General features: G+C 39.6%; 1 protein-coding gene across 1 annotated transcript; it reads right to left on the bottom strand.

Annotated features, from left to right (window-relative positions):
- Nucleotides 1-34,818: 34,818 nt before the first annotated feature.
- On the bottom strand, nt 34,819-118,605 carry LOC149211330 (putative protein phosphatase 2C 78). Its single transcript, XM_089391462.1, has 4 exons — nt 118,026-118,605; nt 116,109-116,473; nt 35,583-35,819; nt 34,819-35,458 (listed from the first exon to the last, which is right to left on the bottom strand). The coding sequence occupies exons 1-4, from the start codon at nt 118,321-118,323 to the stop codon at nt 35,195-35,197; spliced, it is 1,164 nt and encodes a 387-aa protein (XP_089247588.1). The 5' UTR covers nt 118,324-118,605; the 3' UTR covers nt 34,819-35,194.
- Nucleotides 118,606-144,179: the final 25,574 nt, after the last annotated feature.

The raw sequence follows: 144,179 nt of genomic DNA, 5'->3' as shown, positions 1-144,179 counted from the left end.
CAAATCTACAAGCTCTAGAAGGGAGTGCGTAGGTCAGTGCATTGCTACGCAGAGAAGAGGGAGCAATTCGACATTTTTTGGCAGAGATGGAAACCACATCTCTAGGAGAGAGGTGGAGTGATCTAGAGATGTAGTTCGAAAGGAGCTACATATGGGCAAGATCATTTAAGAGGCCACCTCTTGGATCAATTCTTTGCTACAGGAGCCTAGATCAAAAGTAGCAAGATGGACTAGTGTCGGATGGCGTCAAGGAGTGTTGAGGAGACAGTGGCAGTGGCTAGGAGCGTCAGAGACTGAACAACGCAGAGTAGAGTTGGCAGCAGTGCAGATGGCACAAAGAAAAGGTCACCAGCAGCACAATAGATTCAAAGGGTCAGCACAGAGACTAGCAGTGGTTAGGCTTCAGCGTTCACGCGGTATCATATGATGAACATAGTTAGTTCAGTAATTTGGGATGTTTTTCCATTGTTGATAGAGTAGAAGCAACAATTTGCAATGTAGTGGAAGTGGCAGTGTTAGCAGTAGTACAATTGCAGCAGCAGCGCAATAGTTGGTGGACAGCATATCAGACATCAACAACGCAGAGCACGATGTTATGAAGTCAGGGTGATGCTTCAGTGGGAGGCATGACTAGAGCACATTCCTCGCTAAGAGGGAGTGTTGATTTCTGGTAGCATCGGATGTGCTCTAAGTCACAAAATTTCCAGGGAGGCTTAGATACATGCATTCTCCGATACCCAAGAAATCATTTTGGGAAATTCCACCCAGAGACAGTTTTATTAAAATAATTAATTATTTTTAATGGGACACTAAGTCTAAACTTATGAAATTAAAATAATTATTGGGTATTAATCTAATGGGTGAAATTTCTAGAAGAAGGCAAAGATCAAGTCAATATGATCCTAGCCATTGATTAGGATTTAATCTGGGTCGTTGATTGATCAACGAGAGTATTATAAGAGAGGGTTTGATGAGCACCTGGAGAACACACTGAGTGAGTTCATAAGATCGAATTTCTGAAGCAGAGCAGCTACCGGAGAGAGATTCGAAGTTTGCAGTAAGGGACAGTGAGTATCCAAAAGAAGGAAGTTTTTCCTGAGCCGAAGAGTACAAGGCAGAGAGAGGGCAGAACGATGTCCAGAGAGAGGCAGACGCTAGCCCACGCAAAGCTGACGCAGTGGCAGCGCAGGCCTTAGAGAGAGATCGAATTCCTATTGAGGAAATCGAGTTTCAATAGCCGGGAGCCGAGGTGTGAGAACGGGAGGCAGAGATTCGGATTTTCCAGCGAGTAGAGGGTCTAGAGAAGGAGCAGCGTGATACGCAGCAAGAGTGATGCAATTCTGCGTAGAGGGTACGTAGAGGCTCCAGTTTAGCGTGATCATACTCTTATTCTCCCAATGACAAGGTGAGAGCACTTCACCATTCGTTTTTTCCAGTTTCTCTTTGTGTCGAATTCTTAGTTGAGCATCCAAGAATTGTACTCGGATTTACTACTGCATAATAATAAAACCCTCAGATTTGTTGCAGCAGTTTTCCTACATTGGGTTTTTCCGAAGACATTTGTCCAAAAATAACTGTGTTATTGTGTTGTATTTTCTTTCTTTCTCAGTCTCTTGTTTCCGCATATAAATTAATTAAGTGAAGGCTGTAGTGTATGTATTTCAATATTTGTCGTAGGAAACTGCAAATAACTTGTTCATGTAAATCTAACAGGCGAAATATTATCAGTTGCTACAGTAGGAATTCTGGTTTAGGAATTTTCACAGCCCTAGGGGCTTGCTTCAACCCATATAGGTCTTTCTTCAACCTACATACTTGTCCTTTGATCTTGTACTTCGAACCCCTGAGGTTGCAAGTAGACTTCATCCTTAAGCAATCCATGCAAGAAAGCAGTGTTAACGTCCATTTGATGTAAGCTCCATCCTTGAGTGGCAGTAAGAGCAATAATAGATCTGATAGTGGTATATCGAGCAATTGGTTCAAATAACTCGTCATAGTCCACTATTTCCTTTTGAGAGAAGCCTCGAGCAATGAACCTGGTCATGTATTTCTTAGTACTCCCATCTGCTCCATGTTTGATTTTGTATATCCATTTTGAGGTGACTACGGACTCTTCCTTCAGTCTAGGCACCACATCCCAAACATCATTTTTCATGATAGATTCATATTCCTAATTCATCGCATCCTTCCAGATTTGGTGCTTTATAGGTTATTCGAACGAACATGGCTCAGATTGAACAATAGTACTCATAGCAGCTAAGTACCCTTTATACCTGTTTAGCTTCTTACTTTCACGGAATGTCCCTCTTGGAGCAATATGTCTTTCAGCGTCTTCCAGAGTATCTTTGAGCCACAAAGGTCTTTTCCCTGAAGTAGAGGGATCACCGGAAGATGAATCGATGGGATCCATCGAGCCTTCAACACCAGGCATAGGCTCATCTGTAAGAGGTTCATCTTGTTTTTCTCCAGCGTCATCATTATCCTTCCTTGGAATGGGGAGATCTTTGGCTTTCCCAAGGGCAATGTCTTCATCGAATGCGAGATCATGGCTTACCTGCACATCTCTTTGACCAAGCACATAGATTCTATATGCCTTTGAATTTTCACTGTAGCCCACTGTTGAGGGCCCCGAAGTCGGGTCAACAACAAGGGGGATACCCACCCGGTCCGGAACCTGGTTGGCGGCTCCTTGCCCGTTTGGAGTAGCGGGTCCGACTGGGGGTAATGGGACCAGTTTCCCAATGTGATAGGTGTGTGTGTGTGCGTAGAGTCTGATGATATTAATCTAGAGGTTTTTCTAAACTAGTCTTGATTTTAACTGCTAAACTAATTCTATGCTAATTGAATCTAATGAAGAGAAATACATCTGATCTATGCTAACCCGGGGTGTTTTTCTTTTGTTTATGCGATCTAGAAAGATTTCTAACAGCAGCTGGTAATAAAGATCATTCAACTGATATCAGAATATAAACCAATAAGATAAACCGTTCTGCATAAGAAGTTAGGCAGAGTAGTTGTGAAAAACATATCGCATAATCAGTTTTCTATATGTTAAGCATGATTAAATGATCCCACCGTACAGAAGTGCCAAATGGTAATGCAGACATTCATACAATAACACATAAAGAACTCAGCTACATATCACTTTAGGGATACTAGCAGAATTTAGTCAAGAGATAAAAGTACCATTTATGACTAATTTCACCAATAAACTTCAAGTAATAATGATTTATTTCTACTTGTTCTAACATCTGCTAAGAGTACAGAAGTGCAACATCAGTAACAGATATTAAAATGCAAACATAAATAAATCTTGATCCATCTATTCATCAAAAACTTCCTCTGAGGGTGCAGAAGTGCATGTTCTGAGGATAAGTTTTTTGACAGATTTCCGGACCCTTCTCCAAAAACCATGAGAAGGGTTAAATACTACTAGCTAATTGATATTAATTACACGAATCTAGGGAATCGGCTTCAAATGACCGCCCTTTACTAAAAGCAAATTTATTTCTAAAACTTTAAATCTAATTTCTGACCGTTTCTGTATATTCTCTTTAGTGCTGTCAACAGCGCAACGTTTTCCTGGGAAGAGTCGGCTGACTGCCTTCTTCTTTTTCTCGGGAGATAAAAGTGGAAATAACAGGAGCTGGCATTTCCTTCTGACAGACCGGAAGATATTTTCGAAAACCTTTCTCTAGCTGGGTGTATTCGCCGCGTGTATACTTAGCGCAACCCAGGTTCTTCTCGAACTGATTTTGCTGTTGCTGTTTTGGTTTCCGGTTGTGCGAATGACTGAGTGGGTTAGGAGCCGTGCTGTATGGATATCCCCCTGTTTTAAGAATTGTTTCCGTTCTTTGTTCCAGGTTTTCCTGAAGCGTCTTCCTTCTCAGGCGCTTCTTTCTCTGCTTTACCAAGTCTGAGCTTCAGGATCTTTTCTGAACATGCTGTTTTTGTGCGCCTTTGACTCTGAGTCCTGGATAGTCTAATTTCATCAGTGCCGGTTGTCTGATAGTCTGGAATCCGCGGTCCTGCTGCATGCGGCATCCGTTTGCGGAGGCATCTTCTCTCTGCTGTTTGATTGGCGCTTTCCCCTTTCTCTCAGATGTTTCCTGCATATAGATTTATATCAGTTGCGTGTCTTGCAGTCTACGCAAAGAAGCAGGGAAATGAAAAGATTGACATGAAAGCATTAAACTCTAATGAATGCGTAATCCTGACATGCATCATGACTTGACTCTTCGATAAATGCGATGCAATCATTCCTTGATACTCAAGCATGAGGTTATTAAATTCCTTCAAGGCGCGCACTTAATCCTGGGTTTTGTCGTGTGATAAGTCTTTTCAGATCGCAGATCGCAAATCGCTGCCATCGCAGATCGCAAATCGCTTCCATCGCAGATCGCAAATTTTGTTTAATGGTTATGCCGTATAGCGTGATGCTTGCGATTTGCGATTTCGCATATCGGCGGTCGGCGATTTTCGAAGGTCTTCTTTTAAAGGGGCGCGTGTGATGTATGCGACGCGATGAACTTCGCATCGCTCATTCGCGGTCTTGCTTTTCACGCTCGAGTAATGCTTCGGCCTTTCTTTGCGATGCGATTTAGGCCTTGGGGAGAGAAATATAAAAACTTTAGAAAAAAAATATTTTTTTGGGATTTTTTGTTCAGGGTCCCCTCTTTGCTTGACGTTATTGCTAATGTTAAGTGAAGAAGGGGGGTTGTTGGTGACCACAACAATGGCGATTCACTGTGAAGAACCAGTTATCTCTGCTTGTTCTATTGCATTTTCACTTCCAAAACAAAAAAGTTTTCTTACGCCTAAATTTTGTTATGGACAGATAGAGTATTACCCCTTATCCTGTCAATGATGTTTCGTCACAACTTTTTATTTCATTCCGATTGTTTGCTTCCTCTGGGTTATTTCTTGTATTTACACCTAGACATTACTTAGTCTTTTCAAAGACAAAATAAGGTCTTCTCTGCGTACTGGCTTTGTAAAGTATGCTCATTTGTCGTAGGTAGAGCCTCTGCTTCCCGCAAGCGTCCATAGCCTCGACAAGGTTACCATATTATCCAGCAATGATCCTTTTTCCTGCTTGAGGTTATTTACAACATTCCAGAGAAAAACCCTTTTGACACTTTTTCTTTCCTTTTAAAAATTTTTTTTTTTTATTCTCTAAAGAACAATGTCTTGGTTTGGTGGCCAAATTATGACACAGTCATTCACTTGATTTACACTTTTGCTGAACAAGCTGGCTCGCGATGAGACCCCTTGTCTTTTGATTGCAACAATCTTGAGTCGTTGCCCTGTTTTGATAGACAGTAGTGGCAAAGTCAGCAAGTTATAATATCTGTGATCATGATAAGCCGGCTCGTGATGAGACCTCTTATTCTTTGAGATATAGTGTTTTCTTGGATTGTTTCTCTGGATGCTGCGATTTTCCTTAACAGGGAGGAAATCATTGTTTTTCCTTAAGAAAGCTCTGGACGACAATAATAGAGTTTAAGAACAGCAGTTTTGCAGAGAATACTTATTTTGCTATTGATGATACTTTTCATTGCGTTGGCATAGAACAATTTTTTGCCAAAAGTTACCTTCATCCCAGATTTCTTTGTAAAGTTGAAACTAACATCACATTCAGGCTAAAGTTAACTCTACATGTCAATAATAAAAGTCAGATTTTTCGAAAAGTTTTACTATTTATACAAGTGAAATCAAAATCTGATAGAGAAATGGTATATACTTCATAAATACAATTTATGATCACTCACAACCAACCTTATTTATATTTAAAAAAAATAAAACTAAAATTATCCTACAAAAATTAGAAGGATAACCTTCTATGGAAAATACATTTTGAGGATTTGTCCGTTTACAGGCAGAGAATCTCTCCTGCCTGTCAAGTCCTGCAACACAAAAGTCGATGGGCCTATGACTTCTACGATTTGAAAAGGACCAAGCCATAGCTTCTGGAATTTCGTATGTTTGCCCTTCTCTTCGTGAGCCTTATCCCACTTCAAAACTAGATCTCCCATCTGAAAGTTTTTTCTGGTCATTATGTTCGAATCAAAAGAGGATTTTATCAGCGCTTGGTGGTGAGCGTGGGTTTTCTTGGCCTGTTCTCGTTGTTCTTCTAGCTTGATTATTTCCGTTTGCCTTAGTTGTAAGGGAGAAGTGGATACTTCATCAATGTATTGTACTAAGGACAAGGAGGGAATAACTAAGTGAGTAGGAAGAACTGCTTCTCTCCCGTAAACTAAATTAAAGGGAGAAGTGCCGATAGAGGCTTTCTTTGTAATTATGTCTGCCCATAGGGCGTTTACTAGCGCTTTATGCCAATTCTTTTGGCTTTGGTCGACTGTCTTTTTGATAATCCTAATTAGGTTCTTGTTCGTTGATTCAGCCAACCCATTACCTTGCGGATAGTAGTTGGCAGAATACTTTAGTTTGAACCCTCTTTTGAGTGCGAACTCAGTCATGGTATTTCCAGAAAAATATGAAGCGTTATCGAATATTAAGGCCGTTGGCAATCCAAACCTAGTAATGATAAACTGATCTATGAATTCAATAATATTTTCAGAATTGGCTGTCTTGAGAGGAACTGCCTCTACCCATTTAGTAAAATAGTCAGTTGCAGTGAGGATATACCTATGCTGTTTAGAGGAGTGAGGAACGATCTCACCTATTATGTCCAGACCCCATTGGCTGAACGGCTGTTCGATGTTAACCGGCTGCAGTGGCATGGATGACTTCTTTTGTTTCCCTGCAGCCGTTTGGCAGACTTGGCATTTTCTTACGTGATTGTACGAGTCTTTGAACAACGTGGGCCAGTAGTATCCTGCACGTAAGATTTTGTGTGTGGTGGCTTCTCCAGCATAGTGTCCACCTGCTGGTCCATCGTGGAGTTCCTGCAAAACCTTTTCGGCTTCAGTTTTCTCAAGACATCTAAGAAGCACAGAATCATAGTTTCTTTTAAATAAGACATCATCTACGAGCTGATATTGTTTGGCTTTTAACCTCAGGGCTCTCTTTTTTATGTGATCCAGGTGAAATGGGGCATATCCGTTTTTCAGGAAATAAATGATGTCAGCATAAAATGATTCTTCGTCGTTTAGGCTTACCTCATACGTGTGTACCTCTTCAGGCGATTCTTCGGGGATTTGCGATGCTCCAGCTAACATCTTGCAGAAGCCTTGGCCTCTTACAATGTGTGCCGGCTTGATTTCCAGGTCGTATTCTTGCAAGGCGGTGATCCAAATCGGTCTCTTCTCGCCCACGTCTTTCTGAATCAGGAGGTTTCTTACTGCTGGGAATGGTACTATGACTTTGGTATGGGCTTTTAGCAAGAAGGGTCTGAAATATTTGACCGCTTTGAAAACGGCATACGCCTGTTTCTCTACGTCCGAATATTTCAGCTCAGCACCTTGTAAGTTTGAGCTAAAGAATGCGATTGGGGCTTCTGCCTTTTCTTGGTTTGCCTGGGTCAAGATCGCAGCATAAGAGTTTTCCGAGGCAAACGTGTATAAGATGAATGGTTCTGAAAAATTTGGGGTTGCTAGGGATGGAGCGTTGATGATGGCTTGTTTAATTAAGTTAAACGCTTCGTGCTCGTCTAGACCCCATTTAAAATTTGAATTCTTTTTTATCATTTTTTGTAAAGGAGAAATAATGCGTGAAAAATCTGGGACAAATCTTTTCACAAAATTGATCTGTCCTAGGAAAGATTGCATGGTCTTTTTGTTATGGGGCATGGATATCTCGGAAATTTCTCTGATTCTGTCAGGTTCAATGTGGATGCCCGATTTGGACACTATGAACCCTAGCAATTTTCCTTCACTCAACGCGAAAAAAGATTTCTTCGGGTTAAGCGAGATTCCATACCTTAAACATCTTTGAAAGATTTGCTTCAAATCTTTGAGATGGTCGCTTCGGTTCTTGGAGTACACAGTTATATCATCCAGGTAAATCACTACTGATTTATTGACTAACCCTTTGAACGCAATGTCCATAGCCCTTTGAAAAGTAGCGCCGGCGTTGATCAGACCGAACGGCATCTTCCGATACACGTAGGTACCCCATTTAGTTCGGAAGGTGGTTTTTAGCTGATCGTCTGGGTGTACCAGCACTTGATTATATCCTGAAAATCCATCCAGGAAAGACATCAATTCTGAGCCTGCTACAGCCTGTAGTATTTGCTCCATAGGTGGGAGGGGAAAATTGTCTTTCTGACAGGCTTTGTTGAGATTCCGGAAATCGATGCAGATTCTAATATCTCCATTTTTCTTCCTAACAGGTACCATGTTGGATACCCATTTGGAATGTCTGACCGGGAAAATTATTCTGGATCTCAACAACTTATTCAGCTCAGTTTTTATCTGATTTTCCAGGTTGGGGTGGATTTTCCTGAGCTTCTGTTGGACGGGTTTCTCGTTGTCAATCATAGGGATAGTGTGCTGAATGATAGAAGTGTTATAAGTTTTCAGCTCATCGTAGTTCGAGGCGAAGACGTTTTTGTACTGTCGTAGAAGACGGATGTATGCTGACTTTTCTTCAGGAGCTAGGCCTTGGCCTAGATTAACGTTTTGGGGTTTCTCTTCGGTTCCTAAGTTCACTGATTCGTAGTTCAGAGTTGAACTGTAAAGTTTGGCGTTAGCTGATCTTTTGAACCGACTTTTTAAGTCATACAAATCTTCTAATTTGACCACTGATTTGGGTATAGCATTATCCGTGCCATTTTGTTGTATTTGGTGGTCATGACAGTCCTCGTCAATTATCTGGTTTGAGTAGGATCCTTCAGAGGTAAGGAAACTTACGATGTCTGGGTCGTCGTTGAATACTCTCCAGTTGGTGATGTTGTCAGGGATAGACGGCTTAAAAATTAACTCTATGGAAAACCTATCTGGACTAAAGTCTTCGGAGGGGATGAGTCTGGAGGCTACGTTTGCTAGCAGGTCTGCGCTTGCATTGTGAAGTCTTGGGATTGATGAAATATTGAATGCCGTAAAATGCGCAGTGAGATCTTGCACTAAACACTGATAGTGCTTTAAATGACTAGACAGGCAGTGTATGGTGTTACGTACCTGTTTGACGACGATCTCGGAATCTCCAAAGACTTGAAGATATTTGACGTTGCAGCCGATTGCTTTGTATAGGCCTTGCACCAAGGCTTCATATTCCGCTGTGTTGTTCGTGCAATCGAATTCCAGCCTGCATGTGAGCATGGTCTTATTTCCGTCGGGGCTAAACAAGACGCATCCTGCTCCCGCTCCCTCATTGGACTTAGAGCCATCAAAATATAATTTCCAAAATAAAGAAGTATTTACAGGGTTATCTAAGAAACTAACACATTTTGAATCATCAGTCTGGGAAAAGTTTTCTACTTGGGACACGACTGAATTTTCAAAATATGGTGATATGTGAGCATTGAAATTTCCAAGGAAAGAGTCTACCGAGTAGTTGCCTATGATGCTGTTGTTGTATGCTATGGCTTCGTTCTCTCCCTCCAAATCCGTCACAATGTACTTTTGGTGCAGTTCTCGTTCAACCTTTATTTGATTTGGCTTCCCGTTGAAGGGTAACCACATGTGTGACCAGTCAGTCGAAAAATATCCGTGGAGCTTCTCGGACCAATCCCTGCTAAGAATTAGACCATAAAATTCAGGGATGTCAGCAACTAGAATATCGATGACCTGGCATACCTTGGGGTTGGACGACAGTCTTATGTTCACTTGATTAAGTTCGCCTATCACTTCGACTTGTGATCGATCAAGTTGAACTATGCGCACTGCGGATTTTTGCGGTTGAACATTAAGCTTGGCGCATATTGACTTGGGTAAAATATTGGTTGAAGCACCAGAATCAACCAAGCAGTTATGCACGTTTCTGTTAAAGATCTCATAAGTGAGGAGGAAAGGAGTGTGAGATCTAGACCTCCCTCCAATCAAAGCGATGTCATTTGGATCAATTTTATTGATCGCGTTGATTGGGGGTCTTCCTATATTATGTGAAGCTATAGCTATAGGTAGAGGTGCAGTAGGTACGGCGTGTAACTCTTTCATCATGATCTTCTGTTGGTGTTTCAATTTGCTCAACTCGTACAGGGTGATATTAGCCCTTGTCTTCTTCATGTCGTCGATGATGTTATACTCCATTTCATCCGACACTATTAGTGTCTTTGATGGAGGTGATTGCTCTGATTGGACTGGACTAAATGAGGTCGCTTTAGAGGTTGTCTTCTTTGTTGCGACCTTTTCTTTCGCTGGAGGGCTTGCGCCCTTCTGTTTTGGGGTAGTCTGGGGAGGATCAAGTTGATTTCTGCTTCGTGTGCTAACTGGAAGTGCTTCTTGATCTTCCTCTTGTGGGAGGATGAAATCCCACATTCCTTGCAGTTCCACCACTTCTTCGTCGTCGGTCTGCGTTTCGATGGTGCTCTCTTCTTCTTCTTCTTCAGATTCCACATTCGAGACCACGTTGGGTGGCTTCGTCTCCATAGGGGGATCTCTTTTGAAATTCCTAAAAGGCTTTCTTGGGGACGATTCTGCTACTTGCTTTCTTATGTCAATCATCTCATTAGACATGGCTTTCAAGACTTTTTGTAATCCTTCCATGTCGAAAGGATCCTTCGTTTGCTTCTTCTTGGTTTCTTCTTTGAAAGAGATTTTCTTAGATTTACGCTCTTCGATTGTAGATCTCTTTTCTAGGGCTACTACGCGTCTTTCGACTGCCAATGCCTCAGCCAAGTTTTCGACTAAGGTTGTCTTGCTTGCCCTATCTACGAAGATGGCCAAGTTTGAAGGTAAGGCCGTGATGTACCATTCGCATCTTACTTCCTCGCTGGGCTGGGAAGCAGCGGGGATTTTATTGAGGATCTTGTTGAACCGTAAGTTAAAATCTTTAATGGGTTCCCTAACCTCAGCTTTAATATTGGACAGATCGTTGATCAGCGTCGCTGTCGATCTATCATCGCCGAATTTGGTGAGAAATTGATTTTGAAAAATATCCCAGCTGGTGATAGATCCGGAGGGTAGCGAAAAGTACCATGACCCGGCTGTCCCTTGCATCGTATAGGGGAAGAGTCGGACCACGGCATCTTCGTTGGTGACCCCGTTGAGATTAACGGAAAGCATAAAATTATTGATATGTTCTTCAGCTAGCATTCCAGTTTCTGGATTGAACTTTGGTAACCACTTCTCAGGATGGGCAGGTATTGGACTCAGGGGTGGAGGCATTAGAACCGCCCCAGGGTTGTTCCATGGAGATTGTGCCATCGCTGAGTTGTTGGTTAACAAAAGTGTAGAAGATGATCTTCGAGGTTGAGAAGATAGAGACGTTACGATCTTTGACGATTGTGGAGGAAGGGTTGCGGAAGATGGATGAGTGATTTGAGGTGGAGATGTGGGTGGTTGACTTCGCGGAGAGGGAGTTGAAATGGACGAGGTGGATGAAAGAGTCTCTCTGTCAGACTCTTGAAGTGCTTTCCTTGCTCTTTTCCTAGTGGGGAGAGGGATTTCAGTTGGCTGAATGCCGAACTTTTCACTCTTCAATCGAGTCAGGGGATGAGCAGGGTTGTATTGCGAAGTCAAGCTGCCTTTAGATTTATCAGGTTTCTGGTTAAAAATAGAGAATCCCTGGAGTTTACGGATCAAGGTTTGAACTTCAGGGGGATCGACAATAAGTTGTTCTGATATATCGGGATGTATAGCAGCGGTGGATGTCCGAGCGACTTCCAGTTCCGAGTTTAGTCGTACCGGGGAAGTCGGGGAAGTTGGTGAGGGTGACTTGCTCTTAGAATGGTATTTGGATTTTGAATTATGCGCCATTCATAGCTCGGCCCTCCTTCTAGCGCCAGAAATGTTGAGGGCCCCGAAGTCGGGTCAACAACAAGGGGGATACCCACCCGGTCCGGAACCTGGTTGGCGGCTCCTTGCCCGTTTGGAGTAGCGAGTCCGACTGGGGGTAATGGGACCAGTTTCCCAATGTGATGGGTGTGTGTGTGTGCGTAGAGTCTGATGATATTAATCTAGAGGTTTTTCTAAACTAGTCTTGATTTTAACTGCTAAACTAATTCTATGCTAATGTAATCTAATGAAGAGAAATACATCTGATCTATGCTAACCCGGGGTGTTTTTCTTTTGTTTATGCGATCTAGAAAGATTTCTAACAGCAGCTGGTAATAAAGATCATTCAACTGATATCAGAATATAAACCAATAAGATAAACCGTTCTGCATAAGAAGTTAGGCAGAGTAGTTGTGAAAAACATATCGCATAATCAGTTTTCTATATGTTAAGCATGATTAAATGATCCCACCGTACAGAAGTGCCAAATGGTAATGCAGACATTCATACAATAACACATAAAGAACTCAGCTACATATCACTTTAGGGATACTAGCAGAATTTAGTCAAGAGATAAAAGTACCATTTATGACTAATTTCACCAATAAACTTCAAGTAATAATGATTTATTTCTACTTGTTCTAACATCTGCTAAGAGTACAGAAGTGCAACATCAGTAACAGATATTAAAATGCAAACATAAATAAATCTTGATCCATCTATTCATCAAAAACTTCCTCTGAGGGTGCAGAAGTGCATGTTCTGAGGATAAGGTTTTTGACAGATTTCCGGACCCTTCTCCAAAAACCATGAGAAGGGTTAAATACTACTAGCTAATTGATATTAATTACACGAATCTAGGGAATCGGCTTCAAATGACCGCCCTTTACTAAAAGCAAATTTATTTCTAAAACTTTAAATCTAATTTCTGACCGTTTCTGTATATTCTCTTTAGTGCTGTCAACAGCGCAACGTTTTCCTGGGAAGAGTCGGCTGACTGCCTTCTTCTTTTGCTCGGGAGATAAAAGTGGAAATAACAGGAGCTGGCATTTCCTTCTGACAGACCGGAAGATATTTTCGAAAACCTTTCTCTAGCTGGGTGTATTCGCCGCGTGTATACTTAGCGCAACCCAGGTTCTTCTCGAACTGATTTTGCTGTTGCTGTTTTGGTTTCCGGTTGTGCGAATGACTGAGTGGGTTAGGAGCCGTGCTGTATGGATATCCCCCTGTTTTAAGAATTGTTTCCGTTCTTTGTTCCAGGTTTTCCTGAAGCGTCTTCCTTCTCAGGCGCTTCTTTCTCTGCTTTACCAAGTCTGAGCTTCAGGATCTTTTCTGAACATGCTGCTTTTGTGCGCCTTTGACTCTGAGTCCTGGATAGTCTAATTTCATCAGTGCCGGTTGTCTGATAGTCTGGAATCCGCGGTCCTGCTGCATGCGGCATCCGTTTGCGGAGGCATCTTCTCTCTGCTGTTTGATTGGCGCTTTCCCCTTTCTCTCAGATGTTTCCTGCATATAGATTTATATCAGTTGCGTGTCTTGCAGTCTACGCAAAGAAGCAGGGAAATGAAAAGATTGACATGAAAGCATTAAACTCTAATGAATGCGTAATCCTGACATGCATCATGACTTGACTCTTCGATAAATGCGATGCAATCATTCCTTGATACTCAAGCATGAGGTTATTAAATTCCTTCAAGGCGCGCACTTAATCCTGGGTTTGTCGTGTGATAAGTCTTTTCAGATCGCAGATCGCAAATCGCTGCCATCGCAGATCGCAAATCGCTGCCATCGCAGATCGCAGATCGCAAATCGCTTCCATCGCAGATCGCAAATTTTGTTTAATGGTTATGCCGTATAGCGTGATGCTTGCGATTGGCGATTTCGCATATCGGCGGTCGGCGATTTTTGAAGGTCTTCTTTTAAAGGGGCGCGTGTGATGTATGCGACGCGATGAACTTCGCATCGCTCATTCGCGGTCTTGCTTTTCGCGCTCGAGTAATGCTTCGGCCTTTCTTTGCGATGCGATTTAGGCCTTGGGGAGAGAAATATAAAAACTTTAGAAAAAAAATATTTTTTTGGGATTTTTTGTTCAGGGTTCCCTCTTTGCTTGACGTTATCGCTAATTTTAAGTGAAGAAGGGGGGTTGTTGGTGACCACAACACCCACAAATATATCTTTCTTCCCATATGCTTCCAACTGGTTTCTTCTCTTTAGGCACATGAAAATATACATGACAACCAAAGATTCTAAAATGAGAAACATCAGGTTTCTTACCAATGAAAACTTCCTCAGGTGTTTTGAAATCCAATGCTTGATTCGGCCTCCTATTTTGAACATACACAGTGGTGTTGGCAGCGTCTCCTCATAAGAATTTTGGTAGACCTTGATCATGAAGCATGACACAGGTGGCTCCCATAATTGTTCGATTCTTCCTTTCAACAACTCCATTTTGTTCAGGAGTTTATTGAATGGTTGTCTCCCTCATAATCTCAGCCTCTCTACAAAAGTCATTGAATTCATTTGATTCATATTCAGTTCCATTGTGAGTCCTCAATATTTCGATCTTCTTCCCTATTTGATGTTGATTTTGGGTAGCATCGGATGTGCTCTAGCTACAAAATTTTGTGGAGGGGCTAGAACACATTATATCTCCAAGTCCCAGAAATTGTTTGGTGAAATTCCGCCCGAATTGTATTTTATTAAAATAATTAATATTTTTATTAGGGTTCCCAAGTCTAAACTTAGGAAAATAAAAATATTAATGGGTTTTAATGAAAATATGGGTGAGAAGCTTCTAAGTGACGAAGATCAAATCTAATTTAATCTTAGTCGTTGATTAGGGACTTAATCTCAGTCATTGATTCATCAACAGGAAAAGTATAAGACGAGGCTTGAGGGTTAGTTGGAGACACCAAGTTGATTAGTTAGTTCTATTTTTCTAGGGCGTGGTTTGCTGAGAAAATCGAGAAAGTGGTTTGAGTTACAGTGAGGGGTAGAAGCAAAGATTTGTATCGAAGAGGAAGTTCTGAGCCAAAGAGTACGTAGCAGAGACATAGCCTGCGCATCAGTAGAGGCAACGTAGAGGCCTACACAGCCCAAGAGGGATTCTTGCAGTGGCAGTGCAGAGCATTCGTCAAAAGTATGAGATTTTGCTAAAGAAGCAAGGTTCTGAGCCGGGAGGGCTAAACACCAGCTTTCATCCAACAAATCGATCCAGCAGAAGGGGTGACGCATGTTAGAGAATTAGGGCAAAGTAGTGATGTGATGATTCTCTGAGACTTGATAACGACTTGTGAAGTCTTTCTACTTTTCTTAGTTAGCTTATACTTCTTATTATTATTATTAATGCATATGTGTGTGCTTCATCAAACTGCTACCAAAAAAAAAAATAACAAGAACACAAATTTGGCTCGTTCCCAGGGACAAACCCTCTCCACTCTCGAGGGGGAAACCCTTTGTAAGTTTTCTCTTATTGAAGTTTCTTATTTGAACAACTGCCAAACCCTAGACCGTTGACTAGGATATCCTCCAAGCATGAGTCAAATCCTTCATCTTCCTGCACTATCACTCCCAGCACTTTATCTTCTAGGTTAGGAAACCCTAGAATATTAGGGCTTCTCTTCTTCTCTATAAAGAGATCCTTCTTTACTGTCCTTAGGAGACCTTGTAGACCCAACTGCTCATCTGAATTAGGTCTCTTATGCTGCTTCCCTAAACTGTTGTACTGTTGTCCCTGGTTAGGGCAAGTGCATGCTACAATAGCCCTTCATAAACCCACAAAACACCCTTCAAATAACTGCGGCTTAGTCAAGGTAAGGTGTTGCTTCTATGTGTTGTTCTAGGCATATAAAAGCCTCCACGCAGCCCTGTTTTGGTGTGGCTAGGCCTGCGGCCTACCACAGGTCTCTGCGGCACCCTAACAGCCCTCCAAAATAGTCATACCTCACCTCTTTTCTGCCCTCAAACAATCCGCAAACAACCCCTGAAGCTTCGACCCTCTAGCAAGGGAACTCGGCCCTCCTTCCAGCTCTTGGATTCTTGAACTAGGCCTGAATTAGCCCTCTCCTCCTTCGATGTTTGGTCTCCTTGCTACGCTGCCCTTTCAGACCCTTTATCTCCTCTTTTCTTCATCCTTATAACCCTTTCATGTATGCAGATTTCAAAGCTGAGATGGTGTTTTTAAATGAGTGGACAACCTCTATTTATAGAGGTCTATCCCTCCTCCTTTAAGCCAACATGACTGTCCCTAAAGCCAACTTGATAGTTCAGCTTTTAAATTCTTTTTTCTTCATTATTTGTTGCTTGTAGCCTTCGTCGCTGCTAGGAGAGGATTTGACTTGCCTTGGAGGTGTTCCCATGACCTTGTATGACATCATACATGATGTAACATGCCCTCAAAGGGTCTTATCATAATTACATTTTGACTTTGACTCCCTAGAAGCACTTCAAAATGTGCTTGACCTATTTTCAATGAGCAAGAAACTCATTGACAAATAATATCAAAATAAATTCTCTTTTCTTGAATAAGTACAAATATCAAAATTACATATACGAAGACCGAACCTAGTTACATTTTCTCCAACAACGCATTCCTCTAGAAGCAAGATGTTGGCCCACACAGTGATTGCATAGGGACTTCGCGGTGTTTATCGAGAGGGTGTCAGATCACTCATTGGATCAGTTGTGACTTGGGGAACAAGGTAAACCCTCGAATGTATTTCTTGTTGTCGTGATTTCTCTATAAGGTTAGCCAGTGTGAGAGGCAACCTGTTGTACTCAGATTCTTCTTGCTTAATAATATAAACCCTCTATCTGTTGCACCAATTTTCCTACATTGGGTTTTTCCGGGGACATGTTGTCCAAAAATAACGGTGTCCCTTGTGTGTTTGTCTCATCTATTGTTTCAGTTTATGATCTGTATGTCAATGTAGTCTGCAGTAGTGTTTACATCACTGCTTATCTAATTAAATAACTTGTTGAATGAAATAACAAGTAGGAGATGTTAAACTAGTAACTACAATAAGATTTCTGTTTGTAAAGATTCATAAATTTTCACATGGTATCAGAGCGATTGCAAATCATAGGACACTAAAGCCATCAGCCGGGAGATCTAGCAAATCTGTTGCAGAGAGGTCGTTGTCCTAAGTCGCAGCGTTGTTCCAAAACTTGAAACGCAGAGGAAGGGTGACACAGTGCAGAAGAAGTGACACAAAGGCTCACGCAGTGCCTGCATCAGCGTTCTAAGCCAGGAGAGGGTGACGCGGTAGCTAGGAGGAGCCCACGTAGTGACTGCGTCAGCTCTCTGGGCCAGCGTAGAAGCAAAGAGAGGCAGATCAAACTCACGCAAAGCCATGTCATCTTTCTGGACCAGGAAGGAGTGACGCAGTGGCCAGGAGGAGTTGATCTAGCTCACGCAATGACTGCGCAGAGCTTGAGGAGCTCAGATTCTTTAGTTGTTGGGGCAGAGGGAGCAGTGCTGATCAGATCTGAGGTGCCAGTGGGACGTTGTTGTTGCTAGTGCATAACAGTGTCTAAGGAGACTGAACCAAGGTAGAGGGAGTTGTTGTCTTTATATATTTCTTTCCAAAGAAATCTAGGTCCGGGTTGTTGAGCAACAGCAAAGGCGAATTGGTGAGGAGTGATTCGACATTGTTTGGCGGAAGCATTTCCATGAAGGAAATCAGGACAAAGAGGGAGTCTAGAGAGAAATTGTTCCTTAGAGGATTGCTAGTGCCAAAGAAATCCATATCCGAGTTTTGTTGGGCATCAACGAAAGAGGGAGAAGAGAGCATGTTCGACACTCATTTGCACAGAGAGGGCAGTCAATGGACTGACGGATCAGAACAGATTGGATGGAGCATCCAACTTTGTCATCTAGAAGGCCAGGATTCTCGCAGTCTTGGACAAGAATCGCATCAAGGATTATGCCTTGAAGATGGTTGTTGTACCGATCGATGTTGATCCTCTCAAGAAATACGAGGAGGCTCAAGCAAAGGTGAAGTGCATGATTTTGTATGGAGTCAAGAATCATGTGGTCCCACATATTGCTAAAAATACACAGCAAGGGAAATGTGGGAAGCCTTGACCACCTTGTACAAGGGAACTTCCGTTCAACGGAAGATGCTGCTTGAGAATCGACCAAGACAATACCAGATTCAGAAGGGAGAAGAAATCGATCCCTTCCTTCTCAGATTACAACGGATTCGAGACCAGCTGACTTCCGTGGGGTCTACACCAAATCCTGAGTTCATGGTCGGGATTGCCGTAAATGCAGTCACTGAAGACTAGGAGACCTTTGTCTAGAGCATCTTGGGCAGGGCTTCTCTCCCCAGTTGGGAGGAGATGTGGGCAGCGTGTTGACAGGAAGAGATCAGACGGTTAACCGAGGCGGGAAGTAGCGGCAAAGGAATCGGAGTCAAGGAGGAAGAGGAGGATGCAGCTATCGCATCAGCAGGCAGCAAGGGTAGCAGAAGAGGAAAAAGAAAGACATATCCAAAGTCAGATGCTTCAGATGTGGGGAACTGAGACATTTCGCAACTCAGTGCCCTCGAAAAAAGGGCAAGGAAGAGAAGTTTCACTCAAAGGTTGCTCTAGTGAAAGCTGCAAGGACGATGATGAGGATTGCGCCATGAGTGCTCATGCACCTCTAGAGAAGAGGTGGGGCGATATTGAGTTGTAGTCGGGAGGACTACACAAGAGAAGGATCCTTGAGGTGCCCAAACTCTTGGATCACATACAGCTATGGGAATCCTTAATGACAATAGCAGAATGACAGGAGTCAATTGGTGTGAGGATAATGGAGCGATAGTGGCAGAGCTAGAGTGCCAAAGTCTGAAGCAGCGCAGTAGAGTATTGACCAGTGCGGGAGACACAGAGCAGATACAACAACAGCGCAATAGAATCAGAGGGTCAACACAGATTAGCAGCAGAGGTAACTTCAGCATCCAGGGACATCCCGACTGACCAGCATGTCAGCGTTTGGGTGGCTTTTCAGTTGCTTACTTCTCAACAACTGAGTTGCAGTGCAGTAGTTAGCAGTGGCAGTGCTATGGGCAACATGATGCAGCGTATTGAGAGGGAACTGCAGTACAGATGTAGCAGTGACAATAGCAGTGTCATGGGCAGTAGTACAAGTTGCAGCAGCACAGTGGATGAGGGGCAACAGGCCGAGCATCAGTAGCACAGAGGACCGATGCCATGGATCAATGTGATACTTCTGTTAGGAAGTATTACTAGAGCACATTCCTCACTAAGAGGGGGCGTTGATTTTGTGTAGCATCGGATATGCTCTAGCTCCAAAATTTTGTGGAGGGGCTAGAACACATGAGATCTCCAAGACCCATAAATCGTTTGGTGAAATTCCGCTCTGATTGTATTTTATTAAAATATTTAATATTTTTAATGGGGTTCATTAGTCTAAACTTAAGAAAATAAAAATATTAATGGGTATTAATGAAAATATGGATGAGGAACTTCTAAGTGACGAAGATCAAGTCTAATTTAATCTTAGCCATTGATTAGGGACTTAATCTCAGTTGTTGATTCATCAACAGGAAAAGTATAAGAGGAGGCTTGAGGGTCAGTTGGAGACATACCAAGTTGATCAGTCAATTCGATTTTTCTGAGGCATGGTTTGCTAAAAAAAATGAACAATTGATTTGAGTTGCAGTGAGAGGGGCAGAAGCAGAGATTTGGATCAGAGAGGAAGTTCTGAGCCAAAGAGTACGTAGCAGAGTCTGAGCGTCAGTAGAGGCAGCGCAGAGGCCTATGCAACCTGTTGTCGCGCATATTGACACGACAACGCTCAGACCGGGGGCTGTCACTCTGATCCCCGATCCCTCCGTTTAAGCCTGTCTCCCGCGGCTAAGGGGGGTAGACCCTATGATATGAAGAAGACCAACTGTCGACCAGCTAGTTGGGAGACACGATATGAAAAACACTAAAAGGATTTGATTAATTTAGCAGACCAGTGCCTTGAGAGATTAAATCTTAAATGATCACTTAGTAAATATTCAGAAATGTGAACCATGTGTAGCAATCATTTATCATCAAATGACTAGAACAGGAGCAGGATATTCGATAAACACATAGAGTTCTTATAATGACCAGAGCTCGATATCCAGTAAAAAAAAAAAAAAAAAATTGAAGAGATGAAAATCATCAATCATTAACCAGATATTATATGCAACGAATCCTTAAGATAATCATTCATGTGCAGACTTAAAAAATGATAAGCATTTATTCCACATCAGATAATTTCCCGAGAACAACTAGATCTGGCCAAAAAGAAAATTTCCAAATTTTTTTTTTTTTTTTAAAAACAAAATAAAAAAAAATCTAAAACCTAACTATATAAAAATAAAACTAAACCTAAAAAAATTTTATAAATAAATCTTTATTTTTTATTTTTTATTTTTCATATTATAAAAAAAGAAACAAAAAACAAATTTATAAAAAAAATCTAAATGAAATCGAATTTAAAAAAAAATGAAACTATATTTGAACCCTAAACTAAACCTACGTAACCACGCAGAATTCCGATATGACCACGACACACCAATTCGATTTACCTGTTTCGCAAACGGAAAAGAGATTATAGCTCACCTATACAATACGTTTACCTGGCCCAATGAAATGTCTCAATGCGTTATCTAGGTTGCCCCCGTAGCTCGTTTTGCCTCGCGGACTTCTGGCATCCGCTGAATGAATGAACTGTTTCATGTGAAGATTAACCTGAAGAATTTCTGATGGAAGACCTCGACTGAGCTCGGATATTACAGGGAACCCTAGCCGTCAACTGAGCCTTTGAACGATCCACGCAGCAAAAAATTACGTTTTCAGATTATACGCTGAAGGCTCTCCTCGTTTGGGATTGAGCAGGTTTCCCCTGCGTGAAAGAATCCACGAATTTTTTGACTGACGGAATGTTTCAATGGCGTTTATCAAAAATGCATAAATGACAGACATCGAAGTCTCCCAAAAAGACACAGTCGACGGCGGCAATGCAGATCTTTCTGAGATTTAACGCAGACGTGCCACCGTTCTTTCACTTGAATGCTGGGCGCAGATCAAATGTTTTGCTGCTTGGCCCTCAGATCAATACTGTGTATGCGTTTGCAGGTTAAGGAGACGGCGGAGGCTAGAAATCGCAGATGTTCACGACGGCAATCAATCACACATACGCTCAGAATGCTGAAGAATAATATAATCAGAGCCGAAAATCGTAACCCTGAATGCTTTGACTGAGATTTGATTATCATGAGGGTTAAACGCTTTTCTCTGCGGTGAATGATCTTTGTCTGCGGATCAAATACCCTTGACGGCGGTGTATACACAGAAAATGCATGCGATCCGGGGCCACGAAACCGAGATATACTGGATTGGCGTTTATCATTACAGGTGCAGTGGGCGAGAAGATTGACGGTGGTCCTGCAATTGCAAAGAGACAAAACCCTATACCTGCAAACACAAAAGAAAACAAAACCCTAATGAAAAATCTGTGTAAAGCAAAAATTTGAAACCCTAGATCAGCTTGATTAATTTACAGATTTTGGCCCCTTAATAGCCAAATTCAGCAATAAGCACCGAAATATTTTAAAGAATAAAAATTTCAGGTTTTCACTGTGAAGAACTTCAGAAAATCTCTCATGCAAATTAGAAAAATAAACTGAATGATAGACCCAGGATCAAATCCAACTGGGCTCAGCAAAAAATGCTTGCGGGAATTGGCTGGTTCAGCCGAGAACTTCCCCAAACGCCCACCAATCTTCTTCAGTAAGGGTTTTCTACACAGCTCAAAACAACCATCAGTAAAGAGGGCAAAAATGCTGCTAGATCTCAAAAACTAATGGAGATACCTGTCATTACTCCAGAAACCCTAACACCACTCAAACCCTAGCAAGTGAACAAGATACCTGTGCTCACAATACTCCACAATAAGCTATTATTAATGGCTGAAAAATAAAATATGCAGAAAATTAAACAATCTCACAGCATTTCCAGAGAGTAACACCAGCTAGATTTGGACCCCAAAGTCTTCTTTTATTAACCAGAAACAGTTTACAAGAGAGCTTCTTCAGTACAAGACTCACAAATCCTATTCCTCTGAAAATGACCCCTAGCACCCTACTTAAAGGAAATGATCCCAACGGTTAGTTCGAGTGATCCATGTCGAAATGATCTCGACCGTCGATGAGGATCAAAACATCTTTTAATCTCATCCGTCGAAATTGTTAACTTATTATTAAAAATAATATTTTGCATGCATTCACTCAAAATATTATTATTTTATTATTTAGGGTTTTTGCTTTATTTTATAATTTTTTATTATTTTTTATTTATTTCATTTTTTTGATTTTTTAATTTTTTTTAATTTTTTTTAATTTTTATTTATTTTATTATTTTATTATTTTTATTTATTTTTTTAATCTTTTAATTCATTTTAAAATGGATCATCGAACTAAACCTTTGGAAACATCACCTAGGACCTAGAACTTAGGACTCATGAGGGGGTTTAAAACATTTTTCAACCCTCAAGACACATTACATCATGACTTTTACAATTTACATCTCAAGGGGACAAACCCACTTAGTACAGACCCTCACAAAAGACCCAGTTTCTGCGACACAACTATAATCTAGCAGATTAACACACTAGGATTCTCCTAAAATTCTAATGACAAAATCCATCCCGGCTTTGGGGTCAGGTTGAAGGAAAACTCTGCCGATCATGGATCGGTGAGACGAAAAACCTTCCGGGACGTAGATTACCACTAGAAAGTTAGGTCCACCTAGGCAATTTACATACACGACTCATATCTGCTAAGATTATTTACAATTCATACATGCAGACTGGGTTTACAATCAAAATGATCAAGCTGCTGATGACTGCAGGATGGCAAGGACATGTCGATCAGGTGCTACCCCTTTTTGCGAAGAAAGGGGGGATGTACTGCATGGGTAGTTGACCGGTAGTGGTCAACATCTGGCTTTATTTTATTATTTTATTATTTTATTAAAAATAATAAAATAATAAAATAAATAAAAATTAAAAAAATCAAAAAAATGAAATAAATAAAAAATTATAAAATAAAGAAAAAACCCTAAATAATAAAATAATAATATTTTGAGTGAATGCATGCAAAATATTATTTTTAATAATAAGTTAACAATTTCGACGGATGAGATTAAGAGATGTCTTGATCCTCATCGACGGTCGAGATCATTTCGACATGGATCACTCGAACTAGCCGTTGGGATCATTTCCTTTAATTAGGGTGCTAGGGGTCATTTTCAGAGGAATAGGATCTGTGAGTCTTGTACTGAAGAAGCTCTCTTGTAAACTGTTTCTGGTTAATAAAAGAAGACTTTGGGGTCTAAATCTAGCTGGTGTTACTCTCTGGAAATGCTGTGAGATTGTTTAATTTTCTGCATATTTTATTTCTGCTTTAGATAGTTAATAAATGAAGAGCTTTTATCTTTCCTGTGCTTAATGTATATGATGATTTTTGGATGGACGCTACTTATTTTTGTGTTGTATGGATGCAGATTCTAGATTCTCACATTCCTGCAGAGCAGCAATGTGTCCCCAAGTAGAGCCAAATGTTGACCACTACCGGTCAACTACCCATGCAGTACATCCCCCTTTTCTTCGCAAAAAGGGGTAGCACCTGATCGACATGTCCTTGCCATCCTGCAGTCATCAGCAGCTTGATCATTTTGATTGTAAACCCAGTCTGCATGTATGAATTGTAAATAATCTTAGCAGATATGAGTCGTGTATGTAAATTGCCTAGGTGGACCTAACTTTCTAGTGGTAATCTACGTCCCGGAAGGTTTTTCGTCTCACCGATCCATGATCGGCAGAGTTTTCCTTCAACCTGACCCCAAAGCCGGGATGGATTTTGTCATTAGAATTTTAGGAGAATCCTAGTGTGTTAATCTGCTAGATTATAGTTGTGTCGCAGAAACTGGGTCTTTTGTGAGGGTCTGCTAAATTAATCAAATCCTTTTAGTGCTTTTCATATCGTGTCTCTCAACCAGCTAGTCGACAGTTGGTCTTCTTCATATCATAGGGTCTACCCCCCTTAGCCGCGGGAGACAGGCTTAAACAGAGGGATCGGGGATCAGAGTGACAGCCCTCGGTCTGAGCGTTGTCGTGTCAATATGCGCGACAACACAACCCAATAGGGGCTCACGCAGAGCTGATGCAGTCTAGAGGGACTCTTGCAGTGGCAGTGCAGAGTATTTCCCAAAAGTCCGATATTTTGCTAGAGAAACAAGGTTCTGAGCCAGGAGGGCTGAACAACAATCTTCATCCAGCAAATCATCCAGCAAAAGGGGTGATGCAGTCCTCTAGAGGCAAGACGTTGGCCCACACAGTGATTGAATAGGGACTTTGCAGTGTTTGTCAGGAGGGTGTCAGATCACTCATTGGATCAGCGGTGACTTGGGGAACGAGGTAAACCCTCGAATGTATTTCTTGTTGTCGTGATTTCTTTGTAAGGTTCGCTGGTGTGAGAGGCAACCTATTGTACTCAGATTCTGCTTGCTTAATAATACAAACCCTCTATCTGTTGCACTAGTTTTCTCGCATTGGGTTTTTTCGGGGACGTGTTGTCTAAAAATAACAGTGTACCATGTGTGTTTGTCTCATCTATTGTTTCAGTTTATGATATGTATGTCAGTGTAGTCTGCAGTGGTGTTTACATCACTGTTTATCTAATTAAATAACTTGTTGAATGAAATAACAAGTAGGAAATGTTAAACTAGTAGCTATTGTAGGATTTTTGTTTGTAAAGATTCAAATCTTTTCACATTTGATTCTCCATCAAGGCTTTGAAAAAATAGAACCATTTGAACACTCCATCCTTCTTCTTCAAGAAATATATCCATGTTTTGCAAGAGAAGTCATTCCCAAAAATTGCATAGTATAAGTATTACGCCAATAATGTTACAGGAAACATACCACATAGGTCAAAATGGACCAATTGAAGAACATCGATAGTTTGGCTTTCACTTGAAGGGAATGGTCCCCTTGTAAGTTTCCCTACTACACAACCCTGACAAACTCCTTCATGATTCATGTTGAAATCAGGCATACCTGCGACCATCTTCCTTACCCCATGTAAGGCTGTGTAATGTAAGTGGGCGAACCTTCGATGCCATAGCTCAGATTGAAGAGAAGCATCGCAAGTTGAGGCTCCCAAAGGACTTCCTCCAACTTATAGAGACCATCCATTGTAAATCCAAGTGTGAATGCATCTTTAGGGTTTCTTTTCCAAATACATACCTTTCCATTAATGAATGCTACCTAGAAGCCTTTATCTTCCGTAGCAAAAATACATACCAAGTTCTTTTACAAATCAGGCACATACAATACTTCTTGTAGATGAATGATTTGACCTTAATTTATGTGAAGGGTGACAATACCTATCCATTTCACGGGGTAGGTGGCATCATCTCCAAGTATGATCTCCAAATTAGACTTATTTTCAATCAAATTTAAGAGTGCCTCTTTGTACCCAGTGAAGTGCCTTGAGGCTCCATTATCAATCAACCAATGATCCAAAGTATCCGGAGGGGAGGCAGTAGATAGAGTGGAAATAAGATAAAAAAAAAATTGTTTTTGTACAACATTACTTTCCTCATACCTGGAATTTCTCGTCCTTTTGGGAGGTCGACCATTTCCATATCAAGCAGCAGGAGCATTCCTCTTTCATTTATTGTTGAACCTATTGTTTCTTTTATTGCCATTGCCTTTGAATTGTTGTTGTTGTTGTCGTCATCCCTTGAAGAATTCTTCTTATGAGGACACTCTCTAGCATAGTGGTCGGACATGTTACAATTGTGGCACCTTCATTTTCTTCTTTCTTTGAATCCATACTTGAACCCTTGATCATGTCTCCTTGGACCAACAATATTTTTATTCTTTGCATGAGCGGAGAGAGCAGTAGATTCATTTCCATTTGAAGGCTTGTCTCTCTCCATCATCCTCGTCTCCTCTTGAGTGCATCTAGCCAATAATTCATCGAAACTAGGAATCCTTTCATTGTTGAAAATGGTGGTGTTAAACACATCCCATGCCCTTGAAAGACCTCCAAGTGCAATGAGAGTGAGCTCCTTGTCAACAATAACTTTTCCAATAGATAGAAGGTCATTCTTGATTTGTGTGGTCCTCATGAAGCAGGATTGGATAGACTCCCCTTTATCCATCTTAATGTCCTACAAATCGTTTTTAAGAACGAGGATTTGATTTGCATTGTTCACTTTGAACATCCTAACCAATTTATCATATATCTCCTTAGAAGTTCCCAAATCAGAAATATAGGCAACCAAATGATTTTGAATAGTCAACCAAAATTTTCTTTGTTTTGGCCTCACATTTTCAATACTTCGTCTTAGTAGCAGTCAATGTATTTGAAGGAGACTCCACCACTTTTCCCTGCACATAGTACAATGCTTCATGCTCCTCCAAAGTCAGGTCCAAAGTCATCTTCCATGCATGATAGTCAAAATTGTCATTGAGCTTGTCCTCAGTCTTGAAGGAAGATGAAGAAGCCATTGAAACTTGTCCAATAAATCTTTCTTGGTGATTGTTTTTCTCTTTCTTACTTGGGCTTTGTCTTCATCTGAGCTCTGATACCATGTTAAATTTAGTTAACAATGATATGTTCTATGCTTAACACAATTACTTCAATGTTCCTTTAACAGCTCAATGACAATTTCCAATTTGGTTTTCCAATAGCAATCACATTAGCCATAAATCACATTGACAGTGAATGTAGATAGAACATAATAAAATGCAGAGACAAGCCAAGACAAGAGTACCCCAGATTTGGAATATGCCAGGGAAAAACCCCAATGTGGGGAAAACCCTTTGATCAATTATTCTTATTATTATATCAAATGTTCAGTGGAGAGAGTACAAAGTGTTAGGTCCTTACAATACTAGTGATTACCCCATTACTATTGTAGTTGTATCCCTTATTAATATTGTTGTGCTCCTATTGTCCCCATATTGTTATTACTGTGCCCCATAGAATCTCTCTATTGTTATTTTTGTGTCTTTATATTATTATTGTTAGGTTGGTTGGGTTATATTGTGACTCCTTAGACTCCTATATATAGAAAAGAGGTTTTGTCATTTGAATCATCCAATAATTGTTCATTTGTGTAATGTAAAGGAGGTTGCCCCCTCGAAGAGACTGAATTCTAAGGCGTTGATCTATCTTTTTTATCTTTTTGTGAGCTGGTTTCATAACATTTGGTATCAGAGCTTTGGATTCTAGGGTTTCGCTGCTCCAAATAGGTCATCGTGGCATTTTCGCTATAACTTTTTTTTCTGCGACGTTTCAGAAGCGGAAAGAAAAACCCATTTGAGATGAAATCGCACTGAACCTCGGATCCGAATTTCAGAGTTTTTCGCGCTATATTTGCGGAGATATGATCTGAAAAAGTTGGTCTTTTTGTAAACTCCTGAATTACATTCCAAACAAGTGACCTGAGGAAAATCGTCATAACTTTCTCTCTGAGCATCGGATTGAAATTTCGTAAAAAGGTACAGAAAGAGGACGGACTGTAGTTTCTTGTGTGTATTTTTCAGAGCCAAAGGTCGAAACAGGGACACGTGGCATGTCATACAAGTTCGCTCTACTGAACTAGTCTATAATCAGGTCACTGTGGGAGATTTGGTATAACTCTTCCTTGGAGAATCCAATTTGGATCAGACTGGTGGCATTGGAAAGAGGACACAGAGGGCTACTGCAGGTCACAATTTCAGAACTGGATGATCCGAAATTACTGAGATACATCAGAGGCAATATCGAGCTCCTACAAAGTGAAAAAAGGTGTGCAGATTTTTTTAAAATTTTTGCTTAAGTTTGGTTTGAAAACTTATTTTGAAGGAATTCAAAGGGCATAGTAGAGCATTATTATCAGTAACTGATGCCCCGAGGAAAGAAAATGCAAACACCTAGTAAGCAACCTAAAAGCTCTAGCATGACTCATGAAGAAGAGGAAGAAATACTACATGATATATCAAAATTACAAGACCAAGTGCAACATCACTCTCACAAAAGCTAACAGAAGCTAAGATAAATGGCATGGAATCTAAAATAAAGGGCGTGAAAGCTAAGATGAATGGCGCGGAAGCTAAGATAGACGATTTGAAGATAGGTTTGAAGAAAGATTTGAAGACAGACATGGCAGATTTGAAGACAGATTTGAAGACTGACATGGCATATTTGAAAACAAATTTGACAAATTTTCTACAAGAAATACTTACTAATGGTGAAAGGGTAGTAAAGGAAACTCATGATGTGAACAAAAAAAATGTTAATCATGATTTCGTAGACTCTAATGTTGGATCGAAGACCCACCATATTCCAAAAATCGATATGAGGAAGTTTGATGGCAAGGATCCCGCAACATGGATATTACAGATGGAGCAATTTTTCGATCTCAATAATGTGCAAAACACACAAAAGGTACGTATTGAAACTTTATGTTTGGAACCAAATCAGTTTGTATGGTATCAATGGCTTTGCTCTCGTAAAAAAATTATCACTTGGGCAATTTTTACGGAAGAATTGACAGCACATTATGACGATACAAAAAGCAACACTTTTTTTAGCCAATTGATAAGTCTCAAACAAAAGAGTTCAATAATGGAGCACATTGAGGAGTTCCAAAAATTGAACATAAGGGTAAAAAATATTCCAAAGGAGCATAGCATTGATGTGTTCATAGGGACTTTAAAAGATAATATCCAACATGATGTTCGCCTTTGGGAACCTAATTCATTAGAGAAGGCATTCAGGTTAGCAAGAAAAATGTAAAGCAAAATTATGGCAACTAGGAAGCATACCACTCACAACTATAAAGATGGAAGTGTTGTTGCCCCTAGTCTTCCACAACCTATAAGATTGACACCACAACAATTGGAAGAAAAAAGAGCAAAAGGGCTTTGTTACAACTGTGATAGCAAATACACTAAAGGTCATAAGTGTGCTGAGAAGAAATTATTCTACATAGATTGTGAAGAGGAAGAAGAAAAGGAGCAAGAAAGGTCAAAAAAAGAGGATATACTCCAGGAACAAAGCCTAGATAAAGAAGAAATGAATCCGATCATATCTTGTAATGCATTGGCGGGAATTACCACTCCTAAAACCATCAAGATAGAAGGACAAATCAAGAAGAAAAAGGTAATATGTTGATTGATTTAGGAAGTACCCACAATTTTATTCATTGTAAGGTAGCAAAAGAATTTAATTGCTTCCTATATCCAGCACCAAAGTGTCAAGTGATGATTGCAAATAGAGGAACAATAAATTGCTCTGGAAAGTGCCATAATATCAAGCTATCCATGGGAGAATATGTATTGACTAGCTCAATGCTTTCCATTCCAATGGGAGGTGCTGATGTTGTACTAGGAGTCCAATGGCTACAATCCTTGGGTACAATAGCTTTTACTTTTCAAAAACTTTTCATGAAATTTTCTACAGAAGGAAAGGAAGTTGAATTAAGGGGTATTACAGGGAAACCGGGAAAGATAATCAGCTCTAACAGTATGACAAAGCTTCTAAAAAAATAACAAAGAGGTGTAATTGCACAATTATGTTCACTAGATGTTTCCACATCAAAATCATCTATTTCTCCAGATCTCCAAAAATTCTTGGACAATCATTCCAAGGTATTTGAGACTCCCAAAGGCCTCCCACCTATTCGTGATCATGATCATGCTATTCATCTGATTCCAGGAAGTGTTCCTCCAAACATCACGCCGTACAGATATCCCTATGCCCAAAAAAGTGAAATTGAACGTATGGTGGCAGAAATGCTAGAGGCTGGTATAATTCAACCTAGTCAAAGTTCTTTCTCTGCTCCAGTAGTATTGGTGCACAAGAAGGATGGATCATGGCGTATGTGTCCGGATTATAGGGAGCTCAACAAGCTCACTATTAAAGATAAGTTTCCCATTACTGTCATTGATGAATTACTGGATCAATTGCATGGATCAATTTACTTCACCAAGTTGGATCTTCGTTCAGGATATCATCAAATCAGAATGAAGACTGAAGACATTTCGAAAACAGCATTTAGAACTCATGAGGGTCATTATGAATTTTTAGTCATGCCTTTTGGCCTTACCAATGCACCTTCTACATTTCAAGGTTTGATGAATTCCATTTTCAAAACCTTAGAAAATTTGTGTTAGTATTTTTTGATGATATACTAATCTACAGCAAGTCTTGGAAGGATCATGTTGAACATGTTGACAGGGTGCTACAACTATTGGAGGAGAAACAATTATATGCAAAAAGATCCAAATGTTTCTTTGGAGTACAAGAGGTGGAATATCTGAGTCATATTGTATCTCATGAAGGAGTTAAGGTAGACCCTAGCAAAATTAAAGCCATAAAGAAATGGAAAATCCCCACATCCATAAAGCATCTGCGAGGATTTCTCGGGTTGACAGGGTATTATCGCAAGTTTGTTAAGAATTATGGGAGAATAGCAACACCTCTAACAACATTATTGAATAAAGATGCATTTTCATGGACTCCAGAAGCAACAAAGGCCTTCAAACATCTTAAAGAGGCAATGTGCCAAGCACCAGTCTTAGCTACACCGGACTTCACAAAAACCTTTATTGTGGAATGTGATGCTTCAGGAAATGGAATTGGTGTTGTTTTAATGCAAGATGAAAGACCCATTGCTTTTGAAAGTCGTCCAATCAAGGGAAAGTTTTTACACAAAGCTATTTATGAGAAGGAAATGTTGGCAATACTACATGCACTTAAGCAATGGCGACCCTACCTAATAGGAAGACACTTCAAGGTAAAAACAGATCATGATAGCCTTAAATACTTTTTAGAACAAAGATTATCCTCTGAAGAGCAACAAAAGTGGGTCACAAAGATGTTGGGTTATGACTTTGAAATCATCTACAAAAAAGGGAAGCAAAATGTGGTGGCAAATGCACTCTCAAGAAAGGATGAGGATGTGGAAGCATTGTTGTGTGCCATTTCTATTATCCAACCAGATTGGATAAACGAAGCAAGGGAGGAATGGAAGAATAATGAAGAAGCGTGGGCACTTATTCGAAAGTTACAACAAGATTCTAGTACATTTGATACATTTAGCTGGGAAAATGATTCGTTATGGTACAAAGATCGCTTATACCTCTGTAAGAATTCCCAACTCAAACAAAAGATTCTTATGGAATTGCACACTTCTCCCTTAGGAGGGCACTCAGGATTTTTAAAAACTTACCACAGGGTTAAGAAGGAATTTTTTTGGGATGGCCTTAAATCAGATATTCAATAGTTTGTGGCAGAATGTTTGGTTTGCCAACAAAATAAAGTTGAAACAATTAAGACACTGGGTCTATTACAACCTTTATCCATTCTAAGCCAACGTTGGGAGGAGGTTTCAATGGATTTTATCACAGGTTTACCCAAGTCTGAAGGAAAGAGTGTCATCATGGTGGTAGTTGACAGACTTACCAAGTATGCACACTTTTGTGCATTATCACATCCATTTAAAGCCAGTACAGTTTATACTGCATTTATGGAAACAATTCAAAAGCTACATGGAAATCCAAAGATTATTGTAAGTGACAGAGACCCCATTTTCACTGGAAATTTTTGGACAGAATTATTTTCTTGTCTCGGTACTCAGTTAGTTCATAGCTCATCTTATCATCCTCAATCTGATGGGCAAACTGAGATAGTAAACAAATGTTTGGAAGGATATCTTCGTTGCTTTGTATCTGATAAACAGACATAATGGGTCAAATGGTTGCCTCTGACTGAATGGTGGTACAACACTTCCTTCCATACATCAACAAAAATGACCCCATTTATGGCACTTTATGGATATAAGCCACCATCCATCACATCATATTTAAGAGAAAATTCTAAGGTTCAAGCAGTGGAACATCACATCGAGCATCAACAACAAGTCCTCCAACTCTTAAAGGATAACCTCGTGTTGGCGCAGAATAGAATGAAACAATAGGCAGATCAACATCGCAGCGGAAGAAGTTTTGATGTAGGTGATTGGGTATTCCTATCGTTACAACCATATAAACAAATGTCCCTCAAGCAAGCTAAGAAAGATAGTAAATTATCACCAAAAATTATGGTCCGTACAAAGTGTTGCAAAAGATTGGTACTATGGCATACAAATTGGAGCTTCCTGCAGCTTTTCGAGTACACCCAGTTTTCCATGTTTCATGTTTAAAGAAGGTTATAGGCGACAAGCTCCCAGTTCAAACAATATTGCCAGAACTTGAGGAGGAAGGAAAAATTATATTGAAACCAGAAGCAATCACGGAAACAAGAACTCGACAGCTACGAAATCGATCAATTTCGGAGTATCTCATCAAGTAGAAGAACTTATCCGCTGAAGATTCCACATGGGAGGATGAGAATTTTATACAGAAGCATCCAAAACTACTCAAGCGTTGAGGACAACACTTTTTTGAAGGAGAGGGGCATGTTAGGTCCCTACAATACTAGTGATTACCCCATTACTATTGTAGTTGTATCCCTTATTAATATTGTTGTGCCCCTATTGTCCCCATATTGTTATTATTGTGCCACATAGAATCCCTCTATTGTTATTTTTGTGCCTTTATATTATTATTGTTAGGTCGGCTGGGTTATATTGTGACTCCTTAAACTCCTATATATAGAAAGGAGGTTTTGTCATTTGAATCATCCAAGAATTGTTCATTTGTGTAATGTAAAGGAGGTTGCCGCCTCGAAAAGGCTGAATTCTAAGGCGTTGATCTATCTTTTCTATCTTTTTGTGAGCTGGTTTCATAACATAGAGTCAAAGTTGACTTGCCAAATCAAAGTCAAAATAGCCCTGTCAATTCTATAGTCAAACTAAGCCCTAACCAAAAAGTCAAAGATGGTCAACACAACAATCAAACTTGCCTCTTTGAGCACGATCAACCTTAGTCAAAATCGGCCTTCCTTGTTGGTCAAAGTCATCCCAAAACAGTCCTTCAAAGTCCAGTCAAATTCGATAAAAAGAGAGTTTGTTGTAATTTTTTGTGGTCAAAGTTGCAGTCAACCCTGAAGTCAATGTTGGTCAAAGTGTCCAATTTTTCTCGATTATTGTGCCCAGCAACTTGGCCTTCCAAGTTTGAACTTCAAACCCAAAAATCGCAATCAAAGTTGGTCAATGCGCCCCTAGTCAACGCTAGTCAAACCTGCAACAAAATTCTGAAATTTCGGCCTGCAATTGGTCCTCCTTTCCACGTGTGAGAGAAAATAGTTGCCCAATAGTTGTACGACCCAATCAAATGAGGAGAGAGAAGAATGTGTGAGTGATGATGATGCCAAATGAAGTGAGAGGTCACTTGTATTTATACAAGTCTCTCTTGGGCTTCATGAGCCTACATGATGATGTGGCCAACCTAAACAATTTGCACATTTGTGGGCATAAATTCAAAAACACATTTCTGCTTGTCCAAATTTAATGATCTTTAGGTCAATTTTGGTCCTCTCAAAAAGAGGAATTTAATGCAATCATCATTTCCATCAAATGAGCTGTCTAAAGTGGAATTTGGCCCTAGTTGCCAATTTTAACACTTCTCTTCGAGAGGAATGTCGAATGGTGAGAGGTGTCCAACTAGTGCAAATTGAGGATCATGGCATATCATCATGTGTTGAACAATGTAGGGTTGTTGGCTAGCTGGTTGTCCAAACAAGGCGATATATTTTCTCCTATGAGTTACCCACTTTTTGGTGGGTAACAGTCCTATTATAAACAAAAAACAAAAATTCAATTGAATTTTTTAAAAGACAATAAAGCACTTTTATTTAGAGGCTCTATTTGTGTGTTGAGCACTCTTCATCAAATTTTAAATGAAACCAAATGTATTAAAGGTGTATAAAGACAATCTAGGTTCCATACTTACATTACTAGTAGTCGGGGTTTAGGAAATTAGGTTAATCCCAAGCATGTCAAATACTTTTCAACCAAGTGGGATGGTTAAAATCAATCATGAATAACCCCCAAGGAAAACAACTACAAGGAGCTAAAACCTAGATGATCCTTGCACCTCTTTTGCTATACCCAATATCACTTTTAGTAATACTAGTCTTGTTACCCGAATGAATTCACCTTGTCTCTGCTATTTATTCTATTCTTTACGAGTTTTAGTACTACTACCCAGCCGAGACTGTTGTAGATATGTTTAAGTCCCACTATTATCTGGCAATAATGAGCTTACAAGTTGGAGGGATCGGTTTGATTGTTAGCAGACCTACTGAGAATTGAGGTGGATACCTACAGTTTAATCATTCAATTAAAAAAAAATATTAGAGTATGCAAGCAATGTGAAAAAAATAAGTGCTAAAACCAGCTGCAGCATCTCGTCATTATTGTGAACCTGAAAAAGACATTTTGAAAATAATAATGTGAAATAACATCTCGAACATGCTGTGTATAGCAGGGTAGTGTTTAATAATATTTTAAAATGGACCCCATTCTCCTACTTAAGGACTGATCATGAACAAAAACGAGTAAAAGAAGAAAAATGTCATTACCTTCACAGTAGTCCAGCGAAGTGGTAGATATGCAGAGACAGGCTTGCCTATAGTTTCAAAAACAAATTTCTATTGGATCTGGAGAGGAATGTCGTTTCCACACATACATGAAAACCAAATATAATTTCAGTCGCTTGATGAATGCAATTCCATTTGCCCACAGACATACCTTGTCAGCGGTGGGCTCATAGCATTGCTAGTTAATCCGATGATTGTAACTGCACCATACAAAGTTCACTGTGGGGACCAAAAGAGCAAAGATAGCTTGTATATTTGTCAGGAGAAATCAAACAAATTCGTTCATCTTCCTCAAAAAACTAATTTTCGCACAAAGAACTTGGCAAAAACTTCAGAAGTTACTCTCATAAAATTTGTCTTTCACTTATTTCATTGATATCTTACAAAAAGAACAGTAACCTAAACATGGTCGCATGCCAATTCAAGACAAGATTTCTAGTAAATATACAAAATACATCTCCATCATCATCTAGTGATGGCAAACAGATCAGGAACTATCAAAGAGGACCTTTAAATTGTCTTTCAATGCAATCCTGTACATAACTATTAACAGCATATACAATCTTGTGTGCACCTTTGCCTAGATTAATGCATCTTGAAGGAAAGGTTAAACATGAAATTCAAAATCAGTGACCAAAATAGTCCTAAGATAATTTACAGATCGAAAAACCCAAGAAGCAACTACACGTGGTACAAAAAATTGCCTTAAAGTGGAAGCATTCTCCATGGAGAGGTTGGGATCAGCATCTTTTAGAAGGAGAAACATATCAGTCAGGAGGTACCATCAATATCTGCTCCACCTGGACAAAAGATATCAATTGGTGCACATGTGTAATGTACACTTTGATTGCACCTTGGAGAAAAATTTGCCTGCCGGTTTATCAATTCATTGTCCAAATAAATGACAATAACAGTAATGTCATCATGAATGTTCCGCCGTGCACCTCTCTCAACTTTATGAAGATCAGCAGAACTCATATCTTGTTTCTTAGCAACCACCTGAAGAGCTTCTCTTATCAATCGCTTGGCTATTCCCTGCAAGGAGAAAATGATAACTGGATGTTATAATCAGAAAATGGACATATGTTGAGGAAAATATAAGAAATTACAACACATGCTACTATGCTGATCCCATAGCATGGTAAGGAATTGACAGTACAGTGCGTGGATTGTTGTGTACAATCTCAGCGGCTTCTTGGTCACTTAGCTGCTCCCATAAGCCATCTGATGCTAATATTAGAAACTGGTCTTCTGGTTTAAGATGGTGCACATGTATGGATGGCTCTGCTGTCAAAATTGGTCGCCGAATCACCAACGGAAACCCATAATGTGCAAACAATGAATGTTTGTGGAACTCTGGCTTTTTCAAATAAATATCACCAATTGATCTTGAAACCTGAACAATGGCAGTGGATTGAATACATCAAGGTCCAGTGAACCCCAACTCAATAGTTAAGAGTCAATACATCAACTCAAAGTTAAGCCATGTACAGTACTCACATAGGAAATAAGTTTCTTCCTATGATACATGGAAGGAAACGCTATTTTATGTGCATGTGTATAAACGTGGTGCAACAACCTCATACATTGGAGACTCCTATTAATTCAATCAAGCCTATTGCCTACTCAGATAAGAGATACTGAAATAACTTAAACTAGCCCTCTGGCAATCAATTCCTTTACCAATTCAATGTTTTAGAAGTTTGTTTCCTCTAATCTGGTACTAGGACACCAACACTGAGCATCAGACAAAATAAGTTCACTGTCAAAACTGATTCACAATTGCACATATATGTAAGATGTTTAAGGATATTCTGACAATCCATGGGCCTAAACAATTCTGTGACAGCCAGCAATTGCCAGGTCAGAAAACCATTTAGTGATGTTCAGAATCATTTCAATATTTACCTGTATTTGAAAATCTGAGCTATAACATGGAGGAGAGACGAAAACCATCCTCTACCAAAATACAACGCTCATTAAGGAATTTTAGTTTGAAGAGAACTTCTAAAGGTTCTCAATAAATCAAGGAATAACCTATGCTGTAAGCAAATACATGGGATAATGCCGGAAGGAGGCATATATCGAAAGGATAGATATAATAGAAATGAGAATAAAATAGCTAGAGGAGTCTAGGATGACAATGCTATAATAAAAGAATAGTTTATAACTTCTGAGAAGTTAGAACAGATGCAACTGGATTGAGAATAGTATAGTACAAGGGTACATGCAAGAAAGGAATAATAAATAATATTACCATACAAATACGAGAATAGCATGAAATGGGTTGATTTAAGAAGTTAAAAAAACGTTCAGTCCCTCCCATGTGATATTTTCAAAAATTGATGCAGCTATAAATGGTCAATTTAAACAAAATACTGTCATATATGTTTAGAAGCCAATACCCCTAAGTATCTTATAAATGAATTCCAAGTTAATTTTCCATAAAGACTACAGAAATGAGACGTGTGAATGACGACAATACTCATCTCACTGAATCATGGCCAATGTTGAAAATCCCACAGAAACTGTCTGAAATATGTTGAGAAATCAAGGGCATCAAAATTAGGGTGATTTCTCTACTTCGATAAACTACTTGTGATGATCTTTTACTTAATTTGATGTACTTGTAATTAACATCTTCTTTCTCTTGATTATTATTGTGTTCTAATCATCAAACAGCTACCAAACTATGAAGATCAATGAGACAAGAGGACACAAAATGTAGGTTGCTAGCCAGGGCCAAAACCTCTCCTCTTGAGAGGAAAACCCACAAGAATTCTTCTCTTCTTATAGAATCTTCAAATGACGAATTCCAAGACCTAAGACCCTTGACAAAGACCCCTTCAAGACCAAGTCAAACTCCTCCTTGATGAACTTGTTTCTCACAAAGTCAACCCAAGTCAAACTTACTTCAAATCTGCTGCAACTTCTCCTTTTACCTCAATTTCGGACATGAAACTTGTAACTGCAGTTTTTGTCCTCACTGCAGAAACCCTTGCTCGCACGTGTGGGTGGAGTATGGTGAATTTAGTCTCCTTTCTCCTTCGCTTAGAGAGCTCCTTCTTTCTAGATGACTCGGCTTCCAAAAATAGATCTTCTTGACACCAATCTTTGACTTCTCTCGGCAAGTCTGCAATTTGACCTTGCTTCAATGAGATGATACCCTAGTTCCTCACACGTGTCAGATAATGTGGCCGAAAAACAATCATAAAACTTCGCTTCCTCTTCTCTTCTTCGCTTACCTTTGTGATCTCTTTCTTGTCTTTTTCATCGAACTTCTTGGATGATCTTGGATTATTCTTCATAAGGTCGAGTTCTTCCTTATATATAGGCTTCTTATGCAGGTCGAATAGCCCTTATGAGGCCGACTTGTGTCTACTAAGCTGACTCCTCTTGTAGGCCAACTTGGTCTTGGAGGAGGACATTTGACTCTTTTGACTCTAAATAGGGTCTTTACATGATACAACATGCCCAATAGGGTCTTTACATATGACAATGACTTTTTGGACTTCTTGACTTCATGACAAATCCCTAGAAGCACACGATGGGTGTTTGACCCATATAGTATAAATAAAATGACCTTGAGCATGAAACCCATGCTACAAAATAACAATAATAAATTTTTCTTTTATTTTTTTTATCAAATACATAAAATCAAGATTACATAATACATTATGAAGACCGAACCTGGTTACATTTTTCAACACTCCCTTTTAACTAGGGAGGTATTCATAATACATACAAGGTGTTGTATCTGTTTCTCGAAGGCAATTCTTGGCTGCGAAACTGCGCTGAGAAACCAACTCGACCAAACTTTAGGTTCAAGCTAGCCCTCGAACCAGAGGGGGCTCCCTCAAGTGTTACGAGGCTTTCTTTTAATGTTGTTCATTGTCACTAGATAGCAGCCTCTGAAGCACAATTGCCAAATCTATGATTTTTATAAGTGGTTGTTGATGAAATCCAATTTCTGCCCAAAAATAAAGTCTTCTCTTGCTAAGGTTTTATCAAAGTGCCAACGTCCAGTTCTGACAGAATAACATAGCTTTAAAGAGTTTGGTAGAGGAATAGAAGAGAAATTAGATAATTAAGTATCCATACTGAATACTCAATCAATCAGATTTAGTAGATGCGTATAAAAGACTTCTACAGCCAAACACATATACATTCAAGACATGACAAAAGACAAGAATTAAATGATGCAGAGGAATTGTTTTAAATAGACAATTTAATTAGCTAGTCTCCATAATGATGATAACTTTGCAATGGGCTGTCAGGGAGGTTGATACTCAAACCTAGCCTTGCCCTAGCTCCTATGTTACCTTGAACATATGCAGAAACAGATTATGAAATCACAGGGAAAGACATACATGAGAAACAAATTTTATCATGAAACTAAAGCTAGAATACTTCAATTAAAAATTTTGCAATAGAAGTCTTTACAAAAATGGTAGGGTTTTGGCATCAAAAGCCAACCCTTTTACAATGAAAATCAAATAATATATAGAGCATTACATCAAGCTAATTGTGTCTAGCTTTCTGGAATAAAAATATGAACAATATACTAAAAAAACTATCTCTAAAAAACTACAGGAAATTTGGAGTTGTTTGCAAATCTTCTACCTTGAAATCTTGAGCTTCTTAAACTGTCTGTTGGAAAACTGCACTTTAATCCTCAATTTGTTGATCTTCTGCTACTAGGTGTTTTTTGAGTTCTGATATCTCTACCTCTAAATCTAAATAAGAATGACTGTTGATCTTCTTCCTTTTTCAGATGTTAAAATCATGTCCATAATCTGGTTTACTAATCCTTTTTATATAATTGATTAATCCCTTGTCTTTTGATAAAATCCTTTGATAATTAAATTGATTATCTTTCAGGTGCTTAATCATAGTCGTAAAATTTGGAGATGATTTGGAAATCATTGACTTTTTGTCACTCTTTAATTTTCAAGAATATTAATTTTAAGTTTTTGGGAATAAGATATTTTAATAAAAACATTTCCCAAAAATCTATAAAATTGTATTTCCATATTTCCATAAAAAATTAATTCTTGCCTGTGGTTTTGAAAAACCATGTCTTGTTTTGACCTGTAAAATTGTTCTTTTCTTTATGAATTTCATAAATAAAATCCCAAAATATTTCCTTCAATAACCTTGCTCTGTAAAACCATCCATGTTTTTGAAAACCATGTCTTGTAATACTTTTCCATTGTAGCATTTATTTATTTATGAATTTCATAAATGAAATTTACAACAATTTACCCAAACCATCCATTGTTTTCATATTTAGTTTTTCCCACTTTTGGTATACTTAGGAGTAAATGAAAATTCATAAATAATTTTCATTTTTCTGTGCAGACCATTTACTAGTTAGCTTCCCAGGGTTTTGAAAACCATGTCTCCAACCATGTTTGGTAAACTATGAAAATGTGTTTTCATCTCCCCCTTTTACGTCTGTAAAAACTTTGGATAAAAAATATCCAAATTTTCTCTTCACGTGCATTTTTCCTCTTTATAATTCTTTTCCTCCTTATACCATAGCAAAAAACATTCATTTGTTTGCTCTATATAATTTCATTTTCACCTCTGTAAAATGTGTTTTCATCTCCCCCTTTTACGTCCGTAAAAACTTTGGATAAAATTTTGTAAAAACTTTGGATAAAAAATATCCAAATTTTCTCTTCACGTGCATTTTTCCTCTTTATAATTCTTTTCCTCCTTATACCATAGCAAAAAACATTCATTTGTTTGCTCTATAAAATTTCATTTTCACCTCTGTAAAATTATTCCACAAGGAGAAAACATTTGTTTATAGCATTGGAAACTCCATGGTTTGTATTGAAATGTACCTCTGGAACATGTATCCTTATTTTAGCTCAAGCTTTTGCCTAAAAGTTCATTCCATAAAAATACGATTATAAAAATTTTCCCTCCATTATCGATGCAGACTTTATAGTTTTTTAAATTTCCCACCTCACATTTATAAATTCAAATCATTGTGGTAAATGGGGGGGCTAGTAGGTGGTAAATGGTTTAGGAGGGGGGTAGGTTAAAAGTCAGATAGTCGAGGGCCCCGCAAACTATCGATTTAATATTTCACACATCTCGAGGTATTATAATTTTGGTGTTTTAATGGATGAAATGCGGGGTGGGGACATAGGTTTGAATGGACTTATTGATTTTGACTTTCGACCCCCGTAATATATGGTAATAAATGTAGTTGTCGTGCTTAGAGATTGGGGCTGACTCTATATTTTTAAGATAAGTTTAATATTTTAAATAAATAATTTTATAAAAAATGTAATTATATATATTTTATAAAATTAAGTTTTATTTAAAATGAAACCAATTTTTCCAACAAGATTCACATATACTTGAGGGTTTGGCCAGGGAACCAATTAGCAAAATTTAGAAAAAATTTGTAACTTTTCTTGGACAAGAAAAAGTTACAACACAAGGTACATGGACATTCTCATACTGAAGAATTCTCATAAGAAGAGTCGGATTGGTAAGCCATCTCATTTTCTATCTTCTCGGCTTATATCAATGCATCTCATCATATCAACCAACATTGTCATATAGCAAGGGCTTGACTAACAGTTCTATCTATCCACAAGATTAAAGCAAAAAGTTGGGGAGACAAATGATTTATAGACACCTTCATCATCGTCACTCAAGGCACATACGCCATCCAGATTTTCACAAGATAGATTCCTCTAGGACCATTCCCATCTTGGATTTACACATCCTCATGGAATTTCCTCTTCGACTACTCTTACCTATTGGATGCCCTACCTCATCCTCAAAGACTATCAAAATTCAAATGCTTACCCAATCCTCCATTCTTTCTTCATAAAAAAGACAAGAATTATGTGTCTATCTCTCCCTCTCAACTAGGGAGGATCTACTCATTCCTATAAAAGTAATATACCCAAGTTCCCTCTTAACTAGGGACTTGCCCAAGCTCCCTCTTAACTAGGGACTTGTTTACAACAACAGTTTTCTACTCTTCGGTGGAGATCATGGCACTATCAGTTGCCTATAGAGCTCCTCCTTCCCGCATCATGTCATGGATGAACTTCAACTTCTTCATTATGGAGCCATCTTCTTCTAGAACTTCTTCGTAGGGCATCGGCTATCTTCTCCATCACTTCCTTTCAACGAAACATAGTGTTGAACCAATAGTCATGTCATCCTTCTCTTCATCAGGAAGTGACCTTTTTAGTCATCATCTAGTTAACCTTCATACTGCAACCTTTTCCAAGTCATGTTTCTTTTAGGATCTTCCATCCAATCTTAGTTGTAGATGAACTTCTAAAACCCTCTCTTGGTAGCCCTATTACAACCCAACCTGTTGAAGTTTCTAAGTTTACTTAGTTTAGAAACCCTTCATGCACTTTTTTCTGATTTATTCCTACCTACTTGTTATTTTTCTTTAACAAGATATTTACAAAGTAAATACTGAAAATAAACACCAGTGCATGCTCAACATATTACAGATCAACAACTAAAAGAAACAAGAACAAACACACCACATGACACCATTATTTTTGGACCAATGTACCCTAAAAAACCTAATGTGGGAAAATCGGTGCAGCTATCTGAGGGTTTTCCTATTAAGCAATATCATAGTACAATCTGGGTGCCGAAACTGGCCTACCCAACAGAGAATTTCCTTAGCAGCTATACCTCACAGTTTGAGAGAAATCTCCTGGCTGAAACCCCAGAAAACCCTTCCGACAGCTCCTCAACACAAAACTGCTCTACAACCCCAGCGTCTGCCCAAACTGGCTCTGCGTCAGACCCTCTCTGTCTCACGTTGGCCCTACGTCAGCCCCAGGAGACCCTGCATCAGCCCAAGAGACCCTGCGTCAGCTCTGGGAGCCTCTGCGTCAGCTGCGCTGGCCCCTTTGGTGCTCTGCGCATCACTTGGCTGCCTCTACGTGAGCCCTTGCTGGCTCTGCGTCACCCTCCTTGACTGTTGCGCTGCTCTCCCGGCGCAATCTCTGCCTTCTCTGTTTCTCTATACTCAATGCCCCTCATTTTCTCTCTCGATCATTGATTCTCTCTCTTAGCAAACCCCGCTCTAGAGAATAGAATGATTGATCATCTGGTGTGCTCTCCAAGTGACCCTCAAGCCTCCTCCTATACTTTTCCTGTTGACATCTCAACGGCCAAGATTAAGTCCCTAATCAACGGCTAAGATTAGATCTGGCTTGATCCATGTATTTTGGACCATTTTAACACAGATTCATATTAATACACATTAATATTTTATTTTCCCTAAGTTTAGACTTAGGGACTCCATTAAAAATATTAATTATTTTAATATCTCCTGATCTGTTTAGAATCTACGCAAACCCTTTCTGGGTATTAAAGATCTCACGTGCCCCAACCTCTCCACCAAATTTCGTGGCTGGAGCACATCCGATGCTACCCCAAATCAACACTCCCTCTTAGCGAGGACTGTGCTCTAGCAATACTCCTCACTGAGTATTTCTCTGATCATCTGGCATCAGTACCTATGTTGATGCTAGGCCTTCCTGCCCAACATCCTCTGCACTGCTGCCTCCTGTACTGCTGCCCATGGTTCTACCACTACCATTGCTGCATCTGTACGACAGCTCCCTCTGCATCCGTGCTACTGCTGGTCCTTTCTCCCAACACTGCATCCGCACTGCACCTCCTTTCATCATGCTGCCCACTACTGCACTACAACTCAGTTACTGAGAAGTAAGTAACTGATCTCCCAACTGACCTCCCTGTTGGGCTAGAAACACCCACTGATGTTGAAGCTCCCTTTGTCGCTAACAAGTGCTCCCTCTCTCTGACCTCTGCGCTGCTACAACAACTCCCTGCATCTCGCACTGTTGCACACCTCTCTGTACCCTCCTGCACTGGTGCAACACTCATGTGCCTCTCGCACTGCTGTAGCCTGCTAGCTCTGCATTGTCTTGGGACTTCTGCATTGTAGCTCTCTCTGTCGCTCCATCTGCATCCGTCTCTTCCCACTCAACTAGTCTTGCTACTCCTCGTCGAGGCTCTCGTCGAGGCTCCCGTAGCAAGGTCTAATCCAAAAGGTTGGGTACCTCAAGGATCCTACCCCCCATCGCCTGTAGTCCGCCTGACTACAGCGCGATGTCTCCCCACTTCCGCTCAAGTGGTGCATGTGCACTCATGGCACAATTATCATCTGTCAGAACTTCCTTACCTGCCCATGCTAGCGCTACCTTAGTCTCAAAAGACTCTCCCTTATTCTTCTTCCTTGGGCACTGGGTCGCATAATGACCCATCTCCCCATAGTGGAAGCACTTGATCTTGGAGAGATCTTTCTTCTTCCGCTTCTCCTGCTTTCCCTCAGATGCTAGGGCCACATCCTCCTCCTCCTGCTTGACCTTGATCCCCTTACTGCTGCTACCTGTCTTTGACTGTCGTCTGATCTCTTCCTAGCGAAGAGCTGCCCACATCTCGTCCCAACGTAAGAGAGTCCCTCTGCCCAGGATGCTCTAGACAAACACTTCCCACTCTTCTGAAACAGCATTCAAGGTTGTCCTCACCATAAGCTCCTGATCCAATGTCGCTCCTATAGCAGTCAACTGATCTTAGATCTCATTCAATCCTCTGAGGAAGGTGTCAATTGATTGACCCTTCTTCATCTGATACAAGCTCATCTGGTTCTCGAGTAGCATTCTTCTCTGCACAAAAGTATGCTGGTACAGGTTCTTGAGAGCCTCCCACATCTCAACTGCCATTTCCTTCTCGGCTATATGTGGTACCACATGATCCTTGACCCCGTCAAGGATAATGCACTTGGCCCTCGCCATCACCTCTTCGTACCTTTCATTATCATTGGGGTCGACTGGGGCAACTACTACCCTTAAAGCGAAGTTCTTGACACGATTCCTGTCAAACACTGATAAGATTCTGGCCTTCCAGACTACGAAGTTCGATGCTCCGCCTAGTCTATCCTGGTCTCTTACCCCGTGTAGTGCCATGACGCTCCTCTACTTCCCTCCTGGAAGTTCTCTATTCGACTCCTCTGAGTCTCTACTTCCCGTCCGGAAGTTCTCTTATGGATTCCCTCTGAGTCCTGATTTCCCTCCTAGAAATCCTTCTATTGCTTGTCGAGATGCCCCCTACTATGATCGTCTTGTGCAACTGCACTGCTAATCCAGGTTCCTCGGCTAGAAACCCTCGGTAACAACTCCTCTAGCCCTGCTCTGTCAGGTACTGTTTAGACTACAGTACCTCACCTGCTCCACTATGCAATATTTCTGCAACCTTCTAGACTCCAGCCACTGCCTCTCTGTGAACTGCGTCAGCCCCTCTCTGCCCCACGCTAGCTCTGCGTCACCCCAGATGGGTCTGCGTCAGCCCTGGGATGCCCTGCGTCAGCCCTCTAGCGTCAACAACGCTGGCCTCTCTGAGGCTCTACGCAGTTCCCAACTTCTTCTGCATGGCTCTGCGTCACACTTCCTTGGCCTTTGCATTGCTAGAAACAGCTTCTGTCACCTCGGGACAGCTGTATTGCTCCACTCAGCTGATGTCTTTTAGTCCTCCTGTGATCTGCAATCACGCTCTGATACCATGTTGAAGTTTCTAAGTTTACTTAGTTTAGAAACCCTTCATGCACTTTTTCTGATTTATTCCTACCTACTTGTTATTTTTCTTTAACAAGTTATTTACAAAGTAAATATTGAAAATAAACACCAGTGCATGCTCAACATATTACAGATCAGCAACTAAAAGAAACAAGAACAAACACACCACATGACAGCATTATTTTTGGACCAATGTCCCCGGGAAAACCCAATGTGGGAAAACCGGTGCAGTTATCTGAAGGTTTTCTTATTGAGCAATATCAGAGTACAATCTGGGTGCCGAAACTGGCCTACCCAACAGAGAATTTCCTTAGCAGCTATACCTCAGAGTTTGAGAGAAATCTCCTGGCTGAAACCTCAGAAAACCCTTCCGGCAACTCCTTAGCACAAAACTGATCTGCAACCCCAGTGTCTGCCCCAACTGGACTGCGTCTGCCCAAACTGGACTGCGTCAACCCCTCTCTGTCTCACACTGGCCCTGCGTCAGCCTTTCTTGGCCTGCGTCAGTCCCAGGAGGCCCTGCATCAGCTCTAGGAGCCTCTGCGTCAGCTGCGCTAGCCCCTCTTGTGCTCTACGCAGCACTTGGTTGCCTCTGTGTGGCCCTACATGAGCTCTTGTTGGCTCTGTGTCACTCTCCTTAGCTGTTGCGCTGCTCTCCCGGCACAATCGCTGCCTTCTCTGTTTCTCTGTACTCAATACCCCTCATCTGCTCTCTCGATCACTGATTCTATTTCTCTTAGCAAACCCCGCTCTAGATAATAGAATGACTAATCATATGGTGTGCTCTCCAAGGGACCCTCAAGCCTCCTCTTATACTTTTCTTGTTGACATCTCAACGGCTGAGATAAAGTCCCTAATCAACGGCTAAGATTAAATCTAACTTGATCCATGTCTTTTGGACCATTCTAACACAGATTCATATTAATACACATTAATATTTTATTTTCCCTAAGTTTAGACTTAGGGACTCCATTAAAAATATTAATTATTTTAATATCTCCTGATCTGTTTAGAATCTGTCCAAACCCTTTCTGAGTATTGGAGATCTCATGTGCCCCAACCTCTCCACCAAATTTTGCAGCTAGAGCACATCTAATGCTACCCCAAATCAACACAACCATATGCCTTCTTTCAAAAATAAAAAATGAACATCAAATCAATATTACCTCTTTATGATGGCCCTTTGTCATGACATCTGCTTCTTGCAACATCAACATCCTTTTGCATACTATATGAACCCATCTCCAAGACATACATTACCAAGGTTCCCCTCCAATATACATATTAGGGTCTTTCATACCTTCTCCATGGAGATGTCATCGTTAATCCTTCTTGTTATCAGATGTTGATCACTTATCTTATTTTACATGACTATTGATACATCTTTCATGAACTCGTCTTTCACCTCTCTTCACATATAGCTTCCTTGGGATCTTCTACACATAGTTCCTTCATCATAGGAACCATATTTTCCAACCACCTCATATTCTTCATGAGGTCATATAATTCTGTAGAAGAGTTCAAGGCACATTGTATTTATGCCTTTATGCATCATTCTTATGGAAGAGTTTATTTTTCTTTCATTATGCTCATGACATAGAGCATTCTAATCATTCTATCTGCAACTATATGATGACATGATTTTATCTATTTATTACTAGCTATATACATACCTCTTCCTTCTTGTGGTCATCTAGACTTCCTTTGGCGGCTTCCTTTCCTTGCTTGAATATGAAAATGCTTCAATCAACCTGACATGTTGCACATCTTTGTCATCATACCATCATCCTTCTCAATTACGAATCCCACACTATGTGGAATGTAGACTATCTACTTGCTTTTTCTAAGTAGAGGTGAATCTTCTAGAAAAGATTCCAATGGAGGATCTTGATGATCCTGATTCTGCAAATGCTTCTTTCTAATGATGATGAGGTGTGACAAACTTTTATCTTCCTATATTGCTAGATGACTTGCTTCAACCATTCAAACTTGTTACTTCAGTTATCCTTATATGCTTCCAATGAAGATGCCATGAGCTACTTTCTTTCTATCATGTACTATGACTACTTCAACCATATAAACTTCTACTTCGGCTATCCTTCCATGCCTCTATGATGATGTCATCTCAATCTCTGCTATAATGCATCTTATCATACTTGTGATGCTTTCCATCATAACTATTATCTTCTACAAACTGAAAAGAACTAAGTATATGATGTTATCTTAGTCATAGTAAAGGTCTTTCACTTCCTCCTTTGTCTTCTTCTTTTCTGGTTCTTCTACTTCTTCGGTGACATGGGCTTCATTTCTTTCCTTTCTCTTCTTGTTGTCCTTCTTGAGTTTAGGACAATTCCTTTTGAAATGCCCATATTCATTACATTCATAACATTGAATCTTAGACATGTCAATTTTCTTTTGAAATCTTTTTCAAGACTTTCCTTTCTTCCTTGCCATAGCTGCATATGCTTGAGTTTGTTCACTTGATCCAATGTCATTCTTTGCCTTTAATCTGGTTTCTTCAATTTTGCATAATGACCATAGATCATTGAATGGGGTAGTTTCCTTCTTTCCATAGATACTTGATACAAAGTTGCCCCATTCATCAGGTAGTGCATTGAGTACAATGGTGGTCATTTCTTGATCAGACATCACTTCTCCTAGCTCTTGTAGTTGATCTTTTATTTGAGATACCCTCATAAGGTATGAGGCTACCCCTTCTTCCTTTGATACCTTCATCTTGTATAGTTTGGTTCTTAATGATATAATTTCTCCTGCAGTACTTATAGAGAACAATTCCACCAATTTTTCATAGATCTCTTTTGATGTCTTCAACTTTGCTACATAAGGAATGAGAGAATCCTTGATTGACTCAATAAGGATTCTTTGAGCTCTTACTTCTCCTTTCATATACTTTGATAGTGCTTGAGATTGCCCTTGAGGAAGTTTGGTGATTGAGCTCATGACATATTCACTAACTTCATTTTCTATGAGGATCAAATCTAGTCTCTTCTTCCATGCAAGGTAATTCGATGTCCCAACAAGTTCGTTGTTCTCCTTGTAGAAAGAAGTCATTGTAGATTGAGACATAAAATATAGAATACTTGCTTGTTAAGTGAAGATGCTTCTTTTGATGATGATCTTCTTTCTTCAAAAAGACAATGCTTCTTCATGAGGAGAGATGTTCCTCTTCCATCAAAGATGTTTGAGATGTGATCCTTTTCTTCAATGAGAGGGAGATCACTTTGATGATGAAGTGCTCTTTCTTGTGTCCTTCGGTTGATGATTGTAGAATGTGTAAGCTTCCCAAGAATGCTTCAAGTGTAGAGTCCTTCTTTGAATGGAGCTAGGGTCTTTGAGGCCTTCTTCTTTGTGATGATGTGATCCTTGTGATGTGATGGATAGTCCTCCTTGATGCCTTTTGTTTTCCTTGATGCTCTTCTTATGCTCGTTCCTTATGTAGCCTTCTTCAATTGGATGATCTTCAAGCTACCTCTTCTTCTTATCACCTTAGCTCTAATACCATGTTGAGAAATCAAGGGCAGTTAAATTAGGGTGATTTCTCTTACTTTGATAACTGCTTGTGATGTTCTTTTACTTAATTTGATGTACTTGTAATTAACTTCTTCTTTCTCTTGATTATTATTGTGTTCTAATCATCAAACAGCTAGCAAACTATGAAGATCAATGAGACAAGAGGACACAAAATGTCCTCTTGCTAGCCAAGGCCAAAACCTCTCCTCTTGAGTGGAAAACCCACAAGAATTCTTCTCTTTTTATAGAATCTTCAAATGACGAATTCCAAAACCTAAGACCCTAGACAAAGACCCCTCCAAGACCAAGTCAAACTCCTCCTTGATGAACTTGTTTCGTACAAATTCAACCCAAGTCAAACTTGCTTCAAATATGCTGCAACTTCTCCTTCGACCTCAATTTCGAACCTATAACTTGTGACTGTAGTTTTCGGCCTAACTAGAGAAACCCTAGCTCGCACGTGTGGGTGGAATTTTCCTTTCTCCTTCGCTTAGAGAGCTCCTTCTTTCTTGATGACACGGTTTCCAAAATAGATTTTCTTGACACCAATCTTTGACTTCTCTTGGCAAGTCTGCAATTCGGTCTTGTTGCAATGAGATGATGCCCTAGTTCCTTGCACGTGTGAGATAATGTGGCCCAAAAACAATCCCAAAACTTTGCTTTCTCTTCTTCTCTTCTTCACTCACCTTTGTGATCTCTTTCTCATCTTTTTCATCGAACTTCTTGGATGATCTTGGATTATTCTTCATAAGGTCAAGTTCTTCCTTATATATAGGCTTCTTATGGAGACCGAATAGCCCTTATGAGGTTGACTTGTCTCTGCTAGGCTGACTCCTCTTGTAGGCCGACTTGTGGAGGAGGACATTCAACTCTTTTGACTCTAAATAAATTCCTTTTACATGATACAACATGCCCAATAGGGTATTTACATGTGACAATGACTTCTTTGACTTCTTGACTTCATGACAAATCCTTAGAAGCACACAATGGGTGCTTGACCTATAAATAAAATGACCTTAAGCATGAAATCCATGCAACAAATAACCATAATAATTTTTTCTTTTCTCTTTTTCATCAAATACATAAAATGTAGATTACATGATACATTATGAAGACCAAACCTAGTTACATTTTTCAACAAAATAGGGAAGAAAAGATGGAGGTAAAGACACATAAAGGAGTTATATAAAACAGGTCCTGTTTTTATATAATGTTATATAGGGAAGCATGTTATATAACGTGTGAACCATCAAGAATTAATGATAGGAACAAACTATAAGCATCCAGTAATATCAACAGTGCTCCCACCATAATTCAGTGTTTGTTGAAAAATATGTTATTCTTGGTTGATTAAACCCTCATATTTTTGTACACATCATGACCAGCATGCTGGCCACGCAAGATTGACACTACGATTTTTTACAATATTGAATATGCATGCAATGTGCTTAGGCTACATTGCCCCAAAACCTAGCAGGTCTTGTGAGGGGAGCTCACAAGGCAAGGATTAGACCAAGTAACAACACTATAAAGTGTGGCCCGCTGTCACCACAGCCACCACCTCCTCTTTAGTGGGTTTTCACCACAAGGGAGGTTTCCCTATATAGGTCACCTAATGGATATATCAAGTCTAAGGCTTGGAGGTGGCAAGGATAGGCCTAGGATAGGTACTCAACTTAAGGACAAGGCTCAAACTAGCTTAGATAAGGTGAAGTGTACCCTTCAAAAGCTTATATAAGAGACAAGTGACCTAGGGTTTGTGAATAGGCAATGTTGATAGGCTTACTTAGGCACACAAGGCCAAGAAAAGGCTTGAAAAGATAAATGTGATCAATTTTAGGGACAACAAGCCTTCAGGAAGCCCCAAGTTGAAGCCTAGGGTTAGATTAGGGTTTTCCTAGTGCAAAATTTGCCTAGAGCTTGTGCCATCAGCCTTAAAATGGAAGAAGTATCCATAGAAAAAAGGATGTTTTTGAGGCAATGTGTCACCAACCACGTGCAAAACCCTTCCACAAGTCAACGCATGCCCCTTAGTTGAATTTCAGCCCCTAACCCTAGCCTACAACATGCCTTAAAGGCCAAAAATTTTAAAGAAAGAGAAATTAAGTTTCATGGAAAATGTGTGGTGTGATCACCTATGTGGAAGAGGCCAGTGCTTGATCTTGGGTGATGGAGTCTAGAGGGAGATCTACTTATGAAAAATAAAACCCTAGAATGGAGTAAGGGATAATGAAAACCCTAGTTTCATACCCTAGCTATCATTTTATGAGGGAACAAAGTCATTGAGGAGAGCTTAACATGAAGGATCACTCAAGAGATTGTCACACAAGTCTTAAAAGGGTAATGCATACAATACCATTGCCAAGATTTCATAGAAAAATATTCAATAAAAACTAGCACATATAAACCCTAACAATATCCATTCCATGCAATAGCCATAAAGATATTCAAATACATAGAATACTTACAAGAAAATGCATGAACCAATCCTTTATTGTTCCAAAATGACATCTTCAAAGCAAGAGAGTCTCCATAAGCAAATACTCCACAAAAGATCACATCTCCACAAGAAACAAGTCTATTTCAACTAGGCCAAAATCTCTTAGAGCGGACAAATTGATCCACAAGTGATGATGAGAATACAAATGAGGTGACCTCTATTTATATAAGGTCCACCTCTACCAATTTATGACTAATGAAACCCCTAAATCAAGTTTGACATAAGAAAACCTTGGGTTACAAGCCAACACACTAGCTAAGTGACAAAATAAACCAAAATTGCCCCAACATGCGAACCATAGCTTCCAATAATGTTGATGACATGCCCTTTTAGGGCTCCAAATGCCATGCCAAGGTGTGATGAGGTGTGAAAAAGTGTCAAAGTGTCTGGATAAACCAAAATTTGGGGAAATGCACTCAAATCCTCCTCTAGGATCCCAAGTGCAACTGGGGTGCAATCATGCGGTCTCCATGGGTCTCCAACTATCAAAATGAGGCCTCCCCTCTCTAGCGATAGGGCTTTTCCAAGTGCAACAAGCCCTCCCAAATCTCTCAACGGGAGACCATCCTCATTTAGACTCTGAATCAAGTCTTACCCATCAGGTTCTGTCAAGGCCATTATGGGAGCACATTGAGTCTAGTGGTGTCATCATGAAGAAATCCTATATGCTAGGTCAAAGTAGACCAAGGTCCTACGCCTTAAGGGTGCTCTGGAACATGTATCATCTGCTCATGTTGTCAAGAGGCTCAACTCTCTCAATGTTGCATCTGCTAAGCCATAGATCTCTCTAAAAGTCTTGGGTGCCTGTCGAGTGGGTTCCCTCAAGGCTTGGGCTGCAATGGAACACCTGACAAAACAACATGGACTCAAGTGAAAGCAACCATCCATCATAGACTAAAATCATATATGCATCTAAGTGGACCAAACTTGAATGTTAAGGTCATATTAATACTTCAAACAAGGATCACCTTCTGATGTATAACAAAACCAAGTCATGTAAAGGTCTTCCCTACCTTAATAGAGTTGACTAATGGTCAACCCTATTAAGTGCTTCCAACCAATGTTGCACGAAGCGGGGACAAAACGAGGACGTTTTTTGGAAGCAGGGAAGCGGAAGTGTTATTTTCCAAAAATCTAGGAAGTGAAGCATCTGCTATATATATATATATATAGATATATATATATTATATTTTTTTTGCATTTATATTCAAAACAAACATCCCAAATACCAAATTAGTTGTAGAAGACATGAAAACATGCATATTTTTGCATAAATCAAGATAGATATGGCTTCCATGATTCCATTGTAGTTACTAGTATGTACATCAATGATTAATTATTCGAGCATCAACCATCTATATTCTAGCAATTACAAACATACATCAAATTTTTAAGCATATTATAAAACATAAAACATTTAAGCATATTATAAAACATAAAACATAGAGCATATTATGATTTATCTAGCAAGTGAGCAACTATCAACATTTGTCATGTCCAAAATTCAAATAAGAATGTTTACAAAATAGGTCACTTGGTCACCGCCAAGACAAAAAGGTTCATATTCACAAGCCTACAAGTCTAATGATTAATCTATGACAAAAATAGTAAATTGTGAATATATCTACTAATCTCTCCTCCTTCCACCACGAAGAGAACGTGGTGGCAATGAAGAAGATGGTGCCTGTGGAAGTTGTGGCACTGAAACTGATGAAGACAAACCCCCTGTTGTTGGTGTTGAACCATGGAACCTAGGGGGTGGCATCTCAACTCAATCATCATCATCCTAGAATCGCTCAAAAAATTCATACAAAAAAAAACCACTAGTTAACAAAAAAAATTAAAAACATGAATTAGATAAATGCTTTATAGGCAAAATTCATACCACAATAGACATACCTGAATAAGAGCAACCTCTAATTGCTCTAATCGCAACACTCCATCCTCCAAATTGGGCTCCTCTGGATTCCTATCCCAAATCTTAAGGTCTTTATTAGTCTTTGCATCATCACAGTGATGCGACAACAATCGCAAGTCGTAATGAACATAAACCAAGCTCTCTGCCTAGTCTAAACTCAACCTATTACTTTTAACACTGGATGAAAGAATAAGAGCTCCAACACCTCTCTGCAGAAGAAGTGTTTACCACCTGTGATAGCACCTGCAATGCCAAAGTCTGTAGAAGTGGAGTAGCCCCTCCATGCATGTTCCACCAGTCAAGAGAAGAAAAAGTCTCTTGATCTCTAATTGCATGCTTGCTCCCAAATGGACCAGTGTTAAGCGTATAGTTGCTCCACTGTCTTCGTACCATGGCAGCCTCATCCTCATCAGGGACTAATTTACTCAATGCAATCATATATTTTTTGTGAACCTCTTGATCTTGGTGTGGTTTTCTCCTGCTCCCCCCCCCCCCAGGTGCTGGTGTTGAAAGCCATGATGGATGATAGTATTTAGGTGTCAAAACATATGCTAATGCATGCAATGGAACATTTAGCATTTCCCATCGGTTTTCCACCTCTGCACGAATATAATTGTACAAGGTGATATCTCTAGGCTCAACAATGTCTTTAATCTGCCCCAACATGCTATCCATTTGCTCATACACCTCCCCAATTATTGGTCGATCTGAATCTCCAAACTTGATCATGTAATAAATTGGTTTGGTGAATTGCAAAACATATTTAACCTGTGACCAAAAGTACATGTCAAGAATAGTGTCCTTGGCTACATTAGCACCATCTCTATCAGTGTTAATTTCCTCCCATGATTCAGCACACACCATATTAGTTAAAGCTTGTCTCACCTTCACTAGCCGCCTAAAGGTGAGGTAATAACTGGCAAATCTTGTCTTTGCAAGTTTAAGCAACTACAACTTGGAGCAAGTGTCATAAAAGTAGTTTATCCTTGTATGCCCTATGATGAATTTAATGAGTTATTTCCCTCTCCTGTAAAGCTCATTAATCCACCCACATTCTTTATGCTTCACAATATCATGCATCAAAAGGTTCAATGTGTGAACTAGGCACCCAAACCAAAAGATGTGTGGATGAGTACGCTCAATAATTTTTCCTGTTGCCTTACAATTTGCTGCATTATCTGTGATCACTTGAACCACATTATTCGGACCAACATCTTTGATTGATTGCAATAGGAGATCTGCAATGTTTTGGGAAGATGCACTGATGGAAGAGGAGTCATGACATGTAATAAATACTGCACCACAAGCAGAAACACTAAGATCATTTATCAAATGTTGGATTCTAATATTTGTCCACCCATCTGATACAATGGATACCCCACAATCTACCCACTCATTTGTAAAACGTGTCAAAGCTCTTTGAACCTTTGCTTTTTCTCTTTCTAATAACACTGTTCTAGCTTTCTCATAGTTGGGGGACTTGTATCCTTTTGGGGCTTCATTGATGGCCTTTACCATTTCATGCCAATAGGGAGAGCGAAGCACATTGAATGGTACACTGCAAGCACAAAGAAATCGGACTATCTTTCCATCCACATCATCCCTCCCAACAACATTCAAGAAATCCCCTATTGTTCTTTTACCTCCAGAGCTTGCAGAAGTACCATGAGGAGATGAGCTACCAAATCTAGAGGTTGCACTTGATTCAGAATGAGCTTTTTGTTTCTTGCTTTTTTGTTGTGCAACCTCCTCTATTTGGATGTATTTTCTTCTTTGTTTAGCTGAAATGATTGGGCAAATTTGTATCCCCATGGCAACTTTTTGTCATCACTGTCCATCACCCCACAAAGATGCCTCCTCACACACGTATATGAACTACTAAATGGTTTTCCTCCATGACAACCATGAGGGCACAAAAATTTGTAACTTCCACCACCCTTTCCCCCTTCAAGTTTGGTCACATAGTTGCAGAAGGGTGTTAATGCAGCATTCCCCTCTAGTGTTTCAGTGTTTCCTTCAGGTTCAACTTCATCCCCTTCCTCTTCAAACCCTTCCTCCTCATCATACATTGGGTCACTCATATTGGGACCACTATCCTCTTGTTTTTCTTCCCTTCTATTCCTACTCCCCCTTGCCATCATTAAAACCAAAAGTGGAATGATACATAGAAGCCAAAAGAAAACCATCTTGGAATATGGATATAGGTGGCGGACAACCTGCAATTATATGAGCAAGTATAAAGAATGGGAAAGAGTAGGAGAGGGAGGAGAACATTTTTTGAATGGCAAAAGGACTCAAATATTGGAAAAGCAAGGGTGATTGGAATTCCTGAAGGAAGATTATATAGACTCTTAACAAATTCTCCTCAAACTCTTGTTCGTATGGATATTACTTCCTCTGAACTTTGGCATAGGAGATATGGGCATCTTCATTACAAAATATTTCCCTCTCTAAATAAGATGGTGAATGGGATACCCAACTTGAAAGATGATCATGAAGGAGTATGTAAGGGTTGTGCTTTGGGAAGAATGTAAGAAAACCATTCTCAAATAGTGAGACAAGGTCTAAAGAAGTATTAGACCTCATTCATTCCGATGTATGTGGACCAATGGCAGTGAAATATCTTGGAGGTCATCTATACTATGTAACCTTCATTGGTGATCAGTCAAGAAAGACTTAGATTTATCTTCTCAAATCTAAGGATGAAGTTTTTGAAAAATTCAAGGATTTCAAGTCTGAAGTAGAGAACTTGACTGAAAGGAAGATAAAAACTCTTAGATCTGACAATGGTAGTGAACATACATCTAAGGAACTTATAGCCTTTTGCAAGGGAGCAGGTATTAAGAGAGAGTTCATAGTTCCCTATAATCCTGAATAAAATGGAGTAGCAAAAAGGAAGAATGGGACCATGATATTTATTCAAGACATTCCAAAGTTCTTATGGGGAGAAGCAACAATGACAACAATATACATACAAAATAGAATTCCTCATAAAATTCTTGAAAATATAACACCAGAAGAAGCATTCTCATGAAAGAAACCATATGTTGATCATCTTTGTATCTTTGGATGCGCAGCTCCCGACTACCTCTATGTGGCCCTGCATGATCCCTGGCTGGCTCTGCGTCACTCTCCTTGGCTACTGCGCCGCTCTCCCGGCACTATCGCTGCCTCTCTGTCTCTCTGTACTTAAATGCCCCTCAGCTGCATCTCCCGATCACTAATTCTATCTCTTAGAAAACCCCGCTCTAAAAAATAGAATGATTGATCACTCTGGTGTGTTCTCCAAGTGACCCTCAAGCCTCCTCTTATACTTTTCCTGTTGACATCTCAACGGCCGAGATTAAGTCCCTAATCAACGGCTAAGATTAGATCTGGCTTGATCCATGTCTTTTGTACCATTCTAACACAGATTCATATTAATACACATTAATATTTTATTTTCCCTAAGTTTAGACTTAGGGACTCCATTAAAAATATTAATTATTTTAATATCTCCTGATCTATTTAGAATCTGCCCAAACCCTTTCTGGGTATTGGAGATCTCATGTGCCCCAACCTCTCCACCAAATTTTGAGGCTAGAGCACATCCGATGCTACCCCAAATCAACAATTTTTTTTTAAACAGAGAAAAAAATTAACCTAAACAAATACAAACGAATTTAATGGTGTTTTTTATTAAAGCTTAGCATTTTGTTCGTCATTTTGTTCGTGTTCGGCATTTTATTCGAGATCGGCATTTTGCTCGGCGAACTTAAACGAATAAATTCGAATTCAGTTGAAATTCGGCGAATTTCGAATTTATTCGTTCAAGTTCGCTGAACCTGGTGACTAAGGCCGCAGCCCTTGTGGGCCCCTTCTATCCTAGAAGCAACCTCTAAGGCCTAGCCGTAGGCCTTCTTAGCCTCTTTTGGGCAAGATGCATCCCTTCTAGGGCTTATTTAGCTAAGCTACAGCACTTTGAGGGCCTCCTTCTCCCTGCTGCAAGCCTAGAAAGCCTTTTCTTGCTAGTGGCAGCCCTTAGTGGGCTTGAAACCCTAGGCCGCAAGTCTTAGAGGGTCATTTTCCCTAAGCCGCAAGCCTATTAGGCCTTCTCACCCTAGCCGTTGGCCTCTTTGGGCCTTCGCCCCTTCATTTCAGTCATTTTTGGGCCCCTGGTACTTGAATTTGGCGCTAATATTTGTGGTTGCAGGCTTATGGTAAATTTGGCAAGGGTTTGAATTGGTTTCCATAATTTTTTTCCATAATACATTGTGTTTTCAAGCTAACACTCGGTTTTGCAGACTTGTCCTTGATTGAGGAAACATCTCAAGGCTTTGAAGCTTCACTAATCCACCAACCAGCTCTAGAAGCTCTAGCTTCAGTCATAAGAGGGTTGATCCATTGTTTGTCAAGGTTAATATTTGTGTTGCAGGTGTTTGAAGAAGTTCTAGTGCACTTTGGGAACTCAAATAACCATCTAGCAAGGCCTTAGGGCCAAGGCTTTGCTCTCTAACCTCATCTCTTACCTCACTGTTTGCATATCAGATCTGAAATCATCTTATAACAGTGGTAAAATCTTCAAATACCTTAAAATAGCCCTAAAATACTTTAAAGCAAGTCAATAACCATCATCAATTTAATTTCAAGTGTTTAAGAAAAATTTGGGTTATTGAATTTTTTATGTTCCAAGTGAATTTAAAGACTGTCATATGATTTTTTTAAGTCTAATATATGCATTTACAGTTCTGATATAAACCATAATAGTGATAAAAAGAACACTTAAATTCACAAGAAACTCATTTTGAGGCTTTTAAGGATCATTTCTTTCATTGGTAACGAGATTTAAGTGGTTTTGTTCTAAGTGGTTGGAATAATCATTGTGGAAATATAATTGGCGTCTTGTTGGTCACTCTTTGCATTTTGCATTGCATCATTGGCATAATTTTGCTTTTGTCTCCACTAGCATCTCAAAATTGCTTATAAGTGCTCTCTAACTAAAGAAATTGTGCTCATTGTCATTTTCTAAAGAAGTGAACTTATCTTGTTGTAAGAAGCTTGAATGACTGCTAATGCTCTGAAGTTCCCTTAATATTGCATAAGCATATCTTGCTAAAGAGCATCTTGTTTCAAAGTAGCTTGTGCCTAATTGTTAATAAGTAACTTGTGCTTTCAAAATTAACTCTTACAACTGTGAAAATTTCTAAATCTACATATCAGAAATCCTATTGCAATCACTAGTTTATCATCTCCTACTTGTTCTTTACATTCAACAAGTTATTTAAATATTTAAACAGCGATGAAAACACTATTGCAGACTACACATACATACAAATCATGAACTGAAATAAAATGAGACAATCACACAAGAGACACCATTATTTTTGGACAATCGTCCCCGGAAAAACCCAATTCAGGAAAACCGGTGCAACATATAGAGGGTTTGTATTATTAAGCAGATTTCTGAATACAACTAGGGTGCTACATCCGGCTCACCCAACAGAGAATAAAACCGGCAGAAGTACCTCTATCCGGAGACAGATATTTTGGCAAATCCAGCAATTGGATGATCAAACCCCACAGATGACAATGTTGTTCCCAGTGTTGGGGAGCAATGGTTGCTCCAAGCTCTGCGCTGGAATTGCATCTCCTTCCTCGTGAGCCTTTCTTGCTCCGAAATCGATACACTGAATTGTTGCTCTCTGCCCCATAGAAACCCCAGCGCTGCCTCTAAATGACTGCGCCAGCCCCTCTAGCTTCTGTGTCACCCTCTTTGGAGTTGCGTTATCTCTCCTAGTGTTGCTCTGCCTCTCTGATATGTATTCTCGGCCTTGGACTAAAGTCCCTCTATCGAACTACCCCTCTCACTGCAACTCAAATCACTAGCTCTATTTTCTCAGCAAACCACGCCCTAGAAAAATCGAACTCTTTGATCTCTCAAGTGTATCTCCAATTGACCCTCAAGCCTCCTTTTATACTTTTCCTGTTGATGAATCAACGGCCGAGATTAAGTCCCTAATCAATGGCTAAAGATTAAAACAGAATTGATCCTCGTCAATTAGAAGCTTCTCACCCATATCTTTATTAATACCCATTAATATTTTTATTTTCCTAAGTTTAAACGTAGGAACCCATTAAAAATATTAAATATTTTACTAACTCCTCATCCAGGTGGAATTTCTCCAAATGATTTCTGGGTTCTGGAGATCTCATGTGTTCTACCACTCCACAAAATTTCAAAGCTAGAGCGCATCCGATGCTACCCAAAATCAACAATAACAAGATTGATAATCTCTGAGAAGTAAAGTTAATTGGCTAAACATTGGAAATCTTATTGTTTGGATGTCATTGTGACAAGAACATCTTCTTGGATAACTTGTGTTTGAGATATCTCGCATTATTGTCAAACGATGTTTGCAATCATAGAATACTATTGTCACTTAAAGAAGCATTGGTTGTATTTAATTGTGAGATTGTTCCTTGTAATACGTGTGCTTAAAATTTGCTAAAGTTGTGGTATTGCAAGTGGGCTTCTGATTCTATAATCTAATTGTTTCATACTTTTTGTGCTTCAATTGGCTATCACAACAAGCATTGATTGTAATCTTGTCACTCTAGCATTACAAATTTCAAGTTTCCTTTGTTTCAATTTAAGTAAATCTTGTTGAGATCTTAACTAGCCACTAAATGCTCTTGTGATAATAAGTAGCAAGTCTTACATCTCTCCTCTCTCTCTTGCTTCATTTGAGATAGTTGTCAATTGCTAATTGTGATTAAGTCTTCTTGTCTCGTTCTTGGTATTGTGCATTATCTCTAATTTGCACATCAAGTTGTGAGGAACCCATTAATAAGATTTAGAGCACTTGTTCCATTGTTAAAGTTCATTGGATAAATCTTTAATTGGTTTTGAAGCACTTTAATTGGAAAATCAAGTGGTTTATTTACACATTGCTTTGAATGAGATTATTCCTATAATTGCTCTTTAAGTACTTCATTTATGCGTTTTTGTACGTCATAAATGTTAAGTAATTTAACTTGAAGCACTTACAAGTCATTCAATAATCTCATTTAAAGGAATCACTCACATCTTGCATATCATTTTAGGTTTAGTTGTGCATTAATAAATTTACCTTCAAGCATAAGCTTGGTTAAAAGAAGATAGGACCACCTTTCTCACCCAGCTTGTGAAGTTTAGACCCTCATTTGTGGTTAACACGGTGACCTTGCAGTTCTCTTGTGGGCAATCTCTTGTAGGAACGGAGCCATTCGAGTGGTTAGAACCCTAGGGTAGGTATCATTAATGAAGTCACAGCTTCATTCCCCTAAGTTTCTCTCCACAACCTACATTTGACACTAACTTCAAAACAATTGAGAGAAAGGACTCAATTAGATTAGGCATTTAATCTAAAATTAACCATCTGCTTACATCTCACTTAGTTTTAGGTGTTGCATCTCATACAGGATAGTGCTTCATCCTAGCAACAGTTGTTCATCCAGTAACTTGAGATAATAAATCTTAAAACGTGCAAGTAATTAATCTGTAAGGCACTGGTCTCTAACTTAAATATCCTAAGAATCCAATTAATTGTGCTAAATAATCCAACTTGTATAATTTTAACTTAGGTTGCTAGGCCATTCAGTTATGTCTCATGAATTCATCATTTCATCCATCGGGACTACCCCCCTTAGCCTGTTATAGGGAGACAGCTTAAACAGAGAAGGTTGGGATTAGAGTGACGACCCCTACCCTGAGCATTATCGCATTCTCATGTACAATTTGAGCAACAATAGGACCATTCAACATTGCCTAAAGTATGATGGAAAGGAAATCAAATTAACAAGTTTTACCGATTCAGATTGGGGTGGCAATGAGAAGGATAGGAGAAGCACTACTAGTGGATGTTTTAGTCTAGGATCTGCTATGATTTCATGGATGAGTCATAAACAGGATTCAGTTGCTTTGAGTAGTGCTAAGGCTAAGTGTATTGTTGCTTGTGAAGTTGGAAAGGAAGCGGTCTGGTTGAGGAAACTTCTATCAGATTTATTTGGAGGACCCTTGGATCCTACAGTCATAAATTCTGATAATTAAAGCAGCATCAGAATGACAGGGGACCGGTATTCCATGCAAAAACTAAGCATATCAAAAATAAGTATCATTATATCAAAAGTTTAGTACAAGATGGGGTCGTGAAGCTATAGTACGTGTCAACAAATGAACAAGTAGCGATGTATTGACAAAATCTCTTCCCAACTAAGTAACCGGATTCGTTATATAGGGTCCACAAATCTGAATCAGGCGTATCGGACACGATTCGCCCGAAAATCGTGTCCAAGAAACATGACAAGACGAATCCTATTATGACACGTCGAATCCCAAGCGTGTCACGATTTTCACCAGCGTGTCACGATTTTTGACTACTAACATCAGCCTGTAAATAAACAGTGACACGCTTCATTAACTGTAAAATATTTTATAGTGGATAACATCATGAGACATATCTGCACTTAAGTTTTAAGGGCTCCGTGATTGATTATAGATCTGAGACCAACACATCTCTTGTGTCCAAGATTCACATTTATGGGCTCGTGATCGCATTCTCTTGCAGCCTGTTCGTTCTCTGTCTGTAGCACTGTCATTCCATACAAATCATGACTATATTACATAGTGGCTTGGCAAAGACTTTGTGGAAACACTAATAAAAGAATCTGATCCTGTTCTGATGTAAAATTCGATGGTTCGCTCTTATGATTAAAAAGCTTGATAGCCCTCGCTTTTACAATAAAATTCTATGAACATCGTGGTGACTGTAGTGGCTCGCATCACATTGATTTTATAATAGAATCACGGTAAATTTGGGCTCCGAGAGTTGAGTAAATAAACAGTGACACGCTTCGTTAACTGTAAAATATCTAATTTTTAATATATATATATTTTAATAAAATAATATATAACGAATCCTACGTGTCCTGTTCTGGGGGGTCAACGTGTCCGAATCCGACACCACGAATCTCGAATCCTAAGAATCCCAAATCCCCGTGTCAGGTGACTTAGCTTCCCAACAAGAAGTTAGTTTATTTTAGGAGCATGCTCGGTTTGGTAGATATGTTTGATTTGGTTGAGAGGGAGAGATGATGAAGTACCGTAAAAATTGCTTTTATGTTGGTACTTGGAAGTTGGGAGGACATCGTGGCCTGGTTAATGAGATCTCAATTGATGTCTAGATCCCATAAGTAGGGTATCAGTTGGAGCTCTGATTTGGTGATGATACCTAGATCCCTATAAGGGTTGGTGTTAGGGCATGATAGCCTGGATGGTATCTTATTGATGGATACCAGGGCAGTAGCCTAATGGTACCTGTTACCACTCAAACTAGCAAGGGGCCTAAGGGGGATCCCTAAAGGGAAAATTTTAGGCCCAAGGGCAACAAATGGAGGCTTAGCCCACTGTCACCTCAGCGAAGGCTCCCTTCCATTTACAAACTTTCATCGATGGGAGGAGACCCGGTATGAATAGTCACTAATGAAGGATAAACCAATGGATATAAGTGACCCAAATCAATCCATTTTCCATAAGAGGGGGAAGGATTGAACTTTCTTGCTTTATAAGCAAGGTACTATGTGTTCTAGGGAAAGGAAAAGAGAATTTGAGGGTTTGGTTTATGGGATGAGACTTGTGAAGGAGTTTCCCAATCCCTAAAATCCTTATTAGAATTGGTATCTCGGATGGTTCTTGAAAAATGGTCTTTCAACAGAGTGGGACCACATGGGGCCAAGTGGACCCAATCTAGGGTATGAGGAAGGAATGTGGCAACCAATGATATCCTTACCCTAGACAAGTTGTGGAGAGGATCAAAGAAAATATAATTAGTCAAAGATGTTGTTTTGACCCTGGGAAGTGTTAGCCTTAGGGATGGCAGGCAAGTTTTGGTCTCGGAGCTAGGGCTTGGCTTTTCTCCCAACTCCACCGTCGGAATGTCTTCAAATTTGGAGGAGGGCTAAAGGAAAGGCTAGCGCAGGAAACCCTCGGAGATCAAATTTTTTTAGTGGCTAACTTGTTGAGAAATTGATGCCCTAGGCACCCCAATGTGGCTAGACTTGGGATAAGGTGAAAGAATAAGAGTTTTGGTGACCACCCTTGGTAGATCAGTGCCTTAATCCTTGGGAGAATGGAGTATATGTTGATTTTGTGTAAGATTTCTTGGTTCCCAGTCAAGGAGGCTTCAAAATTACTTCACAAACACCTCTAGGTCAAGTGAAAGCAATCTTGCAGCTTTCATACTTCAAATGCACAAGAAAAATGGCTTATCAAGGTCAAATTTACCCCTAGGAGATTTTGCTCATACTACATGGCCCATACTTGGAGAGAAACGTTGTAATAGAGACAATCCCACAATATTAAGCAATAATTTGCATGCAACAATTAACCTTAAAACAACGAAAATCCCAATCCAACATATATGACAAAAGTAACAAGAATAACATCAAAATTTTGTACTTACATGCAATAGAGTATATCCAACCATTCACAAATGACAATAGAGAAGCTCCAAGAGAAGATAAACCAATAACCACACATCAAAATTCATCCATAAATGCTCCAATTCATCCTCTAGGAAAAAGTGTGAAATTCTCTAAAGAAGAGAGAGATCCAATCCAAAGTGATGATGAGAAATGATCTCACCTCACTTGTATTTATACACATCTAAGGAGTTCGAATTAGCCTCCTTGGCCTACATGAGCCCCAAAAATAAAATAATATGTTAATAATACATACGTTTGGTGACAAGCCCACCAAACTAGCTCATAAATGAAAAAAATAAGCCTCTCAAGAGGTCAAATAATAATCCATGCATGTCGTAGAGCCCTCTAAGCGGCCTAATGAGGTCCATGGGTACCACAATGAATAATAAGACCCTCAAAAACAGTGGACAAGGGGTTGGCCCCTTGTAATAACCTGTGGTGCTCCAAATGACATGTGAGGGCACACAAATGTCCTCATGGGTCTCCAAACAAATCGAAGATGCCTGTAGGTTGCCTGCAAGGGCTAGGATGATAATGTAGGTGATGCCACATCATCGTACAAGTCTTGGATCATCTTCCAAGTGTATGGTGTATATCTAGGGCCAGTTGGGCATGATGGATCAGGTGCATCCTCCTCGTCCAATAAGTGAACCACGAGCAATCTTGGAATGGTTGTGGAGATCCATGAAGTGCAATTTGCTACCGTGGAGGCCCATGGCACTCAACGCTCACCCTATATGTGCCAATGTAGCCCTCTCGAGGATTAGGACCCCGTATAGGGAGACCAAACCCAAATGGAAACCATTGGCAATCCTGCATAAGATCCAATGTGTCCCCTAGCCTTCCAGTACAACAAGTCATTAGTGAAAGCAAGTAAATGAGCTTACCCAACCATGGACCACAGGTGGGGACATCATAATGGCCTGCCCTTCCACAATGGGCTTCGAGATGTGCCAATGTCTCCTAAACTCCAAATGGGTTAACCAAGCACCTTATTAGGTGGTTTCTACATCTAAAGGGGATAATATATTCAACATACATCCATCAAAAGGTGGTGGCATGTGACAGATAGGTGAATGAAGTAGGGGATGCGAAGGGGCAGCGTTGGGTCACATGTTGGGGTGCAAGGGTAGCTAATAAGAGGGAAGCCCACACTTTGGGTTTATAATGTGTAGGAGGGAGCAATCGTGGTACATGAGGTGCCCCGACCATAGTTTTTTCACCCTTCTTTATATGCCTTTCGCCTTCTATGATTTTCTTTGATTAACTGCTCGAGGCTCAAGGGGTTAGGGCATGATATGTAAGATATAGCAATGGAATCCCCCTTTTAAGGTGGGGCGGTTTATCGCCCACCAGGGGTTTGGACAATCATGGGTTCCTATATGATGAAAAAGGCTCATAGAACCTGTAAGAACCAGGGTGATGGCCATGATAATGGGAGAGAGCTCATGTATTGGCTTTTTCCCACATGCTAAAATGTTTTTGTCCTTGCCATCTTTTGCATTTTTTGGTACTTTTTTTGTTGAATGTGGCCATACATGCTTTTAACATTCTTTTTAGCTGCATCAACCTCTGGGCTTCATTCCAGGCCATGACACAAGGTGTGGGCAAGGGGAAGGGGCAAACTAACCCTATGTGGACCCAATGGAGGAATGTGGACCCAGGCGGGAAAAATGATGGATTGAGTAATAATGAATGGAAAGAGAGTAATATGAGCAGATAAGGGAGCGGGACTACGCAACCAAAATCGGGGTTTCCCGTGAAATACCATCCTGAAACCAAATGGTCAGTAAAAGAGATCCCATGAGACTAGAATCCAAAGTTAATTCCTAAAGGGGTCTAGGGAACAAAAGCACAGACCTAGCCCATCATTTCCGTCGAATCCCCCCATTAATCTATGCCCATAAGTGTCCATGATAAGCAAACTACAATACTCAATTTCAAAATGACAAGGCATACCTTTAGATTCAGGAGGCCCACCTTCAAACATACGATCATGGCAGATGGGCGAGGGACCACATGGTTGGCTCAGGTGGCGGAGAAATGGCACAATGAACTAGTTGATGGCTACAAGAGGTTGTTGTTTGCCGGCTGAGGACCGTCTTGGAGAAAAAATTTCTCCTAGGGATATTTCCCACAAAATGGTGGGTAACAGTACCTATATTGGCCATGCCTAGATAACACCTTAGTCCTTGTTGGAGGATACCTTGGCAATAAGGGTATCCCAAGCATTGAGTATGTTGGAACTCTTCAATAATCAATGTCAATTTGAGTACATCCTTGTACCTATTTATTGTTATGAATAATTTCCTGTTGAAAAATGTGTAACTAGGTTCGTCTTCATAAATATGAAATGTACTTTTGATTCTTGTATATTGTAAAATCAAAGAAAAATTATTATTATTATTTTTGGAGCATAGGTTTCATGCTCAAGGTCTTTTATTTTATAGGTCAAGCACCCATTGAGTGCTTCTAGTGTTTGTCCTAAGTCAAGAAATCAAAAGAGTCATTGTCATAAGTTGAAGACCCCATCGGGCACATTGTAACTTGTAAAGAAAATTATTTTTGTCCTTAAAAGAATCAAAATACCCTTAAAGTCCAAGTCGGCATGGCAGCTGCGAAATCGACCTAATTTGAGGAGTCGCATCCACCTTGAGAAGCCTATATAAAGGAGGAAACTCAACCTCCTTAGAACATATTCATCACTCACTCATTTCAAGCGAAGGAGGAAGAAGAAGGAAGACAACGAAGAAAACTTGTCTTTGGGCTATTTCTTTCTCACACGTGCGAAGGAAGGCTAGGGTTTACGCAACTGGTCTAGGGTTTTTCTTCGGCAGGTTCGATCTTGAAGAAGGAAGAAAAAGAGGGTTAGCAAAGGTCACAATAAACCATCCTCAAGCTCTAGAAGGAAGACAAAGCCAAGCGAAGGTCTAAGGAAGGCTTGGGAGGCCAAAATATGCTCACACGTGTGGCAGCAGCTGCTACAGGGAGGGCCGAAAATTTCAGACCTACAGTAGAGGCAGAAATTCTGCAGTTGGGGGCCGAGGTTGTGCTACTAGAAGAGATGTGATTGGGTTTGACTTGGACAAAGGAAGCACATCATCTAGAAGGGTTGGACTTGGTCTTGGAGGTATTGATCTTGGTCTATAGGTCTTGGAATTCGTCAATTGAAGAATCTATAAGAAGAGAAGAGAGTGGAGAGGTTTTGGCCCTGGCTTGCATCCTATATTTTGTGTTCTTGTTCTTCTTGTTTTGGTAGTTGTTTGATGATATACAAACATAATAAGAAATAAAGAAGCTAATAAGTAAGAAAAAGTAAAAAGACATCACAAGCAGTTATCAAGAAAATAGAAACCACTCTAATCATTGCCCTATAGATTTCTCAACATGGTTTCAGAGTAATTTGCTTTGCACCCTACAATGAGCTTTTCTACACCTGTGATAAACAAATCATCGACCTACAACACCAAAATAAGTATATCAATCCCAACAAATATGTAATACAAGTTAGGATCTGCTTCACTTTTGGTGAAGCTTGTTAACCACCAAAATGAGCTTCTCTACAATTGTGAGAAACAAATCATCGACCTACGACACCAAAATAAGTAGATCAATCCCAAGAAATATGTAATACAAGTTAGGAGTTGCTTCACTTTTGGTGAAGCCTGTTACCCACCAAAACTAGTAACCACATAGGAGAAAAAATTTCTCCCACATTTGACAACTAGTCAGTTAGCCATACAATCGATCAGCCATACAGCCAGTAGCCCCTTCTAGCCAACATTATGTTGATTTGGGGTAGCATCGGATGTGCTCTAGCCACGAAAATTGGTGGAGAGGCTAAAGCACATGACATCTCCAAGACTCATAAATGGTTTGGGCAGAATCTAACTGGTTTGGGAGATATTAAAATAATTAATATTTTTAATGGAGTTCCTAAATCTAAACTTAAAAAAAATAAAATATTAATGGGTATTAATATAACACTGAGTTAGAATGGTCCAAAAGTCATGGATCAAGCCAAATCTAATCTTAGTCGTTAATTAGAGATTTAATCTCGGTCGTTGATGGACCAACGAGAAAAGTATAAGAGGAGGCTTGAGGTTCAGTTGAAGGACACGCCAAGAGAGATCAAGAATTCGATTTTCTGGGGCAGGGTTTGCTGAGGAAATTGAGTGAGTGATCTGAGTTGCAACTGAGGGGCAGCGAATACATAGTAGAGAGGCAAAGTTAGTACCAGGAGGATCAACGTAGAGCCGGGAGAGGTTGACGCAGAGCCAACCAGTGGCCACGCAAAGGCAACCAGGAGCTGCACAGTGCCAAAGAGGGCCAGCGTGTGAGATGTAGAGGGTCTAGGGGCTGACGCAGAGGCTCCAAAAGCTAACGCAAAGCCCAAAGAGGCTCCAAAAGCTAACGCAAAGCCCAAAGAGGCTGATGCAGGGCCTAGAGGCAGCGCTAGGAGAATTTTGTGGAACAGATTGAGAGCTGGAGAGTTGGATAGGATGACGCAGTCCTATCAGAGTGACGCAGAGCAACAGAAGTTGCATTGTTGTTGTGGGATCGTTCATCTGGTGATTTAGCCGGAATATCTGTCTCCGATTGAGAGATACTACTGCCGAGGGCATTCTCTGTTGGGTGAGTCATTTCTGGCACCCAAGTTGTATTCTGAAACTACATAATAAAACCCTCTGAATAGCTGCACCGATTTTCCCGCATTGGATTTTTCCGAGGACATTAGTCCAAAAACAACGGTGTCACTTGTGTGCTTGTTTACCTTCAGTTGATGATCTATATGTGTTGATATTGTACTTGTATTTATTTTCAGTATGTTGTCGCACATAATGTCTAAGCACAGCAATAACGCTCAGATCGGGGGCTGTCACCCTAATCCCCAATCTCTCCATTTAAGTTGTCTCCCTACAGCAGGCTAAAGGGGGTAGACCCTATGGAAAAATGGAATGAAGAAAAACTAGTTGGGAACCAACCAGTTCGGGAGACACAGTGAGGCGATCAAGTACTTGATTAAGATTTAGCAACACTTAGGATTTGATTAGATTTTAAACGATTAATACCAGTGCCTTATGGAGTCAACGATCTTGCTAGGGAAATGAACGATCTTGCTAGGGAAATGAAGACCAAGTAATCGATTAACAACTGCTTCTTAGGTGAATGACTATCTTATATGAAATGCAGATCCTAAAACTAAATGTGAGATGCAGGAATCTTGGTTGTTTTTAGTTAATTGCCTACTTAGATTGTGAATCCTTCAATCCTTTCTGTGTTGAGCCTGATTTTGTAGTAATTGGCAAAGAGAAGGTCAGGAGAAGCACACTAAGGTGTGATTAACGATACCTCTTCTGAACTTCTAGCATACTCGGTGCCTTCAACGCTACAGAGAGTTGTGGCTCTGACGACTGCAAGGTCACCGTTTTAAGTACTATTAAAACATGGTTCTCAAGAAAAGACGGATGGAGATCTATCTGTCTATCGACCAAGCTTCTGCTTGGAAGTAAATTTTATTTATGCAAAAACTAACTTATATGCAAATGCACCGGAAGATGAGATGAAGTTAGACTCGAAGATGGGGAAACACTTGCGTTGCTAAAGCCTTCAATTACCCAAATGAGATGTTCGCTTTATTAGATGAAGACTTAATAAATAAACTCTTGAAGATATTACATTTAAAACACCAGCGTATTTCAAATCTTCTTGATACAATTTAGCTCAAAGAGAACAAAAACTACTTTGCAATTCGATATCAATTTCAACAAATGCTCAAAAGTATGCTTAGCTTAGGAAACAGAGATATGTGATCGAGATGATCGAGATGATTTATCAAATATTTTCTTAATGTTAGATTGACTTTTACATATATTATCAAAAGCTATCCTACGAGTTTCATCCAACTCCACAATCTGATCAATTCTATTTTGAACATCTTTATTAGTGGAAAAATGTTGAAGGAGTTGATAAGCTGGCAATTTCAGGTGCACAGGTAAAGTTACATCCAAGCCATAAACTAATTCAAAGGGACTTTTACCAGTAGCTTTCTTTTTAGTAATCCTATCTTCCCATAAAGCATACTTGATTTTGCTATCCCAAGATCACTTATTATCTCCTACTATCTTCTTGATAATGGTTATGAGATTTTTATTACTTGATTCAGCAAGTCCATTACCCTGAGGATAGTAATTTAATGAATGAGATAAAACAATGCCATACTTGAAACAAAAAGATGAGAATTCTGAAGAACTAAAAGCCTTGGCATCATTAGTAGTGATCTTAGCAGGGACACCAAATCTAGTAATGATATTATTTTCAATGAAATCCATAATGACCTTTTCAGTGGCATTCTTAGCAGGGATGGCTTCAACCCATTTAGTAAAATAATCGGTAGCAGTCAAAATCCATGAGTAGCCATTGCTAGAATTTTCATGAAACTTCCCAATGAAGTCCAAACCCCAATGCTGAAAAGGTGCCTCCACAACCACAGGGTGTAAGGGCAGGGCAGCAAGCTTTTGTTCCCAGTGAAGAGTTGGCAGGGTTGACAACTTCTAACAAACTTATGCACATCAGAAAAAATCGAAGGCCAATAATAACCAGCTCTCAGAATTTTGTGGGCAGTAGTTCTAACAGCATAATGACCACCACAAAACCCCGAATGAAACTCAAACTAATTTCTTGGACTCAATTTCGTCAACACACCTAAGTACTATGCCCTCAAGATTTCTCCATCCAAGGTCATCCTTCATGAGGCAATACTTAGTGGCTTTAAATCTAAGAGCCCTTCTCTTATGAGCAACTAAATGGTTAGGACATGTAAGATTTAACAAGTAATAAATAATGTCCTTGTACCACTCATGCTCTCCTAATCTTTGCAGCTCAGGTGAAGATGAATCGTTAAGACAAATCAAACCAAGAGCTTTTTCATTACCTTCGGTCATCATTTGAGCCAAGCCTTGGCCTTTGACTAACTTGGTGGGTCTAATCTCTAAATCATATTCTTGTATTTTAGTAACCCACCTAGCACGAGTCCCTAAGCAATCAGTTTGAGTTAATATATCTTTAACCGCAGAATGTGGGACAAAAGCAATGATTTTGGAATAACCCACATAAGTCTTGAAATGCTTAAGAGATTTGACTAAGGCATAGGCTTGCTTTTCCATGGTATTGTATTTTAATTCAAAATTTTGAAGCGCTCTACTCATGAAAGCAATAGGCTGCTCATGACCATCCTTATTTTTCTGCAATAAGACACCAGCAATGGTATCTTCAGAAGCGAAAGAGAAAATCATGAAATCCTTAGAGTAATCAGGACTAACTAAAACAGGGGCTTTTGCAATAGCACCTTTGATTTCCTAAAAAGCCTTTTTGCCATCTTCTTTCCAAACAAATTTTACATCTTTTTTCAGAAGATTTTGAATAGGCTTAGCTACTTCCATGTAATTTGGAATAAATCTTCTAAGAAAATTTGTTTTTCCAAGAAAACACTGAAGGGATTTAAGATTATGGGGAAGAGGAATCTTTTGGATTGCCTCAACTCTTTCAAGATCAATCTTGATTCCATCTTTAGAAATGATGTGACCAAGTAATTTCCCTTCAGTTACTCCAAAAACAGACTTAGCCGGATTTAAAGAAATCCCGTACTCTCTACATTTATCAAAAACTTGCCTAAGATGACTTATATGACTAATACCATCCTTAGAAAAAACAGTAAGATCATCCTGATAAATTTCGATAAACTTCCCAATTAAACCTTTGAAGGCATAATCCATAGCCCTTTGAAACGTAGCCCCAACATTGGTTAATCCAAACGGCATTCTAATATATTCGAAAGTACCCCATGGTGTGGTGAATGTAGTTTTGTGATGATCCTCCTTCTTAACCCACACTTGATTATATCCAGAAAAACCATCTAGCAATGACATCATTCCAGAACCAGTTACTCTTTGCAACATAGTCTCCATGTTTGGCAAAGGGTAATTATCTTTCTTACATGCTAGATTAAGGTTTCGAAAATCGACACAAAGTCTTATTGTACCATTCTTTTTTCTAACAATCACCAGGTTGGAACACCATGTTGAATGCCTCGTTTGAGCAATAATTCCTGCTGCAAGCATCTTTGAAAGCTCCTTTTGAACCAAAGGGGCTAACTTAGGATTTATCTGCCTAAGCTTTTGACGAAAAGGTTTAGCATTTTCATCTTTCAAGGGGATAGTCTGCTCCATGACATCTTCCCTATAACTTTTTAATTCATCATAAGAAAATGCTATAACATCCCGATATTCACGAAGTAAATTGGTTAACTTTTTTCTTTCTTCAACATTAGTACCCTTACCAATTTTGATAATCTTTGGATCCCTAGAAGTACCAATGTTTACCTCGATGTATTCACCTGGATCCATTTTATTTTCATCTTTCATCTTTGTGGCATCATGTCGATCAAAGTGCTGTTCTAAAGAAACCACATTTCTTGGAGTAGGATTTATGATATCTTCATGATCATCAGATCCATCCTCCTTAGAATGTAGGAATTTACAGGGTAGGTTCCTCAGACAGAACACCAAAGGACACCGCTCACAAACAGATCACAGATCAATACACCAGTATTTTGACGTGGTTAAAACCCTCAAAGAAGGAAACAGTCCACGGCCTGAGCCAACGCAGCCACTTCAGGCAATTTATTAATAAAAGAATGAAAATTTACATAAGCTTCTCTCCTGAACGGGTTAACCTACAAATGACCCTCCATGCTCTTTAAATAGAGATCATGGACCAATCGGGTGTTAAGCCACGGATCAAGTGTCGGTAATACCGAGGAGAGAATGAATCGTCGGATCACTACATATCGTGATCGTTGGATTGTAAGTTACAAAATGTACATAGTAAAGAAACACACTTTACCTAACTCTATACTAGACCAAGTTATACTTAACTATTTCCTATGTGTTGGAATAATAACATCCCCCCTTAAGAACAACTTGGGATAGGATTGAAGGATTTACAAATATGACACAATAGGAGAAAGAAGGAGGCACTAGAGCCTATCCCCCCTTAGTGACAACTTCCTGAACTCCAACCATAAATCGAAGTTTAGTAAACTTCGCCTCTGTGAGAGCCTTTGTAAAGATGTCTGCAACTTGATCGTCTGTTGAACAATATTGCACTTCAAGAACATGGTCATGAATGAGCTTTCTGATGAAGTGCATGTGCAATTCAATGTGTTTGCTGCACTGATGTTGGACTGGATCTTTGCATAGTTGAATGGCACTTTGATTATCACACCAAAGTGTAGTCGGATGCTGTTGCTGAAAGCCAAACTCTGACAGGATCTGACAAAGCCACAAGGCTTCCTTACTAGCTTCTACGGCACCACGATACTCTGCTTCTGCTGAAGAAAGAGAAATGGCACCTTGTTTCTTGCAAGCCCATGTAATAGGTCCTGAACCAAGAGTGAACACATATCCTGCAATAGACTTCCGATCATCAGGGTCACCAGCCCAATCGGAATCAGTGAAACCAACCAATAGAGGAGCTGCTTCGGCACTGTAATGAATCCCAAACTGAACTGTACCTCGAACATAACGAAGTATTCTTTTAGTTGCTTTCCAATGACTTTCATGTGGGTTTTGCATAAACCGAGCAACAAGGCCAACGGCAAAGGAAAGGTCAGGACAAGTATGGGTTAGATACAAAAGTTTTCCTACAAGTTGACGATATAAGGTAGCATCAACTTCAGGAGAAGTACAAGTGACTGAAAGTTTGACTCCAGACTGAAAGGGAGAAGGGGCTGGCTTACAGTCTTCCATGTGAAAATGGCGTAGAATATCACAGGCATACTTGGACTGGGAAAGGGAAATACCTTCCTTGGATTGCAAGACTTGAAGACTGAGAAAATAATGTAAGTGTCCTAAGTCTGTCATTTCAAACTTCCTTTTAAGGCTAGACTTCACATGGTTTATAAGGTTGGGATCACTACCAGTCAGGATAAGATCATCAACATAAAGAACAAGAATGATGAGAGACTTGCCCACTTTCTTGGTGTAGACAGTATTGTCAGAATGACACCTAGAAAAGCCATTTTCTAAAAGAAAGTTATCCATTTTGGCATACCAAGCTCGAGGAGCTTGCTTGAAAGTTGAGACCATAAAGGGATTTCTTAAATCGACATACAAGGCTGGAGTCTGTTTGTATAAAGCCAATAGGTTGTTCCATATAGATTTCTTCATGCAAGTCCCCATGCAAGAAGGCGGATTTAACATCCATCTGATGGACTTCCCATTTGAAAGAAGCAGCAAGGGAAAGAACAAGGCGGATAGAATTCATTTTGGCAACAGGGGAGAAGGTTTCAGTGTAGTCAATGCCTTCAACTTGTGAAAAACCCTTAGCAACAAGACGAGCTTTATGTTTATCAACTTTCCCATCTGGTCCATACTTGGTTCTGTAAACCCATTTGCATCTAACAAGTTTTCGTCCCTTTGGTAGAGGAACAAGATCCCATGTATTATTTTCCAATAATGAATGATATTCTTCATTCATAGCTGCGTCCCAATCTGGATGGCCTGAAGCTTCTGCAAAGGTGTCAGGATCATAATTCGCTGATGCTTGAGCTAGTAAAGAAGAGGCTCTATCAAACTGAGAACGTGTACGTCGTTGATCTGTAGGATCACCGGCAAGATCACCTGCTGCATCCCGAGTAGCACGAACCCATTTTGGAAGCTGAGGAGCTGAAGGAGGATCCTGAGAAGGTGGAGGAGGATTTTCATCCTCGCTTTCATCATCTGAAAAAGAAATATTTTCAAAAGTAGAAGAGATAGAGAGAGGTGGCACATCCGCCGAACTAGGCTCGCAGGCCGATATATTTTCAGCAAACTTTACATCTCTTCTAATGATAACATTCTTGGACTTAAGTGGAATAAGTCTATATCCTTTGACATCTTCAGAATATCCAACAAAAATACATTTTTCACTCTTAGGTTCTAAAGCTTTATGTTTCTCATCTGGAATATGGGCCCATGCTTCACTTCCAAAAACACGAAAGTGACTTACATCTGGTTTAATTGAGCTCCATGCTTCTTCTGGAGTGATATTCTTTAAAACCTTAGTAGGAGTGTGATTTATTATGTAATTTGCACAGTTAATTGCTTCTGCCCAATAATTAAGACTAAGTCCTTTAGATTGAAGCATACAATTAGCCATTTCCTTTAAGGTGCGATTCTTCCTTTCAGCTACACCATTTTGTTGTGGAGTATATGGAACAGTATGTTGCATTTGAATTCCATTCTCAGTGCAAAAGTTGATGAATGTGTTTTTAACATATTCTCCGCCATTATCAAATCTTAGCTTAAGAATTTGATGTCCAGATTGTTTTTCAACGAAGGCCTTAAAGGCCAAGAACATGTTAAATACTTCACTCTTGAGTTTTAAGAAGTATACCCAAGTGCGTCTGGAGAAATCATCAATGAAAGTTAAGAAATACTTGTAGCCAGAAAATGAAGCAACTGGAAGTGGACCATATAAATCACTATGCACGAGCTGTAAAGGGGCTGAGGCGTGCCAAGAGGCACGTTTTTCAAAACTGTCCCGATGATGTTTTCCGAGTACACATCCGGAACAAACACCATCTCTGCAAGATACCATTGGAAGACCTATCACCATATTTTCTTTACATAGATTCTGAAGAGAGCGATAGTTTAAGTGACCAAATCGCTCATGCCAAAGTTTGCTCACTTCATCATTATGAGCAACAAATACTGAGGGAAGATTTGATGACCCAAAGTTGTGAAACTTATACAACCTTGTAGAATCATCAGCAATGCCAGTAGCTAAAATCTGTCTAGGATCTCTTAGGTCCTTAATTACAACATCATGAGGTGAAAATTCAACGATTTTACCTTCACCTGAATGAGTTATCTGATATACAGATAGAAGGTTGCAGGATAAGGCTGGAACACATAATACATCATTAAACTGACCATTGTCTATATGAACAGTTCCAGTCCCTACAACACTAAGAGATCTATCATCACCAACATATATATTTTTGGTGTTACAATCATTTAAAGAAGAAAACATGGCTTTGTTTTTTGCCATGTGATAAGAAGCTCCAGAATCAATGAGCCACTCATGAGAATGAGAAGAAGAAGATACATTTAGTGCATAGCCAGACCGAGATGCTTGACAACCACATGCAGAAAGTGCCATTCCTGAAGATGAAGTTGAAGTTGAAGAGTGCTCCAAATGGATGTTATGCTTCTTCATTGCTGCTTCCAAGGCTTCCATCTTCTTAAAGCATTTGAATTCTAAGTGGCCATCTCGATTACAAAAGTTGCAATGTCTATCAGTCTTCTTCCCTTTGTTTTTATTTGTCTTATCATTTTGTTGAAATGATTTTTCATTTTGAGGCTGAAATTGCTTAGGACCCTTGTTTGGTTTAGGACCATTCCTTTTAGGATACAACTTCTTAGGATTCTTTGGGTTTGGTTGCTGTTGGGCGGCTAATGCTTTCTTAGAAGAGTTTCCAAGATTAAGAAGACCAAGGTGTAAGAGTTTTTCTTGTTCGCTTATTAAAGAATCACAAAAAGAATCAAAGGAAGGGGACTTGTAGTCTTGTCCTTGAGAAATGAAGGCTTCTCTTGTAGAATGGAAGGTGGAAACAAACACAGAGTAGGCTGGTCCCAACTTAGTAAGAATGGAGTAGATAAGGCTATTATCTTCTTTCTTAACCTTAACACCTTCCAAGAGAAATCTAAGGGTCTTGAACTTGGACAAAAAATCTTCAATGCAAGAAAAATTATTGGGGTCCAATGTAAGCAACTCATTTTCAAGTTGATGGGCTTTAAGTTCATTTTTAATTCCAAAGACTTTAGTAATCTGTTTCATTGCTTCATCAGGAGTATCAAGTTCTGCAATATGGAATCTAAGATCTGGAGAAATAGACATCCCTATCAACCCACGTGCTTGGTCTTGCCTATTTTCCCATTTAGCTGCCTTGCCTTCATCTTTCGGTTTGGTCTCTTGGCCTGTGGCTATTCTGTAAAGCCCTTTACTTCTAAGTAAATCCACAATGTAAGACCACCATTGGAAGTAGTTGGTGCTGTCAAGAATAACTTGGCATGGACTTTCCATTTAAAAAAAAACTAAAGCTATAGATGTTGAAACTAAGTGTACCAATGGAAAGATCTCAAAAAATTAGGCTATTTCAAAAAAAACGGTTCTGAAAACGGCTTCCGGATGAAGAAGTTATGGCTTTTTGAAAAAAAAAAATTGATGAAGATGCCGACGAAGTGCGGGAATGTGCAGAAATGAAAAATCCGCCCCCACAAAAAGGAGACTTGAACTCAAGACTTCTACTCTCATAAATTAGCTTTGGACCAAGTGAGCTATACAAAAAGTTTGAGAGAGAGAGAGAGGGGGGTTGAAGCTTTGGGTTGTGTGCTTGCTTTGAGAAAGCTCTTTTTCCCTACAAAACAAAAAACACAAAACCCAACACGGACATACAAAAAAACGAACCTTGCGGCTCCAAGTTAGCTTTAGCCGGAAACTAAATATTTTCCTCAATGTTTCTGATTTTCCGAGATCACACTAAGGCGCAGCGGAAAAGAGCATACGCATGAGAAAAATCCTTCCTTTCTGTTTCTGATTTGCCCAGATCGCACAGAGTCGCGGGGCAAAGAGCATACGCAAAAATAAAAGGTATAGATCCGGTAATAAAAAAAGCTAAATAAACTGAAACCGAAATAAATAGAGAGAAAATAACTGTAAACTGCAAATAAACATTGTATACCTCCAGATCTTAAAAATGACGTAGCTAGGGCTACCGGAAACCTTTTCGCGTGAAACGAAAGGGGTTCCTCACTGGAACAGATGCTCCCAACACAATAGAGCAGTCCTCTCGGCCCGAAAGTAGTCAGAAACAGTAGATCTAGGAAATGATAGTCGGATGCAGTTCTACCGGCTTCAGATTTGGATCACCAACGGACGTGGCCCTCAAATAGCTCTGATACCATGTAGGAATTTACAGGGTAGGTTCCTCAGACAGAACACCAAAGGACACCGCTCACAAACAGATCACAGATCAATACACCAGTATTTTGACGTGGTTAAAACCCTCAAAGAGGGAAACAATCCACGGCCTGAGCCAACGCGGCCACTTCAGGCAATTTATTAATAAAAGAATGAAAATTTACATAAGCTTCTCTCCTGAACGGGTTAACCTACAAATGACCCTCCATGCTCTTTAAATAGAGATCATGGACCAATCGGGTGTTAAGCCACGGATCAAGTGTCGGTAATACCGAGGAGAGAATGAACCGTTGGATCACTACATATCGTGACCGTCAGATTGTAAGTTACAAAATGTACATAGTAAAGAAACACACTTTACCTAACTCTATACTAGACCAAGTTATACTTAACTATTTCCTATGTGTCGGAATATCCTAACATAGAATCTATCCGAAAATTTTCAAACTCATCCAAATTATCAAGAAAACGAATCACTTGTTTCTCATCATCAAAAACTTGCCAATGCTCTGAGTTATCTGGAACAGAAGACCTAAATATAACTTCCATTTTTATCTTATCCTTAATCAACCTATCAAATAACTGCAAAGTAGAAGCAGCTACAGCAAGCTCATCTGCTGAACTATTCTGCTCTCTTGGGATAGCCTCAAAGTCAAGGGCATCAAAGTATTCCATAGTATTCCATACAACATTTCGATAATTCCTTACCCTTTGATTTTTACATGTAAATTTATTTTTATTTTGCATGATAATTAAGTCATAATCCCCCTTGATGCTAAGCAACTTAACTCCTAAAGCCTTTGCCAACTCAAGACCCAACAACAAAGCCTCATATTCAGCAACATTATTGGTTGCTTCAAATTCTAGCCGATAGGCAAACTTGAAAATATGACCAAGGGGAGATTTTAATACTAGACCTGCACCCTTACCATGCCTAGACGATGCACCATCAAAATACATGTACCAAACTTTATCCTTGAGATCCCCAATCTTTTTATCAACCTTATCATCGGGAAGAACTATGGAATTAGATAAGACAGCATAATTCCCCATGTCAGGTTATTCTTTAATTATCTCATTATGAGGTCTCTTAGGATCTTCAACATGGAATCTTCACTCAAGCTCTCTATTAAGTCTCACAAAACCATCACCTCTAGGAGAAGGAATCATAGCATATGACCAATTCATTTGAATACTCCCTCCTAGATCAGAGGCCCATTTTCTAGATAAAAGCATACCCCAACCATCAAGCACATCAACAACAACAATGTCCATAACAATCATAATGTCAGGGTAAACTGATAAATGAACTTGTAAATCCTTGATCAGACTGTGAGCTTCAATCTTCTTAGAATCCATGGCACATATATTGTAGTAAGGCCTAGAAACTCTTAATTAAGTTGTTCCATGACCCTCTTGGTCATGACACAAGCTGACGCACCAAAATCCAGCATGCAATTATTCAATTTATATCCATTAACCATCAAAGTAATAAAGAATGGCTGATGATCCTTGTTATCTAAATCTAAACTTTGCAAATATATAGAAGCATCCTGATAATCAACCTCCGGTGCCTTCTGTTGAGAAACATTCACTTGAGGAGCTTTGCAATCTTGGCGACAGGAACCTAGATTTTTGCATTATTAAATCAACTTCCCAAATCGACATCTAATCCAGAGTTTGAACCCAGGTTAAAAATTCGAGGGGGAAATTTGATTCCCACTTTGATCTTTATCCCTTCTTTGATAAGTTAAACCCTTATCTTTAGCAATTTCCATGATTCGCTCTGGAGAAGGCTTTTCACCATATAATTTAACCATCATATCATCTTCATTCTCAAAATTATTTATACTAAAAGCTGATGTGGGAGGCATAACATCTTGATTGTTTTCCTTAACTTCCATCCAACCTTTCATAGACGAAGAAAACTGTTTACCCACTACATTTATTTGATTACCTGCGCCAAACATTCCATTATCCAAAATCCTTCTAACTATGGGGCAAGTAGCCTCCTCGTGAAGAGCATCACAAGCCCGACAGTAAGGCGAAGCATCATCGACCAAATTAGTATGTTCAAGCGGATTAGGCGGTCTCTGCTCACTAGATTGACCTTTCTTCTGCCAATTATTATTTCGATTATTATTATTTCTAGGCTGGAAATTTTGCATTTGAGCTCTTTCCATTTGGACCAACCTATTCTACAAAGTAGTTATCTCCTTAGCATGGTTAGAGGTTAATTTCGCTTGGTCAAGCTCCATGCTTTCAAATTTTTGCAGTAATTTATGAATAAGGTCATTATCAGATTCTTGAACCTCTTTTCCTTTAGGCTCTTTCAATTTCGTTGAAGCCCTATCAAAACCTGGGATTTCAGACTTCCCAGATGTTGCCTTATCTTTTTCAAGCTCTACCGCTAAAGCTTGACAATCCCCATAATCAGGAAGCTTAGCACGTCTTAACTCATAAGAGGGTTCAGGTCTAAAGGCATCAACACAAAAGTCCCGAGGAGATTTATCAATAGGTTTATAATCTTGAGGTAATTCTTTAATAATATCATTGAACCTCTTGTTAAATTCTTCTGCGGTCTCATTTTCTCTCTTTTTAATGATACTGATAGCTTTTACGAGATGCCTCCCTTCTCTCTTATCTCCATACTTTTCCTTAAAGGCATTAACAATCGACTGCAAAGAATCAAATGAATTATGAGGATTTTCCGTCAACCAATCTAAAGCATCCCCCTCCAAGGTAAGAACAAAAAGGGTCATTTTTACATCTTCATGATTAAAATCAGTAGCCCTTACATACTTACCCAGCCATGAACTAAAAGATTTTAGATGAAAGTTAGCACTAACTGCATTATTGCCCTGAAAGAGAGCTATTTTATCCATCCCATGTTTTGGAATATCATTGGGATAACCTTGAATGTTAGCAAAGTTACAAGGGGCGAATATGTCCATGATGTCGTGCTCGACCGGGTTAGTAAAAAGCAAACGGATATCAGAGAGGGCTTCTTGTCCGAGATTAACAAGAAGGGTATGAGAAGAAAGTTTGTGTAATCGTACTCTGAGAGCCCTTTCAGGATCAGGAGCAGGATTAACCAAACTGCTTGGATGTCTTCTAGTATACACTCTTGCAGAAGATAGAGGAAGTGGAGTCGCCACCCGGACAAAAAGTCTAACTCAGAATAACCCGAAAGCAAGGAACCAAGGACAAGGAATTTATCCCGGCAAGAGACAAAAGGATGAGAAGAAAGAAATGAGATGAATGTCGAAGAAACCAAGGACAGAATAAACTCTATCCCTGGCAGCGGCGCCAAAAATGTTGTCGCACAAAATGTCTAGGCATCGCGACAACGCTCAGATCGGGGGTTGTCACCCTGATCTGCAATCTCTCCATTTAAGTTGTCTCCCTACATCAGGCTAAGGGGGGTAGACCCTATGGAAAAATGGAATGAAGAAGAACTCGTTGGGAACCAACCAATTCGGGAGACAGTTGTGGCTCTGACAACTGCAAGGTCACCGTTTTAAGTACTATTAAAACAGGCTTTTCAAGAAAAGACGGATGGAGATCTATCTGTCTATCGACCAAGCTTATGCTTGGAAGTAAATTTAATTTATGCAAAAACTAGCTTATATGCAAATGCACCAGAAGATGAGATGAAGTTAGACTCGAGGATGGGGAAACACTTGCGTTGTTAAAGCCTTCAATTACCCAAATGAGATGTTTTCTTTATTAGATGAAGACTTAATAGATAAACTCTTGAAGATATTACATTTAAAACACCAGTTTATTTCAAATCTTCTTGATACAATTTAGCTCAAAGAGAACAAAAACTACTTTGCAATTCGATATCAATGTCAACAAATGGTCAAAAGTATGCTTATCTTAGGAAACAGAGATATGTGATCTATTATAATTCCACAACAAGATTCTTTAACAATCACTTGAAAACATTTGCAAAATGTTTAGCATGTAACGAGCATTAAATAATCCAAGCAATGGCAAGGTATTCAATAGATGCACAATGCCTTAGCAATTAAATTTTAAGAGATTCAAATACTTTAAACAACCACGAAATTTAAATGCTAACCGATTTAGATCCTAGAATTTAAATGATTATGCTTAATGACCCAAATCTAGGAAATTTACCACTTTCCTATAGTTAATCTTTATATATGAAAATTTGAGCACATTTAACTATAGAGAAAAAGAAATACTGATACCACAAAATTCTCCTTTAGATTTTACCCTTGACAAATTTGATTAGTCTTTAGGAAAACTTTTCGATGTGCTAGGCAAGACTAAAAGTGACCAGAATAAATCGAAAAAAAAATAATAATAATAATGGGCCAGAGGCCACATAAAAAAAATTTAAAACCTTTAAATGTGAAATTTATTTCAATTTAAAACTTTAGGATATCTCAAAGTCACATTAAAAATGAATATGAAACCCCTTCTTTTTTTTATTTTTTAGTTTTATTTTTAGGTTTTTAGGGTTTTGGAGTCTTTTATAATTTTTTAGTTTTAGAATTTTTTTTTTTTATGATTTTTTTTGAACCAATATTTAAAATCATAAATTAAAAATAAAAATAAAAAATAAAGTAGAATGAAATCAAATTAGAATATCAAAAATTAAAAACCAAATCGAATGCTTTTTTTCAAATTTTAATGAATCTAAAAATGAAAACGAAAAGTAAAAAAAAAAGAACTAATCTACGCTATCTAACCCTACTAACACACAACACACAAGCAAAATCGAAAAATGAAATCACGATTTTTTTATGAGTGCAGGTCCGACAGGTTTTTCGACGGCGGAATGAAGAGGGGAGCTCGACGCGGACAGGGAGAGAGGCTGCGTGAGGGGGATGAGGACTGCGTGCAGGTTTGGCAGTAGTCGAGGAGGCGAAGCAACTCAACGGCGGAGGGGTTTAGGCAGCGTGGAGAGGTGGAACAGTGGATAGGGTTATCGCAGGTTAAGGATAGCATGGGCAATGGAAGGAAAACAAGCGGAGAGCTGAGGGGAGTTGGAATGATTGCGCGTAGGTGAAGGAGGAGCAAATGACAGCGTAAGGATGAGGAACGAAGGAGGCTGCGGGGTGAGCGTGGACCGGACAGCGAATTTTTTTTTTCTTGAAATTTTTGAAGAGGCTGTGGGAATGGGAAGAGAAAAACGCAGGTATCGAACAACAAAGGCAAGGAGTTTAGGCAAAGATGGACGAAACCGAGGGTATGAGCAGTGCTTGATGGACAGAGCTGGACTGAGCAGATTTAAGAAGAAAGCAGCAAATGGAAAGACGCAGAGCTTCAGCCAGGATTTTTCTTCTCATGTAGCTGTGGGCCTCTCCAAAAAAAATTCGAAAATTCTTCAGCAAAAACTGCAAAACGAAACACCAAGTAGCAAACAAAATGGAAGGTCGTGGCCCAATAAAACCCAGAAATTTCCAGATCAAGTTGATATGTTTTAATTCAGATTTATAATTGAAACCCCTGTAAAATTATCTCCAGATTTAAAAAAAATTAAGAAACCCTTGGACTGCAAAAATAATGCACCTGCAAAAGCTAGTTTTGAGGTCAAATCTTACCCTCTAGGGCCTAGATCTGGCTTCAAAATCAAACTTCACCTTCAGATCTGCAACCTGTCCTTGAAAACACAAACACCCAAAACCTGGATATACAAAAAAAAAATGAAACCCTAGTCGAAGAAAGTAAGAAATAAAATTACAGATCTATGCATAGGGACAGCAGATCTACCAGATCTGGCGAGTGTGAGTCCAACTCAGCTCCCAGATCTAATAATCTAAGGCTCTTAAAAGCCAGATTTATCAATTTAGCACAGAAAAATTTTGAAATTTTAAATTTAAAAGGAGGTGCTTCGCCCAAAACTCTTCATGCATCACCAATAAAATTTCTTTTGATAAGCCCAGGATCAAATCAAGTTGGGTTCTTCAGAAAATACTAATCGAGAGTTCACTGGTCCAACTGAAAACTTCCCCAAACGCCCGATAATTAAAAAAAAATCAAGAATTTCTTGCACAACTCAGTTCAACCATCAACATAGGGCGAGAAAACGATAATAAAATTCAGATCTAATACAAATACCTGCTATTATATTCAAAACTTAAATTACCATTCAAACCCCAGCGATTGAGCAAGATACCTGTGCTCAAATCACTCTTCAGAAAGCTATCATCAATGGCTAAAAGGAAATCTATGCATGAAAATAACACATCTTACAGCATTTCCACGAAGAGTAACACCAACAGAAATTAACCCCAAAGTCTTTCTTTATTGCTCATAAAAAAAGATTACAAGAGAGCTTTCACTTAGCACACGACTCAAAGATCGAATGATCTCAACTGACAACTGACCTCCTATTTAAAGATAAATCTTCCAACGGCTAGTTCGAGTGATCATTGTCAAAGTAATCTCGACCGTTGATGAGGATCAAAATTTCTTTTAATCTCATCCATCGAAATTTTAATTATTGAGGAAATTTCGAATTTTTCAATTAAATGCATTTTAATTAATTCAAAAATTAAAATTTTGAATTAATTTCCTCAAAATTTTGACTTTGACTTAACCCCAGGGACCAAAGGCTTAAAATTTAGCAAAATAATCAATTTACCTTAGTCCCTAGACATCTTAAAATTTAAATTTTAAGGACCCACGTATTTCACCTTCGGAAAATTTAAATTTACTTAGGACTTATAATTAATTAGATTTCTGGCTTAGGATTTTAATTAATTTTGGCTAGAAAAATTAATTAATTAACCTATGAGGGGATAAATTATTTTTCCAACCCTCAAGACACTTTACATCATTATTTTCATATCTTTTACATCACAAGGGGGAAAACCCATCTAAAATAGACCCTCACAGACTACCCATTTCTGCGACACAAATATAATCCAGCAGACTAAGCAATTTGTAATAAAATAACCTAACCAAATAGTTAGGATTATTCCCAAATCACTTTTACATAGACTCGATCTATAACACTAGGACTCGCTTAAGATCCCGGTGACAACATTCATTCCAGCTTTGGAGTAACGCTGAAGGAAAACTCTACCGACCATCCGAGAATGGATCGGTGAGACAAAAAACCTTCCGGAATGTAGATCGTTACCAGAAAAATAGGTTTACCTAAACAATTACATACATGACACAAATCTGCTGAAATTATTTACATCACATACATGCAGAATGGGTTTACATTATAATATGACAATCACGCTGATGATAATAACTGGACGACCAAACACATCGATCAGGTGCTATCCCTATTGCGAAAAAAGGGGGTGTACTGCTATGGGTCGTTGACACGTAGTGGTCAACATAGTATTTACATGGTAAACAACTTGTTAAGTAATTGAACAAGTAGGAAGAAATAAATCAGATAGTACAGGAAGAATTTCTAACGGGTTAAACTTAGAAATTCCAACATGGTATCAGAGCGTGGTTGCAGATCACAAGATAACTGAAGGCATCAGCCGAGCAGAGCAGTAGCAGCAGAAACAATTGTCCCGAGTGATAGAAGTTGTTCCTAGGAGAAAGCAGCAATGAAGGAGTGACGCAGAGGGCTTGCGTCATCAATTCGAGCCAAGAGGAGGATCAGCGCAGAGACAAAGAGGAGCAAACCTGACCTACGCAGTGCCCGGTCATCTTTCTCAGCCAGGAAGGATCGACACTGTGGCCAAGAGGTGCAGATTTTGTTGGTGTCGGGATTGCGTAGAGCCTAAAGGCTCAGTCCTTCAAGTTGCTTTGGTATAGGAGGTTGTGGATAATTTGCAAAGCAAAGCTGGAGGAGTACTGTGGTCAGAACAGAACCTAACAGGGCAAGACCAAGGAGAGATTTCCAGAAAGGAAATCGAGACTCAAAGGGAGTCAAACCGAAGACTTCCAGGAGGGAAGTAAAGAGACTCAAAGGAGTTGGAAGAAGATCAGCAAGATGGCAGTGAATGGGCTGAGAGATCAAGATAAACTGGACGGAGCTTCCAACTTCGTACTCTGAAAGGCCAGGATCTTGTCCATTCTAGACAGGTATCACATCAAGCACTTCGCCTTGAAAACAATAGCGATCTCGGTTGACCTAGCTGAAAATGAGAAGTATGAGGAGGCAATAGCCAGGGAAAAGTGCATCTTCCTTGATGGAGTCAAGGATCATGTGGTGCCGCATATTGCCGAGAAGGACACGGCAAATGAGATGTGGGAGGCCCTGAAGAAATTGTACCAACATACTTCCGTGCAGAGGAAGATGTTACTTGAAAATCAGTTGCGGTCATACCAGATGCAGAAGGGAGAGCAGATAGATGTCTTCCTCGATGGATTGAAGGAGATCCGTGATCAACTAACTTCCATAGGGGCCACGCCGGATCAGGAACTGATGGTGAGGACCGCATTGAACGCAGTCTCAGAGGATTGGGAGGTATTTGTCCAAAGCATACTGGGCAGGTCGAGCCTTCCAGATTGGGAGGAACTATGGGCGGCTCTTCGTCAAGAAGAGATCAGACGGGTGACCAAGGCGGGGAGTAGCGAAAAGGGGTCAAAATCAAGAAGGAGGAAGAAGAAGATGCCGCTCTCGCATCTACGGGAAAGCAAGAGGAAAGAAAGAAGAAGGACCTCTCCAAGGTCAAGTGCTTCCATTGTGGGGAACTGGGTCACTATGCGAACCAGTGTCCGAGGAAGAAGAGTAAGGGAGAGGCTTCTGACTCAAAGGCAACGCCAGCGAAGGCGGAGAAAGAAGTCGAGGAGGATGACGACTGTGCCATGAGTGCACATGCACCACTTGAGAGGAAGTGGGGAGACATCGAGCTGTATTCAGACAGACTATAGGGGATGAGGGGCAGGATCCTCGAGGTACCCAACATCTTGGAGTATACCTTTCTACGGGAGCCTCGAAGAGAAGTAGCAAGACTAGCGGATGTCGGTAGAGACAGATGCGAATGGAGCGACAAAAGGTGCTACAGTGCAGAAGTCCCAGGACAGCGTGATGCAACAGTGCGAGATGCAGCAGCGCAGAGGTCAGTAGAGGAAGCACTTGTCAGCGACAGAGGGAGCTTCAGCATCAGGAGTGTTTCTAGCCTGACAGAGATGTCAGAGTTGGGAGGATCAATTACTTACTTCTCAGAAACTGAGTTGCAGTGCAGCAGTTAGCAGTGGCAGTGCTATGGGCAGCACAATGCAACATGATGAGAGGGGATGCAGTGCAGATGCAGCAATGGAAGTGGCAGGACCATGGGCAACAGCATGGATGCAGAGGGAGTTGTCATACAAATGTAGCAGTGGTAGTGGCAAGGCCATGGGCAGCAAGTACAGGATGCAGCAGTGCAGAGGATGTCGGGCAAGGAGGCCTAGCATCAACACAGGGACTGATGCTAGATGATTAAGGTGATACTCAGTGAGGAGTATTACTAGAGCACAGTCCTCGCAAAGAGGGATTGTTGATTTGGGGTAGCATCGTATGTGTTCTAGCCACAAAAATTGGTGGAGAGGCTAAAGCACATGACATCTCCAACACCCAGAAGTAGTTTGGGCAGAATCTAACCGGTTTGGGAGATATTAAAATAATTAATATTTTTAATGGAGTTCTTAAGTCTAAACTTAGGAAAAATAAAATATTAATGGGTATTAATATAAAACTAAGTTAGAATGGTCCAAAAGTCATGGATCAAGCCAAATCTAATCTTAGTCGTTGATTAGAGATTTAATCTCGGTCGTTGATGGACCAACGAGAAAAGTATAAGAGGAGGCTTGAGGGTCAGTTGGAGGACACACCAAGAGAGATCAAGAATTCGATTTTCTGGGGCAGGGTTTGCTGAGGAAATCGAGTGAGTGATCTAAGTTGCAGCTGAGGGGCAGTGAATACATAGCAGAGCCGCAGAGTTAGTACTAGGAGGATCAACGCAGAGCCGGGAGAGGTTGACGCAGAGCCAGCCAGTGGCCACGCAGAGGCAGTCAGGGGCTGCGCACAGCCAAAGAGGGCCAGCGTGTGAGACGCAGAGGGTCTAGGGGCTGACGCAGAGGCTCCAGAAGCTGACGCAGAGCCCAAAGAGGCTGATGCAGAGGCTCCAGAAGCTTACGCAGGGCCCAGAGAGGCTGATGCAGGCCCAGAGAGGCTAATGCAGGGCCTAGAGGCAACACTGGGAGAATTTCGTTTGACAAACTGAGAGCTGGAGAGCTGGATAGGGTGACTCAGTCCCTATCAGAGTGACACGAAGCAGCAGAAGCTGCATTGTCGCTATGGGACCATTCATCCGATGATTTAGCCGAAATATCTGTCTCCGACTAAGGTACTACTGCCGAGGGCATTCTCTGTTGGGTGAACCATTTCTAGCACCCAAGTTGTATTCTGAAACTGCATAATAATAAAACCCTCTGGATAGCTGCACCGGTTTTCCCGCATTGGGTTTTTCCGGGGACATTAGTCCAAAAACAACAGTGTCACTTGTGTGCTTGTTTACCTTCATTTTATGATCTGTATGTGTTGATATTGTACTTGTATTTATTTTCAGTATTTACATGGTAAATAACTTGTTAAGTAATTGAACAAGTAGAAAGAAATAAATCAGATAGTACAAGAAGAATTTCTAACGGGTTAAACATAGAAATTCCAACACATTAGATGACGTTATGCCATGTGCCTCTGCCACTTGCATCAACCATCTGCCTCTCACCCACTTGACATTAGCAGTTGGATGAAGGTGGGTTGCCACTCAAAGGTACTTTGATCATTTTGCAATCGAGTGCTTATACTTGTTTGTTTTCGGCATTTAGTATGGATTATGGGGTGATGTGGAAGATTGACAGACCTTGACTGTATTCTTCTTCTCTCACCTTACCAAAGGGTTAATCTTTGACCCTAGTCCAGTGGAACCTCCCTTAAGGCACTTTGGGTTATAGGAGGGGCACTACTTGGGAAGCCATGATTGAGATAGTGTGTTCCATTTTCACTATATCATACTTAACAGTGAACACCTTCCATCCCACATTACAAGCCCTATATCTCATCTCCATTCTTTGGGTACAACTTGTTATTGGTTCTTAGGGATTTGGCAGTCACGTGTTCACATACCTTGAGTAGGGACCAGAAACTTTTCCCTGAGAGGTTAATGCAACTAAAAAAAAGGAAAAAACATTTTACGCCCATAGCAAAACAAAGAATGAAAATCAAAATGCAAAAGATGGACAGGACATAAATTAGCACGTGGACAAAAGCCTAGCATGAGCTCTACCTACTTCACATGGCCATCATTCAGTTCTTGAGCACATGATGCTCCATCACATCAAAGAAGGAACCCTTGCATGTCCCAACCCTGATGAGCGATAAACTGACTCATCTTAGAGGGGTAATAAAATTACTACGTCATACAAAGCAAGCTCTAACCCTTGAGGTAAAAGTGGTAATACAAGGAATAATCAAGAAGTAAAAGGCGCATAAGAGGGATGGAGAAACCAAGGCCGAGTTTCTAACTCATGCATCCATGAATGCTCCCTCCTCACATCTATACACTCAAGATGCGGACACCCCTATCAGTTGGTCTCTTTGACCATGGCACTTGGCCATGAAGTCCTCTCCCCTCCATCACCCCATTATTATTCACTAACACCTATCAATTGAAGGGTAGACCAGCGAACTGTTACTTCCCCTTAGATGAGGGAAGCACCTAATAAGGTTGACCTTTAGCCACCCCTACCTAGGGAGAAAACACCTTTGCAAGATCTTGGTCGTGATTTTGTAAAGGGATCCTAGTTTGAAGTATTAAATGTCCTTTAACATTAAATCCTAAGCCAGAAATTAATTAATTAGAGTCAAAATTAAATTTTCTAGGAAAATAAATTCTCCAAATGGAAAAATTCGTGGGTCTTGAAAGAATCAATTTTTAAAAGTCCTCCACCAAGGGAATATTGTATTTTTCAAGAAAATTTTGACCCTTGGACCTTGGTGGTTAAGTTAAAGTCAAATTTTTGAAGAAAATAGCTCTACATAAATAATTTTTGAGCTACTTAAAATGGAATTAAATGGTAAATTCAAAAATTACTCGAAAATAAAAATCAAGGGCCAAAATTAAAAGATCTTGAAGTATTTATCAACGGCCAAGATTATTTTGAAAAGAATCAAAGAAACTAGCTGTTATTTTTCCCTTTGGAGGAATTATCTATAAATTAGAGAGTCATTTGAGTCTCTAATCATCTTGGTCTCTGGCTAGAATTGTTGTTGAAGAATTTTGTAAACTATTGTCCCACTTGGAACTATTTTTTCTACCATAATAAAGGACTTTGGGGTGCAACTCGAAGTGTTCTTGTTTCGTTGATCTGTGGTATGTATTGACTATGGGCTTTCTATCTGATGCTTTATGATTATTATTTTGAGATAATACAGTGTTTGCAGGTACTCGACCCCTGGTCTTCAAATTCACAGACTGTGGGCAAGGGTTACTTTCCTTGGATCCCTAGTTTTTATATGGTGGATTTAATCTTAGCTTGGGCTATAGTGATTATTAATTTTTTTGAAGCGTTTTAGCCATTCTTTCAAGGAAAAAATATCATAAAAAATATTTTCTCACAATCTATTTTAAAAACCTATGTATATTTTGTAAATTAAATTGTAAATTATTTTTCCTAACTTGCATTGGGGTTTTTAGATTCATTTTGTATATATTTGGGGTTTGGGTGTTTCTATTTTCATTTTTGCAAGTTAGATCAAAGAGTTAATTGGAAGAAAAGCTAGATCTAGGCCCTTCAGGGTAAGACCTCGTCTCTTAGAATTTTTTGCAGGGTTTCCACAGAAGAATACTCAAAAAATCAAAGAGGTGAAGCATAAAAAAAAATTGGAGCAAGGTATTCAAACTTTTCAGGTCTTCTAGCCCTAGTTTTGCCCTCCTTAGCCTCAACGTATCTCTTTCTGCCCTTTGTGTCTTGGTTTAGGGCCTCTTCTAGGCCTTGTCATGGGGTTTTGAGGCTTCAGCCTCCCTCCTCCTCTTCTCCCCATCCCTCCTAGGCTTGCTAGTAGCCCTTCCTCCTCTCGGCCTCCTTCTCTTGCGTCTTCCTCTACTAGCCTTCTCGGTCTTTCTCCTCGGCCCTCCTCTCCTCCTCTTCCTTGGTCGTAGCCCTCTAAGGGCTTGAGGCTCCCTTGTGGAGCCTTTAGGCCCTATGCCCTAGGCCTTAGGCCTTGCCCCAAGCCCCTAAACCCTTATTTCCCCAACGTTAGCCTCATTGGGCAAAGCGTTGGCCCTTCTTAGCCATATTCTTCATCCTTGTGCCCCGATCTATCATCCTAGCCCATTTATCCCCGCAAATTTTCTTCCCTTAGCCTTGTTCTCCAATTCTTGGCCTCTTTTGCCCCAAAATTGACCTGAAACCCTAATCTGAAATTCCAAGGCTAAATACTTAATGGTTTTGCAGTATTAAGGTCTAAAAATTCTTATTTCCAAGCGGCAACGTGATCCCAAAGTTTCAACAATTTTCAACGGTGGGATCTTCAAAGCCTTGGGCCTAGGGTTTGATCTCTAAACCCTTATTTTGCTTCAGTTCTATTACAACAGTTAAATCATTAATATCTAATACCTAAAATCATATTTTAATTGGTCAAAATCGATTAAAATTGCAAAATCTAAATTTTCACAAGTTTTGGCCACTTGAGCATCCCTAATTTGACCTAGATCTAACATTTTAGCTTGTTGGAATTTGTTGCATAATTGTGAAATTCAAGTCTGAAATATTTTTGAAGCATGTGATTGAATTTGAATTTTCAGTTCCCGACAAAAACTTACTATTTTTAGACATTTGGGGCAGGATATTCAGTGTTTTTAGCTTGTTGATCTGTGACTAACTCACTGTTGTAATAACATATTGTCAGGCCAGACAGTAACTCTCCAAAGGCAGAAAAACTGATTCGTCTATTATTCCATAGGTAGGCTATTGTTATATACAATAGGAGTGATTGTTCAGTTCATCTCCCGATGACTGTTCACATTCCTAATTTATTTATTTATTTACAAATTCCCCCAATCATGAAGATTAGGTGTCAACATTCCCCCCCTTAATCTGAAGGGATGTTGGTGAGTCCAAGCATCATTCTGAATCGTTCAAGCTTTTCCTTTCCAAGTGCTTTGGTGAAGATGTCTGCAATTTGCTCATTTGTGGAACAATGACGGAGATGGATTGTTTTGGCCTCAACATGATGTCGAATCAGATGATATTTAGTATTGATATGCATTGTTCGATCATGGAACTTTGGGTTCTTGGCCAATTTTATTGCAGAGGTGTTATCAATCATGAGTGGAGTTGATTGTACTTGTTTTACCTGCAAATCTTCAAGAATTTTCCTAAGCCACACAATTTCTTTCGTGGAATCTGCTGGAACTGATTGTTTGCGTGATCTCCAGGAGACAGCTCCTGATCCAAGACTCATAGCATATCCTGAAGTAGATACCCCAGTTTCTTTGTCTCCATCGAAGTCTGAATCAGAGTATCCAATCAAGCTGAAGTCGTCCACCTGTGTATACTTGATTCCAAGGTCTTGAGTTCCCTTCAAGTACCTTAGAACTCTTTTTGCAGCAGACCAATGTCCCTCACAAGGCTTTTGCATGAACCTGGAGAGGATTCCAACAGTAAATGAAATGTCTGGTCTGGTAGTAGTGAGGTAGATGAGACTTCCTACAAGCTGTCTATACTTTGTTGCATCCTCAAATTCCTTTCCTTCAACAGATGTGAGCTTTAAGTTTTGTTCCATTGGAGTAGAAAGAGGATTGCACTCTGTCATGCCAAATCTGTTTAACAAATCTCCAATGTATTTCTTTTGAGAAAGAAATATGGATTTTGGATGTTGGGTTACTTCAATGCCAAGATAATAATGAACATAGCCCAAATCAGTGGTTTCAAAACTTTTCCCCAATTCCTTCTTTATGGATGCAATGTAACTTTCATTGTTCCCTGTCATTAAAAGATCATCTACATATACCACAAGATATACAACTGTTTTGCCAACTTTCTTGACAAATAAAGTTGCATCATCAAGATCAAAATGATTGAAGTTGAGTTTCAGAAGATGCTCAGTTAGTTTTTCATACCAGGCTCGCAGTGCTTGTTTGAGGCCATACAAGGACTTCACAAGTTTGCATACTTTATGTTCATGTCCTTTCACAGCAAATCCTTCAGGCTGGGACATAAAAACATTCTCTTTTAGATCTCCATTCAAGAATGCAATTTTTACATCCATTTGATGGACTTTCCAACCGTTCTGAGCTGCTAGTGCAAAGAGTGTCCGAATGGTGGCCCATTTTGCTGTGGGGGCAAAAGTTTCCTCATAATCGACCCCTTCCTTCTGTGCAAAACCTTTTCCCACAAGCCTAGCTTTGTGCTTGTCAAGTGAGCCATCAGCTTTGTACTTGTTCTTGTAGACCCACTTGCAGCCAATTGGTTTGGTTCCAAATGGAGGATCAACCAGCTTCCAAGTGCCATTCTTTATGAGGGCATCATACTCCTTTTGCATCGCTTCTTTCCATTCATCATGAGAAGCAGCTTCTTTGAAGGAAGTTGGTTCAAAATCTGTAGACAAGTTCAATTCACAATCATAAGTAACATCCATATCAACAGGTGAATTAGAGTCATCTATATCACCTCCATTTTGTCGGTTTGAATTTCTGGTTCCTGTTTTTCCAATTTCATCAGGATGAACACTTTCAAGTGTCTTTGTCAGCCACTTCGGGGGACCTTTCTGAGATGGTCCAGGCTGATCTGTTGATTGAGTTGGGACTGAATCAAGATTGAGTCTTCCAATTCTATCAATTACATCACTTAAAGCATCATCCGTTGTTGGAGTTTCATGCAGGGGAGATTGTTCTTCAGAAGAAGATTCCACATGTTGATCTAGTATAGGAATCCCCCCTTCAAGATGTGGAATCTGATTATCAAACTCTTGAAATGATTTCGTTTTTGCGAATCTATCCAAGCGATCAAGTTGCCGCTCAACAACATTGTCAGATTTGGATGATTCAAGAAAAATTACATCTCTAGATACAACAAACTTTTTATTTACTTCATCATAGAGGCGGTATGCTTTAGAGGTGTTTGAATACCCCAGGAAGATACACTTACGACTTCTAGCACCAAGTTTGTTTCTATGTACCTTTGGTATCAAAGCACAACAGGTGGAACCAAAGATCCTGAGATGTTTTACCGAAGGAACATGTCCATACCACAATTCATAAGGAGTCTTGTTTCTTATAGCATTAGATGGACATCTATTCTTTATATATGCAGCACATAGAAGTTTAGAACAGCATCAGCCCAAAACATTATCTTTACATTTTTGAAGAAAAGCATGGATCGTACCATATTCAAGATTGTTCTATTCATTCTTTCAGCTACACCATTCTGTTGGGGATTATAAGGCACAGTTGTTTGATGTTTGATCCCATGTTGGCGAAGATAGTTTTCAAATTCATTTGATGTATATTCTTTTCCATTATCAGTGCGAATAGACCCAATATGAGATTGTGTATCATTTTCAATCCATTTATGAAAATTCTTGAATGTTTGAAAGGCATCAGATTTGTTCTTCAATAAATAAACCCAACACATTCTGGTGTAATCATCAATAAATGTCATGATATATTTATTTCCATTTGCAGAAGGAACAGGCATTGGACCACATAAATCTGAATGAATGAGTTCAAGCTTCCTATGTGCTCTTGAATGTGAATCATGAAAAGACTGTTTGCTATGCTTTCCTAGAATGCAAGCATCACATTGCTTATGTTTCCTAGGAATTGTAGGCAAACCAGCAACACCATTTTTCTTCAATAAGCGGAGACTGTCATAGTTTAAATGTCCAAATCTAGCATGCCATAATAAACTTGATGGAAGTGTACCTTCTTCATGATGAGAAATATATGAGAAATGTTGTGCATGAGCAAAGGTTCCTTGCAGTTTGAGAAGTCTTTCTTCTTCTATTCCCCTCATGACAAGTGAGTGGTCAGATGCTTTTCTTACCTCAAGCTTGCCATCAAACATATGAATGGAGTGACCTTGCTGACGGATGTGAACCAAGGACAGCAAGTTTCTTTTGAGCTGTGGGAGATATAGAACATGATCCAGAAGAAACTCTGGAAGACCAGGCAGTTTAAGCCTGATTGTGCCAAGCCCTGATGGCTTGATTTTTGACTGATCTGCAAAGTATACTGCTCCATCAACATTATCAGTGAAATCTTCAAAAAAATCTTTTCTATGAGTCATATGACAGGTTGCTCCTGAATCAAACAACCAATCATTTTTCGAAGAAGCAAGTGAAGCATTAAACAAATCTTCATTTACTCCAATGTTACATTGTGCCTCAATATAGTGAGCGGATTCAGGTGCTTTACCTTTGTCTGTATCATCAGTTTTACCTTTCTGCTGGTTTCTTTTCTGCTCAATTTTGTCCCATGGTAGCTTGCATGTAGAAGCATCATGTGATCCATTTCGTTTGCAGCGAATGCAATGCAGATCTGCCTTTTCTCCTTGAGAATGTCTGCCCCCCTGCCTCTGAAGTATCTTCCTCTTCCTCTTCGTCCACCTCTTCCTCTTGTAGAATCTTGAGCAGGATGCTTTTCTTTATGAGCAAGGCACATAGTCTCTTCAGAAGATTCAGGGGCTGTCTTCTTTCCAAAGGCTTTCTCTCTTTCAGCAAACTTTTTCACAAGAGAGTCAAAGGTTATATCTTTAAGATTTCCATTTGCTTGTAAAGAATCAAGATAATTGGAGTAGGTAGGATAGAGTGCCTTGAGAAAAGCAATAAGAGGGATATCCAGCTCAACCTTAGTGGATTTGATATCATGCATTATAGACCTTACTTCAGATGCAAGAGCAAGAGGATCATTATTTTTCAGTACAAGAAAGAAGAGTTTAATCATGAGCTGAACAACTTCAAGTGCAGAATGTGAGTCATAAAGTTCTTTCAGCTTTTGTAAAGCTTCAAAGGCAGTTGAATACGATGAAATATGGCGACTCACCTCTTCATTTACAGATGCTGCGATTAATGCATAGGCTTTGTTGTTCTTATTTTCCCAAATGACGAGCTCTTTGTCTGATGTAGGTTGCACTGGGTCATTGTCTCCTTCTCCGACACATACTCCTTTCCACAACTCATTGAAGATGAGGGTGTGTTTTATCATCCGGGACCATTCAGGATAGTTCTCCTTGCCAGTGAGAACTATTCCTACCATGGAGATGATTGAATGCATTCTGTAAAAAATACTTCTGCTGATAAAAAAAACTTCTGCTGATAAAAAAACTTCTGCTAATAAAAAAAACTTCTGCTGATATACAGTGAAATTGCACTCAGAAAGGCATTCTCAAAGGATTTCAAATCTCTTCCTTACGCTACAACTTTATGCATTATATTTTCTTCAAATCCCTCTAATGTTAGATAAAAGCATCCAGAATAATACTAGTTGTTCATCCATACATTCACTCATATAATAACTTCAATACTTACAAGATTATCTGAATACTTATTACAATGATGCAAACTCGGTTTCACCTTATAACTTTCTGGGACAAAACATAGACACTAATCTTTGACTTTGAATCGTGATACCATAATACAATTATACCATCAGTAACCGTATACATTATCCTGTACTATTAGGTGCACGATATGCAGTGTGTACAGTGTCAGTTCTCGACCTCTGGCTTCGCTCTCGAATCCAGACTCTTCTTCATTTCAAACATAGTGTGATTAATGGAAGTTACCTCCGGTCTTTAGATAAAAAGCGTTGTCTGAATGCCAAAGCTGGCAGTACACAGCACGAGAAATGAATGCCACGAGCCGTTTCTTTACTATATACACTAATAATAATAGCAGAAGGCTGAGGCCAAACCTACGCTCTAAGTCTTCCACTTTCAGCCAAAGAACACCCAACCAGAGTATGATCTTACCCGGATGTGGATGAAGACCCACGTTGAAGAAGCGCCTTCCCACTGGGTAAGGCTGAGAGCCACAATATAATTAGTGTGAGCAAACCACAATATATGGAAAGACTGTCGTTTCCACGGTTTGTGCACATTAATACAGTCCACGGTTTATGCACATTGAAATACTTCTAATACAGTCCACGGTTTATGCATATTGAAATACTTTTAATACAGTCCACGGTTTATGCACATTGAAATACCATCGCCCTCATCCGCTTCAAATCTTCACGCAGCTACAACTCGTTCCATAGATCACGACCACGGTTTATGCACATTGAAATACCATCGCCCTCATCCGCTTCAAAGGACCATGCATCGGTGCAATTAAATATCGGGCACCTGGACGAGAACGGGATATACACGGGCCAGTTCACAACCTTTGCTCTCTCCGGCTTTGTACGAGCACTGGGGGAATCCTCATTCAGAGTGGCGAAAAAAATGTTTGTCACAACAGTGAGGTATTTTGCAAAGAAACCGAAGCTCACGGCCCTCTTACCGTTACAGGCACCAACGCATACCATGTCAGGCCATGGACAGAGGCAGAGCAGCGCTATGTCTGGTCAGGCAATGGACAGAGGCAGAGCAGCGCTCAGGACAGAGGCAGTGGCAAACTATTTCAGGACAGAGGCAGAGCAGTGCTCAGGACAAAAATGAAGGGAGTTACAACTATTTTTAGAACTGGCTCTGATACCATGTCAGGCCAGGCAGTAACTCTCCAAAGGCAGAAAAACTGATTCGTCTATTATTCCATAGGTAGGCTATTGTTATATACAATAGGAGTGATTGTTCAGTTCATCTCCCGATGACTGTTCACATTCCTAATTTATTTATTTATTTACAAATTCCCCCAATCATGAAGATTAGGTGTCAACACATATAAATTCTGAAATTTCTAAATCACATCCTCTAAATAACTCAAAAGATTAATTTTTTCAAGTTTGGCAAAAAAAAATCTATTTTTAGAAATATTGGGCATCTATTTATGGCTTGATTAATTTGTTGATCTGTAGTTAACTCACTGCTGTAAATCAAAGAATCAAATCTGAAATTTTTCTGAATGCATCATCTTAAAGTGATCTAAATAAGTTGAATTACATTTGTGCTGGTCATTGGAAATTTCATTGTTTTATGTGTTGGGCAAGTTTCATCATTTGAAATAGGTTATGCACTCCTGTACAACATTGATAAGATCTAATTTTTTTGAAATAGCGTCGCTGGTATAACTGTCATAGATTGTGATCAGCATCTTGATTGACTACTTTTGGCATTTGGCATCTTGGGTTACTTGATATCTTGTGGCATATTGTTGAAATTTACACTTGTATCTCTAAGCATTTTATTTTGTCCAAGATTGTAATTCATTGTTGTTAAGTACTCTTAAAATATTATAATTAAGTACTCAAACAACTTAAGAAAATTTTAGCTCAAGATAAATCTCACTCATAATCCCCTGCATAAGCATACTACATCTACATTTGCATTAATAATTTACCTCCTAGCATAAGCTAGGTGATAGAGACATAATACATCCCTTCTTATCTAGCTTGAGGGGCCTCGACAACTCTTCGGTGGTTAACACGGTGACCTTGCAGTCATCAGAGCCACAATCTCTACAACGCCGGAGGCATCGAGTGATAGAAGCCTAACAAAAGGTATCGTTAATCAAGCCCTAGCCTGCTTCCTGTTAGCCTCCTTCCCACAACCTACCTTGGAGCCCAACTTCAAAATAGTTAAAGGAAGGTTACACTTAGACTAGGCATTTAACTAAAATTTACCAAGATCATTGCATCTCACATAGGTCCTAGGATTTGCACATCATATAGGTTAGTCAATCATTCAAGCAACGGGTGTCCATTTGGTTATTTGGTTCTAATTCATAAGAATCAAGAATTTGTGACTCCATTAAGACACTAGTCTCATAATAGAAAATCTAATTTAATCAATAATCTTGCTTAATTTCAACCAAGTGGCTAGGCCACTCATCTGCATCTCCCAAGTAAGTTGATTCTCAACTTGCTTTCCTTCACTTCATTCCATAGGGACTACCCCCCATAGCCTCCTGTTGGGAGACAGCTAGAACGGAGTGGGTGGGGATCAAAGTGACAATCTCCGTCCTGAGCGTTGTCACGGTGCATATACAATTCGGGTGACAACAGGCCACACCTCATATTATTGTCCCTTGGTCTAGTTCTTGCCTTGTGAGCTCCCCTCACATGACCAGCTAGATTTTGAGGCAACAAAACCCATGCTCACCAAATATCTATTAATCTTGGAATACCATGTTTTCGGTGTCTGCATAAGTTTGTATAAGACTTTCTTAAGCATGCACACATGAGACTCCCTCCCAAGTGTCTCAAAGCATTAAGGTTGTTCTATGTACACCTCTTCCTTAATGACCCTGTTAGGGTCTGACCCTAACCCCTTTATTAATGTAATAGGACCAAGGGGCCCCGTAAGAGTCACGATTAGTTAGTTTAATAAATAAAGCTTGTAAGTGGTTAACCGCATTAATGATGATTGTAAGTGGTTGACCCGCATTATAAAAAAGGGACCACAATTAGTTATAATGGGCCATAGCTAATAAATAAAGTGGTTAACCCGCATTATGCAAGAGACCACGAGTAGTTAGGGTTTTGGACCTCATCAAACCAGTGTTTTAAAAACCGATTACCGGTCTAACCAGCCGGTTAGCAAGCCCGCCAGTCTAAACCGGCCAAAAAACCCGGTTTAAATGCTGATTTCTCCAATTTTTTGCCCTAACCGATGAAAACCGGCCGGTTTTAGGCACACCCACCATAAAGTTTAAAAAGCATATTTTTGACTGTGTTTGAGGGGTTTTGGGGGGGAACTAAGGGTGTTTCAACCCTAACAATGTTGGCAATTAATGGTAATGTTAAATTCTTAAAGTAAAAGTGACATTTCCTTTAATTTTCATTTTCATCCTTTTACTTAAATTTTTAACATTACCATGAAATGACTCAGGATGTTTGAGAGTGGTTTCGACCTCATTGGATTTCATATGGAGAAACTAGAATTTTAGATTTCACTCAAAATTCAGCAGACTTAATGGTTTTCAGGATTTCATGGTTTGGGGGTAAACAATAAATGCAATTAGAGCTCCAAGCGATGAGAAAAACTCCTGATCTAGATCCCATTGTGTTGGACGATATTGATCCAACATCAGAATGGGTGGAGGAGACTGAAGAACCTGTGTTTGAGGCTGATTTTGATATCGACATGGCTTTGGCAGGGGATGAAGCAGATTATGTGGTGGCATCAGAACCAGGATCAATAGCGGCATCAAGGAAAGGCAAAGAACCAATGGAAGGCACTAGTCATGCAGGTCGACAAACTCGTGCTTCCATTAGGTCCACTTCTATTGTCATTGGTGGCATTGATACTGAGGTTGCAGATCAGGCTGAGGCATCCTCAGACTCTGAACCAGATGATGTCTATGTAGCTCCTGATGATGATCTTGTGTCTAGTAGTGGTGATGAACTTGATGATTGATCATGTGTACACTGTAGACTTGTAGTAGGCCAATGGCCTCATAGCTTGCAACATTGTTTTTGGACTTTATAGGCCATTTAGAGCCTCATTTCTTATGTATTTTGCTATTTTGTTGATGATATGTATTGCACTCGGTGCCATTCTGATATAATCACCTTTACATGGTATATAAATGAGCAAACTTTGCATATTTTGTCTCTATTGGCTTGGAATCATGGTTTTACATCTTAAAAATAGTTTTGTTTCATTAAAAATTAATTATTTAATGTATTTTTTTAAAACCGGTTCGTTTAGACCAAACCAGTCCCGGTTAGACCGGTTCCGGTCGGTAAACCGATTCATTAGGTGGACCGGTCCAGTCACCGGTTCCGGTTTTAAAAACAGTGCATCAAACTATATATAGTCGAAGATAGTAAGGGGAAGTCTCGTGCTAAGTAATTGAGCTCTGCTCTACTGGAGGTTGCCCCCTCGAAGAGGTAAGTGAACAATATTAATGGAAAACTTAATAGAATATTTCCATTTTCTATCATCTCATTGTGTTATTTTTTGCAGTATCTCTGGCATATTTCGCACTTCTGATATTTCCTGCAGGTCAAGCATATTACAAGTGGTATCAGAGTGCTTTCCTGGGCCAACCACACCACCCATTTTAGCAAAAAAAAAAAAAAAATTAGGCTAGAGACATGTTCTGGTGTCTTTAAACTATAGAGATTTGTCATTACGTGCATCAACGTACGGTTGGGGAAGCATACACATAGGAACTACAAGAAGTGGTCACATCTATTGGACTACCTTGTATCCCCTGTTGGTACCGCTTCGAGTAGTAGCGCATCAGACAACACTTATACACGGACTGCTCTTCCACATACCTCTGGTATATCGAAACTCCCCCAAGGTTACCCTGAAAGAAACCTTAGATAAGATATCGGTTGTCTTGCTGCTACAGTACACCAAGAACAACACTCGAGGAGCTTACTCGCACGTACCAAGGGTAGTCGAGTAGTACAACTAAAGGGCATAGTTGATCCTCCCTAGTTAGTGCTCTGAAAGAATGGGCCGAGTACTATTGTTGGACCCTCGTCATACATGGCGATCTGTAGCACCTGACACTCCTTACTACCATAGTTCACTCACATCTTGTTGTTGGCCGTCACATTTTGCAGTATCCAGAAGTTGGGGTTTCTACCTTCGTAGTCTTTAACATTTCGGACAACCAAATCCCTACACATTTTGCAGTATCCAGCAATTGGGATTTCTGCCACTACAGTTTTGATCAGTTGGGACTGCCAAATTCCTACACATTTTGCAGTATCAATATTTTGGTATTTCGGTTGCCACAATATTGATCAACTAGGAGTAATACTCCTATTGGAGTACAAAAAAACACTAGTGGTCCCAAAATTCCACTTGCAAGAGACCTGGCCCACAGGATTCAGGACGGCGAGTTGATCGTCATGATACCATCCACCAGTAAGCGTCCATTTTTCCTATGGTCCCTGTTACCCACCATTTTATGGGTGATATCCCTAGGAGAATTTTTTTCTCCAAGATGATCTTCAGCTGGTAGCCAGCAACCTATTGCAACCACCAACTAGCTCATTGTGCCATTTCTCCGCCACCTGAACAAGCCATGTGGTCCCTCACCCATCTGCCATGATCGTATGTTTGAAGGTGGGCCTGCCGAACCTAAAGGTATGCCTTGCCATTTGGTAATTGAGTATTGTAGTTTGCTTATCATAGACATTTCTGGTCGTGGATTAATGGGGGGGATTTGGCAAAAAGAATGGGCTAGGTTTGTGCTCTTGTCCCCTAATCCCCTTTGGATGATTAACCTTGGATTCTAGTCCCATGGAATCTCTTTTACTAACCATTTGGCTTTAGGGATGGTATTTCAAGGGAAACCTTGATTTTTGTTGTGTGGTCCCGCTCCCTCATCCACATCTATTACCCCCTTTCCACTCATTATTACCCCATTCATCATTTCTCCCACCTAGGTCCACATCCCTCCACTGGTCCACATACATCTTGGGTCAAGCTTGGAATGATGCCCCGGAGATTGATGTAGCTAAAAAGAAAAGAAAAAGAAAAATTGGCCACATTCAACAGGAAAACGTACCACAAAATGCAAAAGATGGTTGGGACAAACACATTTAGCACGTGGGCAAAAGCCAACATGTGACCTCTACCTCATCGTCGTGGCCATCACCCTGGTTCCTATAGGTTCTATGAGCCTCCTCGTCGTATAGGAATCCATGATTGTCCCAACCCTTGGTGCGTAATGTCGTAATTTTAGGCAACAATGGTATGTTCTATGCTTTAGAGAAATTTTACTTCAATTTCTTTATTAGCCCCGTACCAATATTCAGATTAGCAATCACATCAACATGATAGTAAAATGCAGATAGAACATAAACATAAACAGTAGAAGACAAGAGGACACAAGATGTGGCACCAGCAAGGGACAAACCCCAACGTGGGGAAACCCTTGATCAAATCTTTTTTAGTCTTCAATAGTTCAGCAAAGAGAGTACAATTTACAAATCTAATAATTTATAACAACAACAAAAGAGCCCTAACCAGAAAAGTCAACATTGGTCAACAAGGCAGATTTGACCCTCAGCAAATCAGTCAACTTCAGCCTCCAAACAGAAAGAAAAAACAGCGATCAAAACAATCAAATGTAGCTGATCTGAAAATCACTTGAGAGTGATCTCAGTTAATTAATTAATGAAGGTATTACAGACTCATGTGCTGGTGTGTGTCTATGTTATCTTAGGCAACGGATCGATAAGATTGCAAAATACACAGACACTGGAAAACAGTAAGAGAAACACAGCAAGCAAAATGCAAAACACAACAATTTAATAAGGAGTTCACCCTATCCTCCAGGGCTACATCTCCGGTCCAGCTTTCAGTGGTGGCCTTCTTTTATTGTGTCTTTAAGCAGAGTTTTACAATGAGGAGCTCAATTTGAGTCTCCTGAAATAGATGATGCTTAGTAGGGTGGTTCTTGGATTCCCCAAGCCACTAGAGTGCACAGACTCCCCCTTACCAAGTCTCAACCTCAACTGGTCTTAATGGGATGAGTCCAATTTGGTACTCAATTCCCCGACAGATATCCTCACAGGGATTGCTTGAACCTCTCAAGCCTGGTTCTGTCTGCTCGATGCTGCCTTAGCTCTGCAGGTCAGCTCGGCTCTCTGTTCTCTGCTTCGCTTTTTGTTTTCTCTGTCTCACTGTCTCCTTCTTCCTTTCACTGTTCTCTGTCTGTCCGTGGCTTAAAGCCAATCCATCCCTTGACCGTTTGCTTCCTCTTCCGCCTCTTCGGATCGCCTGCTGTTGTTTGCTTGGAATTCCCTGCCTCTGCGTCATCGCCACTGTGTAACGTCTCACAGGGAGGTGGCCACTTGTCCCTTCACAAACTGAGCGCCAGCGCTTCCTCAAACGGTTCGATATTTCGGTTACGTTGTGAAATGATTCATCCGCCAACTCAGCGGTCAAATCAGACTTCAAACTTTTATATGCCTTAGCTAATTCTCCCCTCCAAATCCGGTTTCCCATCGGGTGCAATCTCCGCCATTAGATCTAGGGCCTCCAGATCCTACAGTTATTGCTCTTATCGCGCGATTGACTTGCTCGAACGTTAGCCCGCGATGAGAGCGGTTTTCTCTCTCATCCGCCGGACACACATCGTCCAATGTATGGAATCGCTCGTTCCCCTGACAAACTCGCTTACCGCCTGAAACGCCTCCGATATCCCACCGGTTTTGGAGCACGGGACCCGCCTGTCGTTTTAGCGCTTTTCCCATGGTTTCTTGGCTTCCTTGCAACTGTGCGCTCGGGGCTTTTCCTTCTCGAGGGGTTTTGCCCAGCAATGCGAGATTAGCACTAATCGCGCATCAGAAACGGCCTCTGTTTTCTGATCTGAGCTTCCTAACTGCCATTTTTGCGCCACTGCGCGGTCTCCATGGGCCTTAGTCAACGCACTTTGACCGATGTCCTCGTCGTTCCATGCTGGCTACAAACTACCACTATCCAGAGGTCTTCCTGATAGCTCATTGTTCACAAGTTTTTGAAGTCTGTCATGATTTGATACAGTCATAGAACTCTGATAATTTTCATGGATCCAATTCGGATCACGACCTTCCCACTGAAAAAGCTTTTGGACCACCAAAAGTTAATTTTCAAGCATCGACTAAGTGAGGGTACAATTGTCTCATTTGTCCAATCTCCATCCATTTTGCACTACTTGGCTTTGAACGCTTGAACCCAACTCTGAGGTACTCAACATCTCCCCTGTGTGTCGTCCTCACCTTCCTGTCCAGAACTGTGTCTTCCTGCAATTCATTAAGATATTCAGGTAGCAGGTCATCAATAGAAGGCAATTGACTCTGCTCTTCGGGATCCTCAATTAGTGAAGGTTCAAATAATCTCAAGCTATCTGCATTTACGACTGAGTAGATGTGCATGTAAGCTGGTAGATCAAGGCGAAAAGCATTCTCACCAATTTTCTCAAGTATCTTGAAAGGTCCATACCTGATAGGCTTTAGCTTTTTACCTTCACCTTGCATCCTGTCCTTGCTGATATACAGCCAGACTTGGTCACCAACTTGGAAACTATGCTCCATCCGATGCTTGTCATGCCTTGCCTTGTATTTGGCCTGGCTCTTTTCCAGTTGTTCCTGTACTGCCTGGTGGATCTCTTGGATTTGTTCAATGAACCTAGTTGCCCTGTCCACATCGCTGTGTCCCTCAACTGTTGTGTCCTTACCAAAGACAAAATCCAAGGGTGACCTGGGTGTGAAACCAAAACAGGTCTCAAAAGGAGATCTCTGTGTAGAAGAGTGTTTGGCTCTGTTGTAAGCATGTTGCACATAACACAAATGTTCATCCCAAAGCTTAGGATGCTTGCTGCAATATCCTCTGAGTAACTGGATTACTGTCATGTTGACTACTTCTGTCTGGCCATCGGTTTGTGGATGAAAAGTTGTGCTTTTCTTCAGTTTGGTGTCCATCAGTTCCCACAGACTCGACCAAAACTTTCCCACAAATCGGGTGTCTCGATTAAATACAATGGAAGTGGGTAATCCAAAATGAACCCATACATGTTGAAAGAACAATTTTGCAGGTTGTTCAGCTGTAATCTGTTTATTACAAGGTATCAAAACTCACATTTTGTTGAACCTATCCACAACAACATATAGATAATCATGACCTTTCCTAGATTTAGGCAGTCCTCCAACAAAATCCATAGAAACACTTTCCCAAGGATGAGAAGGAACTGGTAATGGAGTGTACAAGCCTAGTTTTCTATTGCTGGGCTTGCTTTTCGCACACATAGTACACCCTCTTACATATCTAGAAATTGTCTTGTTCATTTTTGGCCAATAACAAAATCTTTGCAGCTGTGCAACTGTTTTACTTACCCCAAAGTGACCTGATATTAGAGAAGTGTGTGCTTCTCGAATTATCTTTACTCTTTCAGTTTGTGGAATGCATAGCTTCCCACAATGATATAGGAGTCGGTCCTTTATATGATAGTCCAATTCTTCTACTCGTTTGCCTTGACTTAAAGTTGCATATACATCTTTGAAATCTATATCTTGAGCATATTGTTCAATGTAGCTCTCATGTAACACAGAATTATGCTTAAGTATAGTAGATGCATTTATAATGGGTCTAGATAACATATTTGCAACTTTATTGTGTATGCCCTTTTTATATCTAATGGCCAAATGAAACTGTTGTAGAAAACCCATCCATTTATAGTGTCTTGATTGCTGCAACTTAGTTTGGGAGTGTAGATATTGAAGTGGTTGATGATCAGTATGTATTACTGTCTCTTTGCACATTAAGTAATGTTTCCACTTTTTCACACTCTATACTAATGCATACAATTCCTTATCATATGTAGGATAGTTAACTACTGCAGAATTAAAAGTCTCAGAATGATATCATATGGGTTTACCGTGTTGTGTCAACACTACTCCCATGGCATAGTCACTGGCATCCGTTTGGATCTCAAACGGTGTTTGAAGATCAGGCAGTGCTAGTACTGGTGCTGTACAAATCTTTTCTTTCAAGGTGTCGAAGGCTTTCTGCTGTTTGCCTCCCCACTGAAACACCTTGTTCAATCCTGTTAAAGCATGTAAGGGAGCTGCAATTAAGGAAAAGTTAGAAATGAACTTTCTCCAATATTGTGCTGCTCCTAAGAAGCTCCTAACTTCTATAGCAGATTTGGGTTTAGGCCAGTTTACAATCACTGCCACCTTAGAGGGATCTATCTTCAATTCACCACCCCCTACTATATGTCCCAAATAATTCAAAGATGTTTTGCCAAATTCACATTTTGAGAGTTTAACAGAAAGTTTTTCTCTTTTCAAAACATCTAGTGTCTGCTTAACATGCTTTAAATGTTCTTCCCATGTTTTGCTAAATATCAAAATGTCATCCAGATATACAATAACAAAATCATCAAGAAAAGGTCTGAGTACATCATTCATTATTCTCATGAAAGTAGCAGGAGCATTAGTTAAGCCAAAAGGCATAACCAGCCACTCATACAATCCCTGCTTTGTTTTGAAAGCAGTCTTCCATGCATCTTGTTCTGCAACTCTGACCTGATGATATCCACTATGCAAGTCTAACTTGGAAAAATAAACAGCTTCTTTCAATTGATCTAATAGATCATCTATGCGAGGAAGGGGATAATGATTTTTTATTGTTATCTTATTCAGTGCTCGGTAATCAATGCACATTGTCCACGAGCCATCTTTCTTTCTCACCAAAACGATTGGAGATCCACATGGTGATGTGCTAGGTCTGATGAACCCCTTCTCGAGCAACTCCTGCACCTACTTCTTGATTTCTGCGTTCTCTAAAGCGAACAACCTGTACATTCCAATGTTAGGCAATGGATCATCTTGCTGCAAATTAATTTCATGCACTATTTCCTTTTTGGGTGGCAAACCTTTAGGTTCTTGAAACAAGATATCATACTCTAAAACAACTCTTTCTAAATCAGCTTGTTGTTTAGCATTACAGCCCTCAAATACATTGGTTTTATCAGGTTTCTTTTCCTTTACAACCATCAGTAAAAATTGTTTGCATGAATTTATCATTCGTTTCATCTGCCTTGAGTTTATGAGAGCGTAATTATTCTTGAGCTTATGAGCTCTTACAAAGTATTCGATTCCATCTTTAACGAGTAGATACTTGTTCTCAGCTCTATAGAAGATAGCTTTTCTATCATACAAGTAAGGACTTCCTAAAACAATTCCACATATATCCAAAGGAATTATGTCTAACTCAACCTCATCTACAAATGCTGACCCAAAAGAAAACTTGAGTTTGCATTGTCTAGTCACTTGTAGTTGTGCTTTATCATTTAACCATCCTAATGGGTATGGCTTCTTGTGCGGTGTAGTCAATAATCCCAACTTCTTTACAATTGCTTCAGAAATTAAATTTACTTGTGAGCCACTATCAAACAAAGTATCAATCTTTTGATGTTTGGAAATAACTCGAATATGGAAAAGCTCATGCCTTTTTCTCTCATTTTCTTCATCAATAGTAGATTGTGCAGAATTACTAGTAGATGCTTCAAAATTCTTACCTTTTATACCTGTGGCTGCAAAGACTGTTTCATCTCCTGAGTCCGACCCCAAATCTTTCTGAATAGCTGCAGCAGTCTTCTTCTTCTTGCCCTCGAACTTCTTAGGTCTCAGCTTTGGATGCAGAATTCAACAGTGCTCATCATCATGCCCATCCTTCTTACAGTGAGTGCATGAAGACTTGCTTTTCTGTGCAGTAGTGGCCTTCCTTACTTTCCATTTCTGTTTTCTTTTCTCCTTATTCTTGCTTGCAGTGGGTTGGGATGATCCCCCAACTTCTGAGTTTCCATTCTTTCCTCTAGCTTCTAGATGTGTAGCTTGAACAGATACCTCTTCTATACTAGTGGGATTAAACATGAGGATAGTGTGTCTCATGTAGCTGTGTAGACCACCGATGTACTTCAACAGAGTCTCAGGTGAGTCTAATGAGATTCCTAGAATCAATGCTCTCTTCCTAAATTCTTGGGCGTAACCTTATACACTTTGCCCTTTCAACTGACGAAGAGTTTTCCAGCTCATCATGGCTTGCTGCATGTAGGCCAGTGGATAGAACTACTTTTTGATTGCAGAAACAAATTCACTCCAGACAGAAAGAGTCTTACCATGTCTCTTCATGTCAGCTTGGGTCCTGCCTTCCCACCAAACCAAGGCAGTGCCTCCAAGGCGTAGGCTGGCCAGCTGAATCTTGCTCTTATCTGAATCGATACTCTGCACTCTGCAATAAACATCAATTTGTCTAATCCAATTGTCCAGTTTTTCTGCATTCAACTCTCCATCATATATTGGTAAATCAAATTTAACATCTAGTTTAATCAAAGATGTCTTCTTTTTATGTTCAAGGCTATTAGGAGGTATGAGAAAGCTTTCTTCTTTCCCCTTGCCTTTTGAGTGGTCATGGAGGAAAGACTCTTCTTCTCTTTTATCTTGTTTAGAGCCTGATGAGTCTTCATCCTTATGTTTTCTAAAATCCTTATACATTTCCTCTACCATGGACCTTATGGCCAGGAAACTATATATAAATTGAGAGTCTGGCCCCACAGAACCTTCCTCTGACATTGTCTTCTGAGGATAGACTCTTCTAATCTCAGGATTAGTTTCGACCAACTCTCCTTCTCCTAATTTGAGCTTTGATCTAATTAGCATTCAACAACTAAATCCAACACAAGCTTGTCTAACCTTAACAACCTATAGCTCTGATACCACTTGATCTGAAAATCACTTAAGAGTGATCTCAGTTAATTAATTAATGAAGGTATTACAGACTCATGTGCTGGTGTGTGTCTATGTTATCTTAGGCAACGGATCGATAAGATTGCAAAATACACAGACACTGGAAAACAGTAAGAGAAACACAACAAGCAAAATGCAAAACACAACAATTTAATAAGGTGTTCACCCTATCCTCCAGGGCTACGTCTCCGGTCTAGCTCTCAGTGGTGGCCTTCTTTTATTGCGTCTTTAAGCAGAGTTTTATAATGAGGAGCTCAATTTGAGTCTCCTGAAACAGATGATGCTTAGTAGGGTGGTTCTTGGATTCGCCAAGCCACTAGAGTGCACAGACTCCCCCTTACCAAGTCTCGACCTCAACTGGTCTTAATGGGATGAGTCCAATTTGGTACTTAGTTCCCCGACAGATATCCTCACAGGGATTGCTTGAACCTCTCAAGCCTGGTTCTGTCTGCTCGATGTTGCCTTAGCTCTGCAGGTCAGCTCGGCTCTCTGTTCTCTGCTTCGCTTTCTGTTTTCTCTGTCTCACTGTCTCCTTCTTCCTTTCACTGTTCTATGTCTGTCCGTGGCTTAAAGCCAATCCATCCCTTGACTGTTCGCTTCCTCTTCCGCCTCTTCGGATCGCCTGTTGTTGTTTGCTTGGAATTCCCTGCCTCTGCGTCATCGCCACTGTGTAACATCTCACAGGGAGGTGGCCACTTGTCCCTTCACGAACTGAGCGCCAGCTCTTCCTCAAACGGTTCGGTATTTCGGTTACCTTGTGAAATGATTCATCCGCCAGCTCAGCGGTCAAATCGGACTTCAAACTTTTATATGCCTTAACTTATTCTCCCCTCCAAATCCTGTTTCCCATCGGGTGCAATCTCCGTCGTTAGATCTGGGGCCTCCAGATCCTACAGTTATCGCTCTTATTGCGCGGTTGACTTGCTCAAACATTACCCTGCGATGAGAGCGGTTTTCTCTCTCATTCGCCGAACACGCGTCGTCCAATGTATGGAATCGCTCGTTCTCCTAACAAACCCGCTTACCACCCAAAACGCCTCCGATATCTAGCCGGTTTTGGAGCACAGGACCCGCCTGTTGTTTTAGCGCTTTTCGCACGGTTTCTTGGCTTCCTTACGACCATGCGCTCGGGGCTTTTCCTTCTCGAAGGGTTTTGCCCAGCAATGCACAATTAGCACTAATCGCGCATCCGAAACGGCCTCTGTTTTTTGATCTGAGCTTCCTAACTGCCATTTTTGCGCCACTGCACGTCTCCATGGGCCTCGGTCAGCGCACTTTGACCGAGGTCCTCGTCGTTCCGTGCTGGCTACAAACTGCCACTATCCAGAGGTCTTCCTGATAGCTCATTGTTCACAAGTTTTTGAAGTCTATCATGATTTGATACAGTCAATGCTGGTTAACAGTCAACATCTAGCCTTGATTTTTGTACCCAGAAATGTGACCTACCCAAACAAAGATAGCCCTCACAAAAACGCAGTCAAAGGAGGTCAACGCTTGGTCAAACTATCCAGAAATTCGGTTTCCTGAAAATTCGACCTCCTAAAATTTCGAACGTGTGGAGAGAGAGAGAGAAAAGTGTGAAGATGAGCGTGTCCAAATGAGGCTAAGTCACCTTCTATTTATATGCAACATTGAGGATACGCGCCTTCACCAAGGCAAACCAGCGTATAGATTTGAAAATAATAACTTATAGCTCTGCAGCTATTCCAAACTTCAGACATACCCATATCATGACATATAAAGGATAAAACATTCGTTAACATTCAGATCTAGCCTATCCATTATTAGATCACATAATGATAAGTCATTATGATCCTAATCCATTATTAGATCTCATCCATCATCAAACACTCAAGTGCATACTTAGTTCAAATCAAGCAAAGCATCAGAAACCCATAACATGCATAATTGCTTTTGATCTAACACTTCATAAGATATTCATTACATGTGCCCTTAGCCCTTTGATCTTCTCCTCCTTATATAGTTTTAGCCTTTCTCAATACCTCGAACCAAAACAACACTTAGAACCTGTGGTATTGGTGGATGGGATCAAGTAACCGTCATTCTACTCAGTATTGTGGGTTAATACCATGGTATTGACCCTTGGTATTCTTTAATCTTGAATTTCCTTGATTTTCCAACCCATATGCGCTTTTCCTATTGTGAAAGTGCATGCATACGTATACGCTCTCAGTGAACCCGCGTGTATACGCTCTTTTTGTACAGTGAACCCGCGTATACAACTTAACATACTTGAAAAAAATCATTTTTCTTCAACTTCTTGATTCTGATCTGTAGTCTTGTGTTCCTTCATCCTATTCTTTTGTACCATTACTTTGTTCCCTCTGAATAGACTTGTTGTAATGCGATTTGCCATTGTACATTACTTCTGAACTGATTCCTTTGAACTGCCCTGTATTTTGTCACATCTGTAAACACAACTGCCATGCATTCTGTCACATATGATATCTCTCCTGTAGATTCATCTAGTTACGTAGATTCATCTAGTTACCATATACAACTGAGTTGTTCTGCTACAAGTGGGTTGCCATCAAGTACAACACATGCATCATAATGCCAACATGTTGGAAATACTAAGAGTGGGGTGAATCAGTGTTTCTTTTCAATTGTTATTATTACCAGTTTAGATTCTTTACAATTTTAATCAAAGAAATGATTTTATTAAAATATAGAAAAAGATTGAATACAATATCTGATGAATTTTGCCAAGCACCAACTTGGACTTTGATGAGGCTTCAACCTTTAGGGCTTCGACCCTATCTTACCAAGGCACCAACCTTGAATTTAAGAGCACCAACTCCAAGGACACCAATCCTTCCAATTTTGAGGCACCAACCCCAAGGGATCCGACCCTATAGTTTTACTCTGTCAACAAATGTTTGATTGTATCATACTGCTCCCAAGGACTTCTTTACCAAAACCTGTCCATGTAGTCTTTGTAACAGGTCATGGTTTGCCCTATGGCTTCACTTCGGGTCCGAGCCATCCAAGATGACCCCAGTCAAAAGATTTGTCTTCCTGCTCTGTCTTCGGCTTCCTTCTTAGCTCGGCATTCAGCTTCTGCTACACCTTCAGCGTCTGCTAGACCTTCGGCTTCCTGTGTTTCTTCAAGTTCACAAGTTGTGAGTTGTTTCACTTTCTCTCTAATGGATACCCGAGATCAATGTTCTTCAACTTTAATGTTCCGGTGTATTTCTCCTCTGACCGACCTTTGGCTTCTTCTCCTCTATTTCTGCTCGTCCTTTGGCTTCTTCTCCTCTGTTTCTGCTCGTCCTTTGGCTTTCTTCGAGTTCACGAGTTGTGAACTATTACTTCCTTTTCTATGTATTTTGATGCCCGAGATCGATGCTTAAGGTGAGGTATTTAGCTTGTATTTATACAGGTTTCGCCAATACCCAGAGGACGTGTCCATTTGGAAGGAGAGGCCGACTTATCCAATTACTCATAAACTTGTTTATTTATCGAACATTTCATAGGAGAGACCGTACCCATATGAGGTCCCATATCCACATCATCAATCCAATCACAACTCGTGAAATCCCACAATCGCAACCCTATGGCTTCACGATATAACATCTCGATACCCCTAATGCTGATGGACCGGATGCGATATAGTAACAAACAATTGTTAATAAATCTGTCAAGTCCACAGCTTCATTGCAATCAGTGGTCGTCGGGTCTATCGCAATCAGCGGTTGTCAGGTCTATCGCAATCAGTAGTTCGTTGGGTCCACACCCTTATCGCAATAGGCAGTTTGACGTGACATCCCTTAAGATTTTGCGATATGACAATTCCGATAGGCGGATGCGATATTTAAAGTGCATTATAGTGGTTCAGTTGGTCCATAATACATATTGCATTGGGGTTTTGGAGTTGTGGCACATAATAGATCCGCCGATAAAGACGTCGATGTAACACTGCCGATATGTTAAACTCCGATGTGTTTTATTATATGCGTTGGGAATTTTAACGGGTTTCCATGGTTTAATACTCCCTCCGCTTATTTCTTCAATATCACTATTAACTCCTCTGTTAATCATTGTTTTATGCTCCTCCGCTACGTGTTCCTCTTTGCTTCTTAGTTCTTCCTTTTAGCTCTTTCTCCACTGTGTGTTCCTCTTGGCTCCTTCCGATGAACTTCTTCCTCTTACTCTTTGGCTTCACGATGATTTCCAATGGCTTTCCTAATGGCTTTCTTCCTTGGCTTCTTGCTCCTATCGCTTCACAGATCTGCTATGCTTGGCTTCACATCATCATTTAGTATCTAGAATATTGCCATATTGACATCAATGACAATCTAGATCAACAGTATGATGCTATACAAATGAGTTACAAATCCAAATTCTTCTTATGGGAGATTCTTCGGATTGAGAAAGTCCAAGGTACCATTATGAATACCTCCCTAGTTAAGAGGGAGTGTTGAAAAGTGTAACTAGGTTCGGTCTTCATAATGACATGTAATTATGATTTTATGTAATGAGATGTAAATAAGAAAAATGAAATTATTATATTGACTTGCTTCATGGGTTTCATGAGCGAGATTTTGTTTTTGAGTCAAGAATCCCATTGAGAGTCTTTAGGGTTTGTTCATCTAGTCATAAAAGAGTCATTGTCATGTAAATGAAGTCATGTTACACTTTGTAAAAAGGTCAATATTGTCTATGTAAAGTATCCTCCAAGAACTTGTCACCAAACCTCTTCAAGTCGGCCTACAAACAATGAAGAAGCTGCTAGATAAAGTCGGCCTAACTCCAGCTGTCAAGTCGGCCTAAAGGTCATGTGAAGAAGGGTATAAATAGAAGAACTCGGCCTCCATTCTAGACAAGAAACTCGACTTGAATTCGGTCTGGAAAGAAGTGTGAAGGAAGGAAAACAAGAAGTGCGAAGAAGGAGCAGAAAAGAGAAGGGTGAAAGTATCCTCTGGGAGACTTTTTTCTGGGGCAGCAAAGTCTCTTCTGGGCAGTGCGAAGTTAGGAGAGCAAAGTTTCTTCTAGGGCAACGAAGTATCTTCTGCGCAACCGAAGAAGGGATTCTTCTGGAGCAAAAAGGATTCTTCTGGGAAGGTCGAAGTAGAAGACCTAGAGACTGAGATTCTCTAGGGGAAGCCGAAAAATATAGAGACAGAGTTTCTCTAGAGAAGACCTAGAGATCGAGATTCTCTAAGGAAGTCGGGAAAGAGCAGTAAGAAGAATAGAGACTGAGTTTCTCTAAGTAGAAGCCAAGGAGAGCAGTTCAAGAAGGAAGGCGAGGAAAGGAAGAGATAGAGCATCAAGGTTAGTGCCAAGGTTCTTGAGAGGATACTAGAGTCAAGGGTCTGTGTCAAGGTCTTGGTACTTATCAATTGAAGATTTTCCTCTCAAGAGATGAGAGGTTTTGACCCTCGCTGGAGAAGCCTACATATTGTGTCACTTGTCTTTTATTATGCATTTTGGTAATTGTTTTGATGAAAGAACACATTAATAAGCTAATGAAGAAAAGTCTATAAGATAAGAAGTAAAAGTGTATCACGAGCAATTATCAAGCAGAGAAATTGTTAACTTTGAATGCCCTAGATTTCTCAACAGACACTCCCAAGATGATCACTTCCTTCTTCCTGTGCTCACCAATAGAGACACCAAAAGGCAAGAAAAGGCCATTTCCATCACCTCAGTTTCCAAATCCACAGCATATTGTATCCAAAACTTCCAGTACTTATAGATCATCCAATTCATTGGGACAATCCTCCATTGGGGGTTTCTTCACTTCAACATTGGATGATACATTTCAAGATCTCAATAGGGCTCCGCTCCTCTCTTCTCTAAGACTCCTAGCTTTGTATCGTTTCATTTATTTGAGAATAGACTTTAGATTCTAGGCCTTTGCCCTATTTAGGGTCACGTGCTGGACATTAATAAACTTATCCTATGTTATCTTATCTCAAACAAGCTCCATATTGTGAAAACAAACCACCGACCCAAAGACATTGACTCATAGAATGCAAAAAATAGCTACGAACCTAAGTTATCAATGTTGAGGACCCCAAAATTGTGCATTTTTGGCCCGTAAACAAAGGATTTACCATTTTGGTCCATTAGTGTGGTTGTTAGGTTCCAACCCAAACTGTTCCCAAATGCAATTTTCCCTTCCCTAAAGCCTCAATAAAGTCCTACGGTAAGTATGTAGATCCATTTTGGATCATACAAACACATATATTCCAGTCATCTTTATATAGATGACACGGCTTTCTTGCATCTCAGGTAACTTAGATTTTAGGCATAGGTGCCTCTTGTTTGACCCAGGTAGTTGTTTGGGTTAGACTAGTTTAGTGCAGATATGACAATTCTCTAATTATTTACAAGCCAAGTTAACTAGGTTTAAATAATCGCAAGATCTAATGAACATTTTACAATGTTACTTCTATGCTAGTTACATGCTTTATTATACAACTCCGACGTCAGATCATACCTTATGACAATATTCCAAACATTCTAGATCTTAAAAGGATCGAGTAGAAAGAGTTAAATAAAATGAATCAATTTTAACCCCTATGCATTTTGGGGTTGAATGCTAGTCAAAGATTAACCTATATGCTTTGAATTGATGTTCTTTCCTTCGCAGAATCATGCAATGTTGTAATTGACCCAACACTCAGTTTTGACTTTAACATTCAGTGGGTAGTTGTTCTTTTTTATTTCATATCAATTTTCCTAATTCTCTCAAACAGTACACATTCAAAGGAGCAATGGTATTAACAGGATCTTGACAAGCAACAAAAAAGAGAAAATGGAGAGAGGAATTTCACAATTATGAAATAGCTAAATCAGACAGCCAACAACAGTAAGCACAAACAAATGTAAAATTCATTGTGTTCCATGAATTGTGTATGAGTAAAGCACAAGGGGTGTCGGCAAGTTAGAATGGTCGATTTCCAAAATTACAGTCCTGAGTCAACAAAACTGAATAAAGTTGGCCAACGTTTCAAACTCTGATAATTGGTTTAGATTTATTAATAAGAAAGCACTGCATGTCCCTCATCCTGTGTCAAACATTCCTTGGTATATATAGGGGTTAAGTCATCCTCAAGTGTAACATTCAGGTTATTTGGTAGTTCCTTCACTATTGATAAACATGATTAGGGTGATTGAAAGAACCAAACAGACTAGCATATACCTGTTTGGTTACAGGGTATACAAGAATATCAGAGTACACGACCAATTATACCTGGAAGCAAGCAACACTAGCATCAATCATAACCCGTATCGCTGTCCTTTCAACTGAGATAGGCAGTCACATTCCATGTACCTGTATTATGCCTTTCACGCGCCAGACTCCATTTCTAAAAACCACTATATGTGAATCATCTGGATGGAGTGATTTTAGTTCCTTACGGACTTCCTCCTCAGCTGCATTGTGCTCTGTTGATAATCTTTCTGCTATAATTGACTTTTTAGCTCTGGTACTGCCCAGAACAGCTCTAGAGTCCCCAAGGTTTGCCACATAAAGGGTGTTATTTGATATAACGCCTACAAGACAACAAGAACCTGCTGAAGCTATTTGGGGCTGTGCTTCCCATGATCTTGTAACAAAATGTAAAAAATCTTCCTCAGTGGCACTGAAGGCTTTACGGAGGACCTCTGCAGACAATTCCCCTTGCTCCAAAGCAAATTCTGGAAACAAAGTGCACTAGATTATCAGCATACACCAGCCAAAAACATGGAAAAACATGACAGAAATTGAATTTGTGGAGAATTCTCACTCTTGGAAAAGGAGGGGGAAAGCCTACAGTAATCAGATTCTAGCATCCCTAAATCCCTAGAATCCCAAATCATTTCATGTGATTCGTTGGTCAAAACTATATATCTGATGACCTAGAAATATGTCCTTAGATTCTAGTTAGGATTCCCCAAATTAACAAGAGAATTATTTAAAAGGCCAGAAAAACTGTAGCATAAAATTATTTAAGTGACCAAATAAATCCAAATATTCACGACAAAATTCTCAAGAAATACACGAGTAATCCCAATTTGAGAAAACATAAACTTGTAAAATGTGATTAGTAATTGAGAACTACAATTACAAAGTAAAATATGACGAGAGAGCAAAATTTAATTCTTGGACCTTCAGTCTAGGGGCACAGAGTACAACCTTATAGCTGCATCTATGAGACTAGGCTGTTTCCATCCTTAGAGAATATGTACCATTTAACAAAACCAGGCATTTCAACACCCAGATTAATAGAATCAAAGTTTATCTTCTTACCCTTAGTCATAATTAACCAAACATGCAATCTTGTAACTAATTGAAAACATCAAATTTTACCCCAACGGCAAGGAAAATCAGAAAACGTATCATAACATAAGCCCAAATAAGAAAACTTCTAAAAACTAGGATGAGCCTCTAGGCACCTGCATCTGAATAAGAAATCGAGTGGACCCCACTTGCAACGATCAAATGTTCCTACCGAGCCAGCGCCTTCAAAGAGCACTTGGAATTTTTATCATTCAGACACAAAGTATCTCCACAAAACGATTAAATTTTCATTTGACCAAGCTAGCAAATGCCAAAGTGACAAAGTAACTCAAACCCTATGTTTGCCCATTGAAACCAGAAAAAGACGCCATAATAAACCCGACTTTACGAAGACCATAGAAGTCTCTCATCGACCAACTGCAAACAATAAGGCGACGTCCAGAAAAGATTCAGTTCGGACATCTTACTAAACATAAAATTTGGTCAGGGGTTTCCATTTTTTGTTGCCGGAAGGGAAACAAGGAGAAACATGAGAATTCCGGGCATCACAAGGCGATAAAGGCCCAACTTTCCTCGGTTACATCCAGTTTGAACAAGAGAGAGTATATAGTATTTGCAGAAGTAATGAACCCATCGGATTTGGAATCACGATACCAGGTTGGTGATTATCTACTCGGCATCCATGGGGTTACGTTGAGATTATAGGATCAAGAATGTACGTGCTACTAAACCCGCCCGCCACTTGGGATTCTACTGACAGGAAAAATATATATTACACCATGGAAAACTGGGCCTCTAGATGACTGGGACCTGTTTCCTGGCGCATGTACAGTCAGTCTATACTGTCGTGACTTATTTGTATGTGAGCATCAGCGGGAATCAGCCCTGCGACGTCCTTCATATAGAACTAATAAGCCAAACTCAGCCAACAAAAAATTCAATTTGGGAACAGAAAAAGAGATAACTTACTTTCCACATGGGAGAAGAGATGATCGCTGACGAAACGTGAAGCTTGAGGTCCACCATGGCCGTCGTAAATCCCAACAAAAGTGCCAATGGGACTTGTGACCACCTGGCTCTGGTCCTCAAGGCTTTTATTGGCCTGTACTACGGCCATGGAGCAATGACCTGTTGCATGGTCTTTTAGCTCCATTTGCCATAACAGAGGGTCACGTGCGTCTGATGAGCTTATATTGGGTAGAAGGTGTTGGAAAGGGCTAAAACAGGATCTGAACATGGTTATTTCTTCAGAGAGATGTTGCACCATTCCTTTATTTGATAATCTATGAATCGCTCCAAGCAATGTTCCGGTACAAATTGTCCAGTTGTAATTACAGAATACCTCTACGCGATCCCTTCCTCATTAATTGGTGTTGTGAAAAGTCACACCAGTGCCTATTCGGTGTGAATATGGCTGGTTCGTCCCACAATTAGTGGAAGAGAGTGCTCACGACACCGAATTTGATAACAAACGACAGTGAAAAATGTTGGGGAATGCGTGAGGGCAACTTTCTGTGAGTTTGTTGAATTTCGGGGATAGAACTCATTGTGTTCCACCTGGCTCGGGAAAGTTGAGACTTTCAAGTCTTGTTTGATGGTGATGGCCCACATACAAAATAAGTCAATATCGAGATAGGGCTTCTACAGCGCGTTGGGAAAAGGTTTTCGAAGAGCCCCTTGGGCTTTGGGCATAACAATTGTGGTTGTAATTTCAATCATTTGGTGTGTTGGGGGAGGTTTTAAATTTTAAAAATTTATTTAAATAAGCGTAATATGTAGTGTTATTATTTAGTATTTGTTTATTATGTATAATTGTAATTAGGATAAAAATAATATTATGATTATGTAAAAAAGTTTATATTTATAGTGATTTTTTAACTTTTTTTTAAGTATATTTTTATTTTTTTATGATGATGATGATGGTTAACATCTATTGAGACCAAATTTTGGTCTATCGGACCTAAAGAAACGAATTATTTAGTTTGATTTAAGATTTTATTCTTATGCTCAAAAAGTTTGGAGAGAAACCTTGGGAGCTCACTGTAATTTTGACAACGTAAAAGGCTAGGAAGGTCAGTGTTGCAACAAAGATTTTGAAACTGAGATCTAATGTGGTTGTATGCAGGGCACTCTAAGAGGAAGTGATTTTCATCCTCGATGTTCGTATTCTCAGAGAGATGGCAGAGCCTTTCCATCAATGGTGTTTTAGGAACTGCCCAATGACCTGTTTCACTATGGACCTCACGAGAGTTCGTTCTAATCTTGGCTATATTAGTTTTCTTCTTTGAGCTAGTTAAAACAAAGAGATACTTTTGATCTTCTAGGGTGGGGTTGATGACCTCCTTATAATATCTTAATTTTCTTTTAGCTACTAAATCTTTCTCACACCACATTTTTTCTTTGTACTTAGAAGTAACAATATTTTTAATGTTATTAATGTTTTGCAATGCAACATTCTCGTCAATCACCCAATGGTTAACCAGGCCCTGGTGTCTTTATACCAACCTCATTTGAGCCTTAGGTGGTTTTGGCTGGAATTTAAAGCTAGCTTAGGAAGTCTATGGTCTCCTATGTTATTGAGTTTGTGCTTGTACAATAGAAGCCTAGTCATAGCTAGGCTCTCGATAGGGGAAAGACCCACTTCTATAAGGAGAATCCTATGTTATCGGACAGCTAACATACTATAGTAATTAGGAGTTATAATGGCACTAATTTCTATGAGGAAGGATGTTTTATGATATGTTTGAGATACAAATCCAAGTTATAATTCTGGTGACCATATGGGCACATAGAAATAATCATTTCTTAATAGTGAGATCCAAAAATGATTAATGTAAAAAAAAATATGTTTTAACACTTCTAAATTCTCAAAAAATCATTTAAAATTAAAAAATTATGTTTATTATTAATTTTAAATAAAATTATAATTTATTTAATTAGCATTTGCTTAATTTTTTAAAAATAATGATTTTACTAACATTTTAAAATAAAGCATAGACTTGTATTATGGTTAATTGTTAATTATAATATAAATATTATTACAATTAAAATATGACACATTCTAATTATTTTGTTTTTTTAATTGAAATTTCACAATATAATTTTTGGTGAGAATGTAGTTTTTTATTGTTTAAATTGTATTTTTGACGTGTCTAGAATTGTGCAAACTACACCACTCAAACTTATATTTCCAACCAATTTATTCTAGATTTCATACAAAAATGATGAAAAATATACCTTAAAATACTAAAATATAAAACAATAAACTATATTAAAACAATGTAAAATTAATAATAAACATTGAAATTGTAACAAAAAGATTTTTAATTTGAATATTTTATTAATAGATACTATACATGTAAAATAAGATATTATATTATATTGGGTAGGATATTACATTACATTTCTAAATTTATCTTAATGACATATTTGCTTATAATTTGACTAATTTTTAACTAAAAAAACAACCACTTAAGATTGACATATTCTAATAAACCTAGTTCTACATTTAAAAATAGATTTACATGTTGAAAGATTTGATCCCTCTCCATCCTTGATAAATCTGGGGTTAACATAGATCTATGTTGATTTTATTATTTTTAAATGTGACGTTACAAGTCAATATCTCCCATACACTAAATTGCATAACAACAATCAACACAATTTTTTAAAACAAGAATATTTTATATTAAATTAAATAATTAATTATATCAAAAAATAAATTTCTTTATTTAATAATAATTTGTATTTCAAAATATAACTTTTTAATCTATTAATTATAAACAACCACTTAAGATTGACAAAAGATTTGTGTTGATTTTCTAATTACAATATAGATTAGCATAATATTTTTGAAATACTGGTAATTATTTTTTATGTTTATCTTCTTTTAAATTATTCCAATATATCTTTAAGCAATTATACTTCAAAAATTCAATCATACAAGAACATTAGAATAGTAGCGAACATAATGCACAATGAGAAGACAATATTTACCCTAGGAAAACCCACCAAGGGGTAAAACCAACAACCTTTTCAATAGAGAACTTCTTCTCTTCAACAAGAGATGCACTTGGGCCTATGGTCAAACCTGGTCAACTCCTCCAAGTCAAGCCTCTCAATTTGATCCAGAATTTCGACCCTCCTGCAGTTACCAGTTACCTGAAACTTCACCCCTGCAATTGCCCAGAATTTTGGCCCCCTGCAATAGAACTGCCCAGAAAAACTGTGAACCAGAAGAAGAAGAAGAGACTATCCACACATGCGAGCTTGAGAGAGAGGGAGAGAGAGAGAGAGAGCTAATTCATTGTTGGACACCTAATCCTCTATGGGTTGGTGTGGAATGTGAACAGCCACCGGAGTCCAAGAGATGTTGGAAGATGAATCCAACAGTCATGTACAATGTATTATAAATGAGCATCTTGTGAATAGTATATGCAATCTAATGTTTATAATTTACATTAGTTGTTTGCATTCCATGTGACTTTGACATGGTATTAGAGCTTGAGGCGAATACCTGCCCTGATTAATATGTGAGCTTTATGCCTGTCAGTTCTGCCCTATCTGCTTGTCAAAACTAAGCGTTCTATTCCTCATTCTGCGCCTGCCCGTAGGGACCTTAACACCCCTTCCTACCTACTCAAACCTACTCACAACTTCGACCTATCTTGTCAGATGTTTATTCTTGTGCTGAGACATGCACAACTAATGCTTTATTTTCCTAGTTCTTGAAGCATTACTTGCTATAAGTAGAATGTCGCTGAAGGGTTGCAAATGTGGAAGAGCAGAAACTTCATTGACTGGTATGCTTTTAAATTCGTTGAAGGCTTTTAAATACATTGAATTTCGCTCTAGTTAATACCTCCTCACTCCACAAACCGCCCGACTCCCAGTTTGTGGTATCACCACTCCATACCATACCACACTCTAATATACCACGTTGTTTCAATATACAATTGTGTTTTTAATATATACATGCGTTAGCATATTACTTTGTCACCATCGTATATTAACTGCATTTCTAATACATGTGTTTTTTGCATATTACTGTGTTGCCACCATTGTATCCACCAACGTATACGTGTATCCACCATAACGTTGTCATATATAACGTTATATCCACCATAACGCTACCATATATAACATCGTGTATCCACCATATCCCTTTGTCATATATAAAGTTGCCTTCATATCAAGTTGGGCATAAGAGCACGACGACCCTTGGTTCCAAGTGACATAACCATTACTGCCTAGCCAAAGGCCATTCCACAGTTCAACATATAAACCTTGGGCTGCGTACAGGTTGCATTGGAACCAAGGATAAGCCTCGTGAAGTACACTCAATGACTTAACTAGGCCAAACAACTAAATTCTGGGTTGCGTATCATTTAGAGGAGGCTTTTGCAGAATTGAGTTTGCCAATTGGAAATTATCAGCTGACTCTAGCTTACACTCCTAGAGAAGATGGGTTTCACCTAAAAGAATCACTTTTTGAAGATTTATAAGTGAGCTTGAGCGAGAAACTGAACTAGAGCCAATTGTCAGAGAGTAAAATATATTGGTGCATTGGTTGTTCCTTGCTATGTTAATTATAGTTAATGAAGCACGATGAGAAATTATCCGTGAAAGTCATAGAGTTATCCCTCACCAGAACGCCAATACCTCCAGTCACCAGAATGTCATTACTGAACCTTTTGAGTCTGCATTGAATGTAATGTTGAAGCTATTATTATTTGTGCATTGATATTTTGCTAGCATGATGTGAATTGTTTGCGTTGTTTGAGAGGAAATATCCAACTATTAAATAACCTAGAGTTGCATAGGGTATTGGTGCATTGGCATGAGCATTTGAATGTTGAGCATTGAGCATTGAATAAGGCAATCTCTTTGGCATTGTATTCTTCGAAATTGAATGAGGGCGGTTGAAATTCCACGGCCTAGAACTACTGTTTGTTGCTTTGAATACGTTGAAGGCTTGCATATTTCATATGTTCAATCATATTCAATTGTGATTTTGAGCTGATTATATATCTCTACGACTTGGCTTATTTATATATGGCTTGAGATCAAGAATCTAGTAAGCACTGAAGTCAAATAAGTTGGTAATACTAGTTATCTTTATTCCAGCATTTCATCCTTAGTTGTCCATTTATGGTGAATGCACTGAATACTGTAATCTCCTCATTCTTGGAAGCAGTATTTGTGAAATTCACCTTATTTGTTCAATGAAAATGGCCAGAATCAATGAAGTATTAGAGTTCCTCAAAACTCTGATATTGTCTAGTACTCATGATACATTAAAAGTCAGCAAAGTTGATCTCACATACATTCAGGTATGTCTATAAAATGCACAAGAAAACATTGATTTTTTTTTGCAGTTGGAGTCTCAGCTTCAACAAGATGAGTTACAACAACATAAGCATCATGACACCCATCAGCAGCTAGGAAATGGTAAAATCAGTAACATTGAGACAGGTGTAGTACCCATTTCAGGAGCAGATTTGCATGCAAAAGCATAAATTCAGATTGCATTTCCCAAGCCAATCAACAGATCTTGGGAAGAGCTTGTCCATAACAAGCACAAAATAGGTCTTGGATATGATAAGGAGGTTTCCTTTCATATTCCAGATTACTCAAAGCCCATCAAATTTCAGAGTGTTGGGTTTCTTCATGGCAGTTCACCTTCAGTTGTTCTAGATTCTGCTCCTCTTCCACAACAACAACAACATAATGTTAAATTCCAACATTGTGACCGAGTTGGCCATGTGAAAGATCATTGTTTTGATATTCATCCATGTAAGCACTATCATAAAACCAGTCATTCTTTAAACAAATACTTCAAAACAAGCCTCCTGCAAGAACAAAGATACATCTTGGATGGATCGCTTCTTTCCAATGGGCTTCAACAACCAAGAATATATTTCATTCATATGTCAAAACTTGTTCTAGATTATTGAACAGTCTTTCAATTGAGTTTTCTCCATCATCTCGCCTTGTATCTAACAGGGGGGGAAGTGATGGTCATCTATAATCTTCAAAGCCACATCAAGCAAGCTTGAGCCACAACCTTCCATACCAGATTCAAAGTTGTAGCCAAAGAAAAAGATGCCCCTAAGCATGCCTTCAGTTGATGATCATCCTTAAACTATCTATGTGGGGTTGAGACATCTCTTCAAAGAATCGGGGACACTTCCTCTAGCAGAAGACTTTAGCTTCTTGCCAGTTTTGGAAGAGTTCCAAGAATTGCATTAAGCATTCTAGAGTTGGTGGTCATCCTTAAACCATCACAAGTTGAGACCTCCCTTTCAAAACATGAAGAACGCTTCCTCTAGCAGAAGACCTCAAGTTCATGCCAGATTTGAAAGAGTTTCGTGAACTGCACTAAGTGTTCCATTGGTGGTGGTCATCCTTAAACTACCCCCCTTATACCAACATTTCAGAGAGCACATTCAGCCTAGTGCTTCCATGCATTTTTACACATTTTGTATTGCGTCTCTCTTCCTGGACTCATACATACCCCTTCGGATTAAGGGGGGGGATGTTGGACACCTACTCTTCTATGGGTTGGTGTGGAATGTGAACTGTGATGCAGGAAAGTGTTCCCTCTGCGAACAGAGGCAACCCCTCTAGCCCTAGAGTGGGTCTAGTCACAACAAGGACAAAACAACAATTAATTCCCTTAAACAGTCATCGTTGGAGGCCTACCTCAAACCGATGGTTGATGAAGTTCCGTTGCACTGCTCCAGCTTCTGTTTCCTTCTCCTTAATGAGAAATCAACTTGAAACACTACAAAGAAACAACAGAGCACATAACCGAGAAACAACAATGATCTATTTACTCATAAAGTCAAGAATTCATGAGCTATCAAGTAAATTACATACAAGACATAGGAAATCATCATTGATTGTATTAATAATGAATCAAGAGTAAAGCTTACAACCAAGTCTTGACGTCACAAGCCTTCTCAGAGGGTCCAACCAGTATGTTTCTTCAAGCATTCACTCTCAAAGATGGGTCTCCCAAATAGCAATATATATCTCTCTCTCATTCACAAGCTTTACACAAAGTTAAGGGCACTCCACACCTTCTTGCAAACTATAAAGCAATCCCACACTTGTCACACTCACACCAACTATCTATCAAACTCAAAAGCAGCAGCAGCACTGTACAACCAAAAGAACTAGCAGATGATAGCAATGGTGAGTGATTTTATAGGAGGAGGAGTCTCCATGAAATGAGGGAGAGGGAGCTTATCCTCAAGGCAAGCAGCACAAAAGACGAAACTACCATGCCAGAGGGAGGAGGGCGACCAAAATTGACCCAACAACTAGGTCCAGAGACATCCAGAAGGCCGACTGTTGGAACAAACTCGCCCAATCTGGATCATCGCGAGTTGATAACTAATCTCTAGCGCTGACATCGCTAGTAGACAATGTATTCAGTCAGACTGTCGCTAAATATAGCAAATAACTTCGCGTCGTAGCATGAAATCCGACCGTCGCGGGAAACAGATGTACTCCCGCGATGGAGGCGCGAGTGGACTGTTTATGACCGTTGTCCATCGCATAAAGTTAGCTAATTATTGCGACGAGGCAGAAAACTTAGGAAAAGTGGGTTAATTGGCAACATAAAAGAGCATTTGTTCAGTATGAGCATGTTTTACTAGACACATGACATAGTAGAAGGATTGGGGTGAAGGCAATGACAAATTACTATGTAACAAGAATAACCACCGGAGTCCAAGAGGCGTTGGAAGATGAATCCAACAATCATGTACAATGTATTATACATTAACATATTGTGAATAATATATGCAATCTAGTGCTTATCATTTACATCAGTTGTTTGCATTCCATGTAACTTTGACATTCATCTTCTTTTGCATCCTCCTTGTCTTTCTTGATCCTCTCTAAGATGTCTAAAAATTGTCTTCACAACAGAGTGTGAATTAGTGCCAAGAGAATGAGATCAAGCTACCTTTATATAATGGTTTTCTGGATTGAATGGGTGTGTCCTTTACCCTAGGCCGACTTGACTTGGAGGGAGGTTGACTTGACAATTTTTGAGCCAAAATTTTAATTTTCTTCTTTTAAAAGTCACAATAGGACTTTGACCCAAAATATATTTTTCTTTTAACTCTAACATTTAAAATATGCTTTAGAATAATCAATAGAAATACATCAAGTGGCCAAATATACATTATGAAGATCGATCATAGACACAAAATTCAACACTCCCTCTTAATTAGGGAGGTATTCATAATGACTATAATAGATGTTCTCAAGTTGAAATATTGCTCTAAGGAAAAGGTTATATCAAATCACCATCAACATCATCACAATTAGCATCATTATATACCATCAACATCTACTAGTATCCATATCATGGTTGGTACCTAAACCATGGTTTATCATCAGAATATTAGGACTCACTCTTCTAGAGTGATCAGTCCTCAAATCTCAAAGTCTCTCACTAGACCAAAATGTTGAAACTTAACCCTCCTACGGAGTACTTGCAGGCACTCATTTAACGCTTCAATAGAGTACTAGCAGGCACTCATTTAACCCTCTTGGGGAGTACCCGCTCAACCCTCCTGGGGAGCACTTCCTCACCCATCCTAGGGAGCACTTTGGGGCGTGATGCTAAAAGACCTCACTCAACCCTTCCTTAGGGAGTGATCAAGTCTCAATGCTAACAAACCTCACCCAACCCTCTTCTGGAGAGTAATCGGGTCTAGATGTTAACAGACCTCACTCAACCCTCTCTTGGGGAGTGATTAGGTCTAAACCTTACTCATTCCTTCATGGGGAGTAATCAAGTCTCCTCACTGAGAGGCACTCACTCAACCCTATTTTGGGAGCACTCATGGCCTCTCAAACCTTTATCCCTATCTAGAGAATGTTCATCCATGTTGGTATCAAATTCGTTGAGAGGGGTAATCTTCACAAGCCTCAACTTGTCTCTAAAGTACACAAACTTCTCTCTCGGCAATGACTTCGTTAGAACATCATTTATTTGCTCATCAGTGGAGATATACTTGATCCTTATCGCTCTCTTATGTACCATGTCATGGATGTAGCGATAATTGATCTCAATATGCTTCGACTTGTCATGGAACATGAGATTCTTTGAAATATTCACACAACTTGATTATCACAGTATATCACCATCGGTTTCAACTCTTGGTCGAACAATCCTACAACAATTTTCGAAGCCACACTACTTTTGTACATGCTTTACTAGCTGCAATATATTTTGCTTCTATGGTGCTGAGTGTGACAAATCTGTACTTCCTGCTCATCCAAGATATCATAATTGATCCCAAACTGAAGCACACTCCTGAACTGCTCTTCCTACACGAGCGCTTCACTAGGGGAGCAATGCCATGCCATGTGTGTTCATATTGGGGGATATATATTGAGGAAAAAATGACATAATATATTGAGAATATAATAGGGGTAAAGGCTTTTTATACTGGCAGGTATAAAAAATGGAGTTCAAAGTCAATGACAAAATATAAAGGCGTATAAAAAATGTTAATGAAAAAATGGATACCTACAATATCTAGTGAAAGTAGGGGTTTTTTAATTAGGAAGGTGTATTGGATTCATATTGGTAGGGGGTTAAATAATGTGATTTTTAGAGGTATTTTCCAATATGTAGTCAAATTAAGGGTATTGTTTAATATGCCACAAATGCACGTGATATGTCAAAGCTTCATTAAGTGAAGCCCCTATGTCTTCCTATCACCAACACTACATGTCCAATCAACATTTTTATATCCTTGAAGTTGTACGTCCTTGTTTGCAACATATTTCAAACCATAGTTCAGAGTACCATGTAGATATCTCAAAATGTGCTTTGCTGCAATCCAATGCTCATGTCTCGGTTCCACCTGGAACTGGCTCAATGTGTTTATAACAAAGTAAATGTATGACTTGGAGTTAACCAAATACATCAATGATCCAATCAACTGTTGATACATTGATGGATCTACCAAACTAGATTCAAAGCCTCTTAACTACTTCAAGTTATTCACCAGGGGAGTAGCCATGGATTTACAATCCATCATGCCAAATTTATGGAGTATCTCAATAACATATTGTCCTTAACCAAGGAATACTTGGTCAGGTTTTTTCCATACTTCCAACCCCAAGTAATAATACATCAAACCAAGATTCTTCATATCAAACTCAGAAGCCAACAATTTCTTACACTGAATAATGGCAAGCTCAACATATGTCATAAACAAATAATCAACGTATAGCAATAGGATGACAAGTGCATTCTTCATGACCTTAAAATAAAGTTTTGGATCGCCATTGCTCTTGGAAAATCCTAGTCTCGTCAAATAGTTGTCAATACAAGCATACCATACTCTTGGAGCTTGTTTGAGTCCACACAAGGCCTTCTTTAAATTGCAAACATGAGACTCTTTTCCATGCACCTCAAAACCTTAATACTACTCTATCACACCATTGAGGAAAGTAATCTTCACATCCATCTGATGTAAATTCCATCCCAACGAAGCTGCAAGAGAAATAATAGATCTAATGGAGGTGTACTTGGCAGTTGGAGAAAAGGTGTCATCATAATTTTCTCCCTCTTTCTGGGAGAACCTTCTTGTCATGAATCATGCCTTGTACTTGTCAATAATTCCATCTGCAACATTCTTGATCTTGTATATCCACTTGCAAGTTACCAATAACTTCCCTTCCGGTCTCAACACAATATCACAGACATCATTCTTCATGATGGATTAGTATTCTTCATTCCTGGACTCCTTCCATACTCGTTGGCTAGTTGCTTATTCATAAGTGGAATGCTATGCATTAATAAGATAGGTCATAAGAGTTGCATAGATAGAAAACCTTTTAGGTTTCTTAATTTCTCCGGATGTTCCATCAAGAGTTGCATGTCCTTTTGCTTCTTCTAATGTAGATCGAAGCCATGTTGGTCTCTTTCGAATCTCTAGAACAATAACTAGTTCCATTGGTTCACAAGGCCCTTTTGGTTCTTTAAGATATTCTGTAGAACTGGAATGCTCTTCCCTTGAAACCTCCTACTTTAATTCATCATAAGAATCCATAGAGATTTCCTTAGACTTCCAATATGCATCTTTCTCAACGAAAGTGACATATTGGCTTACCTTAATCTATCGCTACTCTGGAATATAGATTCTACAGGCCTTTGATGATTCATTGTAACCAACAAATATGCCTCTCTTTCTTGTTTGTTCAAGCTTGTTCCTTTTATCCTTAGGAACATGAATATAGTCATGGAAACCAAAGATTCTCATGTAACCAGCCTCTGGTTTTCGTCTAGAGAATGCTTCTTCAGGAGTCATATCTTCCATAATTCTATAATGACTTCTATTTTGAATGTATACAATTGTCAATGATGCTTCCCCCCATAATAACAACGACAAATCCTAAACATGCATCATGGCCTTGACAAATTATTCAATGGACCTACTCTTTTGTTCTGCTACACCATTTTGTTGTGGATTATAACAGACAATAAACTCTACAACATACCTCAATTCAAAAAAAAAAAAACTACAGTATTGTTATAGTTGTACTTATCTTTGATTAATATCTTGCAATGTAGTTACTTCATCTTTGTATTAACTTCATTTATTTTATTATGTTGGTTACTATCATCATAGTTTTGTAAATTATGTTCTTCTAGGAGGTTATTATTGTTAGCTCTGCTACATAATCCAACATTTGAGGATCAAATGTAGTCCTGATTGGGTTGTTTGCGCATAGAAGGATGCCCAAAAACGAATACAAAGTGCCCCATAAGCCTTCAAAATCCTCTTAAGGCCTCCACCGATCGAAATGGTTGCAAAGGAAAAGCCCTTGGGAGGGCAGAAATACATTATCGGGAGGCGAAAATACTCCAAAAATCAAAAGCGCAGGTATAAAAGACAGAATTAATATCAGTCGTTGGATCTGGCCAATCAACGGTCCAGATCGCGTCGGCATATCGCAAGTCGGAGGAGGCAGGCAGCGACAGCGATGTGGTATCGCCGATGAGCGATATCGCTATCGGTGTATCGCAATGGAGGACTTACAAAAGAGTTGGGCTTTATTATTTGCGCGATGAGCGATCGCCGATATCGCTATCGGCGTATCGCTATCGATGATGTCAAAGGGGCAGGGCTTTTAACATATGTATGTTGCGATGCGATGGGCCGGACCCGACGGCTGTACAATGCTCCATTTTATAATATTTCAAATCCGCGCCCGTCGCATTTTCATGTTTTTTTGTGTATTTTCTTTGTATAAAGAAAATACAAAGGAGGCCTGGTGGGTGCCGATAGTGATGAAGCTCGGACCCGATGGGATTATAAATGATTTTTGTTAAAATTTCAAGTCTGCCAAAGCCATTTTATATGATTTTGTAGCTGTTTTATGTGTATTTTTCAAATATGAAAAAACAAAGGATTGGCCTGTTAAAATATGCATTGCGACCCAAAGGGTGGACCCGATAGAGGAAATACTGCATCAAATGGACCTTTGATATTTAAAAGTGGCAAAGCGGGTAGGATTTCTCGATGACGCGGAACTGGTCAACGCAGGCATGGAGCAGTACAGCGCAGCAGGCAGCTGCCTTCAATTCACAGTATGGCCGAGGAGGAAGCGGGACACCGCAGATCAATGCAGAGCATTCAATGGTTATGGTTTCAATTGTATTTCACGCCATCTGCCCAAGCAGGCTCGCAAAGCACCAGAGAGGGTCAAATCCATTTAAACACAGCTAGATTTGTACCAGAGGCCCATTTCTAAATGTAAATGTGGTTGGTGACCATTTATGGGCTCCTCCACGCAGGGTAGCAGAGATATTTTGTAATGTAACACCATATATACCCAGAAGAGAGATGTAATTGGTTGATGACTGTTAGATGAAAGCTACCTTGCTGTAAGGTTCAACTTCTGGAGACTGTAACTACCTTGTAACCTGCAGCGTCTGGTCTTCATTTCCAGCTAATACAAGCTTCTTTTGCTGTTAATTGCTCACTTTCCACTTCTCTCTCTTGCTCCAGGCTGTGCCTGTCTGCATTGATTCATGTTCTGTTAATGTTTAGCATTTGAGGGGCTGTCATCCCACTTCTATGTTAGGATTTAGCTGTATCATTGAATGTGCATGCAGGTTTTTGTTGTTTCAATACCAGAGAGCTATCATCTTTTCTGGGTATTAGATAATAGATTTACAGACCTCCTAACTGGTTGCAGCCGGCCATCACAGGGTCCTGTGCATCTGCTGGTGTGGTCAGTTTTCTCCATTATCACCTTATCCTCAAACTGTGAGTAGTTGGTGGTTAAAAGCCTTGTAGTCTGGGGGTGTTCACCCATGTCTAGGGTCAATCATAGTAGAAGTGGTTATATGGCTTGAATATGCAGCATTTGTTTCATTCATCCATCATTTATCCAACATATTTGTTGAGTTTGTAATGTTCCTGGGCATCACTGACATACAACCTAGGTGAGTTTCTTGGGGTGATAACATTAAATGGCGCCGTTGTCGGGGAGAGGAGAATCGAAGCTCAGCTTCCCTGGGAGACGACACAGCGTCAAGCTTTGATGATAGACAAGGTTTGAACACAAATTTTGGTTGTAATCATCTGTCTGGCGACTCCACTAGAGGAAGGCCATCCTTTGGCGACTCCACATTGAAGTTCTGGTGCAGTTCGTGAAGCATGCTCGGAGAAATCTTCAGAAATCACTAGCTGGCCAGTGCCTGATCCTGAGAAGATTGTTAATCGAAGAAAACTTTGCAGACGGGAGCATCAGGATCAGGTAAGCCTTAAAGAATTTTATGTGTCTCTGTTAGTGAAGTTCACCTTCGGAGATTCATACAGCTCCCGTTTATTCATTTCCCTTTCGGATCTCTATCCATAAAAGCATTCTATGCTGTCCATCATTCTCCTCGGTCTCTGCTATCCTTTTCATTGATTCATATCACTTAGTTTACCAGTATCCCTTTAGAATACCTCAGTCATGGCAGGCCAGCAAGCCCTTTCAAAGATAGAACGAATAATTGTTGCTAGGTATGGACCCTTAGTCTTGCCTACACCTTTAAATGCCATGCCTGCAGGAGATTATCAAGAATTTATGCCAAAGTTTACTGGTGCAGAAGGAGTATCAGCTGAAGAGCACCTTGAGTCATTTTATTTTTATGCTGATAACTTGGATATCAATGAAGAGGATGTTTGGATGAGGGTTTTTGTTCAAAGCCTAGATGGGGAGGCTAGAAAATGGTTTAGAGATTTACCCCCTAGGTCCATTGCAGACATTGATGCTTTAGATGATGTATTTTTAAAGCACTGGGGAAATAATAAAGATCTGCTCTTCTATCATGATGAATTTGGGAACTTGCAGAGAGAAGATGGTGAGCTGCTGTCTGATTTCAATATCAGATTCAATCATTTGTACAGCAGAATGCCAGCAGAAATAAAACCCACCCCTACTTCTGCCATGATTACTTATTCTAATGCCTTCGATTCTAGGTTCTGCCTACTATTAAGAGAACGAAGATGTACTTCTTTGGCTGATATGCAAGCTGCAGCCTTTGAAGTAGAAGCAAATATTATGGCTGCAGAAAGACTTGAAGGTGATGATGAATGCAAAAGTCAAGGAGGTGAACCCTCATCATCCTATGAGCCTGAGATAGATAAATTGGCCAGGATGATAAAGCTATTGTCCTCTGAAGTTTCCAAGTTGAAATCTGAGCAGCGTTTTGAAGAAGCAAGAGCTCATTGTTCCATTTCTTTTCCAACTCCAGATCCATGTAGGCGAACACATGAGCATGCCCAGATTTTGCAGAGAAACAGAGTTACAAATGAAGATGAAGGGGTAAAGCCCCTTTTACAGAATATAGTCATGAAAGAAGAGTTGTTTGAAGAGGAGGAGGTCCATGTTTTAGAAGGTGCCCCCTTCTTAACCCGAGCTGCTTATGAAGAAGCACTATCCAGAGGCACTGCCTGTCAGTTTGTTATACCTGCAGAACAACAAGCTTATCAGCAGAAGCAGTTAGCAGCAAGTCCCTTCCTCCAAGAATCTGAGCTCGAAGCTAGCTCGTCTTCACATGGCTATGCAGATCTGCAAATTAGTCAGCCTGCTATCATCCCCAGCCCAGTAATCAAGAAGGGAGAAGAAAGCTCCCCATCATCTTTTGTCCCTCCGTCTGTTCTAGTGAAAAGCCCTCTAAGCTGCTCCCTGAACATTGAAGCAAAACAAGATTCAAGGCTCAAGGTTGAAACTGATCAATTTAGTCTTGATAGTATGAAACCTGCTCAGTTGGACTCTACACAGCATGAAGCAGCAGCTTATCAGATGACAGAGGAAGAGGGTGCACAGTTATGGGACTCCTCCTTGGATGAGGATTGTTCAGAGAAAGATTCAGGAGCAGATAATGTTTTTGTGTCCCCTACACATGACAATATTGGCACACCATTCATATTTATTGTGCAGGCCACAGAAGACACAGACAAGTACACAGCCACCATCGTTATTTATCAGGTGTACAAAAGCTCCCATAAAGAACATCCAAGGAGGAGAATGCACAGAGGGGAAATGAAATTTGATCCTTATCTACCTATCAAGCTCAAATGTCCTAAACTCTTTGAGGTAGAGGATCGAATCAATCCAATCGTGCTGATCTATGATGAACCGGGCTGAGAGCAGGAGAAACAGTTTGGTTGCCCTGCAAATGGGCAAATTTTGAAGTTTAAGTTTTCAAGCTTTTATGTTTGTAATTAAGTTCTTTTACAGTTTTATGTTGTATGCTTAGTTGACTCCATGCCCAATGGACACTAGGCAAGTGTTTTTATAGCTGTTTTTGTATGAAGGCATTGGTCTGCAGGTTCTTGAGACCTCACAGGGAGGATCTCATCCCCAGAAGGAGCCAGTGTTAGCTCTGCTACATAATCCAACATTTGAGGATCAAATGTAGTCCTGATTGGGTTGTTTGCGCACAGAAGGATGCCCAAAAACGGATACAAAGTGCCCCAAAAGCCTTCAAAATCCTCTTAAGGCCTCCACCAATCGAAATGGTTGCAAAGGAAAAGCCCTTGGGAGGGCGGAAATACATTATCGGGAGGCAAAAATACTCCAAAAATCATGCAAAAATCAAAAGCGCAGGTATAAAAGACAGAATTAATATCAGCCGTTGGATCTGGCCAATCAACGGTTTAGATCGCGTCGGCATATCGCAAGTCGGAGGAGGCAGGCAGCGATGTGGTATCGCCGATGAGTGATCGCCGATATCGCATCGGCGTATCGCAATGGAGGACTTACAAAAGAGTTGGGCTTTATTATTTGCGCGATGAGCGATCGCCGATATCGCTATCGGCGTTTCCAATGGAGCATGGGCCTTTCGCATATATATTTGCGATCGCCGATATCGCTATCGGCGTATCGCTATCGGTGATGTCAAAGGGGCGGGGCTTTTAACATATGTATGTTGCGATGCGATGGGCCGGACCCGAAAGCTGTACAATGCTCCATTTTATAATATTTCAAATCCGCGCCCGTCGCATTTTCATGTTTTTTTGTGTATTTTCTTTGTATAAAGAAAATACAAAGGAGGCCTGGTGGGTGCTGATAGCGATGAAGCTCGGACCCGATGGGATTATAAATGATTTTTGTTAAAATTTCAAGTCCGCCAAAGCCATTTTATATGATTTTGCAGCTGTTTTATGTGTATTTTTCAAATATGAAAAAACAAAGGATTGGCCTGTTAAAATATGCATTGCGACCCAAAGGGCGGACCCGATAGAGGAAATACTGCATAAAATGGACCTTTGATATTTAAAAGTGGCAAAGCGGGCAGGATTTCTCGATGGCGCGGAACTGGTCAAAGCAGGCATGGAGCAGTACAACGCAGTAGGCAGCTGCCTTCAATTCACAGTATGGCCGAGGAGGAAGCGGGACACCGCAGATCAATGCAGAGCATTCAATGGTTATGGTTTCATTTGTATTTCATGCCACCTGCCCAAGCAGGACCGCAGAGCACCAGAGAGGGTCAAATCCATTTAAACACAGCCAGATTTGTAGCAGAGGCCCATTTCTAAATGTAAATGCGGTTGGTGACCATTTATGGGCTCCTCCACGCATGGGTAGCAGAGATATTTTGTAATGTAACACCATATATACCCAGAAGAGAGATGTAATTGGTTGATGACTGTTAGATGAAAGCTACCTTGCTGTAAGGTTCAACTTTTGGAGACTGTAACTACCTTGTAACCTGCAGCGTCTGGTCTTCATTTCCAGCTAATACAAGCTTCTTTTACTGTTAATTGCTCACTTTCCACTTCTCTCTCTTGTTCCAGGCTGTGCCTATCTGCATTGATTCATGTTCTGTTAATGTTTAGCATTTGAGGGGCTGTCATCCCTCCTCTGTGTTAGGATTTAGTTGTATCATTGAATGTGCATGCAGGTTTTTGTTGTTTCAATACCAGAGAGCTGTCATCCTGTTTGGGTATTAGATAATAGATTTACAGGCCTCCTAACTGGTTGCAGCCGGCCATCACAGGGTCCTGTGCATCTGCTGGTGTGGTCAGTTTTCTCCATTATCACCTTATCCTCAAACTGTGAGTAATTGGTGGTTAAAAGCCTTGTAGTCTGGGGGTGTTCACCCATGTCTGGGGTCAATCATAGTAGTAGTGGTTATTTGGCTTGAATATGCAGCATTTGTTTCATTCATCCATCATTTATCTAACATATTTATTGAGTTTGTAATGTTCCCGGGCATCACTGACATACAACCTAGGTGAGTTTCTTGGGGTGATAACAATTATGATGCAAAATGTTTCCTCCAGTTTACTAGTTCCATTTTGACCACAATGGTCATATATGGGATTTCTTGTAATCACTTGATTGTTAGGAGATTGTAAACATGTCATTTGTTTAATAACTTTATTATGTGCATCATATATTTCACTCCCATTCCTTAGTATGTTTTTGCTACTAAGTCCTCTAGGTTTTGTTATGATTTCAATCTATTGTATAGAATTCCTTATTGGAAGAATATATTTGCATCCTTTGCAATTAAAGGTTTCTTACTATCCTTATAACAAAATGTATCTCTTATCATATACCATGGTGATTTAAAACCTTAATCATCCGCACTTTAATTAATACCTTCAATAGATTGTTAATTCACAACTATTGTACACATATATCTACATACCTTAAGTTCTTGGCGTTTATCTATTTCATATATTGATTTAATGGGGTTGTTTGGTATATACATATACCTTGCACCTCCTTGGTTAGCATAACAATGTGGGATCTGAGTTTAATAGCTCAAGTATTGGTTTACACCTGTCACTATGCTTACATACCACGTTGAACCCTTCATGTTCACATGGTGTGTGAAGAGCTGAGTCCCATGGACGACTACGATGCAATACTTTGATCCAATAGTGGACCATTGATTAGGGTTTTCCCCAAAACCCTTCCTCTCAATTTGAAACGCAATTTGTTTCTCTGCATTGGCCAAGCATTGCTATGCATGTTGGTAAGGTATTTTTGGCTATTTGGGGCCTCTAGGTGTTTCTTAAGTATATAATATGCATTTCATAATTTTATCAATAGGATTTATATGGAGGCTATGCTTAGTGCCTACATTGCAAATGTGTCATCCCAATTAAGACATTAATTGAGGTATTTTGGTATTTTATAGTTCATCTTCTCCAAAGTTTGCATTGCTCTCGTCCTGTAACTCACATTGCGGTAAATTCCTTTGGTTCCATTTGAAAGTGTTGATGGAACTCCTAGAGTGTTTTGTTTATGTCCCAATTAGGATATTTTTGGGTTTATTTACCCTTCCTTACAGCTAGAGGGATAAGTAATGACCAATATAATTTTACATTCTCATTGATTACCTATAGCAGCCATTTTTTGTTAAATCCTAACTCGTTAAACTTTTGGGGCTGCGAAGAGGAATTTGGGTTTTGCCCCATACATCACGCTTTATTCATTTAGGAGAAATGGTAAGAATACATTCATGTTTGCTTTCATTTATTTCCCATCACTAATATTGGGTTTTGGACATAAACTCGATTTTAGGTTCGGTTCAGTCCCTAGCGAGAGTTGGGATAACTGATTCAGTTCTTGCCATGATTTTTCCTTTAGACAGGTAGTCATATAGACCTTCGGGTATGTAACACCCTTATGGCTCTGCTTTTTAAACAATCACTAATTCTATACATTGAACTACTATTATATTTAATGGCGATGGAAGCCATGATGAGACTTATGTGACAATGTAATTATTTTTTTTACTATTTGAGTTAATAAATAAATTGCTTGGAAACATTTAGGAAAGAGCACTAGAGTTTAGAAATACTTCTTATCGGCTTAGGAAAAAGTTGTTTGTGGTCAAGTCCACAAGGTGGACCTTCCCTAAAATCCTCTTAAAAATCCCCAGGAGAGAATAATAAAAAAAATATTAACATAATGGGAGAGAAATGTTATGTTAATCACTTAGTTGGAGATAAATACTAAGTGGGATGGAATATAGCATTGCGGGAGAGAAAGGTGTACTTTAAAGAAAAATAAAATAACCTTTAAAAAAAAACTAAAACAAAAAGGCATATTCAAAAGGCTGGAAGACCTTAAAGCTCAACGATGCTAAAATTCAGGATAGAATAATGTAGCCATACTTGTGCAAAGAATTCTCTCAGGACTCTTTATAGCAGAAGTACATAAAGATCAAGCAAAACAATAATTGACAAGAGGAAGAAAAACAATGACACATAACACAATAAATATCTGGGGAAAGCCACAGCTCAAAACCCCACTATCTGTATTGTATTAATACGGAAAACCAAGATGAAATTACAATGCTTGTTCTCACAAGAACAATCCCAACACTCAGTAGAATCAATCTCCCAGCTCACAAGCAAGCTCAATCCAAATCCAGGCCTCTTCTCTGCTCTCCAAGCTCCCTATATCCTTGCGCCCTTGGTCAAAGAATTTGAATGAATACAATATGCTATGCTCAACTTTGAGCTTAACCTACACAAGTATTTCCTATCCTCCGCGTGATGACTTCCTTTGGCCAATACTCTGCCAAATTTCCAAGCCTCCAAGCTTCTAATTCTTTGCACAAGTTCTGAGAGAATTAGCCCTTAGTTCTTGAATGCACGCACTATCAGTGTAACTCATAAAAATATAAAACAAATAGTACATTGTCCCTACACTCTAGTCTCAACTGGGTCTTTCTCATAATCGAAATGCATGAGTTTCTGATGACGGAATATTCAGTTAACTGGAGTAGCTCTAGTTGTGTGCACTAATGCATGAACTGACTGTTAACTCATTATTAGTTCCTCAAACAGTTTGGAACTAATTTAACTGGACTTAACTCAATAAACTAAGTTAACTAATTACAACTCATACTTGACTCATCCTGGACCCTTATAATATAGGGAGAACATATACATGACTTCAGAAAGACTTCCAGCTCGAAATTCCTAAGTTAATTAAGTCAACTCACTCTAGCTAACTATTACAATTTTCTATGAGAATATAATTCGATTTTAATTCTCAGTTTAATTCAAAGACAAATTAAACTAGAATTTCTCGATTCTATTTTTATCATTTCTTGTTGCTATTTTCAACACTCCTTCATAACAAGAAAGGAATTCAACTCGATCCTGATCCTGAACCTTTGGAATGTTCTACATGCAACACTTCTCTCTAGTGTTGTTGCTCTAGAAACTCCAGAAACCAAAAACAACCAACCTGAATTAGAATGATGCCTCTGTCATCAAAGCCTCTGACTACTATTGCCTCTATTAACTAAAAACTTTGTGCTTCTATTAACTCTACCTTTCTGCACTGTTGCCAACCCTCTCTACGCTCTCAGTATCTAACTGCTCTAGCCTCTGTCACTCTGATCTCTGACTGCATCAATCCCATTGATTCCTCCCGCTACTATGTACTTTGGGCTCCCGTAGCAAGGTAAGATCCATGAGATAAAACCACTCAATGGACCCTACCCAATTTCAAGCCTCTTGAGACTATCACTTCAAATCGCCCCACCTCACACTTGGAGGTATGGCTACATGTGATCTCTCTACCCACTTGGCTCAAAATTACTAGAGGTCTCTGCATGACTGGATGCCTCCACTTAGTTTCCTCTCAGCTTCTCCAATTGTGGATGCTCCACAATTGTCTGAGACTCTTTCTTCTCTGCTGAGTGGATCTCTCCACGGGTCCAGGATCGATTTTTTTTTAAGGAAAGAGAATTTTTCCTAAACCCCAATTTCTCTTTTCATCATGTGGTATCAAAGCAGGGAAAGGATTTCCTGCGAGAAGGAAGAAGAGTGCAAGCAGAAGGGAAAAGAGGTACAGTTGTGTTAAAGCTAGAGAGTTTGTGATCTTACTGTCGTGCAGATAGCGGCAATGAAAGGTGAGAAGATTTGCAGCAACCTAGAGCAAGGTGTGCTCAATTGGTTCCAAAGACGAGAACCAGAAGGATGCCAAAATACTGAGTGAGGAGGGCATGGTGAGGTATCGTGTAGTAGAGGAGACTGTTACTGCAGAGGTTGGTTGTAGCTCACAAAAGATCATAAAGGCAATTCCATAGAGATGTGGGTAGAATTGCTAAGGACAAGGAGGAGCATATGACCAGGAGGTCATAAATTTTTGTGCCTCGGGAGTCTGATGCAGGAGCATCTAACCCCTCTTAATCAAAGAGGAATCTGAAGCGGAGCAAAGAGAGGACAGCGTGGACCATGGAGCAAAACAAGGGAAAATCTGTTTTAAAACAGATTTAAAGATGGAAGCGATAAGTCTCAAAGACTTGATCTAAATGTAATCTGCCATGTGTTGTATGCATGCATGTAATGAGAGCTTTAAGGGCTTTTTGTAGAGGGTTGATTGGATCCTTCATAGTGATCTGATCCAACACTTCTTATATATATATGTGTGTGTGTGTGTGTGTGTGTGTGTGTGAACCTGCGTGTTCAGGGAGATAGAGGTAATAGATAGAGGAGAGAGTAGTAGATAGACCAAATGTAGCCAGAGGAGAACCTGCCCTAAGGCTGTGATGCCTTAGTTTTGTAACCGTTCTGTATATAATGATAAAATGCACATTAGTGTTGAATCGTGCTTGTGTTTATGCCTTTGTTCAGTTATATTATATATATGTGTGCGCGAGTTAAAATCCCAATTGTGAATGCATGCTGATCGACCATCGACCACTGTAGGGTCGATGACGATCCATTGAATAGTGAGATATTGTTATATGAGATTGTGGCAGAACTGCGGCAGATAAACTTAAGTAAAGGAGGAAGCGGCGGAAATGCACAACAAGCATCGGATCTTATGGATCAATGGTCCAAATTCCTTATCGCATCGACAGCAAAACCATTATCGCATTGGGGAATTACTAGAACTCTTTATGAGTTATCGGAACCGGCCGAAGTGTGATTGTGAGTGCGATGTTGTGATTACACCACAGTTGTTAGATCTGGAGTTAGATCGACGACCCAAAAGAAATCAGTGATCGCAATTGGGGAAGTCAAAGGGACAATGCGATAGTGCCGATGCAGTGGAACGCCGATACGCAGATATCGCTAATCGACGACCGGGGGTTATGGTGATCGGTAATTGGAGCGATCGCTATCGAAGATCGAAGGATGGAGTGGCGTGGCGGACTTGTAACACTGCAGACCCGCCGATAATTATTAAAGCAGTTATATAATGTTTGAAGTTCGGTATGTGTTCCGGAGCAGGTTTTCCAAGAGTTTCCCGTGTATTATGTAATATGTGTTGCGAGGGTCCCGATAGTGGAAAGGCCCGACAATTGAATGGTTAAAGGGGCTTAAGGTGTAAGGCCCATATGTATGCCTCCGATGGCGGAAAGACCTGATAGTGTGAAAGTTCCGATAAAGTAGTAAGTCCATGGTTTCAAAGGCTTATAGCCTCAATACGTTTCCGATAAGGCTTTGTGGGCCCATAACCCACAGGTCCAGGATCGATTTTTTTTTTTTAAGGAAAGAGAATTTTGCCTAAACCCCAATTTCTCTTTTCATCAAAGTGGCTTAAACATGAGTCCAAGTGAAGCTGGCTCAAGGCCAAAAGGTGCAAGTAGTCAATATGCAATGTAGTAGTACAACTCAACACAAAGGAGCCTCTAGGGTATAAGGCTAGAAAGTAGCATAGAAAAATGAGAATGAGTCTTCAACACACAAGTCATGGCAGGACTAAAGAGGACCCTCGAGCCTAAGAACAGAAATTTAGCATGGGTGCCAAGTGAAAACAAGGTACTATTTAGGGCACCCATGATAAGGTGGGCTCTACCACACAAGTTATGACACTTCTAAGCAAAGAGAAGGTTCTGCATCATATCTTTGTGGGGTTGATCCTAAGGCCCAAAATGGGAAAGGAAACTGATAAATACACAATGTAGGTGAAAAACCTAACCTGTATGCCAGTTTCGAGAACCAATACCTGTTAGAGCGGATCAACCATACAAATGTCCAAAGGAGAAATCTTCCAAGTTCTATACACATAAATAGGAACACTAGACAAGAAGTTAATACATCACACATATAAACTGTAGGTTTTAACCCCATATAGAAATTACCTGCATACGAATTCTAAAACACATAAAATAAACAATGTGAGAGCATAACACATAAAACACATATACACAGAGATTTCCCCTGGATCCCAAAACCGGGACTACCAGCTTGATTTTTCATTATGCTTGTTTCAATGTTACAATACATATTTATACATGCTGAAGCATCCAATACCATGGACCAAAAACCATCGCGTCCAAAACCATGGACTGAAAACCATCGCGTCCAAAACCATGTGCGAAAAATCATGCACAAAACCATAGGTAGTGTCTAGTCAATTTAACGTCTTAAATTGCTCTACATAAATTATCAATCCGGGTATCGTAAACTGATGAAGTGTGGTGCACCATATGTGCTTAGTTAACCTTTCTCTTACTTCGTTGTTTTATAGTTTATGTTGTTTTTGGGGTTTTGTTCTTGTTGCTTTTCTAAAGTGTTTAATGCAACTAGTTCAATCGAAATAAAATGCAATAATCAAATAATGAGAGAATGACTATGAGACCCAGTATCCTTGCTGCTTCAGCAAAAGGACAAGATGATTCTATCACGTCATTAGTTCATTAAAAGGCTATGTGCATCTCTAATCTACAATCAACTTGAAAGTAATTTATGTACAGCTAATATACATGGTGAAATAAAATGCAAAAATAAAATGACAACTATACAAGGCAGGGGCCCCCTCTACCACCTATAAAATCAAATGCTTAAAGGAAGATAAAGACATCAAATAAAGGACTAATGACATCGGCCCAGTATCTCTGCTGCTGATTTAAAATGAAAATGAAATCTATATTAAATTCAATTAAAAGTGAGAACAACTATCTCACACTATTTTAACTCTTGAACTTAATCTAAGCAATGTGAAATCTAAGTGACACTACATAAAGGAGACAAATCACACTACTTTAACCTTTTCTTAACATTTTTGCCTTTCAGCTAGATTTATCATGTGAGAACAGTTATGAACAAGTCAGCAATGTGAGTCTTAAAGCAAACTAAACCAAGCTGTACTAAGTGATATTTTGGCTCCAATAAAGTTATTTGATTATGGAAAAAGAACCATCAATAGATGAACAACTTGATATCTAAGAGCAGAAAGTAAAGTGCAAGTTAAATAAATGATACTAATGAAAATCAAACTATAGAAAAATAAAGGTCAGCAACATAGACAAGATGATCACACATGCCACTAGTCATGAAATCAAAGCAAAATTGAACACACTTGCATGAATTAAAATTGCATGAATGAAAAATCTAATCTACCTTACATTCTACAAAGCAATATTTACAAAATGAAATCTACTCTACCTTACATCCTAATATGCTCCATGACATCTACTTCACATCTCCTTCCATGTTGAGAACATCAAAGCTTTATTCAATTTCTTCAAAAGTACAAAGTACCAAAGCTTTCAAAAGCCATCAAGGAAGAACTACAAACTTAAGAACTAGGGACTAAAAAGACTAAAAAGACTAACAAATGAAGGAGAGAGATCTCCTATTTATACAAAAAGATGAGAGCCATCTCATTAATGATAATCCATGAATCTCTCCCTCTACCTCTAGAGTCCTAATCAAAATAGAAACTGATAAGACACATGTCTTTTTAGAGTTACAATACAATTAGGAGATGTGACACATATCCTTATGATCCCATGATTCTTTCCAACCAAATTCGAATTTGGCCTTGGGGTGCCACATAAGGGTCTTCTAGAAGTCTCCTTTCAACCTACAAATGTCAACAACCTCAACCCATTTGTTAGGTATAAGCATATGCACATTATTTTCTAATGTTTAACCACAAATTCACTTAAAAGGCTTAGAAATAATAAATATTGGAAAAACATAAAGGTGGCCCAATGATAATGAAAATGGGATGAATGTGGTGACATAGTAGTGAAATGGAGGTGATATAATGGACATAATAGTGAAAGTGTAATGGAAATGAATGACATTTTCAAGACTCAACAAGTAGGTCCGCCCAACCTAACATAGGGTCCAAAACCAAAATTTTCTGGGGCGCTGCCCCGAACCCCATAGAGTGGGGTTACCTGCACCCCTCAAACACCCTGTGACTCCCCCAGCTACGCAATCGGTGCAATGAAGGGGGGGCTCCACCCCCTTCTAACCCCCCGATTAACTATGTGGGTTAGTCGTGGAAAGAATATAACACAACCCAACATTATCCCACTTGTTGTTTTCTTTCCATAGGGGGCCACAAGGGAGCTTAGTCAATTATCCAGCCCTGCAATGCCCATTGTTTCTCTACACCAAGAGAACTTCTCAAAGCTCACCAATTTTGTCAATGCATTTGCAAGATTCTTCAAAGTGTCCACCTTTACCAGCAACACCTTTTTGTCTTCTATCATATCCCTCACAAAGTGATACTGAACATCAATGTGCTTTGTCTTTGAATGATATGCAGGGTTCTTTGCCAAGAAAATTGCACTTTGGCTGTCACAGTCTATCCATATAGCTCCCTGTACTAACCCCATACTTGAACACAATCTCTACA

Source organism: Pinus tabuliformis, chromosome 1_1 (assembly GCF_031772625.1).
Source record: "Pinus tabuliformis cultivar Carrire ecotype Pingquan chromosome 1_1, CPIR1, whole genome shotgun sequence".
Classification (NCBI taxonomy): domain Eukaryota; kingdom Viridiplantae; phylum Streptophyta; class Pinopsida; order Pinales; family Pinaceae; genus Pinus; species Pinus tabuliformis.
This window is presented reverse-complemented; position numbering and strand designations above follow the sequence as displayed.

Coding starts and splice junctions, on each gene's coding strand:
- LOC149211330 (XM_089391462.1), bottom strand. CDS start 118,323: ATGGTGCAACATCTCTCTGAAGAAATAACCATGTTCAGATCCTGTTTT. Junction 116,474..118,025: donor TCTCTTCTCCCATGTGGAAA/GTAAGTTATCTC, acceptor CTTTGTTTCCAG/AATTTGCTTTGGAGCAAGGG. Junction 35,459..35,582: donor TACACAACAATCCACGCACT/GTACTGTCAATT, acceptor TTCTCCTTGCAG/GGAATAGCCAAGCGATTGAT.